This window comes from Cucurbita pepo, chromosome 8 (genome assembly GCF_057944985.1).
Source record: "Cucurbita pepo subsp. pepo isolate OVF chromosome 8, ASM5794498v1, whole genome shotgun sequence".
NCBI lineage: Eukaryota > Viridiplantae > Streptophyta > Magnoliopsida > Cucurbitales > Cucurbitaceae > Cucurbita > Cucurbita pepo.
In genome coordinates, this window is record NC_141805.1 from 9977505 (window position 1) to 10115957 (window position 138453).

The 138453-nt window shown below is 36.0% G+C and overlaps 17 protein-coding genes, 1 long non-coding RNA gene and 2 pseudogenes across 39 annotated transcripts in view; 8 read left to right on the top strand and 12 right to left on the bottom strand.

Annotated features, from left to right (window-relative positions):
• Nucleotides 1-5352, top strand: part of LOC111800843 (protein BREVIS RADIX) — a 5937-nt gene extending 585 nt beyond the window's left edge. Inside the window, exons 2-6 of one of the 2 annotated variants that reach the window (XM_023684720.2) lie at nt 1423-1561; nt 3244-3644; nt 3822-3951; nt 4432-4796; nt 5062-5352. In XM_023684720.2, coding sequence (XP_023540488.1) covers nt 1448-1561; nt 3244-3644; nt 3822-3951; nt 4432-4796; nt 5062-5140 — 1089 coding nt within the window. In that variant the 5' untranslated portion in view covers nt 1423-1447 and the 3' untranslated portion in view covers nt 5141-5352. Of the gene's footprint in view, nt 1-890; nt 1562-3243; nt 3645-3821; nt 3952-4431; nt 4797-5061 lie in introns of those variants that run through there. The other variant, XM_087126571.1, reaches the window with a different exon arrangement.
• A 1232-nt stretch (nt 5353-6584) lies between these two features.
• LOC111800826 (cyclin-dependent kinase F-4) lies at nt 6585-12415 on the bottom strand. 5 transcript variants are annotated; one of them, XM_023684697.2, is made up of 19 exons: nt 12236-12415; nt 11164-11424; nt 11018-11069; nt 10401-10929; nt 10217-10295; nt 10063-10131; nt 9876-9965; nt 9654-9792; nt 9027-9129; nt 8873-8925; nt 8725-8791; nt 8211-8319; nt 8047-8112; nt 7852-7920; nt 7704-7767; nt 7500-7613; nt 7371-7402; nt 7176-7257; nt 6585-7044 (listed from the first exon to the last, which is right to left on the bottom strand). In XM_023684697.2, the coding sequence occupies exons 4-19, from the start codon at nt 10406-10408 to the stop codon at nt 6830-6832; spliced, it is 1359 nt and encodes a 452-aa protein (XP_023540465.1). In that variant the 5' UTR covers nt 10409-10929; nt 11018-11069; nt 11164-11424; nt 12236-12415; the 3' UTR covers nt 6585-6829. The 5 variants fall into 5 exon arrangements, with proteins under 5 accessions (XP_023540465.1, XP_023540464.1, XP_086982457.1 ...); XM_023684696.2 differs by having other exon boundaries at nt 12215-12415; XM_087126331.1 differs by having other exon boundaries at nt 11035-11067; nt 11164-11430; nt 12215-12415.
• A 4062-nt stretch (nt 12416-16477) lies between these two features.
• On the bottom strand, nt 16478-21002 carry LOC111800795 (Replication factor-A protein 1-like protein). Its single transcript, XM_023684647.2, has 2 exons — nt 20505-21002; nt 16478-19032 (listed from the first exon to the last, which is right to left on the bottom strand). Exons 1-2 carry the CDS (start codon nt 20786-20788, stop codon nt 16755-16757), a joined length of 2562 nt encoding a protein of 853 aa, XP_023540415.1. The 5' UTR covers nt 20789-21002; the 3' UTR covers nt 16478-16754.
• Nucleotides 21003-23019: 2017 nt separating this feature from the next.
• Nucleotides 23020-28951, top strand: LOC111800848 (exopolysaccharide production negative regulator). Its single transcript, XM_023684728.2, has 5 exons — nt 23020-23435; nt 23999-24129; nt 27236-27361; nt 27522-27649; nt 28427-28951. Exons 1-5 carry the CDS (start codon nt 23222-23224, stop codon nt 28737-28739), a joined length of 912 nt encoding a protein of 303 aa, XP_023540496.2. The 5' UTR covers nt 23020-23221; the 3' UTR covers nt 28740-28951.
• Nucleotides 28952-29963: 1012 nt separating this feature from the next.
• Nucleotides 29964-36521, bottom strand: LOC111800819 (protein CYCLOPS). 2 transcript variants are annotated; one of them, XM_023684684.2, is made up of 11 exons: nt 35582-36515; nt 34796-34848; nt 34008-34145; nt 33761-33809; nt 33638-33690; nt 32783-33462; nt 32062-32126; nt 31907-31952; nt 31490-31538; nt 31046-31174; nt 29964-30432 (listed from the first exon to the last, which is right to left on the bottom strand). In XM_023684684.2, exons 1-11 carry the CDS (start codon nt 35765-35767, stop codon nt 30309-30311), a joined length of 1572 nt encoding a protein of 523 aa, XP_023540452.2. In that variant the 5' UTR covers nt 35768-36515; the 3' UTR covers nt 29964-30308. The 2 variants fall into 2 exon arrangements, 1 of the variants encoding a protein (XP_023540452.2); XR_015422138.1 differs by lacking the exon at nt 31490-31538 and having other exon boundaries at nt 35582-36521.
• A 1221-nt stretch (nt 36522-37742) lies between these two features.
• LOC111800850 (ATP-dependent Clp protease proteolytic subunit 4, chloroplastic) lies at nt 37743-42020 on the bottom strand. The gene is made up of 2 exons (XM_023684730.2): nt 41547-42020; nt 37743-38563 (listed from the first exon to the last, which is right to left on the bottom strand). Exons 1-2 carry the CDS (start codon nt 41945-41947, stop codon nt 38080-38082), a joined length of 885 nt encoding a protein of 294 aa, XP_023540498.2. The 5' UTR covers nt 41948-42020; the 3' UTR covers nt 37743-38079.
• Nucleotides 42021-46461: 4441 nt separating this feature from the next.
• LOC111800882 (acyl-CoA-binding domain-containing protein 1) lies at nt 46462-48379 on the top strand. Its single transcript, XM_023684787.2, has 4 exons — nt 46462-46617; nt 47726-47843; nt 47955-48017; nt 48168-48379. Exons 1-4 carry the CDS (start codon nt 46606-46608, stop codon nt 48242-48244), a joined length of 270 nt encoding a protein of 89 aa, XP_023540555.1. The 5' UTR covers nt 46462-46605; the 3' UTR covers nt 48245-48379.
• A 594-nt stretch (nt 48380-48973) lies between these two features.
• Nucleotides 48974-52752, bottom strand: DUR3 (urea-proton symporter DEGRADATION OF UREA 3 (DUR3)). 2 transcript variants are annotated; one of them, XM_087126381.1, is made up of 10 exons: nt 52555-52752; nt 52290-52397; nt 52108-52203; nt 51422-51504; nt 51104-51324; nt 50757-51019; nt 50412-50650; nt 49674-50323; nt 49379-49588; nt 48974-49309 (listed from the first exon to the last, which is right to left on the bottom strand). In XM_087126381.1, the coding sequence occupies exons 1-9, from the start codon at nt 52735-52737 to the stop codon at nt 49413-49415; spliced, it is 2019 nt and encodes a 672-aa protein (XP_086982507.1). In that variant the 5' UTR covers nt 52738-52752; the 3' UTR covers nt 48974-49309; nt 49379-49412. The 2 variants fall into 2 exon arrangements, with proteins under 2 accessions (XP_086982507.1, XP_023540432.2); XM_023684664.2 differs by having other exon boundaries at nt 48974-49588.
• Nucleotides 49379-53862, top strand: LOC147791533 (uncharacterized). Its single transcript, XR_015422270.1, has 2 exons — nt 49379-49501; nt 53085-53862. It is a non-coding gene; the product is annotated as an uncharacterized LOC147791533 (long non-coding RNA).
• A 2008-nt stretch (nt 53863-55870) lies between these two features.
• LOC111800873 (uncharacterized) lies at nt 55871-62923 on the top strand. 11 transcript variants are annotated; one of them, XM_087125840.1, is made up of 8 exons: nt 55871-55915; nt 56193-56289; nt 56421-56503; nt 59867-59966; nt 60051-60114; nt 61613-62110; nt 62290-62440; nt 62726-62923. In XM_087125840.1, the coding sequence occupies exons 2-6, from the start codon at nt 56248-56250 to the stop codon at nt 61717-61719; spliced, it is 396 nt and encodes a 131-aa protein (XP_086981966.1). In that variant the 5' UTR covers nt 55871-55915; nt 56193-56247; the 3' UTR covers nt 61720-62110; nt 62290-62440; nt 62726-62923. The 11 variants fall into 11 exon arrangements, 5 of the variants coding, with proteins under 5 accessions (XP_086981966.1, XP_086981965.1, XP_086981968.1 ...); XM_087125839.1 differs by having other exon boundaries at nt 55877-56289; XM_087125842.1 differs by lacking the exons at nt 55871-55915; nt 56193-56289; nt 56421-56503 and adding exons at nt 58544-58828; nt 59444-59688.
• Nucleotides 62924-67466: 4543 nt separating this feature from the next.
• On the bottom strand, nt 67467-68886 carry LOC111800836 (F-box/kelch-repeat protein SKIP25 pseudogene; annotated as a pseudogene).
• Nucleotides 68887-72650: 3764 nt separating this feature from the next.
• Nucleotides 72651-73787, bottom strand: LOC111800157 (uncharacterized). The gene is made up of 6 exons (XM_087126480.1): nt 73638-73787; nt 73364-73444; nt 73132-73288; nt 73014-73063; nt 72850-72937; nt 72651-72760 (listed from the first exon to the last, which is right to left on the bottom strand). The coding sequence occupies exons 2-5, from the start codon at nt 73437-73439 to the stop codon at nt 72864-72866; spliced, it is 357 nt and encodes a 118-aa protein (XP_086982606.1). The 5' UTR covers nt 73440-73444; nt 73638-73787; the 3' UTR covers nt 72651-72760; nt 72850-72863.
• Nucleotides 73788-81087: 7300 nt separating this feature from the next.
• Nucleotides 81088-86470, top strand: LOC111800803 (transcription factor bHLH157). Its single transcript, XM_023684655.2, has 10 exons — nt 81088-81519; nt 82687-82776; nt 82904-82991; nt 83171-83212; nt 83938-83997; nt 84091-85446; nt 85530-85631; nt 85702-85857; nt 85931-86068; nt 86138-86470. The coding sequence occupies exons 1-10, from the start codon at nt 81422-81424 to the stop codon at nt 86306-86308; spliced, it is 2301 nt and encodes a 766-aa protein (XP_023540423.2). The 5' UTR covers nt 81088-81421; the 3' UTR covers nt 86309-86470.
• Nucleotides 86471-87849: 1379 nt separating this feature from the next.
• On the top strand, nt 87850-93825 carry LOC111800888 (N(6)-adenosine-methyltransferase MT-A70-like). Its single transcript, XM_023684790.2, has 7 exons — nt 87850-89147; nt 89512-89610; nt 90620-90703; nt 90872-91227; nt 91395-91611; nt 92889-92968; nt 93376-93825. The coding sequence occupies exons 1-7, from the start codon at nt 87915-87917 to the stop codon at nt 93650-93652; spliced, it is 2346 nt and encodes a 781-aa protein (XP_023540558.1). The 5' UTR covers nt 87850-87914; the 3' UTR covers nt 93653-93825.
• A 291-nt stretch (nt 93826-94116) lies between these two features.
• On the bottom strand, nt 94117-95389 carry ENODL8 (early nodulin-like protein 8). The gene is made up of 3 exons (XM_023684792.2): nt 95251-95389; nt 94776-95026; nt 94117-94692 (listed from the first exon to the last, which is right to left on the bottom strand). The coding sequence occupies exons 2-3, from the start codon at nt 94966-94968 to the stop codon at nt 94280-94282; spliced, it is 606 nt and encodes a 201-aa protein (XP_023540560.1). The 5' UTR covers nt 94969-95026; nt 95251-95389; the 3' UTR covers nt 94117-94279.
• A 21-nt stretch (nt 95390-95410) lies between these two features.
• On the bottom strand, nt 95411-96886 carry LOC111800889 (Phosphoenolpyruvate carboxylase family protein). The gene has a single exon (XM_023684791.2). The coding sequence runs from the start codon at nt 96710-96712 to the stop codon at nt 95630-95632; it is 1083 nt and encodes a 360-aa protein (XP_023540559.2). The 5' UTR covers nt 96713-96886; the 3' UTR covers nt 95411-95629.
• Nucleotides 96887-97772: 886 nt separating this feature from the next.
• LOC111800891 (uncharacterized) lies at nt 97773-110388 on the bottom strand. Of its 3 annotated transcripts, XR_015422232.1 has the most exons (22): nt 110000-110386; nt 108473-108727; nt 108230-108354; nt 108104-108148; nt 106637-106718; nt 106466-106534; nt 105621-105791; nt 105484-105549; nt 105004-105072; nt 104822-104884; nt 104376-104725; nt 102967-103103; nt 102159-102253; nt 102050-102088; nt 101914-101970; nt 101292-101393; nt 101125-101176; nt 100965-101020; nt 99213-99277; nt 99038-99089; nt 98071-98405; nt 97773-97912 (listed from the first exon to the last, which is right to left on the bottom strand). XR_015422232.1 is itself a non-coding variant. In XM_023684793.2 (21 exons), the coding sequence occupies exons 1-21, from the start codon at nt 110171-110173 to the stop codon at nt 98337-98339; spliced, it is 2193 nt and encodes a 730-aa protein (XP_023540561.1). In that variant the 5' UTR covers nt 110174-110386; the 3' UTR covers nt 97862-98336. The 3 variants fall into 3 exon arrangements, 2 of the variants coding, with proteins under 2 accessions (XP_023540561.1, XP_086982394.1); XM_023684793.2 differs by having other exon boundaries at nt 97862-98405; XM_087126268.1 differs by lacking the exon at nt 101914-101970 and having other exon boundaries at nt 97862-98405; nt 110000-110388.
• Nucleotides 110389-113490: 3102 nt separating this feature from the next.
• Nucleotides 113491-122350, bottom strand: LOC111800892 (protein HLB1). 2 transcript variants are annotated; one of them, XM_023684796.2, is made up of 15 exons: nt 121745-122350; nt 120077-120208; nt 119134-119203; nt 118670-118783; nt 118201-118284; nt 117579-117629; nt 117361-117390; nt 117162-117224; nt 116981-117046; nt 116630-116758; nt 116285-116320; nt 115054-115173; nt 114749-114937; nt 114600-114678; nt 113491-113785 (listed from the first exon to the last, which is right to left on the bottom strand). In XM_023684796.2, the coding sequence occupies exons 1-14, from the start codon at nt 122194-122196 to the stop codon at nt 114610-114612; spliced, it is 1605 nt and encodes a 534-aa protein (XP_023540564.2). In that variant the 5' UTR covers nt 122197-122350; the 3' UTR covers nt 113491-113785; nt 114600-114609. The 2 variants fall into 2 exon arrangements, with proteins under 2 accessions (XP_023540564.2, XP_023540563.2); XM_023684795.2 differs by lacking the exon at nt 114600-114678 and having other exon boundaries at nt 121745-122348.
• A 4124-nt stretch (nt 122351-126474) lies between these two features.
• LOC111799643 (methionine gamma-lyase) lies at nt 126475-128342 on the bottom strand. The gene is made up of 2 exons (XM_023683066.2): nt 127494-128342; nt 126475-127137 (listed from the first exon to the last, which is right to left on the bottom strand). Exons 1-2 carry the CDS (start codon nt 128257-128259, stop codon nt 126554-126556), a joined length of 1350 nt encoding a protein of 449 aa, XP_023538834.1. The 5' UTR covers nt 128260-128342; the 3' UTR covers nt 126475-126553.
• Nucleotides 128343-130741: 2399 nt separating this feature from the next.
• On the top strand, nt 130742-134531 carry LOC111799589 (mediator of RNA polymerase II transcription subunit 10b-like; annotated as a pseudogene). The gene is made up of 8 exons (XR_015422297.1): nt 130742-130878; nt 131108-131182; nt 131256-131480; nt 131574-131657; nt 131751-131853; nt 131972-132060; nt 133242-133341; nt 134053-134531. The product of XR_015422297.1 is annotated as a mediator of RNA polymerase II transcription subunit 10b-like (transcript).
• The last annotated feature ends 3922 nt before the right edge of the window (nt 134532-138453 follow it).

Here is a 138453-nt window from a genome sequence, read left to right on the forward strand (position 1 = left end):
TCTTCTATGGTTCTTCTTTTTCTTCTGGTCGTTTTTCCTTTCGTGTCCTGTTTCGAACGATCCAAAGCGATTTCAAATGGTTCTCAATCTATCCTCTGTAATGTTCTTTCAGTATAGATTCACTGAACGCCATTTCAGTACTCAGAAGTGTTTAACATTTTTGAATCGTTTGATTGGTTCCGTCTCGGAACCGTTGATTCCTGTAGTCTTATCACTTAGGTTGTCAATCTGATTTCGTTTTTCTTGCTGAAGGTGAAGAAATTAGATTAGTCTCTGAAGTAGAGAAATAAAGAACAGCAGCGAAAAGTCTGTAAAAGATAACTTAATTAGGGTGTGGAAGAGGTGAAGGCCTAAATGGACAAAGTACGTAAATCACAGTTCGCTTTTGCTTCGATGAGTCGTTTTCGAATATTAAAGATTCAATGAAGTAGATGAACAGTATATATATATATATATATATATATATATTCGTCATTCTTCTGCTTCTTCTTCTATGTCTCAGTGTTATCCATCCTCCATAATCACTGTTTCTCTGTCGCCTCACCCACAGCTTTCAATCTGAACCCGATTAATTTTTCTTGTTCTTTCTGAATCTCTGCTGTTATAAATTAATGCATATTTCTCTCTCTTGGTCGCTTTTTTGGATGTCTTGGAGACGGAAGAGTGATGCGATTGCCCAGAGGGAAAAGAGAAAGAACCAATAAGTTGTCAGAAACTTCGGCATTAACAAATATTTGATTCTTTATTCGGCTTTGTAATAGTAAAGCAAAGCACGTACCACACTCGGTCTCTCTCAGTCGACCACTTTCAAATAGCTGTGCCCTCATTTACTTTCCTTTCAATTATCGACTATACCCCCTCTTGTTTGTTCCTTCTCTGATCTTTTCCTCGTCGTCTCTGATCCCGAGCAGCCCTTTTCCTTTTTATTTTTATCTCCTTTTCCTTTCTCCAGGACCCATTTGTTTCCCTCCAATCGATGAACGAATTTATATTTGTTTCAGATTCCCTCAATTTCTTTTTCCCCATCTAACCGCGTACCTGTTGCGGAGATGAGAGAACAACTCGCCCCTTTCTTTGATTACCTAAGCTATGAAAGAACAAGGAAATCAGTGCTCTGTTTCGATTGATTTCCTCACGAAAGTTCGTTTTAAAGTTATGGAAATCCCTACAATGGGAAACTCTTCTTGTGCTTTATAATTCGAGTATTACATGTCTATCTCTCATAGAAATGTGGTTGGTAAAGAGAAGGCTCGTTTGTTTTCTTCTCCTCAAATCAAAACACGGGAGAAAGAGTGAGAGAGAGACAGAAACAAAGGGAAAGTTATTGGATTATGCAATTTAATTTTTGGGATTTCCTTTTTCTTTCATAAATATAGCATCCACTAAACCGCTAGGTGGAACCTACTTGTTTGTGATGTGCAGAGTAAGAAAGCAAAGTTGAACCAAAATGTTTACATGCATAGCATGTACGAAACAGACAGACGACGGGGGTGAGGATGGGGCTGCGCGTGGGAGTGGCACGCCTAGTACAAAGGAAGCCGTCAAAAGCCTGACAACGCAGGTTCTTAATCCTCTTCTGTCTCTTTTTTCTTTGTGTTGCTTCGGCTGCATCTTTGCTTTCTCAGTTTCTTTTCCGTCTTGTGAGGACAGACAAACTAATAATACCAATTAGGCTTGCTATAAATGGGGACCATCTATGCCATCTTTTCACCAATATGAATGTGCCTCTTGTTTATTGTTTCTTTTTAAATCTTTTTAAGATCAATTTTAGGTAGGAAAGATCTTGTGCCTGTGTTTGAGTGCGACGCGCTCTAATCCTTCGTCCTTCAGCTCTTCCTGGCTACTCTGTTTTTGTTTTTGTTTTTGTTTTTGTTTTTGTTTTTGTTTTGTCATCTAAAAGGAGTGGTTTCTTTAACAGCTTACCAGTATTTTGTACCGATTACTCACAACTTTCTAGTCCACGTGGTTTTTTTTAGGACACTTCGTATCATAAATCTGACTTTGCTGACCTGCTGCTCTTCTTGGCCCCTCGATGGCCGATAGAATATATAATTTTGGGTTTTTTCTTAATAGTTTTTATTCCCAAATGGTAAAACTAGTACTATATCCATATGGAGAAGATCCCCATTCCCCACCTCGAGCCTTTCATCGAGTACGAATTGTTTTGCTTGCTTTCCTCTCGGGGAATAAAATGGTAATCTGATTTTCAGGGTAGCCTTTCCGATTCACTTCCTACCTTATTATTATTCGAGTGAACAAAACAGTGGGTTGCTCCTTTCACTATAACTTTAAACGAAGGTCGCTAGTTTTACAATAACTTTCTGAAGACTAGATAAATTTATTTTTTGAAGCTAAAACATTGGGAACGATGCAACCTTACTGTTGCTATGTTGAAGTTTAAACTGCTTATAACTAATAATTTATATAATAGAACCCATTTTAGAATTAGTTTAAGTAAGGGGGGTGCCTGGTCCAGCCTGCCTTGGAAATATGTTTTTGCACAAGAAATAGTGGCAGCACATTTTGCATCGAGTAGCGGTGGGGTCATTGACATATTCATATACAAGACGCATTTGAAGGACAGCCAATGAACGCCTGAATGTGACCCACCATTGAATTTTTGTCGACGCACTGTTTTTCAAAAGTATTGTTTCTTAACCAAGCCCTTTCTTTGGCTGGATGAGCCACCACTTGATTAGCAATAAGATGTTAACAACTGAGACCTTTTTTTTTTAATTGATTGTTTAGGAATTTCGATTCTTGTGATATTATTTCTATTCTTAAATATCGAAGGAAAATATCCTCCAAAATAATTCTCCAAGTTGTATATTCCACTTTCCCGAAACATCATTCAGTATGCTCCACATAATTGAAACGTGGATGTGTGTCTCACCAAGGAAAAATTGGTCAATTTCATGCGTATTTTTTTGATTCACAATGGTTGGATTGCACACTTCAATCCATTATTAATATAGTGAAATGCATTGAATACGATATATATTCTCATAGCTTAAAAAAAAAAATAGCGTATTATTCTGTGTTGGGTGACTCAAAGACCACTAATGTTTGGATTTTCAGCTCAATTTGGACATTCATATAACTGCCTTAGAACATCCTAAACTTTGCATCTTTCCTTTCAATTTGATTCTCTATTCATAGTCTCAGTATTTAATTCTACTTTAGAAGATACTAAGTGCTGCTTAAGCTGTCCTTGATCTGACTTTGAATAGCTAAATTTTACAGATCAAGGACATGGCGTTGAAATTCTCTGGTGCTTATAGGCAGTGCAAACCCTGTACAGGCTCCAGTAGCTATAAGAAAGGACAGAGACCTTACCCAGATTTTGACACTGCTTCAGAAGGGGTTCCATACCCCTACATAGGAGGGGCAAGTGCAAGTTCAACACCTGCCTGGGACTTCCCTCCTGTCAATCGCCACCCACATACGAGATCTGACTCGAGATTTAAAGGGGTGTTCAGAGGAGACCAGACCCCTGGAGCCGATTCCACCATATCAGCATGTGATGTGGTGCTTGAGGATGAGGATGAGCCGAAAGAGTGGATGGCACAGGTGGAGCCTGGTGTTCACATTACTTTTGTGTCCCTACCCAATGGAGGCAATGATTTAAAACGAATTCGTTTCGAGTAAGATGAACAGTAAATCCTCCACGCTGTCGGTTTCTTGTTTCTATCATTAATATCTTGTTTATTTCAGAAAAAGGGAGACTTTTCATTAAGAAATGTAGACTTCTCTTGGGGGTATTTCTGTTAGTATTTACCATTGCTACCATAGCTAACATAAGGTCTTTTTTTCTTTTGAAGTCGAGAAATGTTTAACAAATGGCAAGCTCAGCGATGGTGGGGCGAAAACTATGACAGAATAACGGAGCTCTATAATGTCCAGAGATTCAACCAACAAGCTCTTCATACGCCACCAAGAACTGAGGATGAGGTGAGCCCTCACAACCTTTGTTCTTGACTTCTATTTCCATTAAAATGATGCAAGAGCATATATTTCAAGGATTAGAATTTAGTAAATTTGTTCGTGATTGATATTTTCCACCATTTATTATTGAAGGAAAAACGAAAGAATGAGAGGAAAATGATTAATGAAATGCTCATTCTTTCATTTCTTGTATAAATTATTAGGTCTCTATAAGTTATGTGGTAGCAGAATAGGAGATATGGTGCAAGAGGGGTCTTAATCTTGACAACAAATCTAAATCTTCAGCTTAGAATACAAATGAAACTTGAAATTATCTGTCAGTTCATTCTGCAAATATATCAATGAAACGCATCTGATAGTTATTTTATGGCAATAAATCAGTGTTATGCCAATTCCTAAACAAGTTTCTTATAACTTAATTCAGTATATTCAGTAAATATTTACAATCATGAGATAGATTTTTTTGATATTGAGTAAATGTTTCAGAGGGATTCTTCCTACTCAAAGATGGAAAGGGATAGCCCAATGACTGCAGCGAACAAAGATTGGGCACTGAAAAACCACAAACCTTCAGGAAGTAAAGGTTATTTCCCATCTGACCAGCATTTTGATCATGGAAGCAGCCACCACTATGCAGGGTCAAGTGCCTATCCAACCGGGGGCGCCAAAGGCGACATGTCATCTATGGAAGCCTCACGCACAACTACCTCTTCTAGAGACGAACCTTCAATTTCCGTTAGCAATGCAAGCGACATCGAGGCCGAATGGGTCGAGGAAGACGAACCAGGAGTCTACATAACAATCAGGCAGCTTGTTGATGGCTCTAGAGAGCTTCGTCGTGTCAGATTCAGGTAATTAACATCTGCATTTACTTGCATCTATGGTAATATTAATAGATTTTCTGTGATAAATATACTTGAGAAGAGATTACAAGACACTATGAAGAAACGACTGCACTATGTTATACTTGAAATTTCTTTTGAGATGAAAACCTAAGTAGGGTGGAGGGTACTCTAAAAATAAATATAACAATCCACTCATAGAATTATTGAGCTTGATCCTATTGTACGAGTGATGATATTTTAACATTGATATTCTTTGATTCGATATGAACAGCCGTGAAAGGTTCGGGGAGGTGAACGCAAAGCAATGGTGGGAACAGAACAGGGAGAGAATCCAAGCTCAATACCTATAATAACTTATTGATGATGGCAGCAACAGGTTTAAAATTAAGAAAGTTTCAGGAGCACCTTCATGTTCCAAAATTTTTGTCTTTAGAATGTAATATTCACAAAAGGCCATCAGCTGGGATATATGGAGATTTTTGCACCACCAAATAGATACAAAACCAAATTTCTCATCTTTCCAATCAGAATTCTAAAAGTCAAATTCTTTTATTTTCATCCATCTTCTTTTTTTTTTTTTTTTTTTTTTCCCTTTTCTTCAAGATATTCGTTATACAATCTATTATTATCATTTGTTGCTGTCTGTTATAAATATCCAAAAAGGAGTTTACGAGCTTTCCCTGGTGAAGCTCTTCATAGTTGGATTATCTTCATGCTGAATGTATCAGTTTCTTGCTTGTAAGCATTGATTTTTTTTTTTTTTTTTTTTTTTTTTTTTTTTTTTAATCAATGATATGAAACTCTACAATATATAAGCATTTTAGCAAATTTATCTTTGAAATTTCTAACACTTTGCAAGTCATTTATATTTTCAACAATAGTCCTAACCTTCTATATGGTTGAAATTAAGTAATAAACTCAAACCCTAAATCCATCACACTTTCACATGAACTAAATAGTTGTATTATGAATTCATAGACATAACATCAAAATGAGTTGACCACAATCTAATATGATAAGTAAAGTCTTATGACTGTTAATTAAGAATATCGTATTTTATTTTATTCATAGTGTTATCCGATGATTTGAATTTCTGACTTCTGGATTGAAAATATATTTATCTCAAATTTTTTATATTAATATCCTTCGATAGAAAAAAAAAAAAAAAAAAAAAAAAAAAAAAAAATCTCTAGAGATTTTAAGGATTAAATTATTTAAAATATAGAGTAATGAAAACTTATCTCGAAAGTATAAAAGGATTTCAATTAGCATTCTAACACAAAAGATGGGCTTATGTGACAATCTTGTTGGGTAAGCAAGACCAAAAATATGAACATCATTAACGGTGGACGACAATTAGGAATAATAATGCGTTTCATTTTGTTGTGAGAGGGCATATAATTAATTATATCACGCTCTTTGATGGCTTGAGAGTCATGGTGGTTGGTGGTTTGATTAGATTGGCATGACCTTAGAATTGATTCAATGTTTTATCCAATGATTTCTACCGTATGCACCAGGATACACCCTCTCCTTCTGTCTTTTCATTCCTTTCATTATGAAGGAATAAAAACTCCCTTTTGAAGATTCCTTAAATTTCTTCCACTTCGTCCCTCATTTTTCAAAAACAGATACAAGAACACTGTATGCTCTCAAAAACCATGTTAAACCTTCTCTTTCAGGTGGGGTTTTACATCTCTTAGAGATCAGACCAACCCCATTCCCTACTGGCAATTGCCTAAAAGAAATACAAAAGTAACGCATTCACCATCAAACTTCAGAACCTCATAGAGAGATGACAATCAGACAAGGGCCTTGATAAATGTTACTGATAAGTGTGTAATTTCATAGAAGGCATAAATGGAGAAAATCACAGAGTAGCAAACAAAGTAGTACAGTAAACATAAACAGACGAGTATAGTCAGCGGTCATTTATTACATAAGTTCTCCCAGAGGGGGGCGCGTAGCATTACGGTTCTTCAAATAACAGAAACAAAATACTGTAAGGGCATCTCGATGATTATGAGAGGAAGGGGCTGTCAACCTGCAACCTTCCTCGGGTAATTGCTGCCATGTTGAATTTCTTGAGCGGGCCTTATTAACAGATCACCAGAGGAACCGCTCCAGCGGACACCCGCTTTCATCGGACGAGGAAGCTGCACAATCGATGGCCTGCGAGAGGCAATTGTCATGTTTGCCAACTTTTCACCTGCATCTGAAACTCCACGCACATTATTTCCCCTGTAGATGGAGTCTGCAATGGGCATAAGCTCCACAGGATTATAATCACTTTCATAAACTGGTCTCAGACGACAACTATTTAAACTTTAGCAGGCAGCATTTTAAAATCATAGACAGTAGTCCAACAAGAACCAAGGAACTTACTGGTAGGGCTGTTCCTCACAGGCGGTCGGTATTTCGGTTGTCTAACAGTGCTCTTCATATTTTTATCATTCTTATTTGCATCCTAAGTCGAGACAAAACAATGGTTAGACTAATATCGCCAACCATTTTCATGATCTCATGATCACGAGTGTGAATGCATGTGTATGTGTAATGGGAGGAGGGTCAGTGTCTCACCTGGTTCATCAAATCCAACTTCCTTTGCACACCTGCGAGATGGTTTTGATGATTCAGGAATCAAGTTAATCTAGTTGCCAATATAATCTTAGTAAAGCAAATACCAGAAAGGAATAAATATATTACTACCTATGCTCAACAACGAGGGCGCCTTTGGAGAGAAGTTGCCAGCAATCCTTGAATCAGATAGAGCCCCAGGATATTTTTTAGCAGTTTGCTGCTCCAGGAGATCCTTTGTTCCAGCTGTAATAGGGAAGAACACATCAAAAGCTGTCCATCTGGGTAATGCTTTCAGCTTACCGTGTTTAAAAACAGGGAGACAAATAAACATACCAGAAGGAGGGGTCCGAGCAATTGGAGCTCTAGCACGAAGAGACGGTGGAACATAGTAGCAACTCTGCCATGCATTAGATAAATATAAGAAAAAATTAAATGAAATTATACACATCTGTTGATCGATTAAAGGAAAGCTGGACTCTACTTGGAAGAAGGGATGTTGGAGGGCTTCTACAGCTGTCGGTCTCTTGGATGGATCCCATGAACAAAGTGACTGAAGATGCAATAAAATAAAATAAATAAATGTAGTAATATACAAGGTGCATTAAGCAAATGAAAAACAGACATTTTAACAGGTCAAGACGAAATAGTTTCAACGGCCATTTAATTGTGAACTTACTGCAATAAGATTGACAGCATCTTCACTGGCTGAAGGAATAACAACAGAGAGATGAACTCCATTCAACTGCAAAAGTGAAACAGCCATAAACATCAAACATACGTTTTTCATGGTTGTTTGTTCCAAAAGTTACAGGCAAGATAAAAAGGACATAGGAGACTGACCTGCGGGAATTGATAATTGATATTCCTTGCAAGAAAAACTCCATCAGACCATGTATCCATATTTGGGGTGCCAAGTACATTGCAAATTTTGTAGATTTGGTCTATTTCACTGCATGAAACAAATAAAGAGAATTCACAAAATTAGCTGACAATTTCAACTGTTATGTAGAAAGACTACAGGCAGGCCTACCATTCATTTTCTGGTATTATTTGACAAGAAACCACTACAGGCATGGTCCAGAAATATAATCGCATGCATAAGGGTGATATGAATCTTAAATCCTCGCAAAAACTAAATGATGCAGACTTGAAAGAGAAACAAATAGAGTACGAAATCAAACGAAAATAAAAGACTGCCACAGATTAGTACAGGGTTCAAGATTATTCGTCTTTGTTGACACCAAAACACCAGCAAGTTCTTAGAAAACCAAGGCATCAATAGTTGGCTGAGCACTAATAACTTTTATGCATTAAGCATTTACAAGTAACAAGTGGATGTGCATGAGCAACACACCTTGCTCCAGGGAAAAGAGGACGAAGAGTAAACAACTCTGCCATAATAGCACCCATTGCCCACATATCTGGAAATAATAGGAAGGAAATAAGCATCGTGGGTAAAGTTTTATGGGAATTGGAGCAACTAAAAAATTTCTGTTCCTCACCAACTTTAGGACCATAAAGATAGGCCTGAAGCAGCACCTCTGGAGCTCTATACCTGAGATACAAGATTCAAAGTTACTATAAGGCATCGTTGCAATCAATGTAATGGCAAGAAATACATCATTTAAAATAGGCAAGGGTGGAAAATGTACTTACCACCGGGTTGAAACATATTCTGTATAGGGTGGAACTGCACTAGTTTCCCGAGCAAGCCCAAAATCAGCCAGTTTTATCAAGTCTTTAGCAACTAATAAATTTTCTGGAAGAAAAATGGGTAACGTTAAATAAACCAAAAATGAAAAATAAGAAAGGAAGTCAAAGTTCTACTTAAGTTATTATAGGTATACTGCATAGAAAAAATAATATTAAAACTGGCAAGAATCATGCTAGTTCGAAACAAAGAACTAATAAACTGAGAAAAAAAAAAACAACAAAAATGCAAACAATATGCATCACAGAACAGAAAGATATCGATAACATGCAGTACACACGCCAAAGAATTCACACAACATTTACCAATTCTATCATACAAAACCTCTGAAACCTGATTCAAAATTCCTTCCAGAACATTGCTATATAGTAAGCTATCATATCTACTAATTCTATACCTTTATCATGTGAAAATACAACCGGCCTTAAAGAAGGCCAAACACTGCAACAGACTCTAGAAGATCAAAAGACCCTAAAGAATTGGACAAATCAATTTCAAAATGCATGAAGCAGGTAATATATGACAGACCAAAATTCAATGCACTTTACTAGACACAAGAACAAAGGAGATACCTGGTTTAAGGTCCCGATGAAAGTATCCTCGCTGATGCATGTAGGCAAGGCCTTGAAAGACTTGAAAGCACCAATTTCTCACTTCAGCTTCTGAGAAGAGCTTTTCTTTATCCTTCATAAGTTGATAAAGATTGCATTCCTGAACATCAAATTTTTGTCCAGTCAGGTAGAAAATAATTTTAACACAAAACATGTTCTGAGTGACAAAAGGACGTCACTAACCATGTACTCAAATACAAAGTACAAAATGTTGTTTTCCCTGATAACTTCCTTGAGTTTGACAATATTTGGATGATTCATCTTGCGTAATGACTGTCATATTAGAACAATAAAAAAAAAATGAATTAATTTCAAAATAAAGAAAAATTAGGCAATAAGAATAAGATAAGAAAAATTAAGGATGCATCACCTTCACTTCTCTCAGACTGACACACTCCTCCCATGTGTAATACTTTTTCTTCATTTTCTTAATTGCAACCTGTTGATTTAAATCAAAAGGTCATAAAAATGAAAACTATTTGCTTCTTGGAGAATCATGAGAGAGAGAATCAGAAGACACTTACAACTTCCCCGGTCTGCTTACTGATAGCCCGCCAGACACTTCCAAAAGTGCCATCACCAACTTCCTTGATTAACATATACCTTATAAATAGTAACAAAATTGATAAACATAAGTAATACAGGAACAATTAAGAGTATTGCACAACAAAATAAGAGAAAATAATTAAACTGTGAAAAAAAACTAACCTCTCCATTTTTCTTACAGAAGCACAAAGACAAATCTTCTTTACTCAAACGAAGTAGAGAAACTCTTATCTTCGTACAAAGACTAAGTAGTAAACAACTGTCTTGCACTGATCTAGCAAAAACCACCACTAATTTTCAATGGTAAAATGCAAAAGCACAAAACCAGAAAAATTATGATGAGCAGACTGTGCAGCTTTATTCATTACAAAATCCACAACTTCAACTTCAAGACAGGAAGAAGATGGAAATATATGACAAACACCACCAAACATGTTGAACCTCGAGAAGAACTGTCCAAGCCAGCTGAGCAGTTGGAAGTACCAGATGATTGCGAACGAGCTATCTCATAATTCAATATAGAGATTGAAGATATATCCTCCAGTAAGAAATGTCATGACTCTCTAAACATCACCCATCAGGAACAAAGATAAGAACAAATAATAAAGGCTTTGACCAGCAGAGGTCAATGCGATAGTCTTGACTTTTGGTAGTTGTGTAAACCAGCTTCAGTGATTAACAGAACTCAGCTCTGCGGGAAAAATGACTGAGGTTAACATAATGCATTTTACAAATTAAAAGAACATTGCAACAAAAAGAAAGTTCAAGTTACAACATACCCCTGCAGAATTTTCACCTAGAAAATCATCAGGATACTGCATCAACAACGCTCTGCATCCAAAATAATAAAAAACAAAAAACATTATCATTCAAATGAAACTGGATATTAATAACAACCAAAACAGAATGTCAAAATAGTTCATACTTGAACGGTTGCACCAACGATCCAACACCAATCTCAAAAAGTAATTTCATTACGCCTCCTGTGCTGATCATTTAGATGAACTTGACCACTAAGTGCAATTGACAAAGGAAACCAAAAGAAAATCTCCAAGAACAAGGAAACGCCAGTCAAGCACTTCCTGGAAAGAACAAACTTGATGCCGGAAGGAATTTGTCCAAAAAGAAGCAAGCTCCATATCTTGAGAAAATATAAAAAGCCCTTTATATCCAAGCCCTCAAATATCTGATACTTTACAACAACATCAAAGAGTTAGAATAAATATTCATGAATGATAACGAGAATACAGGTCAGTAGATTTCATCAAGATGTGGCATGTTATAAACCACCGGGCTGCAATTTATCATATGCTTAAGACCATAAACAGCCCGAATTTGATCAGAACATACATATTATTGCAACAATCGTATCAAGAGGCAAAAATTATTAGAGAAGAAAATTTACGTAAGTGCAAAAGGCTCAAGGAAAATCCCAAAAAAGAACCAATGTAAGACAATAGGCATCTCGCGTTCATCAATACAAAACAACAATTCACCAACCGACCAGTCGACAAAAAACCCTGCTCACAAAAAATAAGCAAGCGAAGCAACAGCTACGCGCTAAAAGTCCAAACAAACGAGATTCTTCGCGATTAGTGAGCAAAAAGAATCTCACAAGATTTCCGGCATTGAATCAAGACGAAACCCTAATTCACCAACCGACCACTCAGACAAACTTCCAATTCACGAAAGGCAAATGAAACAAACAGCACCCCGCCACAAACTGCTAACTAATTAGAATTTCTTCGATCAATGACCAAACGTAAAACCGCACAAGATTCCGTCGTCGAATCAACCATAAACAGATAACCAAATCAAAACGAGTGACAACGAAGAAACCTAGAAATCCCACACTAAATCCGATCAATTAATCCGTCAATCGAAGCACACCATTACACCAAACATATAGGGGGGGGAAAATTTGACCTAGATAGATATATTCACAAAATCAAAGAGAAATCGGAATGAATCGGTACCGAAAAATGAAGAAGCATAACCTCCGCCGCCAAGAACGGGAGGAATTGGGATCCAGAGCTTCCCTAAACGCTCTTCTTCTTCCCGCAAATCTTCTCAAAGCCACAAACAAAACCAGACGGATTCCCAAATACACAAAAAGAAGAAAAAAACACGAGATCTTTGCTGCGTGCCAACCAAGGTAATGATCCCTAATTTTCCATAATGACCCACACCCAAACCCTTTTATACCTCCGGGGTCCGTATTCTCTACGGCCAGACCCACCGGTTTCTAATCTGCTCTCGGATTTGGACCCATTGATCAGCTGGTTGGTGCCACTTGCCACCTATCCACTGCCCTTCCTCCCTCAATTTAATAATAAATTTAGTAAATTTTATCAGTTTTATCTTCAAAATTAGTTTATATTCTCAACATTATTTTCAATTTTAAATATTTATTAAATACAAATTTTAAATTACTTAAATTAATATTTTTAAAAAGATTATTACGCGCTAAATTAAAATTTTAAATAAGTTTAATTTAACTTTTTTATTTTATATTTTTTTCGCTAAATTAAAATCTAAATTTATATTTTTTATTATTTATTTATTTTTCTAGACCACCCAATATTCCTTTTCCGACTTTGATGGATGGTTCGGTTGGTAAATTATCTTTAAATGGAATATTTCTCAAACCTAATTTATTTTCCCATAAAAACAAAAATACCCAACTTAAAAAAAAAAAAAAATCTTTATTTAAATATTAAATTTTATAAAATATTCAATAAAACGTCTAAACTTTATATTTTATTGTCTCTTATAATATACGGTTGACTCTCTCGAATCCACGGACCTGTTGACTTTCATTTTTATGTCTGACAAAATAAAAGTCAAAATCTAATTATTTTTAAGGTCAATAGATTAACTATATAATATTTATTTTATTTTTAGATATTATAAAATATAATAATATTCGACGATAATATCTTTTAATTAGTAGATGCACACGAGAATAAATATATATTTGTAGGAATATATAAAATTTTAAATAAAAATAAAAATTGAATAAAGTGGGTTTTGAGAATCTTGAAATTATGATTGATGAAAGTAAAAGAATATTTTCTTGAATTTATATTCGAATCTCAAATTGGATAGTAAGAGATATATTTATTGATAAGGACGTGGAAAAAATAAAATAAATCTAAATCTTTTCTTTATTTGATTCCATATAAATAATTTTATTTATATTATTAAATATAAATTTTTACAATGTGGGTGAAAAAATAAAATATTTTGATTTGATTTAATAAGATATTTATAAGTAATTCTATTATAAATATTATTTATGAAAATTTCATTTAATTGAATTTCAATTTAAAAGCACAAAAATTTCATATATTTTATTGACTTACGCCATCTAACACTATTTATTGTCTATCAGTTTCAACGTCGTTAGAAAAAATATGTATTAATATTCTTAAAAAATAAATAACAAAAATAAAGTTAGTTTATTTAAAATAAAAATATTTTTAAATTAACTGATGTTGCTTTCAAAATTGTATATTATTTATTTATTTAGTAACTCTTTAAAGAAATAGTTAAATATTTATAAAATAAAAAATTTATGCAGTAAAATCTAATTTAATTAAATTAATTGTGACTCCTAAATTATTTAGATTAAATTAAAATATATAAAAATCCCAACAACTTGATTTGTAAGTAAATAAATTATGAGAGAGATATTTATGAGTAGCGAGCAAGGGAAGGTTCCTCCACTGGATTGAGTTGGATGGTTTCTCTCTTAGCTGGCCGACACGTAACTACTACTCTCTGCCACGTGTCACACTATTTCTCAAGACTTTTCTCTTTTAAAATAATATATATATATATACATATGAAACGAAAATAAATATTTCAAAATTGTAAAAAAAAAAATCACATGATAGTATATATTATTTTTTAAAAATAGAAAAATCAAGTCGTTATAATATATATATATATATATATATATATATATACAATTAAGATTAAATCGACAAATTATTTTTTCCCTCTATTAAAGGGCGACATTTTTTAAATTTTTTTTTACTAATCCTAATATTATTACCGAATCTCGAGCACGTTAATAAAAATATATTTCACACATTAATATGATAAGGACTTGTAAATGAATTAAAATTTTAAATTGTATAAATTAAATTAAAATTATTGAATTAAATATATCTTAATTAGTTTAAATATATATTAGGGTTATTATGTTAGACCCATAATATTAAATTTAATAAATTTAATTTATTTATTTTTAACAATATTGGAAATGTTCTAATTTTTACTCCAAAGATATTATCGAATTTGGTGGTCCACCGAAAAGCTGCCACCACTTATTCTTAAAAATTCAAAATATTTTGTTTGGATTTGAAAAAAGAAAATAATTAAATTTTAGGCTTAGCTGTCAGTAATCCTCCGCCACTCAATTTGTGGACAAAAGTGCAATTTATGCGGATTAAAAAATAAAAAAAAATATATATATATATCGTTGCCGTATACATTTTCTAAAATTATAATTATTTTAGAAAATTGTATGTTTTATATTTTAAAATAATGGAAAAGTTGATGTGAAAAGGGTGGAATAAAACGTGAATTTCAAAGGAAATGTGTAACACGTGCTTTTATTATTATTATTATTGTTATTATTATTTTAGTTGGAAGTTGAAACGAATGTGAGTATGTCAAAGGAAATTATCAAACGTTGGTTAGGTTAAGAATATCTTGAGAGATACTCAACGGGATAGTGATCAGTCTTTTTCTCGATCTTGTTGAGACATGACTGAAAAAGTAGTTGTGTTTGTTTGTTTTAGTATTGATTTGAATTCAATGTCTTTTGTTTTAGTATTGATTTGAATTCAATGTCTTTTTATGCGCTTAGTTAAAGATGGTATGTTTTTAATATTAGATTTAGAAAAGATGGTATGTTTTTAGTATTAGATTTAGAAAAGATGGTATGTTTTTAGTATTAGATTTAGATTTAAATATTTGAACGAGACTGAAAGTACGAAAAGGTTTGAATTAGATTGGTTATTTATTTTCTTTGAGTTTGACAATGACAAGGATGTAAACAAAATTGTCCTTTCTAAATTTCGTGGAGTCTGAATTGATGGAGAGAGATAAAGTAACAAATGAACTATACCATACTCCAATTTCATCCATAATCGAGATATATTTTGTAATGAGAATTGTAGCAAGATTGATAAGCTAACAAAGGGGTGAAAAAAGGATTGAAGGGCAAACTGGAAGCATGCAGGGAGAGTATAACAATTCATATTCGATGCACGTGTGAGTATACGAGTCTATTTTATTTTTACTAAATGTATTGCAAATTGCTTGAACGACACTTCTTTATTGTGTGTTCATAATCTTAGATGGTCGCACTCCTGCTCTTCCTCCTAGACAAGGAGGATGAATAATATTTAGGTTTGATGTTGGTGCAGCGTCGTGCAAAAGGAAGCTAAGAAGATTAAGAATGACATGGTTGAAGATGTGTTAAATCAAGAACAACACGAAAATGAAGAAGAGTTCATAAAAGGAGGAAATTAACGAAGATTACAACAAAACGTCTTAGGTCGGCTATCTAAGATACAGAAAGTTGTTCGTTTCCTTTCCTATGTAATTTATTCTTACCTCGTACCTCTATGTGCAACATAGATAAAATTTGTAGATGTAACAAGATACTTTTGTCCGAGCAAAGGTGATCACAAAGATTGTCGAGTTGACAATGGGACGGTTTGACCGACGAGGGTGGTTCATAGGAGGGTCCGATTGAGGAGCGGAGAGATGGAGACAAGGAAATGGACCATTGCCACACATGATCCACCTTCATCCCAACTCGTTAGAGAAGAACCAGCCAATGTGCACCATGCCCTAGTCCAAAACCTAAACTTTATTAAGCTAAAATTTGAAATACGCCAAGTTCGTGTGACCGCCACACGTCTAAAGAACCAGCTCCTTGCTCTTTTCTTCGCTACAATTTTCCGACTTCGTCACTTGACCAGACAGACAGACACACACACACACACACTGATGCAGGACCATCCATTACTAGTTCATGTTCCATTTTCAAAATTTGAACACAGGAAGTCTTTGATAATTGCTTCACAAAGGCTTTTGGTAATCTAAACGATCATAGCCCAAATGAATTAAGCTTTTGATGAAACAAAGAAACATATTGTGACTAAACTATACATATTACATAAACCACAGGGAGACTGAGATAAAAGTAAATGCAAAAGGAAACTAAAACAGTGTTACAAAGATACATTAACTTATCAAAATATAAAAGGCAAAGCAGTCATCAAACAGAAATGAGTGGACTCAAAACTATGCTTACAGATTGTCCAAAATGCAAAACACAGTTTCCAAGCAACACTGTACAAGAAGATTTCAGGAATTCAGACACCAAAACAGATAGCATTTCACTTTGGTGCTACTCCTGGAACAACATCTCTTCTAATTTAAAGAACTAAGGCATTCAGGGAGTTTAGAAACTTGCCTGTGCGTTACGATGCATTACCTAGCCGTGAAGCCACTGTTACCATAAGCTGGAGGGACAGCAGCCAAACCAGGGCAATCCCTGGCCCAATGCCCTGTTTGATGGCATTTAAAGCATTCCCCAGAGACACCACCACCGGAAGGGCCAGAAGATCGATTTGAATACATTCCCCCTCCAATGGGATGCGTAGGAGCACTTGTTATACTTGGGCAGTTCATCGAGCTGTGACCAGAGCCCCCGCAGCTGTTGCAGTAAGTGTGTGAATTATGCACCATGGATGGAGAAGGCCTAGAACTGCTGTATTGGTTCTCATACTGAACACCTAGGTTTGGTGTACCATATTCTCTGCTGCTAACATTGCTAATATTTCGACTGGGTGACACGAACTGTCCACCACCAATATTCCCGGCACCACGAAGTCCGAGATCATGAATGGTGCTTTCTGTCTTTGGGGTAACAGAACTGGCGTTCTCTGCCCTGAGCTTTTCCATTAAGTCTAGAAGAAATCGGGACTCAGTCGAAAAATTAATGCTTTCTGCTTTCACCACTGTTGACCTTACTCTCTGTTCATCACTAAAAGTCTCTTCCTTTATTTTCAGCTTCATGATAAATTTTGTAAAAAGAACCTTACGGATGATTTCTGCAAATTTCTCATCATCTTGCTCTTCGTATTTCAAATAATACAATCTTTTTGCAGGTACGCCCATGATTTCCTCACCACCTTCTTGAAATGCAGTTACCCAAGTTAAACCAGTATGATCCTGTATTTGCAGCTGGAGTATGTATCTGTAATCACATTCGTCAACAGACTGATCACACCGGTCACATCTCCACTTTCCATCTCCATTATTTGTAACCTTTTTGCTGCATTGTCGGTCCCCGATCATGATAGGACATGCTGTGTAACAGAAGTTGTCTACCTTAATAAATGAAACGGTTGCACTAACAGTAATCCAATCAGGCTTCTCAGATGTTCCTAACCTCTCATCTTTTATTTGAGATATGGTCTTACGGACATCTGTCCTGCCTATGCTAGAAACTTCCCTCGATATAGACACAGACGGAGTACTCCTCCCTTCCTTCTCAAACCACTCTCTCAGAGTACGAGCCTCAGGAAAATCTGGCTCTACAGACAGCTGACTTGATGAAATGGTTCCCACTGCCTTCCCATTGAAGTCACTCACCCTACCAGATTTCACAGCCAAGACTGGGAACATCCCTGAGTCGCACATATTTTGCAATCGTTGCCCTTCTGCTTGACAAAAGTTTCCCCAAAGAGTCAATTCAACACTTCGCCCAGACATATCTTTCAACTGAAGGGTTCTCTTCTGAGTCTCGATACCATTTTTTCTCATTATAGAAGTTGAAGGATTAATGGACGTAACAACACCAATTAAATCTACAACACTGTTGTTGTCCATGCCTTCAATCTCACTAATCTGATGGAAATGGAACTGCTGTTGGGGGATTGATTGGTCATCCTCAAAGCAAGGTTGGATTGTTGATGTGCTCTCAAGAAATATTTCAAAGTCATTTTTGAGATGGTTGAAGTTCTTTTGAGCAGGTTTCAAGCTTCCTTTAGAAATGAAGTAAACTTTACCTGGTTCAATCTGGTTGTAAAACTGGTCAGCTACCATGTTGAAACACGTAACTCGTATTTCTCCACGGTGTGCATCAAGTAGATCAAATGAAAACACTTTCCCATCTCCACGAGGATTATTGTAGTGTCTAAGTTCTCCTTTTGAAGTAACTCGAGCCTTTATTGTCCACCTTCCTTGGTAAGGGTTCAGAGCAGTAATAGGCATGATCCTTGGGGGAGCTTCGTTTTTTGCTACTGGCCCTCTGTTGCTGTACATTGAAGGTGGCTGCTGATATGTTGGCTGAGGACAAGCATAAGCATTTAGAGGTGGCCTTGGATTATCTGATCCATTGTTGTGATATGCCATTTTCTGATCACCATATGACCCACTTAAAGAAGATGACCCGTTAAACCTTGTTCCAGGATCTGTCTTATTAGGGTAAAGAGGAGGCGCAATTGATGCAGTGTATCTTCCAGATTCCGGAGTGTTTGAATAAGCTCCCACATGCGATGCATGTGATTGATTCACTTTAGGCAGTTCAGAAGATGCACTAGATACATTCATTTTACCAGCTATTCCACTACTGGGTGAAGTCACCACAGAGGATTGGGGGTTTCCACTAAATGCACCTGTTACCGATCTCGTTGCTGGTACAGGTTCGCCAATAAATTCGCACATTTCCACTACCACGTCCAACTCGATGACAATTATAATCCTGTGATCAATTGAAATTGACATGTCATAAAGAGCATATAAAACAACTCCCCCCAACCCCAGAAAAAAAAAATAATAATAATAATAATAATAATAAAGAAGGAAAGATAAAAATTAAGTAAAATAAAGAAGAGCAAGATAGCATCAATACTGCGCAATAGAGCGAATTTTTTACATGCAATAAATTATCTCTTCAAAGGCAGAGTCGATAGATCTAAAAGAGGAAGCAGTAAAATGACTGTGATGCGTGCAATCTATTCGAAAACACATCAATAAACAACCTGTAAGGCCGTTCACATCAATAAACAGCCTTTAAAGGCTTAAGATAAGGAATGTTCGTGGAACTCTTGAGGCAAACTGTACATTAATTATTCAACACAATTAGACATCAACAAACAACAAGAGGACAAATCAGAATGCCTCATTGCCTTTATTAACTCACTCACTAGCACATGTGCATATGCACACTCATGCACAAAATAACATGATAAAGGGCAAAAAGGACTATGACAGTCAAAGGCTAGAGGAGAAACACATGTAAAGCTGAACAGAGCAATAATAGCTAATTGCACGAACATGAAACAACAAAGAGGTCAATATGGAAGATCAGTTCATTGCCAGGAAACTTATAACAAGTTTAAGTGGTTTTTTAGCATAACGCCAATACCCAAGAAACAAAAAAATAACAATAACCTTTAGAGAGCAATTGGTACAAGTCATTGGAGGATTATTTTTCAAGAAATAAAATGTGAAATGGACAACTATTTTCAATCCAATGCATGAAAATAGGTAAATAGATCATCAAAGTATCATCGTATCCATTATATTTTAAAACAATATTAAGATAAATGACCCGCTAACCCCACCCAACCCAAATCAGCCAAAATTACGTTGTAAGGTTGTGCTGAGTTCATCATCATCTAGCTAGACTCAATTAAGTTAGATGCTTAAATTAGAAACATAGCTTTCTTTCAAAATGGAAGTACGGAGTTAATTGTAAAGGTTGGAAAAAATAGTCATGGTACTAATGGCAAGCATGCAATATGGTTGATCTACTTGCAAAATTCATAGCAGGTTCATAAAGAGGCACTTGATCTACTGTGGTTAAATTCAAGATGATGGAGAAGGGTCATATCAAGACAAGTGACCGCTCCATTCCATGCTTAACGTTTTACGTCCCGTGTTTTCTTTGCAAAGTAAGGAAGATCTTGATCAGTGATACCGTTGAAACTCATGGAAGGCTATTCAATAAATTATCCTTTCATTATCTTATCTCGATGGTTGTTCTCCGAAATTAAACAATTAACTCACAAGGGTAACTATTTTGGATGGTAACGAGTCGAGACTCCTAAAAAAGAAATCAAATTCTTCATCTGGCGCCTACCTTTAACATTCGACATCAATTCCAAACTATATTCTGTCCAAAGCAAACAAATATCGAAATTAACTGGTTCAGTTCAAATGAAGACTTACAGGCGTTCTTGAACGGGATTACAAACATATTGCTTCAGTTGAACTATGGAACCTTTCTGCAACTTCCCGGACTTCACCAATCCATTCAGCTGAGTCCCCAACATTCCTTGCTGGTAATGTGTTCCATCAGAAAGCAACAATCTGTACCTCTCACTACCCGATTGTTGCGCAGTGTTAACCAATTTCAAGTCAATTACTTGCACAACCGGCTGGAACGTCTCTGCAGTCGATTCCCTTTTGCATATCATCATCACTGCTCCTTCCGTCAGCTTAAACTGCGCCATTTCAAGAAATGGTAACGCAAATCGAACACCCTAACAAAGAATTTAGTGCGTCCTCAGAAGATGAAACTTCAATCCAAATGCAAATGAAACTGAATCCGAGAATGTGGAATCGAATCGACGAATAATGGGGAGAATGAGGAAGAATCAGTTTCAGAAATTTAAAACCCTAAAAATAAGGTGGGAAGCGCCATGAATTTGCGAGGGAAACCGCGAATTCTAGTATTGGTGTGAAGAAGGGCTTTGCCTTTTTATTACAATTACAATTGTATCCCTCCGGCTTCCACAACACGCATCTCCATCGTGATTCCACGTGTCACATTGCCACGTCGTCTATTTCAAATTTTACGCTTTTAAAAATAATACTAACATTAAAAATTTTATTTATAAATATAAAAACATAACGTATAAATATAAATTAAATAAAAAATAATATTTATACCCTATTTCTCGAGTATGAACTTTGGCATATCACTCACTCGAGATGTTAAAAATTTGAAATCTCGTTAAACTAAATAAAAATATTAAGTTGGAGATGTGCACGGGACAGAGAGGGGATGTGGTCCCCATCCAAGACACCCTTTCTGGGGCTTGGGACCTTACGAATGAGCAGAACAGAGAGGAGGAAAGAGGTCGTGGCGAACCGTCATAATTAGTGAACAAGTGTAAGCTTCGCTGCCCGACAATATGTAGTACTGACCACACCAAAGGGACAGGCCCTGAAGCGAAGGACGAGAACGAGCAGATTCTTCGAAGATTTTTTCTTTTTCATATATTATTCAAGTCTTCACATAATTCGGTATCTGTCCTCCCTTCGTACTTCTTCAATTTGGGGAATTGGGCATTGACCGGGATAAGTAATATGATCTCATTCTCGACCCATTTATCTAACGGAAAAATGTTCTTCGCTCCCTTTTCTATTCCCGGTCTAAATGGGAAATCTCCACTTCATTCGAAGTGGACCCCATAGGTTAAATAGACATCTTTAAATCCAAAACTAGGAGCCACGTCGAGTAAGTGCTGCACGGAAAAGATCTAGCACCAATATAGTGCTTACATGCAGAAAGCAACGTCAAACTGAGCTCGGGTTAGGTTACATACGTTTAGTGGGAGTATGTTGAACATACTTACAGTGCTTATTGTTTTGAATCTTATATCGAGTTGCACATGAGATTTTTTTTGTCTCAATGGTCGGTATGCTCCTCAACTCGACTTCAGAGCCTTCAGGAGTGCGGTTTGCATCTTTGGGTAATTTGGGCCTCTTCGCTATACATTGACATTTTATCGTAAACTTATTAATTAATGTCCAATATGAGGTTCCACGTGCAGTTTTGGAACGAGTGAGGGATATGATATCTTATAACAAGCAAGGATCATGATTCCTCTAAGTAACGCTAGAACAAATACTCGAGATCAACTTGTGGTCGTTCATTCCTCAAATTTGGAACAAACTCATTCCTGACAAATACAAAGAATGGTCGAACCATTTGTTCCAACAAGGAACACAAACATATAAGTCGTTCTAAATATGGGTTTTTACTATTAGCCGTCGGATTTGGGTGTTGTTCAAACGACACTTCGAAGAGATGTGGCGGTGTTCGTCAAACGACAACACGATGACAAAAGTCAAACATCGTCATGAAATTAACCATAGACCATTTATAATTAAAAAGTCGAGCTTTTTTATTTTGTATCAATTATTAATTATTATTATTATTAGCTAATATTGTTTAAATTATAGAAACTATTCTTAAATTATTATTATTATTATTTTTTAATAATATCCCTAAATTTTTAAAAGTTTAAAAAATATTTCAAGTCGAAAAATATTAAAATTTTAATTCAATAATATCTCTAAATATTAAAAAGTAAAAAAAAAAAAAATAATATCATTAAAATTAAGTTTTTTTTTTAAAATATAAATTTATTAAAACATATTATATTTAATAAGAGACAATATTTTATACCCGATTTTTAGATTATTTGTACGTTAAATTTGGTCATTTAGATTATTTAAATAATTAATAGTAAATTTTAATATTTTATTTAAAATAGATAATTTTAAAAGAATAAAATTAAAAAAAAAGTAAAAAATTAAATAGTTATTAAAGTCTATTAATTTTTTTTCAATATTTAAATTTAAAAGAAAAGCTTACGGTCGGAAAGGTTAAGAGGCCACGTGGCTTTGGGCACACTATAAATACCTTATAATATTCCAACACAAACAGAAAGTAAAAAAAAAAAAAAAAAAAAAAGAAAGTCGATCGTTTCGTCTCTCCACAGCAAAATAAAATTTCTTCTATCCCTCTGGTCAAAGGGACTCCGATCACCGGATAGATGTTTCCGGTGGCCGGAGATTTCGTCTCCTCAAATCCTTGAACTTCGTGCTGCTCATCACCGAAATCAGAGTGATTATCCTGCAATTTCAGTATTCTAATGGATTCTGAGGACGATGAGGTCTCTACGTCTGAGAGGACGACGAAGAGGGGTTATCTAGCTGTAACTATGCGATGGTGTGCCGTGCTTTTGATTCCAGTAGTTTCATTCTTTCTTGTGACTGTATCTTTGAGTTTAGTTGCTGTTTTTGTCGCCAATTCGTCAATTACTAGTCCAATTTCTTTGCGTTCTCAGTGCAAGATTGTTTCCAGCAGTAAGTTTTTTTTTTTTCTTATGCACCTTCTCTTTTAGTTCGTTCCGAAATCGAGTTTGATATTTTTGGTTTTATAAGTGATAAAGACGCGCTGCTGAATACTGAGTTTGAGACTATCTGATATTGAAATTGTAGGTTCAATCATCTATGTGTTTATAGTCCCAGGATGATTTGTAACTGTAACAAGGCTGATCTAGTTATCTTCATGTGGACCTAGTGACTACGAATAGAATAATCCTTTCTTTTGTAAACAACGATCTCGTTACTGTGTTTGCGGATGGAGTAATATGTGTACAAACTTAGCTTAGAATTGACTCCATTTTCTGGATAGGCTAAAAACTAAGTGAGATATCAATGGCCACATATCAGGTACGACAGTATTATGAAAGCACTTCATTCTCTTCTTGATTAGGGAAAGTATTAGAAATTGCTCAGAGTTAAGAACTTTGGTTCATTATAAATTGGGGGTTTAAGTGCCATCAGCTCTCATTTGTTAGTATTTCGATTAATGCTAAACCTTGTACCCAATGCTTTCTTTTCTGAGTGATTTTTTCTTTTTGCAGGTGTGGACCTTAGGTCATCCAAGGTTTGTGAACTTGGACTACTGAATTATAAAGCCAAGAATGTTTTCTACCCATATGAAAGAAATAAGTTTAGATGCCGATATGATTACTATTGGGCTTCAGTGTTCAAGGTTAAAAATTACAATGATTTATTCTCAACTATGTTTCTCTTTGGCATTTCCCCCTCAATATGCTTCTTAATACTTATCTTATACCATTGGCCCAGTGGCTATCACGTATTGATATCTTCAGACATCATAAGATAACATGAAATTCTAACAGTGTTGAAGAATTTGTTTTTCTTTTCATGCCACGTTCAGATTAGTTTTATCTTCAGAATCAGCTGTAGCTCCTTTGTTCTTTTTGTAATTACACATCTTTATTGCATCAATGGCATTTGGAGGGGAATATTTATTATTCACCTGGCTCTTTCCGCATGATATCATCATCTATTGAGTGTCTTAAAACAATCAATGGGTGTTTGTTTTTTCATCAATATCTGAAATGCAGTTTTACATGTTTTATACTGTGGCATCTCTGTTTGTTTATTTATTTGTACTTACTCATCAATTGTTCTGATAGATTTTTATGTATGGTTTGCCTTGATACTTTCTTCTTGAATTCAAGAGTGACCTCTGCTTTACATCTTATTTTGCAATATTTATTGTTCAATAATATGCAATCTTTTCCTATAGCGGCTTTTAAAATAATCCTTTTTGGGCAACTATGAAATATTTACATTAACGTGGTACATAGATATGACACAACAATAACATAGTTACATATCATTTTAAAAAATTAGAACATGGACACCACAAAGATACATGCAATAAATATAACTTTCTAAAAATATTTTTAGTACACAGACACATATTATTACTTTATTGATTCTCAACTATCCAAGGAGACTTACTTCTTGGAAAATAACCGTTTTCTCTATGGGAGAGAGGGTGAGTTTTTATTTAGTGTTTGTACTTAGTGGGATCCTGATTTACTTTTGTTTGTGTTTAACATTCCTGTCTTTGGTAGCAAGAGCCTTGAGAAAACTAAAATATTTTCTGTTGGAAAAAGTTGATGAGGGAGGGGTGCTCACCGTATTAGCTAGAAGGTAGCGTCGTGGTCAATTGATCAAGAAGGGTTGGGTCTAAGTAACTTTAGATTACATAATGAGGCACTGCTAGCTAAATGGTTATGGCAATTTTCTATGGAATCAAACTCTCGTGGTGTATGCTCAGTATCAATGTGGCCTTTGTGCTTTCAATTGGGCGGGTCAAAAGCTTAAAGGCATTTCCAGAAATCTAAGGAATCTACCTCTTTGGGCTTTTTCTCCTTTCTAAATTCGTTAATTGTCTTGTTGGGGAAGGCTCGAGTAACTTTTTCTTGGATGATTATTGGGTGGGTGATAGACCCTTCCATCTTGTGTTCCTTCGCCTTTATCATCAGTCCTCCTAGTTGTGCCTTATATCTTTTATCATTTCATCCATGGCCTCTTCTTCCTCTTTCAACTTTGGCTTTTGTTGGCCCTAGTCTTATAGAAAGGCTACAAATGTTGCTACTTTAATCTCTTTGTTGGATAATATCCTTATTCGGCCTAGGAGTCGGGATATTCCTTGTTGGCTGATCCTTCATAAGAGTTCTCCTGTAGTTCTTTCTTTAACCACTCGTGGAATTGTTGCCCCTTCACCCCCGTTTATTCTCCTCATTTTGGAAGTTTAATATGCCAAAGAAGGTTGAATTCTTTTTGTGGTAGGTCTTACATGGGTGTTAATACTATGGATTGGATTCTAAAGCATTCCTCCTTCTTTTGGGGCTACAATGGTGTCTTCTTTTGAGGAAGGTGTCTGAGGACTTAAGCCATTTGCTTTAGAGTTGTCAAGTTGGAATCTTATAAAGAAATTGAGGATCTTCAAAACTTCTTTCTAAGTTGTTTGGTTTTTGTGGCTGTCAAGGTGAGAACGATTTAGTCTGGAAGCTGAAGAGTTCTGGGAAGCCTATCAGTGAGAGTCAATTTTCTGACTATTGGTGTGCTGCTTTAAACTTCTCTCTGTATAAGACAATCTAGAAGGATCATTACTTGATCCCTTTTCCCCTTTACATTGTTGTTCTTTTGGGTGAGTAATAGCTTATGGGGATCTTAATACTGGTGATAGAGTCCTGTGTAGAAATCCTGGTTTGACTTTATGCCTTAACTAGTGCAAGCTGTTTAAAAGGGCTAATGAATTGGTGGGTTCCTCTTCTTAAGATGCCCATACTCTTAATGTTTGGTGGAGGCTGGTCACTTTTGGGATCAATACGATCCTTTCATGTTCTACTTGTTAATCCTAGATCCATTGCTTTGCCATCAAAACCTAAATCAGAAGATAAAAGTGTTGGTTGAATGCAGGTAAAACAGTTTTTTGGGTTTGTGAGTTTCGGATAGAAAGAAATTGGAAATGTAGAATTTTCCAAGGTGTTTATAGGCAGTAAATTTGGGATATTATTATTTTGGTCCCTTCTTCTTGGAGCACTCTTTCCAATTCCTTTTGTAATAATTAGCCAATTGGAGAGTCTTTTTGTAATTTACGGATTCCTTGGGTCTTCCCTTTTGTAAGTTCATTTATTCAATAAATTCTTTGTTTCTTAGAAACTAAAAAAAAAAAAGAAAAGAAGAGAAAAAATCTCTGATTGCATGATAGTTACCTAAAAGTGTTCTTTTTTTGTTACTAATTCAATTCTTCACATATATTCTCCATACCCAAATCACTGAATAGGATAGGTAAAGAAAAGAAAAGAAAAAATCTCCTAATGTGTTAGTTACTAAAAAGTGTTTTTTTTTTTTTTTTTGTTGCTAGTTCAATTCTTCATACGTATCCTTCATGCCCAAATTATGTGATATTATGGGTAAAGTATGTCAACGAAAAGTTCGAAGTAAAATTGGAAAGGGACATCAATGAGAGATGGTTCGAATGGACTATGTAAAATTTTAAGTTCGATGCAAGCAAGATTAGGATGGTGTTATTTGTTGCATTCATTTTTGGGAGCCTTGTGATTCAAAATTTTGAGTGCTTTCATGTTGCAGCTCTCATATTTTGACACACTCATATCGAACACCTCTAAAATTGTTTCTAAATTACTGTTTATAATTGAAAGTTCACGCACAAACATATTCATGTAATTTTTTATAATACTTTCTATTACCCATGATTTTATGTATTTGTCCCCTACCCATCTTTATTTATGTCTCTTTCACAATTGTAGGTAGAAATGAAGGATCGTTTTTCTGGCAAGGCTCGGGTGGCTTTGGCAGAGGCTCCAAATGAGGCCCTTCCTCATAAATGCAGGCCTAATTTTGGTGCTGCATGGTTGGCTAAAGATAAATTCAAGGTGCACTAGCAATGGATCTCACCCATGATTGATTTTACTGCATAGATTTGAAGTCCTTAGATTATTCTGTTTACAAAGGACACAGATAAGGTATTCACCATCTTAACCAGTTTCTGTTTTATTTACTTCTAATACACTTCCTATGTTGTTCTTCGATTAGGTGAATGAAACATATGGCTGCTGGTACTCATCTGACATTTCCACAGTGAGCTTAGACTATGATGGCTTTTCCAGCTGTCAAGCTCAAGAACCTACAAAAGTTGAGATGATTAAAAGATACTATTTCCTGTAAGTTACTTTTTTACCAACTTTTTCCAATTGTGGCTTTGAATATGGAAGAGTTTGTTAATTTTGCAGGCAGTATTGACTTGTATTTCTTATATTTTTTTCATCGTTTGCATGGAATTCTTAGTCTTATAGGCAATATGTGTATTGCAGTCTGCCATTTTTGTCTTATCACGGTGTCATCTTGAATAGTTGGATGCAGTTGCATCTGTAAATATTTTTTTCTTTGCAAAAAAAAATCTACCAATACTGGTAAAGGAGCGAACAAGGGCTATGCTTGACCAGATAACGGGAAAGAATCTTAATTACTAGGCGGAGCTGGGCTCAAGAGATCTCTCAAGCTGACTTGCTAGAGAACCAAGATCAATCTCTATCATCTTTCGAAACAGCATTAACCATTGAACTGGAAACCTTCTGCTTTGTTGCATCTTTTACTATGGTTTTCTCCTTCATGCATACTGGTTTTTAACTAGTGCTAATTACCCATTTCTTCCACATTGAAATCTTGATACATTTAGAAACACCCTGAAATGTGAATTCTTGCTCCTGCCTGAAGGTATGATCCATTGTTTTGTCAAGTATTACATAATCCAATTGCTGACGATGTTTTGTCATTGTATAGTCAACTTAAAGATTACCAATGTATTAATTCCACTTATTTGTATCTCATAAAACATCTTAGAGCTCCTCAAAAAAGTTCCGAATAGTTTAGTAGCCGCTTGGTCTGGTACTAAACTGCTTGATTCAATAATCGATTATCATCGTTCTACTGGTTTACAGGTGCACGAAACTATTGCTATCTTGGTATTCCAGCAAGGAAAGAACTATATTTTGGAGGTGGGATATGTTGGCTGGACTTATGACGGGTTTCTCGACTTCGTTGATCACCATTACTGTCTTAAGGGTCCTACAACCACTGATACCTTGGATGCTTAGGTACTTCACAACAAGGTTTTTTATCCACCTGAATCGTGCTTGTTTTCTGGTAGCATACTTCTCCTTTGTAGGTTGGTTAATTATCCAGTATGGAAAAAGGCTTAGCCTTCCTGAGATTTTCAATATTCTAAAAAGTAGGCTATGGTCCTCAGATTGATCAAATGAAAGTTTGGATCATTGAGTTTCCACATTTGAAACAATAGAAAGTAAATGTAGCCTTTTTTTTGCAGTGGATCGGTACCAGATAACTGGTTTGTTAGAATCTATTAAATTTGGCTGTTTGTAGAAATATGTATGATGATATTAATGAGATAACGCTGTAACTTCTTATATGTGAAAATTTGACACGAGAAGAAGTGGATTTACATATGATTACAGAAGCTGTTCTCAAGTTTTCCGGACTTATCTGGGCTTGCTGTTATCGCTTCAAGGTACTTATCTCTTTCTAAAATGGAAAACATGGCTAACTATTTCCACTATCTTGATGTTTTTTTAGCCATTCTTCTTATTTAGGAGCATAATTTATATTGCAACTTCGATTAAGGACCTAGTTCTGATTATAGGGATTTGTTTTCAACTTCATGAGCTAGTATTAGCTTATAATACGCATAATCCCAGGGAATGAAGTGTAAAGAAACAACATTCTCATACTCCGTTTACGTGTACACCACGTAGACGCAGATCCGTTCATTCAAACTTTACTTTATTTCTTCTTATACCAAACACCAAAGAGTGTTCAAGTGAAATTATGTGCATTTCGGTTATTTTTTTTAGGCAACTGTCTTGTCCTATTACATTTAGATGTTGAATGACATTGTATTGTAAGTAGGTAGTTATTGTAACAACCCAAGCCTACCTTTAACGGATATTATCTCTTTGGGTTTTCCCTTTCGAGCTTCCCCCTTCAGGTTTTTAAAATGTGTCTGCTAAGGAGAGGTTTCCACACCCTTATAAGGAATGTTTTGTCCTCATCTCCAACGTAGGATCTCACAATCTACATCCCTTGGGGGCCCAGTGTCCTCGTTGGCATACCGCTCGGTGTCTAGTTTTGATACTATTTGTAACAGCCCAAGCCCACCGCTAGTTGATATTATTCGTTTTGGCTCGTTACGTATTGCAATCAGCTTCATGGTTTTAGAATGCATATGTTAGGGAGAGGTCTTCACACCCTTATAAAGAATGTTTCGTTCACCTCTCCAATCGATGTGAGTTCTCACAAAAACCATTTGGTTTGGTTAGGTCGAAAACCAAACCGACTATCACCTCGCTCAAAACCATGCCCTCTAATCCTTTTACTATTTACCTGACTTTATTAATCACTCAGCCACAATTGAACTTTACCAACAAAGCCAGCAGTTTTTCTTTTCTAAAATCATGGGACTCAAACAATGTCAGTCTTCATTTCAATATATGCCAAACAGAAAACATTGATCAAGAAAATACAACAGATTTTGAGCTTTACAGTATGCGAGCCGATTGAAACCAAATACACTCATCTATCAGTACCTGTCCCTGGTTACTGAATATTTTGGACATTCATACATATATCTCAAGTAATACACAACCAATTAACAATCTGTTTGTGAACTTTCTGAGAGTTGCAGATAATTTGTGAACTCCCAAGACCAATAATGCAAATAATTGTTAGACCCTTTCTGAAGTTTTGGTTATGCCTTGACACAATTTGGGTGGAGGGTGTTTCAGTCCAATTAAGACAATAAAACTCTCAGATTCTTCCAGTTTCTGAGAGAATCTTCTCAATCTCTTCAAGTAGGCATTCTTTTTCATCTGCTAAGTCCTCATTCTGCTTCTGAAGATCCTCTATCTGCTTAGTCTGCTCAGAATCCTTCCTGCATTCATTTTCAAGAACTTGGTCCTTAGATCTTTATAGTTAAGAAAAATCAAAAGCAAGAGATGAGATAATGAAGCCAATATTCATCTGGAAAATGTTGTAGAAATCAGAATCATGAGAATTTCAACAGTTAGCCATTCTTTTCAGCGAACACATCATGCTATATATTTTCTTTTTTAATAGTTAATACATCAGAAGTTCGTCTAAACCTAATTACAGTGTAAAACTTCATTCAAATATAAGCTTTCAGCTAGGCATAAATATACATCTTTTAGTGTATGCATCTGAACTGTAAGGAGAAATAAAAACTTTTAAATATGTCATGGACCTGTGAACACAAAATTGAAAGCTTAGAGACCTATTAGACATGAATTAAAAATTTAGAAATCTATGAGACACTTTTTAAAATTCATGAACTAAATAGACAAACTTAGTAGTTTAGAGAATTGTAATTTGACAAAATTCATATGATTTCAACGTACACGTGTTATTATCCTAAAATCCTAAAACATGAGATTCTTTTTGCGCGAAGAATATTGAAAGCATGTTAATAAGATTAAAACACCTCTAATATTCTGTTGAATCCTAGTTAATATAATTGGTGCTGTTACCTATTCATAAAGGACAAATTGAGTTTTAGTGACCGCACTTCCTTCTCAAGATTCTCACACCGCTTCAGAACTGATTGCATATCTGATGGAATAGTTGGTGTCATATTCCTCTCCTTCGCCTCTGCCATTCTGCAATTACCAGTATTTGAGAACGAGTTGAGAGTTCAAATTTTCACACAAATACGATACAAGCATAGAAAAGCTTGCTTCCTTTCCCCAAAATGATTACTAAACTAAATTTGCATCAAATCAATTACTAGAATTGAATTCTTGCAGTCATAGTTTATGCATATTGAGAGATAGACTTCTATCATCATAAGCATGAGCAAATTTCTTGTTCTAATTTCATGATAATACCCAACCAAATATGTGCATCATTTTGCCTAATTACCCTAACAATATTAATCACCAGTAGAAAGCCAGCAACAGAGATCTTTTACATACTTTCGTAATCGCTCCACCCGGCGTTTCTTTGTGGGATCTCCCTTGTCCACTGCGAGAATTTTATTGGTTAGCAAAATAATTTGGCTCCATTACTAATCGATTATGACTTCAGATTAGCAACTATATAATTAGAGTTATAAAGGTTAAACACCAAGATTCTTGCAAGTTAGTTGAGCCTAAGAAGGTGCTTGTACTATGGTGGCCTCTAGATGATACTAAATAGAAGTGTACATCAGTCATAGCAAAATAGATTTAATTTAAAATGATTCATTAGGACTCATTTGTTCATCGTATAACAGGAAATGCATAGATAGGTGTCATGATAATATTCTTAGTATCATTCTAATTTGGTTGGATGTCCTGAAGGGACGGAAATAATAGGCATATATCATTGTAGTTTAAAACATAAGTACTCACCTGAAGCAGCTGATGTTACGGACCCGTAACGAATTACACTCCTCCTCTGCAATCAATGCCAACATAGACAGCAAAAGAAGGTTATTCTGAGTATAAGCCTGTAGGGAAAACAGCTTAATTTGTAAAGGTTTCTACCATGCGGGAAAAAAGCGCACCTTTCTATCATCTTTTAAGTTGTCTATTATTCTTTCTCTGAAGTCTGCTGTCGCACTGGATGAAACTTGAAGTACATAAAGGCAAAGAAAGAAAAAAAAAAAAAAAAAAAAAAACTTGTTAATTGAAATAATAGAAACAAATGAAAATGTGTATCTAGTGTTGGACAATGCTAACTGTAACGGCTCAAGTCCACCGCTAACAAATATTGTCCTCTTTGAGCTCTCTTTTGGGCTTCTCCTCAAGGTTTTTTAAAACACGTTTCCTAACGAGAGGTTTCTACACCCTTATAAAGAATGTTTCGTTATCCTCCCCATCCCCAACCAATGTAGAATCTACACGGACAGACTGAGAAACTCAACTTTATACAGCCTCTACAAATGCGGCCTACAGTCTTGTTCATGGAAGGGGAGAAGATGATAATTGATGGATCTGTAAGTAAAACCTAAACTTAGGAAATTTTCGATTCACGTTTCATACATACATAGCTCCACTAGTTTTGAAGGAATTTTCTGAAGACAACCACAAATGGGGCAATGAATGATTATATGGCTATCAAAGACGTTGACATTCAGAAATCAAGAACCTTCCTAACCACTGACACGAGCTAGAAAAAGTCTAAAATCATCACTAAATATGCATCCATGGACAAGGCCAACGAGGTTAGAATTGAAATCAATGACGAAGAATAACACAACATTTATCATTGAACAGATTGGCTACCTTTAGATCGTGATGATCCATTTTCTAAACTCTGATTGCCTGCAACTTGTTTCCTTGAGCTTGCACCGTTGCTATGAGTTAGAGTTGAGTTGCTAAGACCATCACACGCCTCAAAACCGGATGAAACTACTGCTGCAGCAGCAGAAGATTCACTTTGAGAAGGTTCTTGAGAAATTCTACCTGACTGAATGGGATTTACAGGATATACTAAAGCATCGAAACCGAGCTCTGCTGATCCCTCAACCGTTTGTAAAATTCTATTATCCACGACTTGAACAGTAGAAAATTCCTCAAGACTGTTCGGTATTTGATGTATATAACTGTCACTTCTTCGATCGAAACTAAGGTTGCCAAAACGTGCATTTGAACTATCCTCCCGTACCTCTTTAGCAATCTGGTTATTGAGTTTCTTCCGTTCTAATGTGCCCTTTAGCATGTTTACAACAGAAGAAATTTTATCTATATCATACATGTTTGGTGCATTGAACATTGATGCCGATGAATTGGATGTGGATACAAATGTAACAGGCTGGTTTGGAATCTCACAAGTAGAAGGGTCAATGAAACTCTGTGAATTTGTGATATCTAGTTTCATCGCGTTGGCTCCATGCCCTGACAAGTCATGCATGGACTCTATACCGAATGAGCTTTGATTGCTTTGCATTGCAGCATACCTCCTCCTTGATACCCATCAATATATAAAGCATTGAAAAACAGACGAGTATAAGTTCATCCTCATAATTGACACTTTACAATAGAGGTGACATATAAGATTATAGAAAATGAAAAAGCATCCCTCTGTAAAAGTTTTCAGTATCATCATGGTGGAAGATTAATCCGCAGTAGAATGATTACCTTAGCTCAGATGATCGACTTCTTGTCATAGGTTGAGAACTATGGAACCATGCCTGTACAAATAGTGAGATATTAAAAGGTTGTGATGGTTTATTAGCTTAAGTTTTGAAGAGAGGAACAAACCTTCGCAAGATAAAGGTTACTACCTTGCACTTCACCATCAACAACATCCCTAGAAGTTCAAAATGACAAACGAATAAATCTTCCAACAGACAAAAGAGGGGTGCTAAAACTTTTATGTTTCTTTCATCTTTTACAATGTAAGCTAATATTGACATGATCAACAAATTTGAGGTACAAGCGAACTCCATTTAGAGAACAATATTACCAATAGCACAAGAGCTGTGGCTCAAAAAATTGAAGAGCAAACCTGAAAGTTTGTTGATTAGCTCCTGCGACATCATCAGCCACGGAGGCACTTTGTGGATGCAATATATCATTGCTTATTCTCTTTTGATGTTTTGCCACATACTGAGGACTAGGCAGTTCAACAAACTCAGAGGCAATTCTGCAAAATAATAATAGTAATAACAACATTAAATAAGAATGTGGAAGTACTGATAATATTTGAATGCATAGTTTTCACGGTAATGAAGGCCAAATCTCTGAGCAAAGAGACTCTTTTAAAACTTTGAAACTTTAACCGTGAGATCCTACATCGGTTGGGGAGTAGAACAAAACATCCTTTATAAAGGTGTGGAAACCTCTCCCTAGTGTTTTAAAAACTTTGAGGTTGGCTGGAAGGGTAAGCCTAAAGAAGACAATATCTACTAGCGGTAGGTTTGAGCCGTTACAAATGGTAAATTAGAGTCAGACACCGGATCATGTGCCAGCGAGGAGGCTGAGCCCCGAAGGGGGTAGACATGAGGCGGTGTGCCAGCAAGGACGCCAGGCCTCGAAGGGGGGTGGATTTGGGGGTCCCACATCAATTGGAGAAGGAACAAGTGCTAGCGAGGACGTTGGGCCTCGAAGGGGTGGATTGTGAGATCCCACATCGGTTAGGGAGGAGAACAAAATATTCTTTATAAGGGTGTGTAAACCTCCTAGCAGACGCGTTTTAAAAACCTTGAGGGGAAGCCCAGAAGGGAAAGCCCAAAAAGAACGATATATGCTATAAGCAATTCGAGAATCTCAAGAAACCGCAATAAACATACTAACCTTCTTGATGCCTGTCGAGTGCGATAAGCCAGGCCTGATGAGTTGTTAACATTCTGTAAGAAGAAATAGATCAACAAAGTTATTCAACCAAGTTACCAGAATATGAACGATTTAACTCGACTCGAGAAAATAAAATCCATCAAGCCTATAACACAATAATCTGTCCAGATTTTGTCTACGCTATATCAGATGCATTTCCATTACACTAGGAAGTACGAACATGAAGTCACATCAAGAATCAATTATCCAATAGCTCATTTTGGTTTTTCTGACACATGAAACATCACAACTATGATCTTGAAAATCAAGAGTTTGGTCATTCATGCCCACTAGAGTATCTGATATTGTCTAATTCCTTAAGAAACGCAAAAAAGTGCAGGTGTTAGAAAGATCTTCATCAGAGCTTAGAATACCTGCAAAATAGGGATAAAAAATCAAACAAGTGGTTGTAAACAGAGAAGTCCCATCTTGATGACAAATCTTTTCTGGTAAGAAAATTCAGCTATAGGGTTATAAATTTCTCGTGGCACGTTTATGGTCACGTTATTGCTGCGAACCGTTCCATTTTCGGGATCCTCCATGAATCTTGACTTCAAAATACTAGTGAACACCATAAAACATCCAGGGAATTAACCAAAATCTTATCATTTCCATTGCCAGTCAATTGAACCCAGTAAAGCTTGATGGACCTGACTATAATTTCAGCAGTTCTTGAACAAATTTATGCTATATGCTTTATTTTATCCACAAGTAAAACAAAGCCAAAAAGGTAATAGAGCTGCTTGCCTCTCCATTTGTTAACCAGCTTTTGAAGAGTTCCTCACTATCTGTACGAAAGCTCTGAGAAAAATTCTTTAATCCCATCATCTCCATGGTTGGTGTCGACATTCCGATTGAGTTTTCCACCCAAGATTTAAGAAATAGCTCCTCATTTGCGTTTCTATACATCTCTGAAACAGCCCTTCCTTCCATCTTTATGATGATACTTGCTCAAATGTTTGGATCATTTCGAGACAGAAAGAGGCCTAACTTCTACACATAATGCTAAAAAAATAAACATATGCAGAGGCTATCCTTTGAAATTCCCCAAACTCCACAAGAATCAAAACTCTCAATTAGAGATAGGCTACTCTGTTTGCTGTTGAAAACTCCAAAACTTCTCTCAAAATCTTGTACATAATTTAAGAAATCATGATTCCCACCAAGATGTTTCAAACTCTTTCTATCCAGAAGAATATCAGCACTTGAAACTTGAAATCAAAGATCACAAACTCAAAAAGGACCAAAAATTATGATTGAACAGATCTCCATAACAGTGATAAGGAAATAAAACTTCTCTAAGCCTGTCAAACCACAACCATTGACCGTCCAAGCAATATCACAACCAGCTAGGCCGGTAAGAACTTTAGAACTAACAACAAACGTAATCAAAAAGTGTGTATCTAGGGTTGCTGCAAAAATGATATAATATTGCTCATTCAAAATTCTCCAGCAAATTGTAGGCACAGAGATATGATTTAAAAAGAATTGAGGCATCTATTAATATTAGGTTTTGTTGAGGATTCCAATGTCATAATCTGTCGTTTTACATATATTATAACACGAAATTTCTTCCTTATTGGGCGCAGTTGTGATTGAAAAGCTATATCCAATATTTAAGCCCTAGATTAACAAGCAGAGTGGACTTATTCGATCAATACAATAAAATAAGCAAAAAGTATGATGAAAAAATTGAGAAATCTTACGAGATAGAGCCAGATCGTGATGGCGACGTGAAAATGACCAATAGCAAGTGTCTCTATGAAGCCGTTGGAATGGCGCTTTCATGATATTGCGTACGCTGCTGGAGAAGGCCTTTTGAGGGCCAGAAACAAGCCGACCTGTTCGATCAACGAACGAATTATGCGGTTTCTGATTCGGATTCTCCACATCATCCTTCGATTGAGGTTTTGTTGATGAATTGTTTATAGAAAATTTCAACATCAGCCTTCTGCTCCTCAAATTGGGAGTTGCTGGATGAAAGAAATCTTCGTCTTCGTTTCGATTGTGTAAACAGTTGATGAGTTGAAGCATGGCGGCAATAGAAACTTCGAATAAAAACGGCTAAAAGTTATATATTTTAAAAAAATATTCTTTCAAAATTACTATTCAAATAAAACTTCACTAAATATTGATGAAAAAAATGAGATGACTAATTTATTTTTAGCTTCACTAGTAGTTTTGAAAATTTAAGAAAATTAATAATATTGCAATTTTTTAATTTTATTATTTTTTTTTGTGTGAATAATTATAGATTAATATGTGAACTTTTAATTTATCTTATCTAAAATTGCAACGGTGGATAAATAAAAAAAATAATTTAAAAAAATAATTTTTTTTAACAATCCTACCTGAGTTGAGTTTTTAATTGTCTGTCCATAAAATAGAGGGTTGGGTTGGGAAAATTTTTGGGTTGGGTCACCAATACAACCAACCCAAACTTTTGGGTTGGGTCAGAAAAATCCCTCACAACCCAACCCAACCCAACCCGGACCATGTACACCCCTAATTCCTCACAACCCAACCCAACCCGGACCATGTACACCCCTAATACCTCACAACCCAACCCAACCCGGACCATGTACACCCCTATTCCAAACGACTAAGTTTTGTTTTGATAATAATCTAAATTTTTAAAAGGTTTAAACATGTCATTACGGGATGAAAAATCTAACCGTTTTGTTTTCAGAAATACCCATAACATTTTAAAAAATGTTAAAAAATACTCGAGTGGGCATGAATGACTTACAGTCTTCATCCAACAATATCTCTAAACTTTCAAAAAAAAAAAAAAAAAAAAAAAAGTTTAAAAAAATGTTAAAAAATGATTGAAGTTCATAAATTTATTAGATATCTTTTAGAGTTACATAGGGACCTCTAAGTCAAACTATAAAATGGAAGTCCTGAATGAAATTCAACAAGAAATTTCAGTTTATTGACACTAAACAGTTCTGTTTGGGACGAAGAAGAAATTAATCAAACAAAGCTGTGAAATATTCTCTGCCAATTTTTCTTTTCTCAGAATGCTCATTTGAAAATGTCATGGACAAAAAAGGAGTCCAAATTCCCATGACCTCTAACTTCTAGTAAGTAGAGACGTTTAGCTCAAAAGCGATACTCGAAAAGCTGAGTAGCACATCATCAAGTTTCGATTTTCCACTTACCATGACTTTGCTGAAGTAAGATTCTACAAGTGAATCATGTAAATCAAAAGCCTAGAGAATGGTTCATCGAAACACCCGAAACTAGTATATCTCGTCATTGGGGACGTCTGGTGTCAAGAATTTTCTGGGATCTTTACTAATTTCTTCATAATTTAACGTTGCCTTCACTCTTTCTGGCAGTTGCATGAGAGGTATAATGGTGTCTTTGTCGATCACTCCATCGATCAATCCATATTCTACAGCCTCTATGGGCGACATATAACGATCCCGATCGATATCTTTTTGGACCTTCTCAAATGGATGGCCAGTGTAGTTGGAGATAATTCTGATTATGTTGTTCTTGTTATGCATGATTTCACGTGCTTGAATTTCGACATCTATTGCTTGGCCACTCGCCCCTCCAAGGGGTTGATGAACCATAATACGTGCATTAGGCATTGCGAAACGCTTTCCTTTAGTACCACCGCCGAGGATTATGGAAGCTGTTGAGGCTGCAATGCCCAGTGCAATTGTGGAGACATCAGCTCTCACAAGCTGTAAGACGTCGATGATAGCCATTGTAGCACTAATCAAAACAACATTAGTAGAAAGAAATCAGTCGGTTAATGAACAGCAACCAAACAACAAATATTAACCTAAATTCCCAGCAGTCACATTGAAAGCTGAACGTCCTCCCAGCCTAAATTCCCAAGACAGAAGAAGGAAAACAGAAATATATATTAAAAAGCCTATTCAGTTGATATCTCGAGCATGTAATTGAATAATGTCAAGAGAATTCGTATACTTATAAAGATGACACTGCTACTTCTAAAATCTTTTAAGTCCTGGGAGACGAGAAAAAAAAACCAACTTTCTGCCCTTAGTCTAATTTAGGAGATAACTGGTTTTGTAACGGCCCAAGCCCACCGTTAGCAGATATTGTCCTCTTTGGGATTTCCCTTTCGGGCTTCCCCTCAAAGTTTTTAAAACGCGTCTTCTAGGGAGAAGTTTTCACATCCTTATAAAGAATGCTTCGTTCTCTTCCCCAACCGACGTGGGATCTCACAATCCACCCCCCTTCGGCACCCAGCATCCTCGCTGGCACTCGTTCCCTTCTCCAACTGATGTGGGACCCCCAATTCACCCCCTTTGAGGCGTCCTTGCTCGCACACCGTCTTGTGTTCACCCCCCTTCAGGGCCCATCGTCATTGTTTGCACATCGCCCGATGTCTGGCTCTAATATCATTTGTAATAGTTCAAGCCCACGGCTAGCAGATACTGTCCTCTTTGGGGCTTTCCCTTTCAGGCTTCCCCTCAAGGTTTCTAAAACGCGTCTACTAGGGAGAGATTTCCACACCCTTATATAGAATGTTTCGTTCTCCTCCCCAATCGATGTGGGGATCTCACACCTTTGAGTCAGATGTTGTATAAAATCTATTCTCCATTGCTAGTACAAAAGAGAGGTAATAAGCGATTGGTTGAAAGAAGACACCGCAAACTTGGGATATATGTGGATTAGTACGAAGTTGGAAGGTGTGTTTCTTAATCAAAGAGGATAAACCGATGTGGAACTTAAAACATAACCTTTGCTGACAAATGAACTGGACCCAGGCAGAGTACATAGTTTCTTCTGCTGACGCCTCTCATGAGCATCCTTATGTAGTTACATACCAATATACATTTTGAAAAACGATGATTTGGTGGTGATTGACAGGTTTACCATTAAAATTAGTTGTGAATCAAAGATGCGGAGAAGAGATCATGAAAAGGTCATTTGTAAGCCACATAAATATAAACTAAGTTACTCTTAAGATTTCCCAAGGTACAAAAAAGACCCTGCAAATCATGGAAACGAGAATAAACCAGAAATTAAATAAACAATCAGGGAGATATGTATGTGTTCCCATAGTTTGTTGATCTTCCCATTCATGTTGAAAAGTAGAGTAGACGAATACATTCATCTCTAGACACAGACCCAAGCACATCAAAATTTCCCCAGTGGTGGCCCAAGAGGCATATCCCCTCACCAAAGAAAGGAAAAATCTTAAGGAGGCAAAATTTCCCATTGAAGTTTGAAAAGAACTATTCAGTCTGACTCCAATGCATAAACTAGTTGTAAGTAATTGGTTGCATCATTATATGCATACACACACACACACACACACACACACATTAATTGATTTCAAGATAAATCTGTACTCGTGTAGCACCGAGTTTTATCTAGCTCAAAGTAAAACTTGATACAATTAGAATAATAGCATATAGATGTTTTGAAAACACACAATTCCGAACGGTGTGTTAAGATGCTTAAACTCTCCTACTTCTCAACTCTTTTTCACAACTCCTAGCAAGTCATTCAAAATGTACCACAAAGGAAAAGGGAGAGACTGATGATAGATGCATCACGGCCATACTTTAGTAATTAGGGAAACTTTGGTATAGTCAAACTTCCACCACATCTACACTTTATCATCAGCCACTAAATGTCATAGGGAAAGAACAAGAAACCTGAATGTTTAATTGTTGAAAAGGAATTCTGATCTTGCCAGCGTGCTTACTCTCTTAGGAAGAGTGTTAGCCCTTTTCCCAAAAGAGTATGATTTGGGAAATTGGTCCTTATAGGAAATGGGGTTCCTTCACATGCAAATCTTTTGTGCAATATATTGCTATATAAAGCCATGGAAAGGTTCATCTTTCGAATCCAAATCACAAGTGTTTGGACTTTTGTAAGCCATGGCCCAAAGGAAGAACAAAGTCTTTTACTTTCCAAATAAGAGAAAATAGGGTTGATCCAACCTGCCTTCTCTACTGATCAGCTGGAGATCAGCAGATTTGCAAGGAAACAAGCCAATTATCTAAAAAATTCCAACAAAATTTGTCCTTACTAAGATTTAGATGGTTGCTTTTCATCTTTTGAATGAGGATCAACCATACTTCTGGTTCTCTATCACACGGGCTCCTTCTGAGCTGAAAATCCCATGTTTAGACTGCCCCATTCCAAAAATCTCTTATAAGAAAGTCTTCAGCATTCGAAATAGAGAAGACATTTGGAAAATGTGGCTAAGACGAGAAGAATCGAGCCAGGCGTTTGTCCAAAGTTCATGACTCCGACCATTGCCATTCTTCAAGAAAACAATATGATCAAAGAAATCTTTTGTTTTACCGATGTCAATTCTAGGATCTAAGTTTCTCCAAAGGTTGCCAATCCCAATTTGACTCTTGATTAAGCCTCTTCTAAGGGCGTTCTTTTCACACAAGAATATGAACATAGCATATCCACTTTGAGAGGAGAACGGTGTTTCTAGTTCTCACATTACAAACAACCAAGCCACCTAAGGAATAAGAGGACCAGCTCAGTTCCATGTAACAAGGAAAACTAACTCCCAAACAATCGGTTCTTGCTTATTTCAAATTATTTTCCATTCAGAAGAATTTCTAATGATAACTCACTCTACATTACACGAGTATTGCTATATATTATGAATATTTTTGTTCGAATTGCAGAATAAAAATGAACCTGAATCTCATATTACACATCTTCACCAACTACACTGTACAAAAAATCATACCTCAGAGAGCCGCCGGAGGAATTAATGAAGAGTCTGATATCCTTAGTAGAATCCTGAGCATCCAAGAGCAAGAGCTGGCTGATAATAGCATCGGCCACAAAGTCATCAATGTTGTTCCCCAAGAAAACGATCCTCTCTCTGAGAAGCAGTCCCATGGCATCAGTCTCGGCGCCAGTACGGGCGGAATCCGGCGTCTGTGGAGTCGTCATAAGGACGGAGCACGGCGGAGCTAGGGTTCTGGAGGGTTTAAGAGCGGTTGCTTTGAGGACTGATGAAGACGAAGGAAATGAGAGGCTGGATTTGCATTTGGGATAGAAAACTGAAGATTTTCCATGAAAATTCGGAAGCCCAAGAGAGGAGGCGTGAGGAACAAGAGTAGAACACCGTGAAAGAAGCTCCATGGATTTACAGCACTGCTCTGCTTCAACTCTGAAACCAAGAAGAAGCGGAGAGATGACGACTTACGCGGATTTTCTTAGGTGGAAAAATAAAAAACCTAAATTAATTAAAATTAAGTTAAAAATATAACTGTTTTAAAAATCACGACTCTCACACTCCACACTCATATTGTCCACTTTGAGCATGGCATAAGCTCTCGTAGCTTTGCTTTAGTAACAATGGAAAGAGTATTCTTTGTTTATAAACCCATTATCATTTACTAAATTAGCGACTTTCATCCTCCAACCAACTGAAATTTCAAATTTTCACTAATATATTTATAAAAAAAAAAATATTTACATTTTTTAAATAAATATAGCTCACTGATCTATTAGCTAGAGCAAGAAATATCTATTTAACTATCGAGAACTTATCCCGAATGGACATTAACCAGTAACAGAGCTGCTCATCTATTAGCTGCATCTAGAAATGTCCACTTAACCTTTGAAGACTTGTCTCGAGCAGAGATTAACCAGAAGTAATTAAAAAATGGGAAAGAGAACCGAAAGAAATTTATTTTTATTGGCTAAACAGGGCCAATAGAGATTTATATATATATATATTGTCTAATTCAGTAATAAAATTTAAATTTTTAGAAATTATGTTGAATATTATATTATATTTTTGTTTACGGTTTATAATTTATTATAATATTTTTCATTTTTTTAATAGAAAATTTTAATTAAAAATTTATTTGACATAATTTTTTTAAGGAATATCTATAAACATTGCATAGAATTTCCACTTCAATTCTTGTGAAAATTTTAGAAGTATTATTGAAAAAAATCATAATTTAAAATTAATATTATTTTATGTTATATTATCGTGTATGCAATAAAATAAAATAAAATATTTAAAAAAAAAAAAAGATTCGAAATTGGGTAAAAATTATGAATATTGACTATAATAAATATGGTATGCAAATAACTTAAAATAATAAAATAATTTTTGCTTACACAGCAAGCTTTCGGTCTCCTTCTAACAAAAGAAACACAAATGGAAACCGCGCTGTCACCCATATTCGTCACAGCGCCGTTACCCCAGCAAACGCGCACACATTTTGACTCCCACGAAATTACATTACAATTTCAAAGTTGCTTTTTATTTTATTTTATTTTATATATATATTTTTTAGAATTATTGTAAGTTGCAATTAAATTTCTCACAATATCAAGACTTGCTAGCGATATTCCAATTCAATCTTCTATCTAATTTTTTAATAATTATTTTAGTTTTAATTTTTTAAAAAAAAATACTTATTTTATCTTCCAATTAAAAATATTTTCATTTTTGTCTGATTTGCCCATTAGGCATCAGCTTCCTATTAGAGAGGTTTCCACATCCTTATATCGTTTCCTTCCCCGACCAATGTTTAATCTCACTCTTTGGGAGGTCAGTGTCCTCGCTAGCATACCGCTCCGCTCAAGCCCACTGCTAGCAAATATTGTCTGTTTTGGCTCGTTACATATGTTGTCAGCCTCACAGTTTTAAAATGTGTGATTTCCACATCTTTGTAAGAAATGTTTCGTTTCCCTCTCCAACCAACGTGGGATCTCACAATTTTAGTTGTTATTTATCACATGATATCAGTTTACACGATAAATCCCTTGACTTACCTGTATGGGTAACCTACACGCTCACTCAATAATTGTATTTTTTAATATTTTTTCTTAAAAATATGGTGTTATAAAATATTTAAAAATTTAAAAATATTATTGAAAAAACTCGTAATTTAATAATAATAAAATAATAAAAAGGTAATGCTTGTTTTTGTCTAAGAATTCTCCTACATATTTCCCGTTTATATAACAATTTGGTTCAAAGATGACGCTGACGTGTAATGATTTGATTGGAAAGCTCCAATATTTTTATTTTTAAAAATAAAATGAAAAAACTCGATTGGACTCGGCTATATAAATTCAGCTTCCTCCTTCTGGCTCTTCGTATTTTTCATTTGCGTGTCCAAAACAGTTACAAAAATGGCACAGAAGAAATCGCCATTGCTATTCCGCCTGAAGAAGTCCGCGATAAAACTCACTGCGTTCCTGCGCCTCTGCGTCGCTCGTCGACAAAATTCACGACGGCTGCGATCATTCGGTTCCGACGATCGGACGGTAGGGCTACGGAGTTTCCTAGAAGATGAGAGAATAGTTGAGAATCGTTCCGTCAGAAAGCTTGAGCGTGCTTCGAGTGCAAGCTATGTAAATTTTGAAGACGATGTCGATAAGCGATCTCAGATTTTTATCGATAAATTTCTCCGTCAATTGAGGTTAGAACGACAAATTTCTTTGCAATTAAGATACTGTAGAGTCAATAGCTCTGAAACGGAATCTGAAGAGAAATCGCCGCCGTATCCGTCGATTCGATGAACGAATTTCTTTTTGAAATCGAAGTGAATTTCTGTGTTGTTGAGTAATGTAATGAAGTTCAGAGGATTCGATTGAAGAGAAACCGGAGAAATTCGGAGACTGCGGATTTCGGTAAAATTGATTTGTTGTTTGTGTTTCCTTCTTGTGGAAGTTTCTTATCAATTCATCGCTTCAGAAGACTGCTGATTCCAGATTTGTATTTGTTTGAGGAAATTGTTACTGTGTAGAATTAATATTTTTCTTCTCATCATCTGCAAGTAATGTCAAATTCTTGATGGATTGAGGTTCTCTGTTTTATTGGATTATCAGTAAAACTTTATGAACAAATGGAGCATCATAATTATTTTTTTCCAGGATATAATAATAATAATAATAATAATAATAGTTCTCCTGTGTTTTTTAATTTAGTCTCCATCTTATTATGATAATTTTATTAGTTTATTATATTTTACATTTTTCAATTGTATCTTCGTCTTACTAATACTCAAAGTTGTCTTATACTAAATTTTCCTGACATTATATTCATACGGTAAAGTTTTAATTTGTATTCCTAATTTATATTCATTTTTACCTTAAATTTTTAATTTCATCCAATTTTATTATAGATCTTTTACCTTCTTTCACGTTCTATAATTCATAAATAATAATAATAATAATAATGTAAAAATCTACTTAAACTCGAAAATTTCAACGATAAAATTAGTTCTAACGTCATATTTCTTTAAATTTTGATAAATTAAAAATATATGAAGTATGCAAAAGTTGCTATATTTTTCAAGCTGAAATTATGTATTTTTAAGGTGCATTTTAATGTAGTGATAAAACTTAGTTTTTTTTCGTGCTCTTATTTATTAAATTTTAAAGGTTTTATTAGATAATTTGATTTGTAAATTTATCAATCACCCAATTACAATATTAAAAAATATATAATAATAATTAATTTAAGCATAATTTAATAGATAAGATATAAATTATTATTTTAAAGGTAGATCGTTCGATCCACGTAAATGTTGTACCATATAAGACACAAGGATATAGTATTATTTCAAAATTTTAAAATTTTAAAATAAAAATTGTTATTTTTATCTAAAAATAATAATTATTATTAGTTTTTAATGATTAAAATTATTGAAAAATAACTCAACAAAACTAAAATATATATTAAACCATAACAAGGCCCATTGGGCCTTGTCGATCAAAGTTCATGGGCTTTCGCAATTTCCAGGATGGGCCTGATTGGACTAAAGCCCATTTTCACTTTTCACTTTTACAAGAATTTGTAATGGACGACTTTGTGGGTTGGGTTGGTCAATCGGATGAGACTTCTATTTAGAACTAATTTAATTATTTATGTTTTTTTTTAATTCATTAAAAAAATCTTTATTAAGTAAGATGTTATTTATTTTCAAACCTTTTATTAAAGTTTATGGCTCAATTTAATAGTTAAAAATCATTTTTAAAATTGGTTGGAGGATAAATAATAAAAAATAATTTATAAAATAAAACAAAATAATTCGAGTAGGTTCGATTTAAAATAATATATATATATATATAATTGTATGGTAAGTAAATTATTTTATTTTAAATTAACAAACTTATTTTTCAATTATTACATTATATTGTGACTTGGTTTTAATGGAAAAATTAATGAAGGGTTGTTTTAAAACAATTTCAATAATTAAAATACATATATTTTTTAGTATTTAATAAGTTTTTAAACTAACATATTTTAAAAATTTTAAAAAATATTTAATCTTTTATATATAATATTAATTTTTGTGTTAAAAAATTTAAAAAATGTTAAATATATTAATGATTTATTATTAGCAAAATTTAAAATTTAAAATTTAAGAATGTATTAAAGAGAGGATTAAGACTATAATTTAATGATTTTTTTTTCCAACTTTGCCAAGATGGGGCTATGGACACGTGTCGAGATCGTAAGGTCGGATGGGAATATCCAATGCTTAGAGATCATCGAAATAATAAATAAATAATTGGACCCACGAAGGGCAGCGTAATAGCTAACCGGGAGGAATATGCCGAGGTCCACCGTATGGGGCCCACTGTGTTCGACGATTTATTGCTTTTTTTATTTTATTGTTATTTTTTTAAGATAAATTACTCGGCGATTTTTTTCTGCTCCTCTTTCTTCGCTCGTGTATTTATACGCTTCACACTCATCTTCTTCCTAGTTAGTGTTTCCTAACCGTAATCGAGCTTCAAGCGTGTAGGAACAAAGAAGAATTGCCATGGGTTTGAAGGTATGTTCCTTCTCTTATTGTTCTTCTCCAATCTGAAGTTTATTTGCTTATTAGCTTCGATTTTTTTGATCTCTATCTCTTCTTGGACATTTCTTGTTCGATCAGTAGTTGAATTTTTTGTTTTGTGTACGTGATTCGATGTTGAACGATAATGCTTTAAGTTTTGCTTGCTGATCTTGACATTGGATTGAGGAATGGCTACAGATCACTGCATATTTTCTGTTTGGTGTCATAGTCACGCATTGCCAGTATAATTGATTGGTTAGCGTTCGTTGCTTTCTGTTTAATTTATCTTTTCGAATCTGTTTTTTGAGTCGATTTACGTAGTCCTCTCGAAGTATGAACGATATCTGATGGTTTCCAGATCGCCGGCCGTGAAAATCTACTTCCTGTCGAGATTAACTTACAACTCCACTAACCTAAGCTTACCAGATAAACACATATGTCTGAAAGCTCAGGGACTAAACTTTAGACATGATGTTTCTCCTTGCCTACTTATAGGATAGGCCGTGAAAATCTACTTAAGCATAGGCGGGGAATTTTTATAAGTATGAACGATATCTGGTGGTTTCCAGATTGATAGATATTTCTCCCTGCAGACTTATGGGATTAATATTGTACTACTTCCTTCTCTCTCTGTTCATTGTTCTCCGTGGTTTAATTTGCATGGCCGTACTTTGACGCCGGGGGCCTTAATCACGTCAGGTTGATACTTAGATCCGAGGTTGGAAATGGAACCACGGTCTTTTCCATCTCCGCCATTTCTTATTTTTTCGAGAAAAGTGAAATGAAAAGGCAAAAGTGGTCTTCCAACGAGAATATTCCACTCAACGACTTTCAGTAATTGAGTTCGATCGAGTATCACGGAGACTGTAGTAAAGTAATTTCGCAGTTACTAAAATGCTGACTCGATTTTATTCCAAATTGATAAATTGATTGCTTGAAGTTGTGCATGAACTCTGGATTAGCCTAACAGGACCCTAGATGTTAGAGCAGTATGTGCAGAGAATTGTAAGAACAAATGGTATCTTTCTGGTGTTCGTTCTATGGAGTATGAATCTAAATGCATGTAGTCTGTGCCGCAATTTGATGAGGCTGAGTTCTGCAGGAAGAATTTGAGGAGTATGCTGAAAAGGCAAAGACCTTGCCGGAGAACACAAGCAATGAAAACAAACTCATTCTCTATGGACTATACAAGCAAGCCACTGTTGGAGCCGTGAACACTAGTCAGTTCTTTCTTCCACTCGAATGCAATTTCTGTAGAAACGTGTGTAGTTGGAATTATGGGATCAAACCCTCCAATTAAACCGTTTATTGCAATTATGACTGATTTGTAGGCCGCCCTGGAGTGTTCTACCAGAGGGACAGAGCCAAATGGGATGCCTGGAAGGCCGTTGAAGGTAATGTTTTAGTATGTTTATATAGAACATTTTTGCTAGTTTTTCTATAGGCGGCAAACCTTTACTCTTAAGTTGGGGGGGAGCTTGGTTGTGAAACTAAGAATTTACCAGAATTGAGCTTTGATCGAAAAGACTGAAATAATTTTGCAGCAAAATCCAAGGATGATGCAATGAGCGACTATATCACCAAGGTGAAACAGTTGCAAGAGTCAGCTGCAGCTAACTGATGAGTTTCTTTAATTATCTGTATGGACAATGATGCTCAAATAATTCTTGTTTAAGTTCAGTACCTTAATCGTATGTATCTAAATTCCTGCGACAATGAACCATTTGTTAGTATTATTACTGTCAGAGTTTGCCAATGCATCCATCTTCTCAACCCTTTAACCAAATCCAGATATCTGATGTCCTTAAAAGCAGGAGAATGTGAACTTGCTTGGGGAGTCTTTGTCCTTTCGAACGTCAAATTTGTAATAATTTAGCTATTGAACCTAATACCAATTTAGTTTTACACTTCAAAATTTCTAACAATTTGATCATTACCTTGAAAAATCTCATCAAATTTTGTGGATTCTTCTCTATTTCAAGATCCCAAATCTTTTGGGTTGCCTTTTCCGATAAAGGTTGGTTACATTTCTTTATGTTATTTGTACCCGTAACTTGTTTATGGATGAGTGCTCTTGGAGTAGTTGGTTTGGCCCTGAACCTAGGTGCCTATGACTTCGTTTTTCAGGAAATTCATACAGCGGAAGATCCTGAATTTGAGACTTTTTATACCCGTTCTTGTGGAATGGCCACATATGAGGCTAAGACAAGGGCCGGACTTATTAGCCATATTCTTGATCAAAATTCTCTTTTAACTTATACTTGATTGGAGGACGAAAGTGCGAAGAACTTGATTTTTTAGTTTGGTTTAAGATCGATGGAAATAATATTCTACCTGAGCAATTCATTTATTTTAATTGAACTTGTTTACTATATTTTCAACCCTTTTGAGTTTATTCATAACAACAAATACACATCTACACCAAGGATTTGGACAGCCTCTCCTGCGTATGATGCATTTATAGCTGACAGCTTACAAAGCCACAGAGGTAGAAAAGGATCAAACAGAACTCTCCTAATCACATGAAATAAACAAGAAACTTCAAACACTATTGCCCACACCAAGGAAAAAAGTTCTGATTTTCAGCCTACTTGGCCTTAATTTCGTACCCTTTTTCACATCTTTTCCAATTAACTTTTTGTCAACACTTCTGCTTCTTTCAGGTGGCTAAGGAGCAGCATGATCAGGCATATCTAGTAAATCCTCCTTCCTTGCATTCTTCTTCTTCTCTAGCAACTAATTTCTCTCTGATTCGGGTACAGCCATGACTGAAGAATACAACTTCAGGCTCATCTCGTCCATCTTGTCGCCGAGTTGATCGCACTCGTAGAAATTCCAAGCATCACAGCCCGTAAGGTTTCCCGACTTTCGATCAATGGTAAGAAAATAATTACAGCAGAACCTATTGTTCCCCATGCTATTGCTATTACTGCCCAAAGTGTGAAATATTTCTTGTTAAACTCTCCTGCACAATAGAGAAACACACAAAGTAATCCACCATTATTTTCTTAGTGTTCTTCAAGAGTATGAACAAGATGAAAGGAAATTACCTATTGGAAGAGATAAAAGAGGCCATAGTATAACAATTACTATGGTAAATCCAACGCCCCATTTCACTATCCATGCTTTTGCTTTCATCAATTTTTCCTCCTTGTACTCTTCTGATGGGATTTCACCGTTGTCCTTTTCAACAGTTGAAATCTCCCTAGTGGTCTCCCAGTCATAGTTTTGAGGTGATAACAGGCTAGATATGGCGTGAATAATCCCTCCTGAAAGTATAGAGACAAGATTCCCAGCAAGCATAGGTGCATTTCTACCTGTAGTATCCAAGTTAACCTCGCCATACTCGATCTTCGTGACCGAGATCCATGTTATGACTCCAAGAACACAGCCGATGGTCGTTCCAAGAATTGCTCCGTTTGAATTCGCTTTACTCCACAGAAGCATAAAGGCTATAGGAATAACTGCTGAACCAATGAACACTCCCATAGCTAGATACATCCATCCCAATGAAACTCCAGCCTTGTTAAGAACTATTGCCAGCAGCCCCATGAAACATCCAAACACTAGAATAACAGCTCTTGATACTTTTAGGATGCTCTTTCCACTAGCATTAGGATTCACGTACGTTCGGTAGATATCGTACGTGCACAAGGACGATACACTTATTAACTCGGATGAACCAGCAGAAGTTACAGCCCTGTTGATAGTTAGTTTAGCGAGATTAGCTTTCGGTTTCCCGATCGTATTTGTTTGCTTGAATTGAATCTTTCTTCCTCTTAACTTACATAAAAAGCATGACAAGGAGAAGAACAGATCCTCCTTTTCCCATCAAAGCTATAGCAGTGGCAGGGGGCACAAGTCCTCGGCTAGCCTCATCTGCAGTTATTGGTAGATCAAGGGCAAGTGCGCCTAGACCAAGTGAAGTTGCTAAAGAGAATGGAACTGCAAACCAGACCAAACCTCCCACCAAATATCCCTTGTGAGTTGATGATGGCCTTGCAGCTATTGCACTCATCCAGTATCCCTGAAATTTACACCATTTAGGATCCTCCTCAGATCAAGTACACAAAGTGATTACTTAAGTTGAAACTCGATGGATATAACTAAACATCGTTCTACGAAAAACTCACATTGTCAACAAAAACAGTACCGAAGTTGCCTACGATATTAATAATCCCGAAAACAAGCCCTCCTGAGCTCAACAATGTTGCATAAGAGCCTTTGAAGTTCCCAGAAACAGGGCCACAAGATTGGCCATCATGGGAAATTGGTTCCTGGCACATTCTGGCTTTGCTAGCCACCTCCATCAAACGATCATATACAACACTGGGGCTGCCGAGCTGGCTGCTCGATGTATAAACGAGGAACACGAATATGACCAGAATAACATGAACTGCAACAAAAAAGAAACCATACCAACATCAACAAGAAGTTAACATTAGGGAGTCTTGACAAGAAATTCCAATGGAATAGGTACCTATCACAGAATGGATATAGCTGGCCAAGAAAGTGGCTTTTAATCCTCCAGCCAGTGTGTATACGATAACTCCGAGCGGTATAAGAAAGCTTGCAGCAAAAATGTTCACTCCGGTGAGTGCATTGACCACCGCCGAACCGCCAAGAAGCAACATGGCTGTTACTAGGATGTTTGTCATGAAGCAGAAAACAAGGAAGACTATATGTGCAGGAGTTCCCCAACTGATAGATACCACACAGAAACATAGCCAAATAAGAGGCGTGCCCAAAGGAGCAGAACAAAACTAGAACAACATGTAGATGGAACTTCCCAACTTACCGAGCTCTTACAATTTCACAAACAGTGTGAGCATTTGGGGCCTTCCTTTTGATCTCTATAGCCATTATTCCAAATAGAAGAACCTGAATCATTTGTAAACGCACTCATTTATCCACTAACACACTCACTATACATGTAGTTAATAAATATCGTCCTCTTTAGGTGTTTCCTTCCGGGCTTCCCCTCAAGGTTTTAAAACGCATCTACTAGGAAGAAGTTTCCACACCCTTATAAGGAATGCTTCGTTTCCCTCCCAGCGTCCTTGCTAGCACACCGGCCGGTATTTGACTTTGATACCATTTGTAACAGCCAAAGCCCACCACTAGTAGATATTGTCCGTTTCAGCCCTTTATGTATCGCCGCCAGCCTCGCGGTTTTAAAATGTGTCTACTATGGAGAGGATCTAGCCCTACTCCGACCAGTGCCTCGCACCGTCTAGTGACTAGTTGAAAGATAAAACTCAAAGAGGACAATATTTGCTAACGATGGACTTGGGCTATTACAGAACTATTAGTCGTCACTTGAAGTTGACTGATAGTTGTTTTGTTATTGACCATCATAACTTTTTTTTCTTAATTCTTTGTGAAAACCAAATATAGAAATGATCAGAATAGCAAACTTAGCCCCTGATAATCTCCAAACTTCGACTAATAAGCTATAAGCTAGAAACTTGGGGATGAACTTGCCTGAATGGTAGCCCCACTAGCATACCAGAATGGTCCACTAACTCCATACTCCCAAGCAACATTGGAGCTCTGTAAAATGGTGGCAGCCCATGTCCACTTCATAAACAAACAAACCATTCATATCAGCCAAACTAAGCCACCCCCAAACTCAAACCACAAACATAAGAATCTGCCAAAGTTACCTGAGACACAATCACACTAGCAATGAGCCCCGTCTTCACACTCCTGCCTGCTGTGTTGAACCATTCAGATGTCTTCTTACTCCCTATGTATCGATTCTCCAGCCATACCTGAACCACCCGGTTGTCAACAATTTAGTCTCTGAACTTTCGTTTATAACAATTTAGTTCATTTCGTAAGTAATTACTTCTTAGATGAACAAGGAGTAACAATCAGGGCTCAAAGAAGAGGAGGGCAAGAATTGGAGTGGAAAGTGAGGAGGCTAACCAAGAAAGATGTGAAGACAGCGAAAAAAGCTCCAAAGCCAAGAATAACAGAATAGCCTATGCCCTGATCAAGAACAGCCTGGCCGTTGAAGAAGCTGCTCTGCCGCACACAGCCGGCAGCCGTCGCATGGTAGTACTGGCCGGCGAAGTCAAATGGTGGGCACTTAGGCGCAGAAGCAGCCATGGTTATTGAACCAATGGAATAGCTTGATAGCTACCGCTAATTAATGGCTTTAAACTCTTCAGCAGCTAAAGTGGACTTCAGTGAAGTTGACTTGCCAGACCTGTGAAAGAGAAGGCAAAGAAATGAGAAAAGTCTTTGGACAATGTACTGTTCACAATTTGAAATATCTCTTTTGTTCGTACGAGCTACGAGTTCAAAAGTTCGAATCTCTAGTCCCTACGAGTTTAAATCACGATCTCGAAACTGAAGAACCCGAACTCGAAGTTTGGCCCTTTCTTCTTTCTTCTTCTTCTTCTTATATAATTTGCTACTGAGAACTGTTCTTGAGTTGAAAATCTTTGATGCAGATACTTATGGACAACTTGCAAGATGCAGCTCAGTCAAACAAGGCAGGAATCTTTTGGAGGTGGGCCAATAGGTATCTTTCTTGATGACATCAATTGAGTATTATAAGAGGTAATTTTGCATTTGAATCTTGATTAAGAACTTCTTGAGGCAATTAATCATAATGGTTGTCATATTTAAACAACGTATGCAGTGAACTGATGAAGAAAGCTCTTAAATAGTTGAACTGTGTGCAAATTTAAACCGAGAATGAACAATAAAATGCTAAACCAAGCTGCCTGCCAGTCGAAGTTTGTAATAAATTCAGTTGGCGACAGATCATAATTAAGATGCTAACTATTGATTATTTGGTGGCCTAAAAATGAATTAACACCTTAGTAACCAAGTTAGTTTTCAGTTATAATTCATATATAATTCTTATATATTGTTTCTCGAGGAAGTCGAGTGAAAATTATTAGGGATGTATATGAGTCGGAATTTTTTTTTTGGACCAGCTTGAAATATCGGGGTTGATTGGGTTAGTGTGTATAGAGTTCGCAACCCAATCCAACCCTCTATTTTTTTCGGTTGGGTTAGGGACATCGAGTTGTAGAATTTTTTTTAATAATTTCAAAGTTATTATGCATCGTTAGCCTTTGTTAGGTAGGGTTGGGTTGTAAACCCTTTTTTGGGTTGCTCGGGTTGACCCGATCAAAAAGGTCTTAACCCTCAAATTAATTGTTGTAGTCGTTGAATCGTATGAATATCATTAAAAATTATAAGAAAATTTTATTAATTTTATTGAAATGTTGGATGTGGATTAAAATTTATTTAATTATTTACAAACTTGTGACAATTTGTTGTTGGTACTTCAAGCTTGTATGTTGAAAGGTTGCTCCATATCATTGTTGTGTAATAATAGCAAACGAACAAAGAAATTTGTTTTAAAAACCAAAAAATTGAAATCGAGATGATGTTAGGAAATTCAATAACATTAATATGTAATGTTTTTATATTTGGAATTTTGGTCTCTCATATTCTTGTGCTTTAATTATTGCAAGTTTTTTTTTATTGTTATTTAATAAAATCATGATATTAATTTCAATATAATGTAAAACATCGATCTCCTATATTATTAAGGAAAAAAAAATTATGTTTAAAAAATAAACTTTGAAAGTGGTACTAAATATAAATATATTTTTTATTTTTTAAATTGTAGTTTAAAATTATTTTTGAGAGTATTAATGATTTTTTTCCCTAAATTTTTCGGGTTTTGATTTGTCTTCCACACATATCTTTTATATATATATATCTTAAAATTTTAATTTAATTTTTAATTAGAATTTTAAGAGTATCTTTGGTTTACCGATTAGTCGTTATCCACTAATTTCAAGAGGAAAATAGTCATTTTTTAAGAGTAATGAAACTAGGACCAAAATATTAATTTTAAACGTATCAAAATCAAAATACATATTTTGAAAATATCATAGAGTATATTATCGAAATATTACGTCTCTCCTTTATACTTTTAATTTCGTTTCAATATTTAAATGAAGATTCTCTATTTTTGATAAATTTTAAAATAGTATTTAATTTCAATTATCATTTTTTCTATTGAGAGTAGTTTAAAAAACAAAAATATTTTTTATAAAATAAAAAATATGAAGTAAGCCCATTTCAAAATTTATAAAAAGAAAACTAGTTTAATTATTAGTGTCAAAATTTAGTGAATATATGATATTCGTATTCTTGAAGAATATATTAGTTAGGATATGGTTAAATTTGAATAGTAGTATATTTTATTTTATTCTCAAGATTTAGTTAGTTTATATTTCCTTAGGTATTAGTTGGTATTTGGATCTATTTAAAGGTGTGAATATCAATGAAGATGAAATTTCGATTTCAATTCTTTTTCTCATTCTTAAATCTGTATTATTTAGTTGAGTAATAATATTTTTATATCTATTCATATTTTTTAGCCGTAGATATTGCTTTTCCAAAATTCAAAATAAAATATCAAAACAATATACTTAAAAAAAAAAAAAAATATATATATATTTTAACTAAATTGAAACGTAAAACAGTAAGTAGCCGTTAAAAAAAGGAAAGAAATAAGAAGAAAAAAAAATTAAATAACAAAAAGAAAAAAAAAAACAATATTTTAACTAAATTGAAACGTATAAGAGTAAATAGCTGTTAAAAAAAATAATAATAAGAAAAAAGGAAAAAAAAAAAAGTAGCCGTTAACCATAAGTCGCGTATAAAAGCAAGGTTTCTGTTTTGGGATGGTTTCCATTCAGGAGTCTCTGAAAACGTGTCAGGAGTCTCTGATGACGCAATATCTACCACTCAAAAGTGTGCATAGATATGAAAATATTATTACTCAACGAAAGAATACAGATTTAAGAATTAGAAAAAGAATTGGGATCGAATGTTCAATCTTCATTGATATTCACAACCTTTAAATAGGATACAATATACTAAATAATATCTACAAATAAAATATAAACTAACTAAATTCTGATAATAAAATAAAATATACTATTTTATTCAAATTTAACTGATTACTAATATCTAAGATATATTTCTTAATTAATATATTATTCAAGATTACGAATATTATATATTCCATAATGTTGAGATATATTATTTATGGAATATATCTTAGATATTATATCTTAATATTCTTCTATTTGGTTTAGAGTATATTTTATTTTATTCTCAGTATTTAATTATTTTATCCGTATAACAATTCTTTTTCTCATAACAAATTCAAACTAAAATAAGTTGCACTAAATTGTGACATCACAAGCCAAGAAGCCATGGTCGTGAAGCCGCCGGACGACGATTCAAAGTAAAGCCAACCGCATTCTCTCAGAATCTTTATTTCTTCGTTTTCCTTTGACTGCATCGATGCTGAATTTCCGTTTTCCGCCATTGTTAGTTACCGATCAATTACTTTCTACCATGACAAAATCTGTAGGAACGGAAATTAGTCGACGATCCTAATGCAATCGATTTGGACATTGACAAGCAATTCCTTGGCCTTCCTACCAGTGTTTAGTGACGATCCTAATGCAATCGATCCTATGTTATAATCTTCATGCTCTGTTGTCTCATTGTGAATTCAGGCCCAGAGAATAGCTGCATCGGATATGAGGAGAAATTGCTCTGTGGCTCTTGGCAATGTCAACATCAGTAAAATCGTTACACGGATGTATTAACCCTGTAAGTTCAAGTACCATTCAAGCCTCTGTGCTAAAATTTTTGTTTTACTGAATTTTTTATTTGAAAACTAAAAGTTTTTCATTATTAGTTAGTCCAATTTGATAGCTGAATTGTTGTATGAATATTTTGGGTTGATGAGACTAGAGGCGTACTTGACTCTTGTAAGGATTACAGACCTTCTGCATGGGGTTATATCAATGCAAGCTTTATTTCCGTAAGTGCAACAATTGATGTGCTTCTACTTAGATAATATTTCAGTACAAGTTCTCTTTTGACTTTCCTCTCCATTGTCTATTTGAAGATTAGTTATTACCACACACCTTACGAGGATTTCTGGATGCGATTTCTCGTGTGGCTCCTCGGGGCTTTGTGTTTATTTATTTGCTGTTCTTGAGAAGTTCTTGGCTGTTCAACGCACCAATGTTTCATATGAATTTTGAATTGTACATTGTTGTATCAATAGTGCTACTGTTTGGGTGTGAAGACTTGGAGCTTCTTTCTGCAGAAGAGCTACATACACCAAATTCACTTCTTGTTATTTTTAATGGACGTATCCTTGGCAAACATCGGAGGCCTCAGGAGAAGATATTCTTGAACTCTAGTTTTTATAGTTTACATTCCATTTTCTATGTGATTGAAATATAGCATGTTCATTGATTAAAAGTTTCCTACTGCCTACTTGTTTCACACTTGTCGGCTTCTCTTCCTTTAGTACTTTGCTACAGGTATGAGAATGCTGAGGAGAGCTGGAAAAATTGGCGAGTTTGTCAATGCCTTTGTGAATGACAAGCAGGTTATTCTCTTTTCTGCTCCTGTTCTCCTATAACAATGTGCCAGCCACTCTAGGTTTATTCTTATGGGACAATGCTTCAGTATAGTATTTAGCACTTATGGATTGAGTCTGCAGTGTTTTTTAACTAGTTTTAATTTGGACATCTATTGTTACATTCAATCTAACTCATTCTACAGAAGAAATTCAAGCTCTGGTCAATGAGCTTGTATATGACAATGTTTCATAATATTTCAGCACAAGAAGTAGAAAGTTTGCAATTTTTTGCAGTGGAAATGTGATTTCCCTCATATTCATGTTTACATGTAATTGAGAACAATACTTTCATGAGACCATGTTCATACTTGAACGGGAAATGATTTCCATCTTCATTTGATATTTATTGCACTTGCAAACCACTAAGCCTGTGTGAATGTATCAGCACTGTGTTTATAATTGCTTCTGATGGAGGACGAGTTTGTCGTCCACTTGTCATTGCTGACAAAGGTGTATCGAGAATTAAAGAATAGACTCATCGGTAAGGTACATTCAACTGCTGCTAGCGTTTGTGTTTACTTTGCATCAAACCTTCAGAGTTGTTATTGAAAATATATTTTTTGGTCACTTTCTCCTTTCTTTTTTCGGGGATGAAGTCTGTACATTTGATGATTATTCACGGGAAGGTTTAATCGAGTATCTTGATGTGAACGAGGAGAATAATGCTTTGGTATGTTTACAACTGAATTGTCTGATGTTCTTTGATTATGATACAAAAACAAACAAAGTGCATCTTTTTCAGATTGCTTTGTATGAAGGATAAGCTACACCTGAAACAACTCATATTGAGATTGAGCCCTTTACCATATTTTAAACAATCGGTATTCTGTGACTGCTACAGCTATAGTTTAAAGGTATTCTTCCAGAGTTTTGCAGGCTTTTGGATGTAAGAATTGGCGAGCCTTCTGTGACCGTGAATGCTGTCAGTGAATCTATTAGTTCTCATATGTGCCGCTTATTTGACCTTACGTTATGGTTCCTTCGTGAATGTTATTACCATTTAGTTGAATATTGCAAAAGACGTGGTGATTGGGAAGATGCCTATTGGTGAGCCTTTTGTGACCGTAAATGCTGTCAGTGAATCTATTAGTTCTCATATGTGTGCCGCATATCTGACCTTACGTATGGTTCTTTCGTGAATGTTATTACCAGTTAGTTGAATATTGCAGAAACACGTGATGATTGGGAGGATGCCTACATGCTATGAAAACGTTGTTGTGCTTTACGCGATTTCAGTGTCTCCAATTGTATAATTCTTCTGGAGTTTTGCAGGTTTTTGGATGTAAGAATTGGCGAGCCTTCTGTGACCGAAATGCTGGCAGTGAATCTATTAGTTCTCATATGTGTCGCTTATCTGACTTTACTTACAGAAAGACGTGGTGATTGGGAGGATTCCTATATGATATAAAAACGCTGTTGTGCTTTACGCGATTTCAGTGTCTCCAATTGTATAATTCTTCTAGAGTTTTGCAGGTTTTTGGATGTAAGAATTGGCGAGCCTTTTGTGACCGTGAATGCTGTTAGTGAATCTTTTAGTTCTCATATGTGCCGCTTATCTGACCTTATGTATGGTTCCTTCGTGAATGTTATTATTATTTAGTTGAATACTGCACGACGTGGTGATCGGGAGGATGCCTTTATGTATGAAGACGTTGTTGTGTTTTACGTGATTTCAAAGTCTCCAATTATATAAATTCTTCCGAAGTTTTGCAGGTTTTTTTTATGTAAGAATTGGCTAGCTTTCTGTGACCGTGAATGCTGTCAATGAATCTATTAGTTCTCATATGTGCCGCTTATCTGACCTTACGTTATGGTTCCTTCGTGAATGTTGTTACCATTTAGTTGAATATTGCATGGCGAGCCTTTTGTGACCGTGAATGCTGTCAGTGAATCTATTAGTTCTCATATGTTGCTGCATATCTGACCTTAAGTATGGTTCTTTTGTGAGTGTTATTACCAGTTAGTTGAATATTGCAGAAAGACGTGATGATTGGGAGGATGCTTACATGCTATGAAAACGTTGCTGTGTTTTACGCGATTTCAGTGTCTCCAATTGTTGTATAATTCTTCTGGAGTTTTTCAGGTTTTTGGATGTAAGAATTGGCGAGAGCCTTCTATGACTGTAAATGTTATCAGTGAATCTATCAGTTCTCATATGTCCTACTTATCTGACCTCACGTATGGTTCCTTCGTGAATGTTATTATCATTTAGTTGAATACTGCAGAAAGACGGAGTGATTGGGAGGATGCCTATATGCTATGAAGACGTTGTTGTATTTTACGCAATTTCAAAGTCTCTAATTATATAATTCTTCCGAAGTTTTGCAGGTTTTTTGATGTAAGAATTGGCTAGCCTTCTATGACCGTGAATGCTATCAGTGAATCTATTAGTTCTCATATGTGCCGCTTATCTGACCTTACATTATGGTTCCTTTGTGAATATTATTGCCATTTAGTTGAATATTGCAGGAAGACGTGGTGATTGGGAAGATGCCTATTGGCGAGCCTTTTGTGACCGTGAATGCTGTCAGTGAATCTATTAGTTTTCATATGTGCCGCTTATCTGACCTTACGTATGGTTCCTTCGTGAATGTTATTACCATTTAGTTCCTTCGTGAATGTTATTACCATTTAGTTGAATATTGTAGAAAGACGTGGTGATTGGGAGGATGCCTATATGCTATAAAGACATTGCTGTGTTTTACGCGATTTCAATGTCTCCAATTGTATAATTCTTTCGGAGTTTTGCAGGTTCTTTGATGTAAGAATTAGCAAGCCTTGTCCTCATATGTGCCACTTATCTGACCTTACGTATGGTTCGTTCGTGAATGTTATTACCATTTACCATAAAGTAATATTCATTGTTCCCGTTCTGTATTATCTATTTTTATAATTGCACTTAGCTAACACTGTAAAATTCTCCCGTCCATGTCAGGTTGTTTTGATTCAAGAACAACTTTCAAAAAACAGGATTATCATTGATACTGACAAAAGGGGAAGTGATTACACTTTTCAAGTCACTATTTCTCTTCCATATAATTATGTCTTCTAGGTTCCTAGTTTATTTATTGTCCTTACATAGGATTAGAAATTGATTCTAATGGGCATTGTTTGAGCTTGTACTAGATCGTGGATTCATATGGTTTTGGATGCTTTTTTGGTTGGTTTATAGTTGTTTTTATAATAATCTCTTGGTGATGTGAGTAAGTTGTTCAATTAGAGTATTATTGAAGGATGCAAGGTGATGCAACCAAGCATCAAAGGATAAAATCTCCAAGAATTCTCAAAAGAACTTTTATTATGATTCAAAAAGCAAGTTAATCACAAGAGATCAACCTTCTATTTTAGTAGATTGATAGGTTTACCTTGCATATATAATATGTTCCACCTTTATTGTAAAACTGAAGTTCATCAGAGGGCTCTTAATTGGAACCAGTCAACTGTAATCTCACTTTGTTCCACCTTTATTGGACCAATTCCTATGGTTATTTGCAGAATTTGAGAGTGTACATAAAGCTTCCAATCTATCTCGGCATGTCTTGGTTATTTTCTGCAAGAACACAGCTAAGAATCTTTATTGCTGGGTTTGTTTAGTGTGAAAATACCACACATTGTCCTTTGACTTCCCTGTGGCTCGCCAATGTGACTTATTTGTTTGAGCTATCTTAGCAGAACCTTGTGTGAGCCTTCCATACCTATGATTCGACCAATTGTTCAGTAATTTGTGTTCATGTTAGATGAACACGACCAATTAGTTCTCATAAGTTCTCATGGCTTTGCTTTGGGCTTCCCCAAAAGGCCCCACATCAATGGAGAGAGTATTCTTTGTTTATAAACTCATGATCATTCCCTAAATTAGCCGATGTGGGACTTTCATCATCCAATACCTCCCCTCGAACAAAGTACGCCTCCCCTTAATCGAGGCTCGACTCCTTTAGAGTCTTAGTCATTTTTTACTGCCTTCAAGGAGGCTTGACTCCTTTTCTTTTGGAGTCCTTTGTTCGACATTTGAGGATTTACCAATCTATTGGCACGACTAAGTTTAGGGCATGGCTCTGATACCATGTTAGACGAACACGACTCTCCACAATGGTATGATATTGTCCACTTTGAGCATAAGCTCTCATGGCTTTGCTTTGGGCTTTCCCAAAAGGCCTCACACCAATGGAGAGAGTATTCTTTGTTTATAAACCCATGATCATTCCCTAGCCTCACACCTGGAGAGAGTATTCTTTGTTTATAAACCCATGATCATTCCCTAGCCTCACACCTGGAGAGAGTATTCTTTGTTTATAAACCCATGATCATTCCCTAAATTAGTCGATGTGAGACTTTCATCATCCAACCATGATCATTCCCTAAATTAGTCGATGTGAGACTTTCATCATCCAACAATTTGGATTGGAGTGATTCGACTAGAACGATGGAAAGTAGAGATTATGAATATGCAAGTTATAGTGATTGAAGGGGCAGTATTGACTTCTTTTTCTGTAACAGGTTTGGAGGAGCGTAAAAGATTTGTGCAAACATATATGGGTGCTTCAGGTAATTTTACAAGATGCTATAGAATAGGAACTATGAACGGTCGTCAAGGGATCAAATAATATGCAGGCATGCCAGTTCGTGTCTGTATGAATACAATATAATGCTCATTCGATGCTTTGATTTTCTGTGCAAGTTCTTTTCTTCTGCCCTTTTTGTTTAATGCCCTCCCTGTCCTAAATTTCAAGGATCCTTCAAATTTCTAATGTCTACCATTCAAGAAGTTCAAAATTTTGGGTGATGAAGATAGATTTTCTGGAAGTTCAAAGATGCATTTGTATGGCATTATATTGTTTCCTTGAGCTACTTATATTGATTTTTGAACTCTCATGTTATGTTACACATATGCAGGTCAAGCAGCCCAGTGATGCTGAGGTGGAGAAATTAGTCCAAGATGTTGAGAAGTATACTCTTGCTAGCCATCTTGTTTGGGGTCTCTCGGGAATAATATCGGTAATTTCGCTCCTCTGACACCGAACCATTTATTTTTTTCAATAAGTTATAGGCATTTTTTGGTTAATTATGTGTGCTAACTGCGAAAAAAAATCAGATAAACACTAACTCTTCTTCCAATCATGTATTGTTTGTGTTTTATGCTTCGATAATCATCGATTCGTTCATTTCATTTTCAGGAGCATGTAACATAACCTGATTTGTCCTAGTTGCTTCCCAGTAATAAATGCATTTGTTACAAGCCGCAGTGAGGCAACAAATAGTAAAACAGTTATTAAGATGGAAAATGAGATGATCTATGTCCAGCTTAATATATTTACCACACCAAAGGTTTGAATAGTTTCTTTATTTTCAAATTGCTTTGTGATCTGCAGCAGAAATACCCTCGTTGCATTTTATACCAACTCCTTTTAAATTATATTTAAATTATATTATAATGAAGTTAGTGGACCAAGAGCATTACAACCATCAATCATACAAAAATTTATCACAATAATTATTACTGCTACTTTGGATCTTATTCTTAATGTCTAATTATTAAGAACAATGTCCACAATAGTTTCTTTGGTATTGTACAAAATGTTTCTGATTTATGTGTGATATTTATTGCTGTAGTGGGTGGGGTATGCTTTCTCATGCGATACTCCAGAAGGTGAGGCTTGTGAACTTGTGAAAAACTTGGCTCTGATGACTCGTGTAACGACAAAGGCCCATTAATTTCTTTGGTATTGCTCACAACCATTACTTCTTTAATCGCATTTGGGCCCTCTTTTTTTCACAGCATATATTCTCTCTCCCTTATGTGAACTGCTGAACCATTTATTACTTGAGCCTCTAATTCTTTTAACTGCTAAAATGCATGAAGATCTTTCGTACATAAATTAGATAAATATTGATTTCGTGTGTTCATGTCAACATATTTCTTGCAACTTTTTCCTTCTGCAAGTTTAAAAAAATATTGATCTTATTTACAAGAAAGGCTAAAGGTGTTCTATTTGAAGATGATGGCTATGGATACGGTTTCAGTTTAGGTGCATACCTATCAACATATTTCTAGAACTGAAGGATCATGAGCTAGACCAAGACGGTGTCTGCATAGGCAAAGGTACGTTTTCGTTTGCATTTTCTTTTATTTTCGAAGCTCTCTACTGCATATTTTGAGTATCTATACCTCAAGATTGATACTTGGGGCACAGATGGAGAAGGAATATCATCATTGATTCGGTATTGCTTCTCCTTGCTTGGTCTCGTCTGACTCATGTTTCAACTTATAAAAACAAAAATGAAATATAAAAACTTAAGGATATACAAAACTTATCTAAAGGGTCACAGGTGGTGTGTCAGGAAGGACGTTGAGCCCCAAAGGGGTGGACATCGGGCGGTATGTCAGTGAGGACGCTGAGCCCCGAAAGCGATTGGAGAGAGGAACGAGGATGTTGGGCCCTGAAGGGGAGTGTATTGTGAGATCCCATGTCGATCGGAGAGGGGAACGAGTGCTATCGAAGAAGCTGGGCCCCGAAGAGAGGTGGATTGTGAGATCCCACATTGATCGGAGAGGGAAACAAAACACTATTTTAAGGATGTGGAAACCTCTTCCTAGCAAACACGTTTTTAAAACCTAGAGGAGAAGAAGTGCGGAAGGAAAAACCCAAAAAGGATAATATCTACTAGCGGTGGGCTTAAGTATTCGCTTGAGTTGTTGTACAACACTTAGCACAATTGTGCTTCAACGCTTCAAGAGGAAGAAACAAGAATCACCAAAACCTAAATTTCTTTCCACTGCATGTCCAAACAATTTCTCCTACATCCCATGTTTTAACAGATCAATAGCTCTCTCTACACATGAGGATCTAGCCATGTTCTACTGTAAATTATAAGACATTCTTCCTCTGTTTCCATTAAAATTTGTTTTTATGTCAGTACCCCAATACTTCTTTGGTAACTAAATGCAACTTGCATCAATGTGATCATGGTAATGAACCCAAAGTTGATGAACTCAACCCGACCCAAACAAGCTGTTAGGTTGCATAAAGTTGATTCCATTATGCAAACCAAGATAATGTTAGAAATCACGTCTCTCCATAATGTTATGATATTGTCCATTTGAGTCTTTGCTTTTGGTTTTCCCCAAAATACCTCGTACCAATGGAGATAGTGTATCCTTTATAATCTAATGATATTTCTCTTAATTAGTCAACGTGGGACTACTCCTTTCAATAATTCTCGAGAGATAATGCATCTGGAATAAAGAGAGAGATTTATGATGCAATATGCTGTAGGCATTATACTTAAAAGCAGACAAAATGAAACCAAGCTGGCAGACTGGATGAGGTTGGGTCTTGTTTTTTTAATTTTTCTGATCAAATGTCTTATGGATATAAATTCTTGAGGACCCAGTTTTTTTTGTTGCTGATAATAATGTATTGAACTGTTGATATCATATAGCACAGTGATTTGAATTTTTGTTTCTCAAAACTAGCAAATTTTGATGGTGATTTTATGTTCAGTTCTCAATTATTAACAAAAAGTTGATAATCCTGTAATCCTCGTTGTTTCTATGACAAAAGTGGATAACCAATTACGTGGTTTCGACGATACGTAATGAGTCAAAACGAACAATATCTGCTAGCGGTAAGGTTGGGGTATTACAAATGGTATCAGAGCCCAACACTTGGCGGTGTGCCAGTGAGGATATTGGACCCCTAAGGTGGGTGGACTGTGAGACCCTACATTGGTTGGAGAGGGGAAGAAAACATTTCTTATAAGTGTGTAGAAACCTCAAAACATTTCTTATAAGTGTGTGGAAACCTCTTCTTAGTAGATGCGTTTTAAAACTGTGAGACTGATAACGATACATAACGAGCCAAAGCGGACAATATCTGCTAGTGGTGGACTTGGGTTGTTACAAATGGTATCAAAGCTAGACAACGGGTGATGTGCTGGCGATGAAGCTGTACCCCCAAGGAGAGTGGATTGAGAGATCCCACATCGGTTGGAGAGATGATTGAATCATTCTTTATAAGGGTGTGGAAACCTCTCCCTAGTAGACGCGTTTTAAAACTGTAAGGCTGGCAGCGATTCGTAACGAACCAAAATGAACAAAATCTGCTAGCGATGGGCTTGGGCTGTTATAGTCTAATAATTAGTCCAACTTTCATTTTCATATTCAAATTTCTCATATCACATTTCCACCTAGAACGTATACTACATATGAACTTCAGCATTGTTGCTATCAAAGTAGGTGCTGGTTCTTGTGGATTCTGAAGGCTTTCCCCCAAATATAACTATAAGTCACTTCTTTGTCTTTTAACTTAAAACGCGTCTGTTAGGGATAAGTTTCTATACCCTTATAAAAAATGATTTGCTCCCCTCTCCAACAGATGTGAGATCTCACAATCCACTCCCTTTGGGACCCAGCATTCTCACTGACACTTGTTCTCCTCTCACTTAAGAAGAGAACAATCCACCCCCTTCAAAGCGTAGTATCCTTGCTAACACAGTGCTCGATATCTGACTCAGGCTAATTATATAAGTTTCGTCTTTTTTGCAGGTTGTGCATGAAATCTGGCTAGAGCCACGGCAGCGGTATTTTGAAGGAGATCCTTTACCGCATGGTAATTATTATCTTTCACTCCTGTCTTAAATTAGATTCTCATTTAATTCTTAAGTAATACATTAAACTGGGGTCAACTACAATAACTTGTCAAGGAAAACACATTTTTAGAAGTTAAGAGATTTATTAGAAGGTCGATACAGACAAGGACAAAATACACAATCCTAAAACGAGAAAGATACTGATGCTCCATCTAAACTACGAGAAATATAGCTTAATCTCTTGCTTGCAAAAGAAAGTCAATCTCTCACGAAAATGAACGTTCATTCCGAGCGAATGGAAGCTAGTTGATAAATGTTGGGAAACATTAAAGAGGTTCACAAATGTTTCATCCACTCCAGAACTAAAACAGCCAACGTGGAGTTTTAGTCCGGAAAGAGATTATTTGATGTTGGTAATAAATATTAGTGTAGAATTGTGATGGATGAGTTCATGAGATTTTGTAGTTATTAACTCAACCCTAAAACATTCGGAGGGTTCAGATAGCAACTTGACCGACCCGAAATTTCAAGTTGTTACCAAAAAATTTCTTTAACTCAACCCGTTCCATTCAAGTACTTTTTTTAATTTTTTTAATTTTTACGAAAGTACATATGAAGTAAAGGGTTGAGTTGTAATTTCACTTTTATTTTATTTTATTAATTTTCTTGCTTCCAGCGGTGGCGGAGAAGGTAAGGTAAGGTAATGTATTCAACCAATTTTATTTATTTACCTTTAATATTTATTTATTTTATATAAAAAAAATTGTTATAAAAAGAATAATGGTTGATCTTAGTGAAGAAAAACTATTACAAAATAATAGTAACAAAAATGGGATATTTTTTAATTTCAAAGTTTTTGAAAAAGAGAAAATTATAAATTTGACCTTATTTTATATTTAGTAGGTTAAATAGGTGAAAAATTATGAACTATAAGGGTCGAAAATATATTTCTTTTATTAATTAAGTTATATTCAAGTAGAAAAATCAATAAGATTTTATGTGAATTAAATATTTTTTACTACAAAAAAATAGCTTTTATTGGTATACAAAAATAAAATAATTTAAATTAAAGAGAGCTAAAAAAAATCATGTTTTTGGTACATTTTATGCACCTTTTTTAAATGAAAAATATTTTTTATTTATTTGGTACCATTTTCTTTCCAAATCATACCTAACCCTAGAAATAAAATAAAAAATGTCAATAAAACCTATTATTTATAAATAGTAAAAAAAATATAAATAATAATATCCACGAGAATAGTTTAGGTAGGATCTAAAGAATTTTAATCACCAATATAACCTTATGCTTATGCTATTGATTCAGGCAACGATATCCGTCGTCAATTTTAAATTCATTGTAGAGTTACCCATTAACCAGTTTATACGTAGTGATTAAAGTGTAGTACTAAGATTTCTTTTAATTTCTTGATTGATATATATATATATATACCCATTAACCAGTTCATATATATACACACAAACTAAGAGTTATGTCTCATTCGATAAATGAGTTTCAACGTGTGAGATTGAAAGATTTGAGTCTCTGTTCTTTTGATCGAGTGTATATATATTAATCAAGAACTATCTTCGGATCCTCGATCAGAGGCTCTCCTCCGTTACAACCCTAAATCTCGAGATCGAGCATAAGAAGAATTTAAACTTGAAAAGAAAGCATCGATTTGCACTTTTTTGGTAGAATTTTCCTATTCAAATAATAAACACTTTGCCAACTAAAACCAATAAAATTTTATCCTCTCCTTTAAACCGACAAAATTTCACTTTTTCTCTAAAAAAAACATTAATTAATCAAAATTTCAATATTATTTTGTTAAATAGTTTCAATGTAATAAACAAGAAGGAAAAAAAATGAAAAAAAGAAAATATATATCACTTCCGGCTGTAACCGACGGCGAATCATGACTCCGGTGCACTCATTCTCGGCAGCACGTGGACGGCGACCACCTCCATCCCCGGCGGCGTCGGCTCAACTCTCAGCCACGGTGGCGACGCTGCAACGTCCACCACCACGATTTCCCCTCTACTTCCACCGCACACGACGCAGACTCTGCCACCGCCGGCCGCCATCTGAACCGCCCCTTTCAACCTACTAGACTGAATTACTTGTTCCCACAAATCCCCCACCGGATTATACCTTCTCAAACATCCACCGCCTTCATCCACTACATACATCTCTTCCTCATCCATGGCCGCCACCGGCCCTCTCCACCCTCCGACCATCCCCTCCGGCATCTCCTCCCACAAATCCCTCTCCAAATCATAAACCAACCCTTCTTTCGGCGCATCCCCTTTCACATTCACCATACAAAGCTTCCCCCTCCACCCCACAGCATCAATGGCGTCTCTACTAAATCTCCGATCCTTCAATCCATTCACCTTCTCCCAATCGCCTCCTCCTCCGTCTCTGGGTTTTTTCAAATCCCATCTCTCAACAGAGCGAGCGACGTCGGTGGAGAAGAACGACCCAATTCCGCTAGCGACGTAGACGGAGCCCCGGAGTGCGCCGGCAGCGCACCAGCGACGTGGGGTTACGAGGGGAGGACCGAATTTCCAGGAATTGGAAACAGGGGAGAAGATTAAAGGGCGAGGCAGGGCAGGGAGGAGGTCTTGAGTGGTGGCGGCGAGGAGGAGGAGATGGCCGGAGACGGCGAGAGATTGAACAGGGAGGTGGCGGGAGAGGAAAGAGGGGTGGTGGATCATCAGATCTAGAGGAGGCGGATTAGGCGGCGGCGGGAGGCGGTTCCATTTCGAAGAGATTGGATCGAAGGTGAAGAAATCGAGGGAATTGGGGGAGGAAGAAAGAAGGGCGTAGATGGAGAAGAAAGGGGGGAAGGCAGGGGAGTAGATGAGGCGCCGCCATGAGCGGCTGACGGAGAAGAGCAGGGAAGGGGGGAGGCGGGAGAGGCATAACTGGGCTACGTGATCAGGGAGGCCGGGGAGGAGCGGCGGAGAGGGGCAGTGGCGGTGGCGGTGGTGGTGGTGGTGGAGAGCCAGTTTATTGCGCTTGGAGGAGGGGGAAGTGGCGGTGACCATGATGATTAGGGATTCCACGGCGGCGGCGGGATTGGGAATAATTGCTCAGTCGTCTCTGATTTTGGGTTTGGATCATTTCATTCGACGGCGCAAAGTTCTACAGCCAAACAGACCCAATTGTGGCCTTATTATTTAATGGCCGCACAATTCCATATATATATATATATATATATCTGTCATTTTTCATAAAAAAAAAAAAAATAATATTTATAATTAAATTTAAGTTAGCATATCTAAAACAAGAAATTTTGATTATTAATTAGAAATAAAAGAAAGGGTATGAAATTTTTTTATAAAAAATTAATAAATATTTTTTTTCAAAAAATGTATGAGAGATGTTTTTCTAACATCATTTGGCGACTTTTTTCTCCTCAAGATTCCGTCTTTTTTTTCCGGAGATTCTCAAAATGATGAGCAAGGCAAACCACTATTGATAAGGGTGTGGAAACCTTCCCCTAGCAGACGTGTTTTAAAGCCTTGAGGGAAAGCCCGAAAGAGAAAGCCTAAGAGGACAATATCTGATAGCGGTTGATCTGGGTCGTTACAAATAGTATCAAAGCCAGACACTGGACGATGTGTCAACCTTCTTGCTGTTCCCCGAAGGGAGTAGACACGAGGCGGTGTGCCAGTAAGGACACTGGACCCCAAAGGGGGGTGGATTTGGGGACGGTCCCACATCGATTGGAGGAAGGAAAGAGTGCCAACGAGAACGCTGGTCCCTGAACGTGGGTGGATTGTGATGTCCCACATTGGTTGGGGAGAAGAACAAACCACCATTTATGAGGGTGTGGAAATCTTCCCCTAGCTTACGCGTTTTAAAGCCTTGAGGGAAAACCCGAAGAGAAAGCCTAAAGAAGATAATATCTGCTAGTAGTGAGATCTAGATCATTACAGTTCGTGAGAGGAGTTTCCAACATTAGAACATATAATTAAACAATTATTAAAAATGGCATGAACACAACTTAAAACCTACGATCCTACAATCTAAGTAGGCTGATTAGGGTAACTCGTGGATCACACAATCTCAATCAAGTCGTCGATAAGACTTATAGAAAACATGTTACGAGAATGACTTACTAACTCGAGATGTGTGTGGCCTATCTTCTTAATTTTCATTGTCACGTCAAGTACGGTCTTGATCTATATGACCAGAATCTCATCCTTATAAAAGATCATTCACTTTTTGGAGACGACAATTACACACGATCTCGTTCAATAATTTTTTAAAAATGAAAAAGTTGTGTTTCTATTTAAAGCTAAAAAAATGTTTATTTGAAGGAAAAAGAGGGGAGACTTTATTTAGCTATGAATGGAAGATGCAAGTGGGAAACGAATAATGAAGTTGTTTTTGTTGCCCAATTCTCATCATTCATTAATGTCATATAACCAAACTTTTTTAAATTATATTTAATAAAACCTTAAATTTTCTATTAATGTTCAATGAATTTAAAAAAAAAAAAAAAAAAAAATATCCAACATTAGTTAATTAGTTAATATGAAGAATGAATGTTCGTAGAATTTGGTGTCAATAGAACATTCGATCGATGTTCCACTAGGTCCTATAACCATTTGTCAAAATCGGGTCTAAACTATATTACAGTCGGGTGCGTAATAAACTTAGAATTCCACCACATATATTTTATATGGCTCGTAACGTCTTAATTGCTTGCACACTCGAGTATCGTACATAATGTGCTTGAAAAATCCCTCAAACGGTCTTTATCTATAGAACGAATCAAATTCAGAAATGAAATCTAAATTTGAAGACTCAATTAGGCGTAATTGTGAGAATGGTAAGCCACAAACCACAATCACAATGCGCCAAACGGTGTCGTTTTCAACTAAAATAAATATCAAAAAGCCCATTTTGTCGACATTAATGGGTCCCACTTTTTTATAAAAAAAAAAAATTATTATTATTTTATTTTTTGCAAAGTGGGGCCCTCTCTTCCTTTTATTATTATTTCATTATTTATTTTTAACTTTTTTAAAAATATGAATTTTATTATTATTTATTTCAATGTTTTTATTAAATGATAATTAACACATAAAAACTTATAATATTAAATTAATACAAAGTAAATAATTAAAAAAATTCAACAAAATCTAATTTTTTAATTATTATTTTCGGGGTTGCATTAATTATTGTGTGGCCCATTTGTGAAAGAGATTTTATAATTCTTTTTTTCTCGAAGTACAAAATAATATCTTATGATCTGATTGAATGGGTCAATATCTAAACTATAATTAACTTATTATATCCATCCAAGGTTTGCATTTATGCATAAAAACAGTAATTTTCCTTTTCTATTATTTGTTTTATTTTATTGTATTTGTGTTAATTAAAAGAAAAAATTGTATATTTAATTTGATTAAACTGGGTGTATTTTTTATTGGGCCGGTTTACTGGGTGTACTCCATTCTATGGGCGGCCCATTGTGATGGGCCCATAAAGTTATCTAGAGAACGAGAGGGGGTCAAGAGTGAAAGGGAGGAGTTTAGAGGGTTGAAAGTTTTGGTGCATGCACCTAATTCTTGTGGCGGCCTCCCAATTCCACGCCAACAGCGACTTCTCAGAGCGTCGTCATTGGCACACCTGTTTAGACTATTGTTGTTAGATAAAATCTGAGTTTTTGAGTTTTTTCTTATTTAGATTCACACGATTTCAGAATACCTCCGTCTTGACCGACAAACACGTCTAATGGATCACCAAAGTTTTAGACGAGCAATTTTGTAGGGAGTGGCACAGATTTGTTTGGTCACTATCCTGCCATTTTTAGTTGGCCACTCTGCTGCAATTTTTGTAGGGAGGGGCACAAATGCAGTCAAAATTTCAGCCATTCTCTCTCTTTGTTATTTTATGCATTTTATTTTTTCTTCCAACAAAATGCTGTCGACAATTTCCTCTCACCGAAAACAAAGAATTTCCCTGGACGATTATCGAAAAACAACATTTGTAACGGTCCAAGTCCACCGTTAGCCAGATGTATGGCTTTGATACCATTTGTAACAGTTCAAGTCCACCGTTAGCCAAGTGTATGACTTTGATACCATTTGTAACAGTTCAAGTCCACCGTTAGCAAGATGTATGGCTTTGATACCATTTGTAACAGTTCAAGTCCACCGTTAGCCAGGTGTATGGCTTTGATACCATTTGTAACTGTTCAAGTCCACTGTTAGCCAGGCGTATGGTTTTGATACCATTTGTAACTGTTCAAATCCACCACTAACATATATTGTTCTCTTTGGACTTTTGTTGTGAGATTCCACGTTCTCTTTGGACTTTTGTTGTGAGATTCCACGTTCTCTTGGACTTTTGTTGTGAGATTCCACCTCGGGTGGGAGGGGAACAAAATATTTCCCTAGCATACACGTTTTAAAATCCTGTGTGGCTCTGATACCATTTCTAGCAACCCATGTGTGGCTCTGATACCATTTCTAGCAACCCAAGCCCACCGCTAACCGACATTGTCCTATTCGAACTTTCATTGTGAGGGGAACAAAACATTTCTTACAAAGTGTGAAAACATTTTACTAGCAAACACATTTTAAAACTTTAGAGGGGAACTCGTAAGAAAAAACTAGGATAATATCTACTAGTTATTGGGTGAGTTGAGACTTTCTATATTTATTATTTATTAAATCGACATGAAAGTTCATAAACAACTCAATCCAAGTGATTCATTGAAATGAGTGATCAAATTGGTGAGATTAGGCTCAGGGTTACCTGTAAATGTGGAGACGATGGTTTCAGAGGCGGACCATAGGCGTGCAGCTAAGTGCGTGGACTTGGTACCTAATTTGGATTCACAACCACCTTAATCATTGCAATCCGCAAAGTATTTGCCATTCACATTATCCACGCTTCGATTCGCGGCTACTTAGCAACGGACTTGGTACCTAATTTGGATTCACAACCACCTTAATCATTGCAATCCGCAAAGTATTTGCCATTCACATTATCCACGCTTCGATTCGCGGCTACTTAGCAACTTGTTGCTGCTCCTTGAGGAATTTTACGCCATGTAGAGAATCAAATATGCATTTCTCATTCATTAATTAGTTATATAGAAATATTTCAATTGTTTGGATACCTATGACGAAGCCTTCACGATCTCTGTTTAATTTGGTTTTCACTACGCCCGGATGAACACAGTTTACTGTAACATTTGCCTCCATTTCCTGTTCCGATTTTGTCAAAAACAAAGTCGAGTGTGAAATCATTCTATGAACATACCAATTGATATCGAGGGAGAACCTGAAGTCTGTGACCGAGTTGGACGGTGCAAGCACGTGTCGTACTCTCTGCTGCGAGTTAACATCAGTATCGCTATCAGACCGCCATTGATAAGCAAGCAAAGGAAAATTAATCTTACCTGTTGCTCTGGCTAATCTGGCCGAAACATTCGAATACGTCGCCGGAAAACCGGCTGTGGATATTGGACGTCACATTCATTATTCGGCCTTGGATTCCCGTTGATTTGGCTGTTTCGATCATCTTATTCAACAAAAGTTTCGTGAAAAGAAAATGACCTACACGATCGATCAGATTAATAATGGCAGAAGTTCTCATCATTAGACATGAAATTTTTTGTTCTGCGTACTTACCTAGATAATTCGTAGCGAACGTCATCTCCATTCCGTCTTCAGAAATTGCACGTTCGTAAACAGAATCTGCCGGCATTGTTACTGAAAAAATCAGAACGAATCCGTCTTTTAGTTTCTTTAATAAATCATTGTAGTTTGTTCCTTCGATTCAAGGAGTGAATTAGCGATGTTTGTGGACGAATTACATCAGGAGATTAAGAGGCAAATGTAAGGACTCGAAATTGGAGACGAAGTTCGTGACGAAATTCATAGAACATAGATCGAGAACCATCACCGTGATTCGTGAATGATCGAAACAGTCCAATTCCGATCAGATTCGCGCCTTCACTTCCACGGCTGCTTTAAGTTGCGAACCGGAATGACGATCCAGGCGCCGCGCTTGGCTAAGACTCTCGCCGTCTCCGCTCCGATTTCCGACGTCGCTCCCCTGCGCTAAAATTAGTTAAAATTGAAAGAAAAACGTAATGTAACAAAATCGAAATTCAAAATTCAAAGAACACAAACCTGTGATTATGGCGGTGATGGAGTGCAAATGAGAACATCCTTGACTAACCTTATTTATTCATTTCAACCGTTTTCTAACATAATTTTATTTTAAAATATAAAATTTCATAATAAATTAATAATATTTTATAATAAAAAAAAATATATATATATAATATATATATATATATATATATATATATATATATATATATATATATATATATATATATATTTGTTGAGGATTATTGGGAGGAGTCCCACATTACCTAGACCTAGTTTAGGGAATGATCATGTGTTTATAAGTATAAGAATATATCTCTGTTGGTAAGAGACCTTGAGGAATCCCAAACCTAAACCAGCAGCACTTATACTCAAAGTGGACAATACCATATCGAGTTGCAGGGAGAAGGGGCACATGGGTTGGAAAGGAACGTAGCAACATCGGATGTCCAATGAGGCTCATGTCGCATGCCTAAAGGCACCCAACTCTACCTTACCGTGCACGTTCCACCACCGCACCGCGGTCACCATAGGGCTTGAACCTTTCTAGCAATCATGGGTTGAAGGCCCATATAATAAAGCCCACCAAGCGCCGAATTATAAGAAAATAATAATAAATAAAAAAAAATAAAAAAAACACAATTTAGAACACTCCTGATTGCGGGGAGAGAGAGAGACAAAAGGACAAAAAGAAGAGGTGATGACGTCAAATACAGCATCATCATTCCTAAAAAAAAGAAAAAAAAAAAAAGAAAACAAACTGACAGCTCATCATTCCGCGCCTCTCATCTCAGAGCAGTATTATTATATAAATATAATTATAATTAGAATAATTATGATGGACGGCGTGGCAGTAGGATACCAATGGGGACCACCAATGGTCCTGTAGGCCGGCCCACACTCGAACACTCTTCTGAACTGCCTCTTCTTTGTCACCGGAATCACCGGCATTTCTTCCCCTCAAAATTACCGCCTCTCTCTAATTAAAATCAACCAAATATTAATAATTTATTTTTCATTTTATTTTTCATTTTATTTCTAATTAAAATCTTTAAATCAACCCCCGATCAGCTAACCTAAACAATACCTCACCTAATTTAAACGTTAGAATATTCTCGACAAAAACGTCCTAACTACAAATCCCACCTCACGTGAACTAAACGACATACGAGAAAATGGTCCAAAAAACCGAACGAGGGTCCATAATGGTTTTGTATGTTTTGGATCGATGTGGTGTGTCGAGAATAGTGGTCTCCTTCTACAAACCCTAGAGAGCAAGGAATGAGACCACATTTTCATATTCTTTTTTTACATATCCCTAAATATACCAACAATGTGGCAAAATTGAAATAATGCAATACACTTTACCGTCAAATATTTAAATATTTTTTTAATATAATATTATTTATTTATAAACTCACGATCTCCTTACTTAGCTGAGGTGGGATAATCCTCAGTAATCATTAGTTGGAAAGGGGAACGAACATGTTTTAAAAATCTTGAAGTTGATGGCGATACATAACAGGTCAAAGCGGATAATATTTATATTATCGATATTTATTTATCGGTTTTTAAATTATAAATTTAATATATTTTTTTTAAATGATGGAATAATAGAGTGTAGTTTCTGAGTTATAAGCAAAGCCTAAACAACAAGCCTTCTTTGTCTTGTCAGCTTTTTCTTCCATTAAAGACATTAGATTCCTTTTGCCATTATTTATTTATTTATTTAAATATATTTCTTCAATTTTAAGTACACAAATTGTGATTCTCAATTATTTAATTTAAGTGTTTTTTTTAATACAATTATTTAACTTTAAGATATATATTGATATCAGTCAGGATGTCTGTTTAATCCGTGGGTTCAGTCTCAAAAAGACCAACTCCAAATATGTTGGAGAATCCTCGTTTAAATGAGAAATTAGGGAAGGAAAAAAAGATGTTTTTTTTTTCTTTAGCGGATGGAGCAGACCAAAATTATAATTATTTTATTTTTTATTTTAATCTAATTCTAAAAATTAAATTTTAAAAAACTACTTTTACTCATATATTTCTTCATTTAATTATTAATTTTTATTTTTATGTATATATCTCGAGTACTAATCACAGCTCGTATTTGCTCCGAAAATAATTACAAATTTAAATAATTTAGGAGACTTTTTTTTTAATACTAAATGGTAAATAATAATAATAATAAATAAATAAATAAATAAATAAATCTATTCAAAACAAGTCAAACCAAACATTGAAACAACAAAGTAGAGATTGGTTGAAATAAGGGAAAATGGAGCAAAGGTTTTAAAAGCTCAAACAACATGAAAAAATAAAAAATAGAAAATAGAAAATCCAAATGTGTTTGAATTGAATGAAAAAAGGTGGAGTTGACCTCATTCTCATGATGAAGCATGTAATGTATAGAGGGAACATCATTATGCTCTTTTTAACCTAAACCCGAGCGATTTTAAATATCGATATCGACAAAAATCTCGAGAATTATTTTATGAATATGTCAATTGAAATAACAATACTGTGAGATCCCACGTCGGTTGGAGGGAGGAACAAATCATTCCTTATGAAGGTGTCGGAGCATCTCCAAGTAGACACGTTTTAGAACCGTGAGACTGATAGCGATACGTAATGGGTTAAAACAGACAATATTTACTAGAAGTGGGCTTGAGTTTTTACAAATGATACCAGAGTCAGATATTAGGCGGTGTGTTAGTGAGAACGCTAGGTGTCACAATCGCACTCTTGATGGCAGCGGACTTGCGATTGTGCGGCACTCACTTTCCAACGACAAGTGAGCTAAGCCAATTTGTTCTTACGTCGCTTACGACCAAGCGACGTATGCTCGAGCCTCTGGCCTCAGTTTAAGAAGAATGTTTTAGAAAACGAGGGCAGAGTGAGATTTTGAAAGAGACGTTATATATGCAAGCGAAAAAGTAATAACAATGGCTCACAGTATATAACTATTGGTAGGGAGAAGTTGACAACTAGTCATATCCCCCTATAGTACATTCTGAGGCATTTCATGTCTGGTAGGCCTAGACATGATTTTTCCGAAACGTCATACTCCCTATAAATACAAAAGTAAAACACTAGAACATGGAAAGACATAAAGGGTTTGATTTGTCATGGGCATGCGGCTATGGGCAACACGTCTTGGACAAGCATGACTGTGACACTAGGCCCCCTTGAGATCCCACATCGGTTTGAGAGGGGAACAAAACATTCCTTATAAGGGCGTGGAAACCTCTCCCTAGTAGATGCATTTTAAAACCGTGAGATTGACGACGATACGTAACAGATATCAACAAAAAGCTCAAGAACTCAAGTCTATGAATACGTCAATATAGAAATATCGATGAAAATGGAGACGGGTCGATGAATTGTTCTTGCATGGACCAACCCTAGCTAACCCTATTCATTCCTTTTGTTCATTGCCAATCACTTTATTTTTTGAAACCCAAAAATAAAGGGGTGAGATTGATTAATTATATAAAGTTGGGTGAGACCACATAAATGATTAAAATGCTATCTAAGAAATGAACAACAAAATGAGTATGTTTTATTAAGTGTAAACATCCCATCATCCCTTCATTCCTCATTAATCATTTGTTTCCACTTTTACATACTCTTTCTTTCTAGCTAGCTACCACTCAATCAATATCGAACTCTTTGACGGGTTTGTTTTTACGTTCTTGAAAAACGATGTGTTGTCATTAGCTCGTATTGTATTAGGTTAAACTACAAGTTTAATCCCCGTGTTTTGATACTGTCGTGTCCTTTTAGTCAGTGCAGTCTAAAAAGATTTTTTTTGTTAGTTTAACATGTTGGGTTGGATTAATTTCTCGTTTAAGAGTATATGTCTTAACCAATTGAGCTATGTTCAAGTTGACTGTGAGATCCTACATGGGTTAGAGAGGGGAACGAAACATTTCTTATAAGGGTGTGAAAACCTCTCCCTAACAGACACTTTTGAAAACAGTGAGGCTGAAGGTGATATGTAACGGGCCAAAGTGGACAATTTCTTTTTTTGTTCAACATTTAGGGTTGGATTGTTCTCGTGCTTGGGTTGAGTCTGTTTGGTCAATCTTCAGTTACAATTCTAACAATCATTGTCGAGTCATTTTTTTTTTCTCTTAGGTCAGTATGTCGAGTTGGATTAACCTCTTGGTCAACAATGTACGTTTTAACCAGTTGAGCTATGTACGGGTTGACCAAAAATTATTGTCACTAAGAATATGGTGATAGGAGATTTATATCACAATCAAAATTAATTACTATTGTGCCCTCAAAGTCAACACATTCTCAAAGGCCAAAAGAGAGCTTGATTTACAAAACAATATACAAATATTTCTTTTAATCAACAATAATTACTATTGTGCCCTCCCCCTATAGATTTCTTGTAGATTTGGGACAACTTTGGATACCCTTCTTTTTCTTTTCATACACTTTACAAAAAATAATATAACATAATTACGATCTCGTTTTAAAAAACATGGTTGGAGGGATGCTACCTCTTGTTGGTCCCGAGGGATGGAGGAGGCTAGATTAGCTAAAAGGTGGTTATCGGTTCAAGAACTTAAGACCCCTGCTTTTTTCAGGGTAAGAAGAGGTAGAGAAAATAGCTCGAGCCAATGTCCCGAGGGACAGAGGAGGCTAGGTTAGCTAAAAGATGGTTATTAGTTCAAGGACTCAAGACCCCTGCTTTTTTCAGGGTAAGAAGAGGTAGAGAAAATAGCTCGAGCCAATATCCCGACGGACGGAGGAGGCTAGGTTAGCTGAAAGATGGTTATCGGTTCAAAGACTCAAGACCCATGTTCTTTTCAGGGTAATAAGAGGTAGAGAAAGTACTTCGAGCTAATATTTGAGAGCGTACGTTGCAACATGTTTAGTGATAATAGATATTTCACCTAACATCTGAAAATACCCATTGACTCTTTTGAGCATAGTTCAACTTCAATAGGGTTAAATTTTTAGTACTCGGATTTTGGTCTCCCAACATCGATACATTTGTGGTAGTATCTTCATAGCCATTTATTGACAACACTCAAATGGTCGAGATAGTTGAAGATAGTAAGATCTCAAAGTGACAAGTCAAACAATGCTTGATTAAGTTGATATAGTGCTATTCACGTGAACGGTTTTTTGTTCTAAAAAGTCTTAAACCCAAATCGATATCGATACCAACAAAAGAAATCGAGCGTCGATCTTTTGATATCCCATAGATGATTTTAGGATCTCGCAACAATAAATTCAAATAAAGTGTGGGACATGAACAACTTTTCAAAAAAAATTTACATTAATTAAAACAAAATAAAAAGAGGAAATTATATGGGAATAGAAAGCAAAGCATGCATGGAAAAAGAAGATAAAAAAAAAAAAAAAAAAAAAACTTTTTAATGTTTAAATAATAAAAACAAATCTAATTGAAAATCTAAAATAAATCATATAAAAAAAAAGTGGAAAATATTTATGAGATAAAAAATAAATAAAGTGGTGGGGAAGTAGACATAAGGTAGGTGAATGGTCAAACCAAGGGTAGAGAGAGAATGTTGGGCACATCAATTAATATATATATATATATATATATTAAATAATAATAATATGATATATTTCTTTTTTTTAATGCCGATTTTGTCGATATTTTTTAATAATTTTTTTCTTTTTTAGATGATTGCTGATAATTAGTTGAAGCAGAGAAACGTTCGAGAAATGCACAGTCACAGAATAGAGTCGTTTTGAGGCGTCAGTCTCTAATGAAATTAGGGGTGTCAATTATTTTGTGTTTGGTTTCTCGATCTCCATTTTGTAATTTTTTATTTGTAAATGTTTTTATAAAAAAATTTTAAATTTGTATAATAATATTTTAATTAAAATGACTTTGTAAATTTTACTTCTTAAAAAAACAGTAAAAAATTTAGATATTTAGCAAAAAAAAATTTCAACCTTGGTAAAAAATCTAACCTCTAAACTAATTATTTAAAAAAAAAATTAAAAAAAAAATGAAAATGGTAGTTAAGAACTGAGGACTGGCTGAGCAGGTCAGGTGGGGACCACCTTCCTTTCGCTCCCTTTCATATTACTCATCTCATCCCTTATTGTGGGACCCACTCAGAATATTCTCTTCTGTCTCCCTTCTCTTCTTCCCATTCGCCGTTTTCAACTTTTTTTTATTTATTTTTTATTTTTTTAATTTGCTGAAAAGGACACATATCTAAAATAATTCAACTTCATACCCTACATTTTTAACGAAATTACATCATAAACTTTAATAAATATTTAATTCAACATATTAAATTTTTACAAGAAAAAAAATAATAGTAATCTTTATGTAATAATAATTATTTTTTTTAAAAAAATCATAAAATAAATTGGTAGGATTTTATTTTTATTAAAATTAGTTATTTTTGGAGGATATATATATATATATATGATATCAAAATAATAAATAATTTAATTTTAGAATAATGGAATAAATAGTGAATTATTATCGTAAAAACACAATCTAGTTTAATAATTAATTAGATTATATATTAGTTAAAAGAATAATTATAAAAAAAACAAATTTTAATAAATAAATATAATTTAAGATGGTTCATTAAGATTTACAATAAATTAGAAAAATTATAACTAATTAATATGTCATTACTACAAGTAATGATGTTTATAATAATTTCTTAATTAAATTTTATAAATTTGAAAACCCCAACATTATGAACATTGATTTTAGGTTAAATATGAAATAATTAATCCCATTTATTGCAATATTTTTTTTTATATGATATATTTATTAAACAATCCAAATGTAATCTTTTTTTAATTTTAAAAATGAAAATTTAATATTTAAATAAATATTTATCGTCGTTAAAATCTTTTAAATCTTGATAAAAATGTTTTAATGACGTGAAAATATTTATTTAATAATTTATATTTATTAAATTATTAAATTATATAAATAACATAATTATTTAAAAATTGGAGTAAAAGTTTTTTTTTAAATTTAAATAATTGTGTTTAGAAAAAGTGAATAATAATAGTGAATCAAAAGTGACTTTTAGAAAACAGATGATATCTATTGTCCAAAATTTGTCTGTTTTTTTTTTTTTTTTTTTTTTTTTACGGAAAAAAAAAGGGGAGACAACCGGCACCGGCTATAGCCGGTAAAAAGAGGGGGAAAGGAAAAAAGAGCGAGAAAAAAGTGGGGGAAAGAAGGGCGCATTTGAGGACAAATTTAGGCGAACATATCAAATGCGAAAGATCTGTGTGTTTCCTTTGCTCCTCCATTTTCATTCCCTCTTTTTGTCCTTTCAACGCTTACAAAATCACAGAATCCTGATACCCATTTCGTGTTTCTCTTCATATAAAGCTATTGTTCATCCCTTTTCATGTTGCTTTTGTTCATCCATTTCTGTTTGAAGTGCTCTGCTTAGCTGAGCTGCTGCTTTGTTTTTGGTTTTTGGTTGTTCTTTGGAGTTTGGATTTGGGTTGTTGTTGGTGGGTTTGAATCTGTATGAACTTGTTTCAACTCTGTTGATTTTGGATTCATTTGTTGGTGTTTTTAATCCAATGGGTGAAACAGAGTTGGGTTTGGTTCTTAATCGCATTTGCAGGAGTAATCGATGGTCTTATGGTGTTTTTTGGAGCTTTGATCGAAGAAACTCCATGTAAGATGCTTACCCATTTCATATTTTCTTGTTTCTTGGAGAATTTCTTCTGTTTTTGTGTTGTTCTTGTGGTTTTGCTTTCATTTTCTTGTTTAAGAATAGGAATCAAAGATTAAATATATGAGATTACACGTCCAATCTATCCCTAGTAGTCGGGTTTTAAAATCTTTGAGGGGAAGCCCGAAAGGTAAAGCCTAAAGAGGGGACAATATCTGTTAGTGGTGGACTTGAGTCGTTTCAAATGGTATTAGAGCTAGACATTGGGTGTTGTGCCAATGAGGAGGATGAGCCTTGAAGGGGGTGGACACGAGGCGGTGTGCTAGTAAGGACGTTGGGCCTCGAAAGGGGGTGGATCAGGGGGGTCCCACATTGATTGGAGAAGGGAACGAGTGCCAACAAGGACGCTGGGCCCTGAAAGAGGGTGGATTATGAGATCTCACCTCGGTTGGGGAAGAGAACGAAACATTCTTTAGAAGAGTGTGGAAACCTTTCTTTAGCAGACGTGTTTTAAAAACCATGAGGAGAAACCTGAAAGGGAAAGCGTAAAGAGGTGGTGGGCTTGAGTCGTTTCAAATGGTATTAGAGCCAGACATTGGGCAATGTGCCAACGAGGAGAATGAGCCCCAAAGGGGGTGGACACGAGGCGGTGTGCCAGTAAGGATACTGGACCTCGAAAGGGGTGGAGTGGGTCCCACATTGATTGGAGAAGGGAACGAGGACTAGCGAGGATGTTGGGCCTCGAAGGAGGTAGATTATGAGATCTCACATCAGTTGAGGAGGAGAACGAAACATTCTTTATAAGGGTGTGGAAACCTCCCCTAACAGACACGTTTTAAAAACTTTGAGGATCCCGAAAGGAAAAATCCAAAGAGGACAATATTTGTTAGCGGTGGGGTTGAACGTTTCAAAAGATATATTGTGTTCCAATTTCTAAAGTTTTAACACTTCCTTTCAATCAATGCAAGTAGACTAACAAGTTTATGGTATGAATATGACTTTCGTTCTTATGTTCGAACTTTTGTGATATCATTTCATTTCTAATTAATATCAACAATCATTTGTCGGTTCGAATATACTATCAATTATCAACTTCGATTCGTTTTTGGGTCGAGCTGTGATGTTACAACACTATGCTTACCATAGGCTATGTTGTTGGTATGCATATAGGTTGTTGACTTTGGAAGATTTTTGGTATGAAGAGCAAGTGGGGCTGGTGGCCACAAATATGCTTCAACAAGTTCACATGCTTGGTGAAGGGTAAGCTGTCTGTTCTTCATTATATTACTTTTTTTTTTTTAGTTCAATCCTTTCGTTATGGCATATGTTTGTGTTTTTTTGTTTTTCTTAATTCTCAATATATGGTCTGTTCTTGGTCTGTTCTCAGAGTCATTGGCACAGCTGCTTTCACTGGAAAGCACAGATGGGTATTTTCAGATGCTTACGTTGGCGTATGGAGTTCCGCTATGTTTCAGGTACTCGTTTGTTTCCGTTTATTCTATCGAGTTCAATGGTGGGGTCGGGATTTGAACATCTGAGCTCTTGGCCGAAGATATATGTTTTAACCAATTGAGCTATGCTCGAGTTGACCCGTATGTTCTTGGTCATTAATTACCTCTCGATCTCCGACATCTGATGACATCTCTTATTGCAGGATAATTTGGAGTTTGAACAGCAATTCTTCTGTGGGATAAAGGTATGCCTGTTTGTTTCTTGTTGAAGCTTTACGAAACAACATTTGTGAGATCCTAGGTTGGTTGGAGAGGGGAACGAAACATTCTTTATAAGAGTGTTGAAACCTCTCCCTAATAGACGCATTTTAAAATCGTGAGGCTGATGGCGATACGTAACGGGCCAAAACGGATAATATCTGTTAGCGGTGGGCTTGGGCTATTACAAATGGTATCAGAGCCAAGCATTGGGCGGTATGCCAACGAGGACGCTCGGCCTCCAAAGAGGGTGGAGTGTGAGATCCCACATTGGTTGGGGATGGGAACGAAACATTCTTTATAAGAGTGTGGAAACCTCTCTGTAACAGACGCATTTTAAAACCGTGAGACTGATGGTGATACGTAACGAGCTAAAGCGGATAGTATCTCTGTTAGCAGTGGGCTTGAGCTGTTACAAATGGTATTAGAGCCAGACACCGGGCAGTGTGGGGCCTCTAAGAAGGGTAGATTGTGAGATCCCACATTGGTTGGAGAGGAAAACAAGACATTCTTTATAAGAGTGTGGAAACCTCTCCCTAACATACGCGTTGTAAAATCGTGAGGCTGATGGCGATACGTAACAAGCCAAACAGGACAATATCTGTTAGCGGTGGGCTTGGCTGTTACAACATTATTTCGTTAACATGCTTGCTTTGTGTTTCTACTTTGATTAACTCGTTAGTTTTAGCTGATGTGATCGTGTCGATTGCAGACTGTTGCAGTAATTCCCGTTCAACCGTACGGAGTTCTACAGCTCGGCTCTACTCATAAGGTTACATATAATCATCCTGTGAATCATCGATGCTTCGAATTCTGTTTATTTTAGCTCGACCGGGATTGAATAGTTCGTTCTTTTTTTCTGCAGATCTTGGAAAGTTCGGAGTTTTTGGCAGACACAAAGAAGTCGTTGTGTCGAGTACATGAAGAAACTACTCCGGTGGCTTCGAGCACCGATATCTGTCACGTTAACGAGCTTTTCACGTCCATCGTCTCGTCTACAAATTCTGATGACTGGAGTCTCAGTGCCATGCATACAAACTTCTCAGGGAAATCATATGCTTCAACTGATAAACAACCAGTCTACGATACGTCGTGCTTCAGTAAAAGTAGCGAGAATTCCGTGTTAACTTCATCTGAGCCACTGCCAACATCCGATGTTCGAGAACAAGATGCTCAATATCCAAGTTACTCAGATGCTAATATGCTCGAATCTTGTAGAAACGAAACGGAATATGGAAACAATAGCACGACATTCACGCCCGTCTCGAGTGGAATAGGTTCTCTCCCTATCGACAACGTTCAACCGTCGTCTCAGTTACTTCCCATGAATGAAGGTGAACTTATAGACAGCATAACAAGCCTACCCGACTTCTGTGACGAGCGTCTTACCGAGGATTTTATGATCGATCTTCCGAACATCTCGTTCGTGGATGATCTATTTCAGTGGTTTGATTCTTCACCAGAGATCGGAACCGACGGAGTAACTACAGCATTGAACCATAGCCTTCCGACCGGAGTTTCGACATTGTCGTCTAATTTAGTTGAAGCTCGTAAGTTCGAAGACAATCCGAGCAAAACGTCGGTTGTTTCCGCTCAAAGTCTAATAACTAATGGACAAGATATGCAGGATACAAAAGATAGACTCTTTGATAGTTTGGGGTTAGCTACAGGATGTCCACTGGTCAAAACTTGGGATAACATAGTAACCGAAGCGCATGGCAGCTACTCGGGCGGCTGCAACAGTATGTCGACGTGCACGTCGAAGTTAGCCACGGGGTCATCGGATCTCCCCCGCAAGAGATTATTCTGGGAGTTGGGAATTGAAGAACTTTTGGATGGTCTGAGCAACACTAGCTCCGCTACTAAATCGAGTATTGAGAATCATCAAACGATTGCCTCGAAAAGGTCGAAAATTGAAAGATCGTCACTCGACCGTTGCATCGATGTGAATCTGACACAACCGTTGTGCACGGTTGATAGTTTCCCGAGTACGAACGAAGCTGTACCGAAGTCACGAGTAAGTTCATGGATCGACGACAGCTATAGCATCAATATTGGAGGCTCCATCTTAGAAACATCCCATAATAAGAGTGAAGAGCCTGCTAAGACTTTTAAGAAAAGGGCAAGACCGGGAGAGAGTAACCGTCCGAGACCGAAGGATCGACAACAGATCCAAGATCGTATCAAAGAGTTACGAGGAATTATCCCAAGTGGTGCAAAGGTACAAATCTAGTTCACGTCGAATCGTTAATAATGCCTTGTTAATGCAACATTTGACATGTTTGTTTTTTATCAATGAAACAGTGTAGCATCGACTCATTGTTGGATCGAACGATCAAATACATGCTTTTCTTACAAAGCGTGACGAAATACGCGGATAAGCTTAAAGAAACTAACGAACCAAAGGTCAATATTTGATTCTCGTTCCTCATTATTTTCTTACAAGTTCACACCTAACTAATTTTTCAAATTACAGTTGATCGACCAAGAGAACGGAGTGGGTATTAGTGACAAATGTACAACGGAGAGAGGTGGTGGCGGGGTTACCTGGGCGTTCAAAATGGGATCGACGCCAATGGTTTGCCCAGTTATAGTCGAAGACCTTAGTTCACCAGGCCAAATGCTAATAGAGGTTAGGAGATCAAGTGTTATATGTTCGGTCGTCGAAACCTCTTTTTAACGTGATTCTATTGTTCTTTGTTTAGATGCTATGCGAGGAAAGAGGGTTCTTTCTCGAGATAGCCGAGATGATTCGTAGCTATGGATTGACGATTTTGAAAGGCGTGATGGAGGTTCGAGAGGAGAAGATATGGGCTCAGTTTGTGGTCGAGGTGAAGCTAAATGTAAGAAACCGAGACCGAATATGATTTATAGTATTACGTTCGATGACTGATTAACTTGTGTTGTTGTAGGCTAACCGGAGCGTTACAAGGATAAACGTGTTCGTATCGCTCATGGAGCTTCTACAACAAGCAAACATTGGGGGAGCTGAGATAGCTAATGAGTCAAGTAATGTTCCTATAATGGATAGCTTTGACAAGGCCATAACACAAAGTGGATATGCATATATGAAGAGTAGGTAGCATTTTCAAAGATCAAAATTGATCTTTTTGGTTTAATAATTGAAGTAGAATTAGAGTGTTTCCAAGCATGTTCTTTGTATAGAAAAGAGGATATTTAAATGGATTGTGTTCGAGATTGTTTGTTTGTTAATGCTATAACTAATAATAGGTTTTCGGTTAGAACTGTGAGACTGATAGCGATGTGTAACCGAATACAACATACAATATCTACGGGAAGTGGTCTCGAACTGTTACAGTTGGTATTAGAGATAGATACTGTGCAATGTGCTAACGAGGATGCTGGGCTCCCAAGGGGGTGGATTGTAACAGCTAGCCCACCGAGTGATGTGCTAATGAGGACACTGGACTCCCAAGGGGTGGATTGTAACAGCTCAAGCCCACTGCTAGCAGATATTGTCGTCTTTGTACTTTTCTCTTTGGGTTTTCTCTCAAGGTTTTAAAAATGCCTCCGGTAGTAGGAGATTTCCATCCCTTATAAAGAATGGTTCGTTCCCCTCCCCAACTGATAATAGATTTCACAATCTAGAAGTGTGAGACCCGACGTCGGTTGGAGAGGAAAACAAATCATTTTTTATAGGGGTGGAAATCTCTCCCTAACAGATAGTTTTAAAACTTTGAGAGGAAACCCGGAAGGAAAAGCCCAAAAAAGAGAATATCTGCTAGCAGTGGACTGGGCTTGGGCTGCTACATGGATTGTGAGATCCTACGTCGATTTGAGAGGGGAACCCAGAAGGAAAAGCCCAAAAAAGACAATATATACAGCGGTGGACTGGGCTTGGGCTGTTACATGGATTGTGAGATTCTAAGTCGGTTTGAGAGGGGAGCTCAGAAGGAAAAACCCAAAAAAGACAATATATGCTAGCGGTGGACTGGGCTTGGGCTGTTACATGGATTGTGAGATCCTACGTCGGGTTGAGAGGGGAGCCCGAAAGGAAAAGCCCAAAGAAGACAATATCTGCTAGCTGTGGACTGGGCTTGGGCTATTACATGGATTGTGAGATCCTACGTCGGTTTGAGAGAAGAACGATGCATTTCTTGTAAGGGTGTAAAAATCTCTTTCTAGTAGACGCGTTTTAAAATTGTGAGGTTGACACGATATGTAACGGGCTAAAACTTGAGAGGGGAACGATGCATTTCTTATAAGGGTGTGGAAATCTCTTTCTAGTAGACGCGTTTTAAAACCGTGAGACTTGACACGATATGTAACGGGCTAAAACAGACAAAAAAAAAAAAAGATTTTTCGATCCACAACCAATATTTATTATTCGAGCCTTGTCAAATTCCCTCGGCTTAAACTCGAGCGGGTGTGAAACCTTCAAGTTGATCGTGTGGGGTCAAACCAGAGATCGTGAATCCTCGCTCGTCCCTAACTCCAAACTTGCATCGAATAATTTTTTTATTAAAAAATTCTAAAAATTATATAATATACATTATAATTTTTTTTTTTATATATTTTTAAAATTAATGTATTTAGAGATAATAATCTTATATTTATAAATTTAATTTATTTAGTTTTTATGTATTTTGTATATTTAATTTAAATATGGAACAATTTCTTCTCCTTCGGGTGTGGTCTTCTTCCATTGGAGATCAGAGCTGAGAATCAATGGAAACCCAATCAGAAGCCGCAGAAGAAAGCATAGCGAGCATCAAAGACAAGCGTCAGCAACTCGAAGCTCGCATTGTAGCCCAACACACGAACCACTTGGAGCTTCTCTCTTCTGTTCAAGCTCAAATTCCTGGTATTGTTTCTTCTCTCGATCTCTCTCTCAAGCTCGTATCCTCCTTCAATGGCCGCTCGTTCACTCCCACACCGGTTCTCCCTGAACCCAAGAACAAACCCTCTAAATACCCTTTGTCGAGTAGTGACGCTATGCTCCATAAATCCCGCCCTAATCTTCTTCCGTCAGGAGAAGCGAAACTCGCGATTCAGAAGAATCGGAATGCGAAGTCGTATCCGGAATTGAATTCCGATCGTAAGCGAGTTCGCCAGCCTGATGGCGGGAAATTTTCGATTGACGATAGTAGAAGCCCTTTGTCGGTTGTGCGGTCGATGGTGGCGGTTTGTTTACTCGAACGGGTTCATTTTACGGCGATTGATTCTTCGACGGTGTTGAGGAAATTGGAGAATGATCAGAAGGCTACGGCGGCGGAGAAGGCGGCGTTGCGGGAATTAGGGGGAGATTCCGGTGCGATATTGGCGGTGGAGATGGCTTTGAGGTCGATGGCGGAGGATAACGGCGGGGTTGAATTGGAGGAGTTTGTTGTGAGTGGGAAGTCTCGAGTGATGGTGTTGGGGATTGATCGTACTCGACTTATGAAGGAATTGCCCGAGAGTGCTGATTTTCAGACGCAGGAATCGAACGCGGGAGAGGGTAATTCCGGTCATAATCAGAACCAGCAAGTGGTGAGTGGTGGTGGTGTGGATGTCAATGGCGGAGTCTTTGGGATGGGAGGGCCAATGCCGAGGCCGATGCCGGAGATGTGGATGGGGCCTGGAGACCCCAATATGCAGGGACTATCACCCATGTTTCCGGGCAGTGGACCTGCAGGGTCAATGGCTGGAGGAAGGGGTGCCCCTAGGATGATGGGAATGATGGGGATGCCTAGAGGGATGGGACTCCCCCCATTGCACAGGCCATTGATGGGGCCAAATGTGCCCATGGGTGGCCCCAATTCAATGCCGCAGAAGCCTAAATCTGAGGAGGATGACATGAACGATCTCGAAGCCTTGTTGAACAAGAAGTCGTTTAGAGAATCGCAGAAGTCGAAGACTGGTGAGGAGCTCTTGGACCTAATTCACCGCCCAACTGCCAGGGAAACTGCTGTGGCAGCAAAGGTATAATCTAGATTCATCACTTGTTTTCTGTGGCTTGGATTCAAATTTTGCTATGATTCTATCGTTTATGTTAGCTAGTCCTTGGTTATTGTTTGAAAAGTATATACATAATCTACGTTCATGGCTTCTTTTCTGTGGCATGGATTCAAATTTTGCTATGTTTCAGAGGTCCGTGGCTTTAAACTTTTAAGCACACATAGATTGCTTGAAATATGGTGTAAATAATTTGTTCATGGCTTAAATTTTGCTATGTTCTTGTCATTTCTGTATGAGTTCTTAGTTTTATCATTTGCTAACCTGATATATCATTATATAGCAAGGAATGCCCGTATTGCAATTCACAATTTCTTAATTTGTTCTCCAGTTTAAAACTAAAGGTGGTTCACAACTGAAAGAATACTGCTCATCCTTAACAAAAGAGGACTGTCGGCGTCAATCTGGCTCTTACGTCGCGTGTGAGAAGGTTCGTACAAACTCTACTGTGAAGTGTAGACATTAATTTGCTTATCATATAAGTGACATGTTTCCATTTTCCAAGATCTTGATTCATGGTGTAGTTGCACTGAAATTTATTCTCAAATTAATGCTGTAAAAGCTGATTCTGGTTAGTTTTTGCTTTGTGAAGAAACGGATTAGATCATTAGAATAGCATAACTGGCTTGTATTAAAGTGAATTGCTACTTTTCCATGCAATCTCCCCCCTCTCTTGGTTTTGTTATACTTAGTTCTTTTGGACGTTTTTAAAATATCTTCGAGAAGATTGCCATGGAATCCTTTATTTTCTCTGTACCTATTTCTCATGTTTTGGGTTATTATCACAACATATCAAATAGAATTAACATAGAAGAATTACAAGTAATGTAGTTTTGAGTTTATAAATCATAACTATAGTTTGTTGGATGATGAAAGTCCCACGTTGGCTAATTTAGGGAATGTTCATGGGTTTATAATCAAAGAATACTCTCTCCATTGGTATGAGGCCTTTTGGGGAAGCCCAAAGCAAAGCCATGAGAACTTATGCTCAAAGTGGACAATATCATACCATTGTGGAGAGTCGTGTTCATCTAACATAGTTGAGATATTATTGAGCCACTTGGTGGGCAGATTGATCTAAGTTTAAGTGGTGTCGAGACGAACCATACTTATACTGTGTAAATCGTTATGCTGTTAGCTTTCAAGACCTATGGCTTTGCTTAGTTTATCCTTGTGAAGAAGTCCCAAAAACATATCTTTTAGTTGAGTCAGGAAAGCCAATATCTTAGTCGGCTTCTGCAATGAACTGGGACTGAAGGTGGCCTGTGCCCTCTACTTTTAATGAGAAAAAAATAAACTGAGAATTGATGACCAATTTGTTTGTTCTTATTTAAGTTTGAACTCTCCCACTTATTTCACTTATAAAATGTTTCACATTGTTGTACTCGTCACGAAATGAATAGATTAACTTCACTAATTATTACCTACAAACTTTACAGGTTCATTTTCGACGAATCATTGCCCCACATACTGACATCAATCTTGGTGACTGCTCTTTTCTTGATACCTGTCGGCACATGAAGGTAAACATTTATGTTATGAGGATCGTCTAGTAATGAAATATCAACACACTTACTTTTTGTGTCGGGGCACTCCTTCCCCCAACTCTCGCACATACACACAATATATGGGGGCCTGAGAGGTCCATTGGTTAATGTGTTAATGATGGTACTACATTGCATTTTCTCCAGACATGCAAGTATGTCCATTACGAACTTGATCCAATTCAAGATGTGCCACCTATGCTAATGGGAGCTGGATCTGTTGCTCCTCCCAAACAACTAAAGCCTCAGCGAGCTGAATATTGTTCGGAGGTAGAACTTGGTGAATCACAATGGATTAACTGTGACATTCGTAATTTTAGAATGGACATTTTGGGGCAATTTGGAGTGATTATGGCAGATCCACCGTGGGATATCCATATGGAATTGCCTTATGGAACAATGGCTGATGATGAAATGCGCAATCTCAACGTTCCTGCGCTACAGACCGATGGTCTGATTTTTCTTTGGGTCACTGGGCGTGCAATGGAACTTGGAAGAGAATGGTGTGTGCTCAGTTCTTATTGCCTGTTGGCTATAATAATTGTATAATATGTTCTTTCTATTTGTATTCAAAATTATGTACAATCATTAATGTGTTGCTGAGATGCTAATAATGTGCTGAATTTTTATCTTTCATTTGGTTCACAAGCATATTACTTTGCCTTTGCAGTTTAGAACAATGGGGCTACAAGCGTGTTGAGGAGCTTATATGGGTTAAGACAAATCAACTTCAAAGAATTATTAGAACAGGGCGGACGGGCCATTGGCTCAATCATAGTAAGGAGCATTGCCTTGTTGGAATAAAGGGAAATCCAGAAGTTAACAGGAATATTGACACAGATGTTGTTGTTGCGGAGGTTCGAGAAACAAGTCGTAAACCGGACGAGGTTAGTCTATCTCTCTCTTGCAAAACCTCCCCATCTGTTATTTCAAGCTCACTTGGAATGTTGTGATAGAACCCAAATATGTTGGAACATAAAAAGTAATCCAACGACAATGTTACTCCATGAGTATGCGAGGACTTGGAACCTCCGTCTTTTGAGTGGCCACCCACTCCTAATTCCTAAAGTTACTAATCAATGCCTACCTTCTGAGAGATCCACATCGGTTGGAGAGAGGAACGAAGCATTCCTTATAAGGGTGTGGAAACATCTCCCTGATAGATGCGTTTTAAAACCTTGAGGGGAAGCCCAATAAGGACAATATTTGCTAGTAATAGGCTTGGGTTGTTACAAATGGTATCGGAGCTAGACACCGAGCGGTGTGCCAGCGAGCACGCTGGCCTCCAAGGGGGGTGGATTGTGAGACCCACATCGGTTGGAGAGGGGACGAAACATTCCTTATAAGGGTGTGGAAACCTCTCCCTAACAAGCGCGTTTTAAAACTTTGAGGGGAAGCTTGATAAAGAAAGCCCAAAGAGGACAATATCTGCTAGCGGTGGACTTGGGCTATTATACCGTCATTCCTTCTCGTCCTTCCTTTTATTTATAACAAGTCCCCGCTAATTACTTCTTAGCTATTACTATCCATTTTGATAGGAGTTCAAAATATTGGGCAGGACACTGGTAATTTTTTTTCTGTTTTCCCTTCTCATTTGAGCGATGGGGTTACAAAAAATTGCATCATGCTCTAGTATGCTGCAGGAGCAGTGTTTTCATTTTTTAGTGTTTGAAATGCTACATACACTAAAGTGCAAAAACCTTTTAAGAGTTGAGCACGAAGGCAAAAGGAAGGAACTTTATGGGGTGCACAATAGTAAAACATAGCTAATTTTTGTTTAGAAAGAAAAAAAAAATATATATATATATATATATGTAGTAATATGGATAACAGGATACAAAAAGTGAAAAGCGAGAATTTTTGGGACATATTTCTTTACTTTTGGAACATTGAGCTTCTGTACCCTCAAATAATCACACCTGATAACTGCTTTATCATAACATTTGGTCAACATGAAAACATTATATAAACAGTGATTTCAAATCCCGAGGTTCAGTGTACTCTGACAACTTTACGTAAGGTAGGATAATAAGTCCTAGTAGTTGCCCTTGTGACCACTATGCCAATTCATCATCAAAACCCTCCATAGGAGTTCCACATGCTTCATATTCATGTTTGTTTGATTCTCTTTTATCAGTTCAATAATGAGAACGTATCATTGCAGATGTACCCTTTGCTTGAGAGGATAAGTCCAAGAACAAGAAAGCTAGAATTGTTTGCTCGCATGCACAACACTCATGCAGGGTATGTTTCAGTTATATTATCATTACTATTTTCCTTTCATGAAGGCTTCAAACGAGAGCATTTTTCAAAACATAGAAACTATACCTTGCATTATGATCCACAAAACTTGTGAATAATTATTTATATACTAACGAAATCGATAAATCTGAAATTACTTGTTCCTTTAACAAATGTATTTACAAAATGGTGGCTGCTGGTATTTTGTGAGTAAATTATGTATATGCACTACGAAACCGATAAATCTGAAACTAATTGTTCACATTTCACAAATATGGTTACGAAATGGTGGCTGCTGGTGTTAATAGATTCGTTTCTGCATCGAGTTTGATATTATCATGGCTCCTTTAACATGCACATCTAGATGATAATGTCACCATATGATGATTCTTTGTTGAATTGTTTTTCAGGTGGATATCTCTTGGTAATCAATTGAATGGAGTGAGGTTGGTTGATGAAGGACTAAGAGCAAGGTTCAAGGCTGCATATCCGAACGTCGAGGTCCAGCCAGCGTCCCCTCCAAGGGCTTCCATGGAAACTGATTCTGGGGCTGCCCAACTCAGGAGTCCCTTCGCAGGATCAGAATCAAAGGCAGCTTATGGGAACCCTACTACGATTCCTGAGGTACAATATGCAGTGGCTACCCCAGATAAAGCCATTGCAGTAGGAGTTGACACGGCTAACTGAACCAAATCGCTCTAATCTATATATTACATGAGCTTTTGCATTGGTTCTGTATTGTTTTGTTGCTTGATTTGCGTCTGTAAGTTTCATGTTTTTTCTAATGTTATGTTCCTATATTTACATGCAGTAGGTGAAATGAGAAACACAATTTTGAATAAGATGAGACAATTTTGTGACTCCTTTGTCCACAAAAACTTTCTTGAATTTAATATGCCTCAAGAAGAAACACCTCGAGTTCACATGCTCTGAGTTGGGTCGGGATTCCTGGTAAAGATGGATAATGTGGCGAGGAGTGACCTTCCCGACCCCGAAGAAAAGGGACGATTGCAAGCAAAACAAATTTATGGAGTGATTAAATATGTCGGTTAATTTAGAAACGAAGTTGAGATACCCATGTTGTGAGTATTAGGTGGCTGGCATATGAAAATTAGAACTGACACGACCAAAACTACAGGGCCGCCTGAGAATTTTACACCTGAAAATCAGAGCCATTTCTTATAGGAAACACCATTAAACAACACAGATGAATTCAATTCATCTAAGAACACAACAACGCAGGGATAATAATTGTGAAAAAGAATTCATTTCTCAAACCATTATAACTCAATGAATCTCAATATATGAACGAACTCATTGGCTCAGAATCAAAAGCCCAGCAAAAGCAGCAGCAACCAAGGCAGGAAAAAATGAGATTTTTGTTGACAAAGAGGAAGAAGAGGAGGAGGAGCTGGAGTTGGCCATGGGAGCTGCTGGGATTCCACCAAAAACAGTGGGGTAAGAGGGAGAGATTTCAGGAAGTGCACCATCAGAAGATGGAGCGCTTGCAGAAGAACCATTTCCAGAAAGCACAGAGATATGAAGCTTCTGATTCTTCTCACAGTGGCCTGCAACTCCACTGGTGAAGAACAGATCCCCATAAGTAGTGATATTGAAAACAGAGTTACCATCTTTCATGGACAAGATTGGATTCTTGAGATTGCAGCTGTTGTAAGATTCCTTTGTAACTTGAATCACTGAATCTTGGCTTGGTGGATACAAGAACACTGCAACACACCGCCATGGAAATCAGAAATCAAAGCAGCAGCAACAGCAGATTTAAGAGATGAAGAAAAACAAATGCACTTACTCAGAGAATCACCAATCTGTAAAGAGTGATATTTAGACCAATACATATAGATCTTTGGATTTTCAGAAGTGGGAAGACCCCAAGAATCCAAATCTCCAACTTTGTACTGATAGCAGATAACACTATGGATCTGCAACAAAATCACAACATGCTGAAGAAACCTAAATCTAAGAAAGCTCTCAAGAATCGCCATAAGAGCTTGTCTCAACCCACCACCGCCACTTTTTTTGCCTCCCCTTCCACAAATCTACCTGTTTCTTGACAGCCAAAGAGGACCCTTTTAAAAGAGGACGTTTTTACATCACAGCTTGCTGCTGTCAAGTATGGCAGCAGACATAGCATGAGCAAAAAGGCCACAAACAGAAGGGATTTTACCACAATGACCCCACTTCTGAAACTCCTAGCTTGATCTATATAATGTATTTCAGTTTGACTATAAAAATTCAGAGGGCTAAGATGGGAAAATGAGACAAACATTGATCAATGATGGCACGTGATTCTGACCAATGGGAACAGAGAGTACCAAGGCCAACCTGTCTCCTTTCACATGGCCTAAGGATATTATATAGCAATATAATTATGAATCCTGTAGCAAGATCAAGATGTAAAAGTAAAGGCACAGAGAAGTCAAAAACTAAGAACTGAGGCAAAGATCCAGCAGAGAAGAGGAAAAAGGACACTGAAAATGTCTGTACAAACAAAAATGGAAAGCATTAGAAAGTGCATAACCATATATGAGCACAATTCATGGATACCCACATCAAGAATTGCATTTCCAAGCTCTACTTATGTACTAGAAAGAACAAGAAAAGAGGCAAAAAGATAAAGCATATTGTGAAAAAGGATAAGTTTCTTCATTCGCTCCAGTACTTATCTTCTTCATCCTCTTCCTTGTGAGTAAGAGGCTGATCCAAATCCTCAGAGTCTTCCATTTCGCTCATTCTAAACTTCCTCACATCCTCAACAGCAGCAGTTCTAAACAAACCAATATCAACAGCGCCAGAAATCATCTGATATCCACGCTTCCTCATGTCAATTGGCCCATCATGAGGCATTGAAAACCCACATAAGAAGGCTCCCTTCTCACCATTTTTAGTTTTGCTCTCCAAAACAGCCTTTTCTGCCTTTCTCATCATTTCTCTAACCTTCTTATGTCCAGGGTCCCATAGATATCCCATGCTTCCACTCATGTCTAATGGCCCCATTTGAATGCAATCAACCCCATCCACTTCCATTATGTCATCTATCTTCTTCACCGCTTGTTCAGATTCAATCTGACACATAATCAGCAATTCGTCCTCGTAATTTGTCAAATACCCTTCGTCAATGCCGTATTTCGATGCTCTAACCACTGGATGGGCTGATCCACGGACTCCGGCGGGTGGGAATCTGCAATATGAAACAGCTTTTTTGGCTTCTTTGGACGAATCGATCATTGGAAACATGATACCCTGCGGTCCTAAATCTAGGGCCTTCTTGGCCCAGGCGGCAGTGCTCTCAGGGATCCGGAGAATGGCTGGAGTTTGAGTGGCGGAGAGGGCGCGGAGACAGGGGAGGGCATCGGAGATTCCGCCGTAACCGTGCTCCATGTCGACGACGACGAAATCGTAGCCGGAGAGACCGGCGATCTCGGCAAGAGTGGGGGAGAAGGAGAGGAGGAAGAGACCGTAGAGGGTTTCGCCATTGCGGAGACGGGACTTCAATGTTGGATTTAAGGAAAGCGAAGGGGCGGCGAAAGAACACGAGGAGTCAATGGGAGATGGAATTGAGGGTTTAGAGGAGGAATTGGAAGCAATGGGGAAAAGGGTCCGGAAAGGAGAAGAGGATTTGGGGAATGGAGGAGCGAAGGAGAAGGAGAGGGATTTGGCGGTGGGGTGAAGCCTGGAAGAAGAGAGGAATGGAGAAGTAAGGGTGAAGGAAATTGAAGAAGCCGCCATTGTTGGAGGAGCAGAGCAGAGCAGAGCAGAAGGAGATCAGTTTGAGATGAGGAAGGAAGAGCAAACTGTAGATGAAGAAGATGAGTTTGGTTTAGGGTTTTATTTTTTTAAATATTTAATTTTATTATTTTATTATTATTGTTATTTTGTTGAGAGATCATCCCTCCATAGTCATTAAGGTTCATGGGTTTAAATCTTAAATGATTTAAATTATTATTTTTTTAAATAAAGTAAAATGTTAATATATAAAATATTTATTTATTTTTAAATATTAAATTAAAATTTGTAATTTGAAATAGTTTTTCCTAGTTAAATAAATATGTCAACAAAACTAGATGAGACCCCTTTTCGTTCGTCAACTAACAGTCCGAAAACCTTTTAAAACAGTCTCCTATGGGTAATCGCTAAACTGTCAGTTGATCAAATAGAAACTAATCCTCAAACTCGAGAATAAAAGTGTAATTAACCTGTGTCTATTCAAGCTCTTTTGAACAAGAAGATTAGTAAAATAATTATTTATAGGGTTCCAATACCGAACAAATTCAAGTGTTTTGACAAAGCTCAATGACAACACAACAATATATTAATACATATTACGTAATCAATCTAAGCATAACTAAGTTGATTAAGATATATACCCTCAACTAAAAGGTGAAAGCCAAAGATTTGAATTACCACTAATCCTGCCCTCATCTGTTTCGTGGCCGTATGCTTTGAGGCATCTTTTGGTACGAGTAAATTACAGATCTACAATGATAAATGTACGAAGAAGCCACACCTGCGAGCTGAAATGCAAATAAGTAATGAATAATACCATGGGATGCGTAGTAATTTTGAACTCATCCACCTCCCAGTTTCAAATCAACATTATAAGTTGGATGTATTCCTTCTAAACTTGTTTGTATACAACAAGCATGTTGAATAGTGAAGGGAATGATCATGGGTTTATAATCAAAGAATACTATTTTCATTGGTATGAAGCCTTTTGGGGAAGCCCAAAGCAAAGCTATGAAAATTTATGCTCAAAGTGAACAATATCATATCATTGTGGAGAGTCGTATTCATCTAACAAAGCACGGTTTATAATTTCAAGAGAGATAAGAGGGAGTGAGTATAGGTAGGTTGACACATACAAACAGAAAGGAAGAGTAGAAAAAGCCCCAGGCCAGCCTGCTTTTTGCAAGCTTCTTGTTTTGGGTCCTTGGAAGTAAAAATAATAATTCATTATTATTACATATGAACAAATAAATATAAATGTAGGAGGCCGATTCACAAACTTTTAAGGACTTTTTTTTTTTTTTTTTTTTTCCATCTCATGGCCATCCAGACAATAACAAGATTAAAATTTGAGGGCTTACTGAGCAATATATGAGAGTTTTTTTGGCGATGATGGCCACTCTGGATCAGGGATCTCAACTGATCTTGAATTATGCCAACTTTGAAGAACCAGATGGAGAAAATTGATTGCTGGCTTTGTCTCAGCGACAGAGCTTATCAACACGCCAACAATCGACATTATCGAAAGAGTAGAACGTCCAAAAACAATTTACTGCTAAATTATTGCTCTCTCCCAGATGTATATAGTGGCGTACTTTACAGCATTCGTCGCACGGGACGTGCCCTTTCAGACGTTCTCTTCCCTCTTGATCTCGTTTTCTTCCTGACCAGATGCTGAGTTGAACTGCTCTTGTAACTGAAGGCCAAAAATTGAACATGAGTTTGTCAATGAGAAATGAAGTAGGCATCAATTTAATTATGCTAGGTGCAAGCTTGAAAGACGGGTTTATAAGCAAGCACAAGGGCAACAACACTTGGATCGGTTTTGGGTTCAGATGATGAAGGAGCTACTTTTCGGTAATCCGTGGTAGGAGTGGCAATGGTGGCGTCGACAATTTTTAAGTAAGCCCTGATACCAGATTGGAAATTTGGAAATAATGCTCTATGTTTCTTATTGCTAATCGAAGTACTAAGTTCTCTTAAATAGAGAGAAGAACACGAGATAGATATAAACTATGATGATTACAACAGCCCAACCTTATATGACCGGAGAAGTTAGGTGTGTTAGACGAACATGACTATCCACAATGGTATGATATTGTCCACTTTGAGCATAAGCTCTCATGGCTTTGCTTTAGGTTCCCCCAAAGGCCTCACACCAATGGAGAGAGTATTCTTTGTTTATAAACCCATAAATTAGCCGATGTGGGACTTTCATCATCCAACAAGGTGAAACTAAATCAACTCTATAAATGCTAGGCAAAGTAAACAAGAAAACTAAAATGGTAAATACAAGTCAACTAGGAAGAAAGATCATGGACAACTCACTTGTATGTATTTCAACTTTTCAGAAGTCAACTCATAAGTCAAATGCGTCATTCTGGAAAGAAAAAGAGGGTCACAGATAAATATCCACTACAAATATGGTCTAATACATCTATAGAACTTTGTTGTTCATGGACATTCTGGAAAAAAATTCATAACAAAAGTCTAAAAAACTCACCTAGCTTGAAGTTCAGAGACTTTACGCATCAGTAAACGCTCTCTCTCAACCGCTGCTGTTTCGGCCTGCCAAAAGAGGATCTCTACATATCAAAAGGGTGAGGTTCTTTATACCTACCTATCCCCACTCGCACCAATTTTTCAATAAATTTCATTTGCCCTAGTTTCTACACATTCATTTTCTTGTTTGCAGTCGTATAATCAAGTTGAGGTTGCCACATTTATAAAAGCATATAAATGTAACTTCTTAAGATTTGTATGTCGAAGATCTCTTCAACTAATTGCATGAGGACAGGCATTATTTGTCAGTAGCTCCCTCAAATCACCACATCATATATATGTAGAAGTTCTAACAGTATTTAAAAATGCATTTATGAAAATCCAGTAAGAGACATACTTATATAAAAGAGAATATCATGCCAAATTAAATCTACAAAAACAAAGATGGTCTGAATTACAGCCCCATTTGAACAACTGAACACCATTACTTACAAGAAAAGTCCAAACAAAATGACTTTGAACGTAAAAACTGTGTTTTAGGTCAAATGAAAGAGTACTACCTACTAATCAACCAAATATTTTCTAGAAGCAATATGGTCGAACGTATACAAAGGAGCAGTAACAAAGCTCTCATATCAAACGACAAACAAATATTTTCGAGAAGCAATATGGCCTAACATATACAGAGGGGCAGAAATAAAGCTCTCATATCAAACGACAACCAAATATTTTCTAGACGCAATATGGCCTAACATATGCAGAGGAACAGTAAGAAAGCTCTCATATCAAACGAAAACCAAGGAGGTGTGATTTTCCGTAACCACAACTTACATAAGCAAATCAATGGTAAATCAGAACTAGAACTAAACAAGTGGTGAGGGATGAAGGGGAAAGAAAGGGAAAACAAAGCCTGTACAGAAAGAAAGCGTAAAGACTCGAGATAATGAGTTAAATAAGAAAAGCTTGCTTGTTTCTGTTTTCTTTTATTTCTTTCACCCTAAATAAGCCAAAAATATATTTAACAACAATAATCAATACGCGCAGGCAAGAAAATAAGAACACATTATCAAGGGAATAATCACGTCGAATAACATTTTTAGTTATTACAATTTGCATGAGAATATCAGCTACGGTTTTACACACATTTCTGAAGACAGTTTCGATTGGAATATTGAATATGTGCTAAGCAGTTGAAGCAACACATGTTCGTATGTGGACTCTAAAACGATAATATTAGAATGAGTTCTTGCCCTCTACAAGGCAGAACATGAATTTTCTGAACTCGGAGGCATACACAATAATAAACAAGACTATGATCCTGATTTCATTATAACAGAACAAAAAATCTAAACCAACTTAATGTTATCCAGCCATGTATAAGTTCTTTGTGAATGTATCAGCCAACTTGCACACGCCCCAAGTAATCTCATGAACAACTGTTTGACCCTACTATATTTTGTTATCAGGAAACATATAGAATATCAAATCCTAGATAGGTAGTCATCATGGAAAAACTAATTCCTATTCACATAGTTCTTATTGACCACTAGGTCAATCCGTGGACAGTTCATGTATGGAGTTCACTTAAAATATCAGTTACAAGATAGAACTCAAGGACATAGAGGCACAACCTATAGAACCAGTCATAGAGCTACAATTTCTATCAATCACATACCCCAACTACCGGGTCAAAATGATAAGAGAACCAAGTATATATTTGAACGTATATAAAATGTACACTGATTGCACTTACACTTCCATTATTCTCCAAACTTCGAGGCAATGGAGGCAACTTTCCATTTTGAGTAGCTTGTATTTAGAGAGGGGGGAAAAGCATAACAGACACGTTAGGTAAAGAACCCTAATAATATAAGATGATCATGTCAGCCATCCTATAAAACCATTTTACTTACCATCAACCACGTCTGCTGTTTGTAAGCTATTCAATAAGTTCACTATAAGATCCTGGAATCAACAGAAAAGCTTGTTTCTTACAGCTGAATTTGACAACGAAATTCTTTGATGAAGGAATTTAGGAGACTGAGGGAAAAATTCAACCATAGCCTTAATGTTACTTTACCTGTTGAATTGAGGTCTGATGGAAAAGATTCTGAAGATGAGGCATAAGAATTGATGTGGGCATGTTGATGTTGCAAGCCTCCTTGGGGGGTTGGCTGACAGACTGAAAACAGAGAAATTAATATAATAAGAATAAACAAAGGTTTATTGATTCAATGACTGCCATGGAAACAAACCTCTGCCTATAGGCCGATTCATACAGAAAGCATACAAAATAGAGTTTTTTCTCGTTTTTTTTTTTTTTTTTTTTTTTTTTTTTTTTTTTTTTTTGACAAAAAAACAGCTATATTGATGTATGGGAAAAAAAAAGTGAAGAAAGCCTGCAATCCAAGGGAGTTAACATTAAACTTTTCTAATTGGTTTTTTTCCTTTAAATTAAATAACCGAAACATATTCTAAATATTAAATGATGTTTATAGATAAACAACAAATATACCTTATGGCAGGTCTCCAAAGCAACCAACAAGAAAGCAAGAAAAAGAACAGGTTTACAAAAATAATTATCCAGGGAACAAATGCTGTATGATACTTGTAGACCAAAATCTAAAACATTTTTTGTCTAAAAGTACTTTTGCATTACAGTAATCATATGGAGACGAAGCAAGCAGGGACATTATCCAAACCTGCTTGGAATCAAATATCCAATCACCAACACTAGCCGACTTTCGTAGAGGTGAGTTCTGAACACACATCAATGTAACAGCATTCAGAAAATGAACATCAACTAACCCAGGTCATTAGCAAGAAATGATAACAAACCTGTGCAGACCGTCGTGAAACCGTGCTCAATGGAATATCCTAAGAAGCCATATTTCAAGTCAGTTCCAGACAGGTTGTATAAAAAATTAAAATTATTGTATAACCTTACCTTTACGAGATCTAGGTTCTCTGACGTCACTGAAAAACGCCCCTTAATTTGCACAAGATTAGCTTTTGATTTGTCATCCATTGAATCTCTATACCCTGTTGTTACAAGAGGAATAAAAATATACAGCGAGAAAATACAGGTGAAAGTATTATTTTCACGATATATAACAGTGTCACTGTATTATTCAAAACAAGAATAAAGTAGATAAAAATGAGATTAAGATGAGATCAAGATGCAAGCCATGCAATGCTTTAAACTGATTAGCCCAGGATCTATGTGATAGGCCCCAAAATATTTTGTCAACTTCAAAATGATCCCATCTATGAATCAGTTGGATGTATTCTCTTTAATCGAAAAGATTATGTTTCATTTAGCCAAAAAAAAAAAAAAAAGGATTGAATAAATGTGATTCAATCTTGAGTATCAATTAAAAGTTAAATATGAGATCTTTAACACATCTAGTAAATAGCTATGGAAAGAAAAATAATCACAAACGAAGCTGCTTGATTTTTTCTAGTATTTTATCAGTGAGAATGAAAGTTTCTATTTCACTACAACAAAATTTAGAAGAAAAACTAGTTCAAGAAACAAAAACAACAGAACCTCAAAACAGGGTCAAATACGTTAAGACAACTTTAGCCACACTCCGCTGGCTCCTCATTCTAAATCATTATGTAGCGATGGTACAATTTTTTCCTTTTTTTTAATCACAAACTAGGCTTCCCTTACATACGAGAGCAACAGTAGAACAGTCTGGGTTTAATGGCATTTCCTAGTAAACAAAATGTTTATCAAGTGACCACATTACCTCCAGAAGGTTTTATGGGAGCTGATAGGCTGTTTGCTGAGGCACGGTTTGGCAGCATTAGTGGACCACTGAAGCTTGGAGCTTGCCGTGCTTCTCGACGATTTTTTTCAGTAGATGGTTGAATTTCAGATTCAAACCTAAAAATCAGCAACAACACAAATATCATTGCAACTGTTATTGCAAAAAACCAGCTCGAAACAATAAGTTACTTAATTCATGTAAAGGGTAATCAGTTCTTTTATCTCTTCTTGTTCCACCCAACCCTTGATCTGAATCAGGTAGATAACTATAGTTCAAAATTAATAACATGGCTTCACTAACAAAATATAAATCCTTTTTTTTTTTTCCCTTTTTCTTGTTGGGAAGGCCTGAAATTAATTCAAACGGAATACATTTTACCAATAAATTTTAAAAAGTGGCCTCTGCTTAAAAAGAAAAATTACAAAAGGGGGCCTTTACCAAAGAACTTTGAAGTTCTTCAGTCAAAAAAGGGATCAAAGACTCAAAGAGATTGATTTTGATAGAGAGGTCAAAACTGGATTCTCCTTCATTGCTACAGTGAAGGTAGGTCAGACAAAATTGTGTGGTTGCAAGAAAATTTGGGCTTCTCTTGCACATCTACCTCTGACAGCAAGATCCCAAGACTGAGTTTGCCTCCTACCAGGTTAATTTAGACTAGTAAGGGGCCAAAGAAAGTTAAATTTTCCACGATGGTCCAAGGCGGAGCTGTTATTCTCATTCTCACTAAGTCTGCATCCATGTAAAAAGAACGAGATAATGATGAAGTTTGCTATGAGATGGTTTCACTAACACCATCGCCTCTCTAAATTTGTGGTGGCTTTCTGTGCCCTAGAGATACTGCAGACTGGCTCACAAAGATTCCCTTGGTAGTGGCTAAACAACACCGCTAAAATGCTTTGCCATTGTGGTACTAAAACCTTTTAATAATGTCAATCAAAATTGAAATAAATGCAATAGTTTTTGAAGAAAGGCCGGTTGGGAATTGTTGGCATAATCATAGAAATAAGATCTTCCTCCTAACACTTCAACGCCATTATTCATATAGCACTATTTGGGTTTGGAGGAGGGATATGAAGATGATATCTGGCAGGAATGACAACAGATAAAGACTGTCGGGTATTTTACAAGAAAGCAAAAGGCTTGCAAAAAAGAAAAATCTTTGTTAAAATGAAAGCAAGATTCTCATGCGTTAATCCACATTTACTCTAGCACGAAAACATTCTATAATAAGTAGGAAGTACATTTCTATCATCATGCTTATGCAATGAGAAAAACAAGGTACCGTACAGGAGTGCATAAACATCACTCCTGCATACCAGCATCATCTCAAGAAGCAACATGAGAAAACAATGAGACTTACAAATACGAAACCATGAAAAAGTACAAACCTATCAGATCCTCGCACTCTTTCTGATAAAGAATGACTAAGCACAGTACCAGGTAGAAGTGGACCACTTTGAGTTTGACGACCTTTTGGCATTTGGGTTTTGGTTTTTCCTTGTACACTGTCTTGGCCAGATGTAGAAGCTTCTGCTTCAGTGCTAGTTCCATTTCTCTTCCATCCAGTTGTTTCTTGGAACCCAGCTTTCAGCATATCACCTTCCATAAAGTTTCCCTTTTTGTTCAAGCACTCCGCTTTTGGCAACCCCTGACCACTTGCCCCTACTCCATGTTCATCCTGAGATGATTCATTACATGAACTGAAATTCCTCAAACTAGATTGAGAACAAAAGGCATCCTGACAATTACAAAGAATACAAATGAGCACATCAAACGAATAGAATACTTAATGAACTCGCAGAAAGAAAAGATTGGAGTTGGTAAAACTCTAGACCTTAACATGACAAGTATTTATATTCTCCTCCTCGTCCATCATCTCTTCCATATCATCATTCACCTATTCATTAATATAAAAATCAATGACAGAACTCATATTCTCTAACAAAAGGCCTGTAATCGTAATCAATTTGAATTTGTAATATGATCCATAGCGCAGCAAGGAAAAGTGACATTTACCAGGGAAGCTTGGGCTTTCAAATCCTCAACATCAAATTTCCATGCGCTAACTCCTCGCTGGTACTCACTCTGGTGAAGGCAAGACATGATACATCCAGTAAAAAAAAAAATTAAAGAAAAAGACTGCACGGTGTAAAAAGTACAAAGAACTCCCCTTTTTCTTGATTGAAAAAATTGGAGAATGTCTTAAATGTAATGGTAGAAAAGAATAGACAAAGAACCACCATGTAGGAACAACGAGAGTGATAACTAGGGTCATGGAATTGTCATGGCACAGACAATACCAACACTTCCCATAAAACCTTGCGAAAAAGCAATTATATAGGATAGACTCCTCGAGTTAAAAATGAGAAGAAAGACCTCACCAAATATTATTCACGGACAACAGGAGCTATAAAATGAATTTACTTGAACAAGTAGACTGAACTGATTTATATGTATGTACATAAATAAAACAGAAGAAGAAGAAATATTTCCAACCTGTGATAATGCTTCTTGCTCTGCTGAAGGCATTTTCTTTAAGGCTAGCTGGGCAGCATCTTTAAGCTGAAACATTAATTAATCCATCAGATTAACAAAACCACGACATATTTGTTGTAAAGCAGTTAAGAGGTTACCAGCAGGTCCTTCACACGAAGTGAAAGAGGAGGCAAGTCAGCAAATAATTTCTTCAAAGAAAGCTCTGGAGGCTTAGCATTCTTGAAAAAGGAGTGCTTTAAAAGTTTCTCAGCTGTTGGCCTCTTGGATTGATCTTTCACCAGGCACATTGCAACCATTTCTTTAAAAGACTGATTACAACTGGAAATCCACTAATTAGAATACATCTATTGAACATTTACAAAGTACGATTCATGGCTTTGGTCCAGCAACTTTTAACCTTTTAATATGCAGAATACATTTATTAAACATTTACAAAGTACAATTCAGGGCTTTGGTCCAGCAACTTTTAACCTTTAAATGTGTAGAACACCTAATATGGAATTATTGGTAGTCTTGGATTAAAATGCAGAATTGCCGTAGGATGGAAGATAAATCTATTCTTGAGTTCAAAGAGCATATATACAATAAAAAGTGAGCTGAAAGCCAGACTAGGTGCATATAAGTAGATGAATCAAAGCTACAAAAGACAGGAAGATAATATCAAATTTTGTTTGTGAGCTGGGTAGGATCTCATTAGTCAGTCTTAGACCCTTAACAAATGCCTGAGCTTTAGAACATAGTAGCTAACTAGGCCTATATTAAAAATGTTGCATCACTGGGATGGTAAGCTACCTAAAACTGGTCAGCACAATCCCAAGCTCAAGAAAGCATATAGAGGAAATATATTCACACAACGCAACATTTTCTTGTAGGAATAAACTTTTCATCCATATATAACAGTATTTTACATAATAATATGACAGAGTAGTTGATTGGATAACTCCAGTCATGAGGGGAAAAAAAACCAACGAAACACCAATACCTTAGAGAACTTTTTATCCCTATCATAATCCAGCCCAGGAGGAGCATTTTGTATGGTCATAAGAAGCACCTATCAGAAAAACAAGGGAAAAGGGGACGGAATAAAATGCAACTGTCAGACGAGATAGTAAGATATCGTGGGTAAAGCTCAGTTATGTATAAGTCAACATACCTTCATTGGAGGATATTTTGAAAATGGTGCATGACCATGAGCCAACTCCAATGCTGTAATACCAAAAGACCAAATATCGGCCCTGCATATAATGATGAAAGGCATATATGAGAGGTCTCCCTACATTATTTTTGGGAGTATTTGGTACTCGATGGTGAGGGAGGAGAAACGGGTAAACCCATGTTACCAATTTAGCACTGGCATCCCAAACACATGAAAAAAAAAATTGAACAAAATCTAATTACTACGTTTAACTCATTAGACGTTAATTATTCATTTTATAATAAGAAAGATTTAATTTCAAATTCAGCACAAGTAATTTATTCATCAAATATTGCTAAAGAACTCAATTCAACTTCATACAATTAATTACTTATTACAAATATTGTTATATTTTAGGCCATAAATAAATGAGAAATTTCAAAGATCTCGTTCATATAGGACTCTTACACAAAAGAAAAATAATTATAATAATAGTTCATAAATACCAACCAAGATCATTCTATTCCAGGCATCATATCTCAAGTTCCAAATTTCATTCTTAAAATCCAAACACTCCCTTACAGTTTTCTACTGAAACTGTCGACCATCTTTGCTTTGAACAAGTCAGGAAAATAGAGGTCCATTAATAAATAAATAAATAAAAGTTGCACAAGTACGAGACACGAATAGATCAAAACAGATTTCAAGGGCGTGAGGTAGAACTTTTGGTGGAGATTCTTAGACTGCATGAGAATGTTCATTTTCAAGGGAGTGAGATAGAAGACTTTGGGGACTCAAGCCATCTGCATTTTTTTTTTTTTTTATGAAATCATGTTTCAGAGAGTCATTATGCCCTAATCCTTTAAGCAAACAATGACCTAGTGAAGGTCATTTGGAAGGAAAGATGCCCAAAGAAGAAAGAAACTATTGGTGAGGAATCTTTGCTTTAGTGGCTGACAATATAGAAAGGTTCAATTACAATGTCCAAACTAGGCTCTAAATCCCTGTTGCTGTGTGCTTTACCTAAAAGATGCATAATCTCAAAATCACTTATTTTTTTTCAGTGTCCCATCAGTTTGAAATTTTGGTCTCTTCTATTATGCTCTTTCAGGGTTGGTGGGGTGCTTTGCTTTTCTGTCAAAGAAAACACAGCATTTGTTCTGCAGCCACAGGTTCAAGGGTGTCTATAACTTCTATAGGAGCAGGTGCATATAGGTTGGTTGCAACTTTTGTCTTATCAATGAAACTTTTGTCTTCACACACAAAATAACATTAAATAAAATTATTTGCCACGATGGGAATTGGGGAAGCATGTAATAACTGAAACAAACAGCATTCAATGCCCGAACACTGGGCATAAAAGGATCTAGAACTCTATAGTATGTCCTCAATAACATGAAACAAAAAACTATTAACTCATTGTGACAATAACCCTGGTAATTGTACGATAATATGTGATCTGCAGTCAATATCAGACAAACTCACTTGGAATTATATCCCGTTCCTGGTTGCAATACCTCGGGCGCCATCCTAAAATAAAGTTAAATAGGTAAATACTTAGGGATCAAAAACACAAGAAGGTTGAAAAGTATCCGCCTAAAAAAATCCTACCAGCATGGGGTTCCCACAAAGGTATTTCTGGAGCGCTGTCTATCACCTGTATCAAACATGCAAGCTGAAACACCAAAATCAGCAAGCTTCACAGCCCCATTACCATCGAGTAGTATATTTCCAGCCTGCAAACACAAATATTAAAAGAATAATAAAATAAGAACCTTCACAATGTACAGTTAAGGTTGAATGGGAAAAAGGAAAACACCAAGAGTTAATCTGAAAATTATGGTGTCAATGGACCTTCACATCCCGATGTATGTGTCCTTGTCGATGAAGGTACTCCAAGGCTTTAAGAGTTTCTTTCAGGACAGAACCAATAGCAACCTCTTCAAAGCCATCTGAGTATGCTGTCTTAATTAGGTGCAAACAAGAACCCTCTGCCATGAATGGCATGACAACCCAAAGGTTTCGGTCAACAACAAATGAACAATAAGCCCTTACGAGGTTTGGATGATCTATCAAACTCATTGTTTGAGCCTCCCTACGTATATCATCCTGTCAAAAGACACTCTTATAATTAGACATAATGAAGTGTCACTAACTTAAAGTTGTTATAGTATCAATTAAACGAATTCTGAGTAAGCATTTAAAGCCTAAAACAAAAGTGGTTAAGAAAAAAAATCTGAGAAGGTAAACAGAAAAATATGAGAAACACAAAAGTGCCAAAAAATAACATTAAGAAACCACAATATAATAATCCATTGGTGCCAATGTTGAAAATACTGTGGTACGGAAGAAACCAGCATCCAACGTTCAAAAGACTGGGGACCCCGCATATCATTACCATTACAAAAAAGTATTTCACAATCAAGAGATGGGAGCCATGAGCACCTTTCGGTGCGCGCTACTCAATCTATTGTCTTATGACTTTGGGAGAAACTTGGGAAGGTTATTGATTATACCTTGGTTCAAGGCAGATGATAAGAGCACATTTCCCATCCTTTTTTTTTTTTTTTTTTTTTTTTGTAGCAACAATATTATCTTAGTATCTTATTAACAAAGTTAGAGAAGCCAGAGGGAAACTTTCATAACTTTATCACTTTACAATAGCAAAAAATATAGAAACCATTCTATAGGGAACTGGGTTTGTTCTCTTTGATATGCTATTAACATAACATATTGACTAGGTTTCTACTATCTAGGATTTCTTGCAGGCTCGGTCAATAAATAAAGCCAGCCTTCAGGACAACTCCACGCCACCCCAATGCTAAAATCATTCAGTTCTTCAACCTGCTCATGAAAAATGGAGATATTGATCATCCCAAGCTTTCTTGACGCCATTTATCTCCCACATCCACTGCATATATTTTCACAGTAATCTTCATCTCTATCTACTTCAAGGCTCAAACTTTCCGGTGAGGTAAGTACCACAATTTCTAGTGAAATATTTGTTAAACCAAAAATTAGGCCCTCGTTCCTTGCTTGCCAATGTAGCGTGAATCAATCACGAAAATACGGAGCCGAAGAACAATTACACTGAAGTCACTTCAGTTTGTATACATAAACTAACCTAAAGCCAAAACACAAGTTTTCGTGTACAACAGTACCCATGTCACAAAATTTCTACCCGCAAAACTTGGGAAAAAACAACAAGCACCTCTGTAAGAACTCAAACCAATTAAATCAACAACAATTCAAACCCGATCTTTCACAAACACAAAATGAAAGGTCAATTAAACGATTACAGAAACACAAAATGAAGCCAAATTGACAAGAATTCAAAGCAGAAACAAGAGAAGAGCATCAAAGCAAGAGTGGAAAACTCACTAGATTACTATTACAGCGATCAAGATCCAAACACTTAATGGCAACAACTTCATTGGACGGAGTATAGATCGCTCGAAAAACCGTGGCACTAGCACCATAACCAATCTCTTCAAGAAGCTTATAATCGGTGGAATTGGCGCTGTAAGTCCTTTGCCGACCTCCCATCCTTCCCATAACCTAAAGAGCAGTTGACAAGCAGAAAAAACTCCAACCGGAAAACCACTGTAGAGTAGAAAATCAGTGAAAAGGAGTTGTCCAGAGGTGTGGCGATAGAGCAATCGGGTCGTTGACCGCCATTAGAAGCGGTAGAGAGAGAAAGAGGAAGAGAGGAGAGAGAAAGAGAAGCAGAAGATGTGGGGGTGAAGGTGCAGAGAGAGAGAGAGAGAGAGTTAAAGGGTGATGACGTGGCAACGGCCCACAAAAGAGCAAAGGAAAATGGCATTCTTCAAACCAGCAGCCCATTGGTGATGCCAACCAAAGTCTTTCCAAAGTACTAATTCTAAATAGTTCCTTCCATGCTTTCCTTCTCCCTTTTGTCTTAAATTATTGCCCTTCCATCGTTCAACACATCGTATTATCGACTCAAAAGCTTATAAGTTAATGTATCGTAGATCAACGGGTCGGAGTAGAGATGTCTATTTAATCTACCGAATAGGGACCAGCCCCAAATAGGACGGAGATTCTTCGTTTAAACAGGGAATAGAAGAGGGAGTGGAGAGAGATTTCTCCACGTTGGATAAAATGGGTCGGGAGCGCCCCGTCCCCGCCCCGTTTTAAATAGAGACGTAGAAAATTTTGACAAGATGGAGAATGAAATAGGTGGTTGAGATGGGGACGGGAAGCCTCTACCCTGTCATCTAAACATCTCGTTTTTCAATACTGTTTCTCGTCGTTGAACTAAAAGGTTGAGATGCGAAAGGAATAAGAGAAAAGGTCTTTGGTTCATGACGTTATTTTGTCAATGTTTTTATCTCTTTGGTTTTCACCCGTTACCTCTTGAAAATGTCATTATTACTTTTAATTTTATTCTTTTTACAAATGACACTTTTTATTTTAGCATAATTGAAAGGTAAAATCTTTTATTTTTAAGCACCACAAATCCAAAAATATATATATAAACTATATCTTACTAAAAAAAAATAATTATCTTTTTCGATATTTTCTCGGTGCTCGGTAGATAGGCTATAGATCGAGACTAAACCCTAATAATGCATAAAGGATTTGATTTGAGCCAGAATCCGAACACAGGAGGTGAGAACACATGTATCGAAAGCACCTTCAGGATTTGGAAAGCGTGAGTAAGTTCTCTTTTTTATCCCTCACTCTACCGATTCATTTCCAGGTCGCAATCATCATTAGTGCGACTTAAATGTCTGACCATAATTTTGTATTAAAAATTTATAACATATCTAGGAATAGAGGTGTTCGTAGATTGGGTTGAGACATTTTTTTAGACATAAATTTCGGTTATTTATTTAATTTTTTTAATAAAAGTAAAATATTTATTTATTTATTTTCAAATCTTTTATGTACGACTGAATTTTAACTTATATTTTGAAATTTTACCTTTTAAATAGTTAAAAATTATTATTAAAAGTAGGGTTGATCGGGTTAGAGACTCAACCCATTACAGTTGTATTAGGTAGGGTTGATCGGGTTTTTTAAACATTTCTGTTTAGAAGTGATTTATAGCATTTCCCGATGCAACCATCATATCTTGACCATGATGTCGACATTTTGGTGCACGATTAATAAAAAAAATGAAAATGTCAACTTAAGTATAGTTCAAGTGGTTAAAATATCAGCAATCTTCCTTTATAAATAAAAAAAATTCTTCAAACTCTGGTAACATAAATTTGACCAAACATAACCTGATTGGTTAGAACGTTTGTAACGTTCTTCAAAAGTCGTAAACTCGAACTTTGAATCCCGACCCGTACTTATGCCATTAAAGCAAACTCGTGAAGTGAAATGGGTATCGAGACATAGGACATAGTCATTATAAAACAATGCATGTTTATGTAGAAGAAAAGAACACATGAGGATTGTACAAACACTATTACAAAACCAAAGGCATGTTTAACCAACCACCATGAACACTATCCTTTGTCTTCCTCTTTTAAGTTCTTGTCTATGATCATCTTCATTCTCTCACCTCCAATTTGCACCTTCAAACTTTCAAACAAAGCTACATATAGAATTTAGGGTTAGCAATTCTCTTATTCTCGTGTCGGGATTCTACCTATTTGTTGTTTTTAATCACGGGTTTCTATTATTTATCACAAATACTTGTTTGAATAAATTGGGAAATTGGAGAGTGGAACGAGTGTCATCGAGAACACTGGGTCCCGAAAGGGGATGAATTGTGAGATCTCACATTGATTAGAGAGGGGAACGAATGCCGATGCTGGCCCCGAATAGAGGTGGATTGTGAGATCTCGGGGGATGGATTATGAGATCTCACATTGATTAGAGAGGAGAACGAATGCCGATGCTGGCCCCGAATAGAGGTGATTGTGAGATCTCACTCGATTGGAGACAATAAATTAAGGGTGCAATGCGTTTTAAAAACCTTGAGGGAAAGCTCGAAAGAGAAAGCTCAAAAAGGACAATATCTACTAGCGGTGGGCTTAGGTCGTTATAGATAACCATTTCAAAAAGATAATTTGTGTTATGTGTTAGTGTTAGTGTTAGCCAGTAAAGGTATAATCATTGACCAAAAAGTTAAAGATTCGAATTCAACTTCTGAAAAATAAACTAGTGTTTATTATGTTAACGTGATATATATATATATATTTTTGAACAATGATCTCAACGCAGACTATGTCGTTGGCCTCTATGTATTATCTTACCATAATTCTAAAATTTTAAAAATTAAGAATGATCCCCGAAACTCTTGAGAATGGACATTTTAGGGCTAGATCTAAAAGCTCTCTAACGTGTTGCAGATTCTTTGACCATGAGAGTGTCTTTTGGCAGTCATGTGAAGCTTAGCTTGCTATAGCATGCGGCTGCACGCATAGGAGCACTAGGTGGAGTAGTAACAAAACACTGGTGGTGATATCAATGCACTGTAAGCATAGTAGCCCCCTCGGGTTTGCTCTTTGACAATGTTTAGTCGTGGAGAAACTCGTAAAAGTCGTAAAATTTACTTAGAAACCAAACCAAAAGTCCATTTTGATTTCCAAAGTTTGGCAGCCGACCATAGCATTTGGTCATGCTAGCTAGAACAGAAAGCCTTTTGAGTGCTTTCATTTCAACGGTGAAAATTCATAATTTTACACCCATTACGGTTGGTGTACTGACCTCCATCATCAACTATCAGTGTTCTTCTCATTTTACTTTTCACCCCTACCACAATTCATAACCTTTTTTACCTTTTTTTTTTTACCACAATTCATAGATTTTCAATTTTATTATCCATCTTTTTTAGGACTAAATTAATATTTTTTCTATGGTTGTCAAGTTCTACAGATAAAAATATCAAAGAATTCAATTAAAGTTTCCATGAAATTAATTCGAAGCTCACTTCAAAGAGCCCAGAAACATGTAATAAGCACTGGAAAAGCACCCCAAAAATTGAGTTCCGAAATGAATACTCAATCTACTATAAGCAAGCATAATATAAACGTCAAGGTAATATAAGTAATAAATTTTCATACTTGATAATAATCATCAACCCGTTACAATGCCAGCCAAAACGTCGTTCTTGCCTCGAGCATAGATTGTGTAAACTAATCTAACTGCATCAAGCCATCCGTCGAGCGCATCCCACGAGTCAGCAACCTGATATATAGTAGATAAGGTGATCATATAAGTTCATAATTGTTGGTCATAATAGTGTATGTGTTATGGTCCACGAACAGGGATATGGTACGATGTAAGTTGAGTCACCAAACGAAACTATGGGAGTTTCAATGTGATCAGTGGACTCCACTCTAATAGCAGTTTGCTACTCGAACATATCAGACATGATAATTTTTTAGATATTGTGAAATTGATGGGTTCGATGTTCAAAAGATCTTTCTTTTCTTTTTGTTATCATTCTCTTTTAGTTACTATTAACTTTTCTTTTACTTTTTCTTCCCCTTTTTTCGTGAGTGTCTAGGTTAGTTTGGGCATACCTTGACTATTTTCATGGAACAATCTTTTCAGCCAACACATTTGGTTTATTCGTGAGTGAGTGTCTAGGTTAGCCTGGGCATACCTCGACTATTTTCATAGAACAATCTTTTTCCGCAAACTACATTGACTTTTTTGTGAGTGTCTAGGTTAGCTTGGGCATTTTCATGGAACAATCTTTTCAGTCATCTACATTCGGTTTTTTCGTGAGTGTCTAGGTTAGCTTGGGCATATCTCAACTATTTTCATGAAACAATCTTTTCAGCCAACTACATTCGGTTTTTTCGTGAGTGTCTAGGTTAGCTTGAACATACCTCGACTATTTTCATGGAACAATCTTTTCAGCCAACTCCATTCGATTATTTCGTGAGTGTCTAAGTTAGCTTGAGCATACCTCGACTATTCTCATGGAACAATCTTTTCAGCCAACTACATTCAATTGTCAAGGTAACTTCTAAGCCATTAAGCCAACTCATACCGTTTCCTCTTTACGATCCAACTGGAGAGGTTTTTTTAAAAAACTCCCTAGAATTGGGCATCTTCTCCTCTACAATTTCCTACCATAAATGAAATGGTTTCTTATTTATTAAAAAAAAAAGAAAAAAAGACGTAAAAGCTCAAGCTCACCAAGAAAACTGGTCCATGGATTGTGTCAATGCAAAGTCCAGCGCCCGGCGGTAAAGTTAGATCTGCACATGCTGATACAGATACAATATCTGGAATTTCTACTTTGATTGGCATATCGCCATTCAAGGTACTTCCAGATCTTCCTAAAGCATTAGGGGATGTTTGTATTTGTTCCCCCCCTATTTTAAGCTGAAAGAGGATTGACCACAAGTAGTTCAATATCAGTTTCAACCAAATCACATAACGCACCCATCTCCCACGGCTGACTGATAAAATCTAAACAATAAAAACAGATAGAACTTTACCTTTTGCAAAACATCATGATTTAGAAAATACTGTGAACGTTTCCAATCACTGTGTGGAGCAAGTGGTTTCCCTACAGGAGGTGCAGTCAGGTACCCAACTTTTAGATAGGGTAACGGCAGCTGTAAAAAAGGCAAGTTCCAGAAAAGTTCATTGCACCAAAGTATAATTCCGGATCAAGGGATGTCACCAGAAAGTAAAATCAGAATATATGATGAGTCCGAATTTACGGGTTACAGATGTCTTGGAATCTTAAAAAATACAGTAAAATGCTTGAATGGGTATATGCTAAAGTTATAACGACATGACACATCATGGCCATACTTTTGACTACTATAGTAATCTTCATTGATAGACACAGCCTTTCAGACTTTGATCGAAAGCAATACAAGTGTAACAGCCCAAACCTACCTCTAGTAGATATTGTCCGCTTTGGCCTGATCAGCCTCACGGTTTTAAAATGCGTTTACTAGAGAGGTTTCCACACCCTATGTTTCGTTCCCCTCAACAACCGAGGTGGGATCTCACAATCCACCCCCTTGGGGGCCCAGGGTCCTCGTTGTCACATCATCGTCTGGTGTCTAGCTTTGATACCATTTATAACAGCTCAAACCCACCGCTAGCAGATATTGTCCGATTTGACCCATTACGTATCGCCATCAGCCTCCCGATTTTAAAACGTATCTACTAGGGAGAGGTTTCTACACCCTTATAAGGAATGTTTTGTTCCCCTCTCCAACCGATGTGTGGGATCTCACAATCCACCCCCTTGGGGGCCCAACATCCTCGCAGGCACATTGTCTGGTGTCTGACTCTAATACCATTTGTAACAGCCTAAACCCACCGCTGGCAGATATTGTCCGCTTTGGCCCTTTACGTATAGTCATCAGCCTCACGATTTTAAAAAACATCTCCTAAGGAGAGGTTTTCACACCCACCCTTATAAGGAATGTTTTGTTCCCCTCTCCAACCGATGTGGATCTCACATCATGAAACTTAAACACATGACATGCCCCAACCGTTGATAACATTATAGACGTAGACATTGACAACTTCATTTATTTTAGAACTTTATACAGATATTTCTCATCTCATTAAAAGATCAATACAGCGCATATTAAACTAAACCATATAAACACTACAGAAAGCTTTCTGGTCTACAAATATTGAGCAAATAATAGAAAATAAAACGGGGTCAATTGTGATGCATATTATTCGAGAAGTCAGACTAACCATTGAACGAACCAACCGCAAGGCACTGCTGTAAACCTATTAAAAACAAACATCAAAACTTCAATTGAAGCTTGTATGTGAAGAAATAAATGACTAAACGGAAAACAAGAGAAATGGAAGAAAAATTGAAACTTTAAGCTTCGGTTATAATATTTAAAATGTTTCTGTTTCCTTTTCCACGAACAACTAGAAGTTGGCTTAAAAAACTATCGTACTTGTGCACAATTACGTGTCAAGTCTTGGTAAAAAGTGTAAAAGACGCTGAACAGAACGGAACACAATAGTTGGTTTCTACATCAGGCACAACAACACGGAAATTATTCGAAACAAAAGGACTGGGCTTACAGAGTAACTTGGTTTTAAAGCATGAGCAGCTGCAATATAAATTGCAGATTGGCTGTACAACTCATTGGGGGAAACATCCTTAAAGTTCCCTGTTCCACCAGTCCGTAATGTGTCCTCAGCGAGTCCATACTGTAGAGGTCAGAAATGAATTAAGATTTGAGCAAATTTATATTATCTGATCTAAATCAATCAAGACATAAGTTTTCCATTGCTTGTCATTTATATAAACAGCACTTAAGAATCTTCTGTACACATCCCTACAACACAAGTTGACGAGTCATTCTAAACATGGCGCGTTAAGCAGATGTAAGGTCATGTAATTTCCATATATGGGGCAGGCAACGGACTCACCAAAACAGTACCAAGATTGTAAATTGCTCGATGAAAATCAAATTGCAACTGTATAGCTGCACGAAACTGCAATTGGAAGACAACTGAGTTACCAACAACGCACAGAACGTAACAGTAAGTGTTAAACAAAAGGCTGCAACTATTTGGTATTTAGATGTTCCCAAATAAGTGTTATTGTCACCTTACTGATAGCTGTTCTTACAATTGTCTGCTTTTCTCGTGCTGGCACAATCGCACTGAGTTCCTGAAATGGATCATGATATACGGATATTCAATAAAAACAAGTTTCTTACACATATTGCTTATGGTTGAGTACGTGGAGGTGGGCAAGAGAAACTATTTCAAATTGAAGATTAATCTAATGCGAAAAACATAAGTACCTGCAGAGCAAGCCCCCAATTATTTAGCGCCTGAAATAGATCCAAAAATAGTTAGCCTTAAGGCATTTGCAAAAAAAATAAATGCAAAGAATTATTTTAATGTTATGGAGGCTTATCTAGAATCAACTTCACAAAGAGAACACAATGCAAACAAAGAAGAAAATCGAAGAGATAAATTTAAGCACATGTAGGTTTACTACCAATTTCTTGAGATGTACCTGGGGACTATTCCAGTTGAGTTGGACAGCTTTCTCATAATTTTTGGTAGCCTGAATGATAGAATAATTGAAATGATAAGTTCAAATGAAAAGGAAAAACAATTCCTGAAAATTAGCGCCTGCATTTTATGTGTTTTACCGACACTTCCAAATTTTCATCACGGAGTTGATGATGAAGTATAATTAAACCTTTTACACAGTTAACAGCCTAAATGATACTTTTGAAAGAAAAGGCAAGTTCCTTTTTAAAAAAAATATAAAATTGTAAGGAGGGTGGGGATTCAAACTTTCAACGTGTTAATGAGGCAACTGATGCCTTCATCAAGTAATGAAATTGTTGATATAAAATTAAGGAAGGGATTTCAATTGTAAGATATCTAATGAAACCGTCGCTCAAAAAGAGAAGAAGATAACAAAAACTGGAGGAGTTGCATTGAATCAAAGTGATCACATTAGCACTGTAAATAGCAAAATTTTAAATTCTTCTCTATCCCCAGAGAAAATTGAGATATAACCCAGAAAATGAGAGCCCCTCCTTTCTACCAGAACAATAAATACACTACGGATGAGAGATTTTTCAAATACATAATGACAAAAACCCATTAGGGATGAAAGTACAAACCTGCTTCCACAGTTCTTCAGCCTCCTTAGTACGACCACGCATTTTGGCCCGATCAGAGATTGCAATAGCCCAATTATAAAAAGCCTGGGATGCATCCAAATACATTCAATCATTAAGACAGCACCAACGATGAATTTTGCAGGTCAGGTGAAAAATGCATACAAGTATTTTCTAAATCTGCCAGTACCAAGTATAAAAGAAGGCCTACTTTCAGCCATGGTTTATCAAACCCTCAGCAGGAATAAATAGTTACTACGTGAAAAATGGGCCCAAGGAAAATTCATTCTGATTCATCTTGCAAAAAAAAAAAAGAACTCAATAATCTAAATAAGTTCATTTCTGGCAGAAGCAATATTCGAAACTCTTCAAAGTTTGTCCATCTTTTCCTTTTTTTCCCCATCTTCTGATCACATTTTTGGCAATAGCATCCTAACTAGTAAAAGTACAAAAAGGTTTCTTTTTTACATACATCGTGAAGTGTTGGGCAAAGACGGGTTGCCTCATCATACTTTTTACAAGCCTCCTCAAGCAATGCATCTTTAGAAGGTGAAGTGGAATCTGGACTAACATTATCTGCACTCTCCTGCAACACCAGATTAATAGTGTGATATTGCTTATAACAGAATGTAGAGATCTGTTCATTTTACGGTGTATTATTACAATGATGTTTTACTTGCATTATCAAAGAAAATTAAATGTTTCATCGTATTTCATATCCTTTGGTCTTTTTACAAAAAATTATTGACACTAGGTACTGGAAGGTGTCGGCTAAGTTGTGTTATATTTTTATACCAAACACAGAATTCAATTGATCTGGAGTTGTTTTAGAGACCCGTCAATAGTATCTCTCTGCACTTTACAACATTATTGATTTAGAAATAGAGGGGTATAAGAAATCCAGTTTCCCAAAATAGATCATATAAAATCTCAGACCTGGAGGACCAAAGCCCAATTGTATAGAGCATCATAGTCTTGAGAATTTCTCTCAATTGCACTAGCATACCTGCAATTTTTAAATGGAAAATATAATGTTTATAATCAAAGGATCTCTATAAGAGTAGCCATTTTTTTAAGAAAGAAATGGATTCCATTTCTGATAAGAAATAACTATAATATTTTCTTTTATCAATAATCATAACCAAAAGGCAAAAAAAAAAAAAAAAAAGGGTTCTCGGTCTTTCTTTTATATATATACTTGTTGGGCACCACTCATATGTCTTGGACATCATAGTTTAATTTTTGCAGGCTACCCATGGTTCTTCTATAGCCCAAAGTACACTGAGGCGTAATAATCTTTCTAACCGAAGAACAATTCAAGGGGGAAAGATATGAGCCTTAGTGAGATCTACCCTCCTACAATTATCTCCAAGCAGACATACCCAAAATATCTTGAGGTGATTTCCTTGCATCTCATCTATGCCACAGGTGGTTTGCACATAGGCATACCCCTTTGGAAATCAATGCGCCCACCTAACTAGAATATAGATATTCCTTAATAAGTTTGTAAACTCTACATGTTATAAAATCAGTTAATCCTTTACTGCTTTGCATGAAACCTAATCAAATACCCATGATTATCTATATAAATACAACTATGCTACATATAGCATTATCTATTGTCTCCTTTACTAACCACCAAGTATGCACCTTTTTTTTTTTTTTTTTGGTTGCAGTGAAAATCCAATTCTCAATCTTTCAATGCATCACAATGACACAACTAGGCTCTGACACAACACAAGATCCTATTGGATAAAATGGGGAAGTACAACTGGGCCCTGATTTCAATAGGATTTCAAAGTCCAAGTTACAAGATCTATTATAAGAAACATAACCAAGTAGATGCAATTACGAAGGACAAAAAGTATTATGATGATACCTCTTAGCAGCAAATGTGAGAATACGTTGGCGAGAACGGCCCTCTTCATCAACACCTGTAACACTGCTGATCAACTCCATGGCAGCTCTGCTCTGTTCAGAATAAGGCTGTTGTGGGCTATCTTGGTTAAGACTGTGCAAATTCATACAGTAAAGAAAGAATATAGCTATTGAGACAAAAGGTGGTAACATCAAAACTCTACTGCAATTAAAGACTCCACTGATAATAATGAGCATTTTCTTAATCCAAACCAAAATCAAATGGAGAGAGAGAGAGAGAGAACTAATAGATCAGTATGCTAAAAGGAACGGATAGGAGTATACATAAATGAATTGACTAATTCCAAAATGAGTTATGCTTAAGATGAATTGACAATTATTGGGAGTGTAAGTGGTTCATGTTGGGTTAATTTTGAGCCCGAACCAAAACCAAGCTGCAAGATATATTTCTTTTCTAAGGTTAATCAAACGAAGCACGTTAGTATAAAAATGAGCAGGCCAAACAGATAACATGTCAATTTATCATTTCAGTTAACCAGTTTCAAGGTTGGTACAAGGAACATGAAACACAAACAAAATTAAAACTCTTAATTGGGATTTTTGTTAAGTTAATACCCAAGGAGATAATGGGCGAAGTGCAATTGGAATAGGCCGTACAATCCAATTTGACCAGAAGTCACTAAATTGAAACCAACTACACTTTCCTATCACTTTAATAAAAGCCTATTTGGGTAGAAATGAAATAACCAAAATTTGAAGCCACAAAATCCAATTCTATAGCAACAGAAGTTGTGAAGAAATCAAACCCAAGGCAAAGCCAGTTTCAAAACCAAATAATAATAATAATAAAACTTGTTTCAAAACCAAAGTCCCAAGGAAAGACTTCGTTTCAATAAACCGAAGGATTCTAGCTCTTTTACCACTAAAATGATTACATCCAAACCTCAGAAACGTTTTATGGGAACATATCCTGTTTTGGGATAATGTAATGAAGGACAGAACTTAGTCTGTTCATGGGTTGAATTGGGTCAGGTTGAAGCAATGTTCAGATTTAACAAAAACTTGGTGTCAACTGAACGGTAAATCGAACGACCAGATTCTACACACAAGGTCTGCCCGAATTCAATAGGATCATCGGATTTGCTAACATGCAAAACAAAAAACTCTCGCAGAGAAGCCATTATACTAACCGTAACAACAATGGATAGTCCCTGACAGTATTCAATCGTTCAAAGCAATCATTGTATCTTACCCTTCTAGGAAGAAAATCTGCTCTAGAGAGTTTGAGAGAATCGGCTTTGAAGATTTGGCAGGGGGGTCAATCAGATGGTGAAAACTATCGTTAAAGAGAAGAAAACTAGCAGACGCCGAGCAAGCTGGTTAGAGAACTTTTGATGAACTTTGACTTTCAGACATTGACTTGTTCAAATGGGAGTTCCTTGATTTTTACGCCTAAACTATTCTTCTTTGAAAGAAAACTACTAACCCATTACTATTTTTAATGAAAATTCAGCTTTCAACCTTCAAGCTGGATGGAACTGTCGTAAAAATCAGGTTGAACAGTCACCATTCACCATTCAATTTCAAATAATTGGAGATTATAATGCATTATTAGAAAGCATTCGATTACCAATCAACCATATTCAGTATTCTCAAGTACACAACAAACCTGTAACCATCGGGCTTCTCGCCTTCAGATTCGTTAACGCTGTCGTTGCCATCTTCACCTTTCAATCCATTCAGCAACTCTCTCATTGTAAACGTCCGGCTTCCTTCATCTTTACGCAGCGTAGGCTGCGAGTTCTCGATGCCGTTGGACGGGATCGAGGTTCCTTTAGACTCATCAAATTTCGGATCTGAGACATTCGTCACTACCTGTAATGGCAGTGACTCCGATAACTGTTTCCTTCGAGACGCCAGCTCTGATTCTGCTTCTGCTTCTACATAAATTGATTCTGATTCTGATTCTCGTTCTAGCTGTGATTCAGCTTTGGGAATTGCGTCCGCTATGCGTTCTGGCTCTGATCTGGACTCATCGGTTTGCTCTGATTCTGAAGAAATTTGTGGCTCAGTTACGATTCCGTTCTGCAAATTATTAGGTTCCTCGGGAGTAGTCGACATGGTGAAATGGCAAACAGGAAGAGAATGAGATTGAATCAAGGCTCCGGAAAACAAGCCGATCGAAGATCCGCGAAGAACAAAATTGAAGGACGAAAGCGATTACCAATTCCCAACCCCCTCGTGGAACCACTCCGCCATTGTTGAGTGTCACAAGCGACACACTGTACGTCCATTTTTTCTTTTCTTTTTTTTTAATATTATTTGTTTTTAAAAAATTTAAATCAGACTTTTAAATTATATTTATATTTATTTATTATTAAAATTTGGTTTAAAATTTAAATATTTTATTAAGAAAAAATAAAAAAAACCAAATAATTTGAATATAATATGATATTAATACCTTTTAACTTATTAAAAAAGTATAAAATATTTATTTTTTAATTTAAATACTTCGTTCATTTTTCTATATATAATCTTTTTAACAAATTTCAACAATATTTTCGTTAGTATTTTCAATAAATGACATATTTTGATATTTGGGATTTTAAATTTTTTTAAATATTAGTATTAATTTTAAAATTTTTGTTTCTTAACTTATATATAATAATAATATAGTTTTTAATTTCCGATGGTAGGTCCGAAATGAACACGGTTTCTACAAATTAAGACATTTAACTTTAAAAATACCAATATTTAACCTTAAAAAAGTAGACGGAATTTTCGAAGTTTAGAGATTAAATATGTAATTTAATTTATAAAAAAAGAAAAAAAAAACTCCCGAAAATATATATTTAGCTATTTCATAAAAATATATAAATAATTTTGTAAAAAAAAAAATTAATTTATAATTTTGTTGTCTTTATTTGATTGAATGAATGAATTCGGGTTTGAATCTAAAATTGATTTATTTAAAATTGAAATAAAGTAGGTAAATAAACACAAACTTGGTCGGACAATCTTTTTACTACCGTGAATTTAAAAGTTTAACGGTAAACATTACGTAGGTAAATAAACACAATTTTGGTCACCACTCTAAAATCTTAGTTATGTATGAAATGACCAAAATGTCCTCACACTTCATTTTCATTTCCACCGTGATTGTTATCAACCACTTTGGACGGTTGAACACAACTCTCTGTGGTAAACACAAAACAACTCTTTTATTAAGACCAGAAGAGAATACAAAACATCACTCTTTATTAAGATCAATCGAGAAGAGAATACAAGACACTCTTTTATTAGGACCAATCGAGAAGATAATACAAAATATTTTGTAGAATACTGCTGCTTTTTTATTGTTTTTTTATTTCTGGGATAAATAACGTACGTAGAGTGGAGGGGTATTTATACTGTAACCTACTCAATCTAGATCTAACAAATCTCAATCTTTTATCTAAAAATACAGTATCTTTCCTAAGATCTCTACTGAAATAAATATAGGCTCGTACTATTACTGGGCTTGACTCTATTGAGCTAGTGATTGACTCTATTGGGCTAGGGATGATATTTCAACAAAGCCGACCACCACCCACCTTTGTCGATAACCCTCCTCGTGCCCACCCTGACAACCATCGCCGCCTCTTTCAGCAATCACAACTATTGTCAATGACCTTCTACAGTGGTCGGTTAATACTATACCTAATATTTTAATTACAAATTTAAACTCATTAGTTCATCGAGAATAATGACAAACATTTATTTTAATTTGACATCACTATAAACATTTTAACATAAAGTAAACTAAACAAACTTATGTATAAAATCACGTGTTTAAAAAATGGAACGAAACATAACGTGAGACAAAACATCGAACCAGTTGTGTGTTTTTTTTTTTTTTTTTTTTTTTTTTTTTTTTAATAAGCAAAAGGAAACATGAAAAAGAACAAAGCAATATGCCATATTCATGCATGTAGGATGCCAATTATTAACGACATATGGTCCCATCCTCCATTTCGATCACTTTTTCCCCATATATTTTGGACGATCCTTCTTTATCGCACGTAAAATGCATCGTTCAAACACAATTTTCGTATCTTTTGACCCGACATAAGTTAAACTATATAGAATCTGTCTCCATTTCTTAATTGATTTTCAATTTGTCTCTATCAACTTGAGTATAGTTAAATCATTAATTCTATTCTGATCAGAATTTTAAAAGTTTCAACTCTACCGTCAACATTCTAATTTGTTAGACCAAAGTCCGTAATAATCATAAAATAATATTTAAATAATTTGCATCTAATATATAAATATATATATATATTTTTTAATAATTTATATTTATATTTGATATATTTTCCCTTTGAACCATTTTTTTTTTTTTTTTTGAAGATGCCTAAAGTAATATTTAAATTAATTTTTTTAATAATTATCTAATTTAAATATGAGACAATATCGATATTTTTAATTTAGTTACCGACAATACTAGATGTGTTAGAATACTTTAAATAAATTGGGATAAATCCGACGTCTTTATCTGTTAGCCCATCTCGATGCATTATGGAGACTAATTCTTTTAAAAAATTAATTCCAACTAAAATCGATGTTAATAAAAAGCGAAAAAAATGAGACGATAATATTAATATAAAATTATATTAAAAAAAAAAAAGAAAAGAAAAAGATGAATTTAGACTTTTTGCACATGCCTCATTATATTATTTAAATTTTAAGTATTATTATTAAAGATAGTATCAAGTCAAATCAAAATAATAATAAATAATAATAATAATAATGTCATATCTACTTTTGTGAAAGATTCCAATTTAAAAGTGATTTTATGCTTTTAATTTAAATAATAATAGAAATAAATTATTTAAAATTTTGTTATAATTTTACCCTCTTTTTATTTTATTGAATAATTTTATCAAATTTTATATATTCTTTTTTTTAAAAAAGATTTTTTTAGAGTTGTTGTCGTCATCCTCACCACAAGTCTCACAATCTACAGGAGCATACCGTCCATTGTTTAGCTCTAATACCATTTGTAACAGCTTATCATCGTCAGCCTCACGATAAGTCTCACAATCCACCCCCTTGTGGCCCAGCGTCATTTCTGGCATATCGTTTGGCGTCTAGCTCTTATGTCATTTGTAACAGTTCAAACCAACTGCTGGTAGATATTGTTCGATTCGGTCTGTTACGCATCATCGTCAACGTCATGAAAAGTCTCACAATCCACCCCTTTGGAGGCCGAACGTTCTCGCTAGTACATCACTCGGTGTCTTACTCTAATACCATTTGTACCGTCCAAGCTTATCGCTTCTAAATATTGTCCGTTTTAGCTTGTTATGTATCGTCGTCAACCTTACGATTTAAAATGTATTTACTAAGAAAAGGTTTCTATACTTTTTTAAGAAATGTTTCGTTACTCTCTTCAACCGTCGTGTAATCTCATAATACATGTGTTTTATAATTTATATATATATATATATATATATATATATATATATATATAATTATATTATTAAAAATAAATTAAATTTACTTATAAATTCAAATTCCAAAACGGTAAAATAAAGTTAGCCACGAGAATCAAATAATTGTGAGATCCTGCATCGGTTGGAGAGGGGAACAAAACATTCCTTTTAAGAATGTGAAATCTTCCTAGTAGACGCATTTTAACACGACGACGATATGTAAAGGGTAAAAACAGACAATATCTACTAACGGTTACAAATGATATCAGAGTCAAACACCGGACGGTTTGCCAGCGAGGACGTTGGGCTCTCAAGGGGGTGGATTGTGAGATCCCAGATCGGTTGGAGAGGGGAACGAAACATTTCTTATAAGAGTCTGGAAACTTCTCACAAGTAGACGACCCTCAAGGTGGTGGGCTCGGTATGCTAACGAGGATGTTAGGCCCTCAAGGGGGTGGATTGTGAGATCCCACAGCGGTTGGACCGGTATGCCAGCGAGGATGTTAGGCCCTCAAGAGGGTGGATTGTGAGATCCCACATCGGTTGGAGAGGGGAACAAAATATTTCTTATAAGAGTGTGGAAACCTCTCACAAGTAGACGCGTTTTAGAACTCTGAGACTGACGATGATATGTAACGGACTAAAACGGACAATATTTACTGACGGTGAGCTTGGGTTGTTACAATAATGAACAAAATTTATAGTGGAACTCAATGTGGTAACAGTGAAATGAAGAAAATACGGTATAGGGTTAGAAATAATCTAAGAACACTTTTCGACCAAGTCCCATTAATTGATCACGACAATATCGTAGATATGTTGCCTAAAAATAAGGGAGAACTGACCTACGAGTATCTACCCGTGCTCTCATACTTTTGAAATCTCGATAGAAAGGCAACATTTTTTAAAATAAATTACGAAATAAATGGCAAATAATTATTTATTACATTAAGATCTTATTGATAAGCAACTATGTATACATTAGGGTTTAATATTTGTAATTAAATGTTGTTACAATATGGAAGCCCTAAATCTTGCACTTTGGCTAGAGCCTTCTCAAATTGGCTCCATTTTTGCTCCAAAGTCCCCATATAACCAATCGACATTCTTACGAGCCCGGGTGAGATTCCCGCCAATTCCTTATCCTTTCCGCTCAGTTCACTACTCGTGCTACTACCCGAGCATGACATTAGGGTTTCATAGTACCCTAAACTCACCGCTATGAACCCAAATTGTGTAGTGTTTTGGAGTACATTCATGAGCTTGTTTGCCCTTTCCTCAGTCCCCATGTCTAAGCACAATATTCCCCCGAACCCGTACTCCGAGTTCCCGATACTCTTCATTAATTGGTGTTGTGGGTGGTCTGGTAGTCCCGGGTATATGACCTTCAACCCTAACTTCTTCATTCGTTCCGCGAACACCGCTGCTCTTCTGCAATGCTCTTTCATCCTCAGGCTCAGGTGAGGGATTCTCTCCGAGAGCTCGAATGCCACCTTCGCATTCATGGTTGGCCCTAAAAGCATCAAGCCTCCCTGTAGTAGATCCATCATTGAGTTCACTAGCTTCGTTGGCCCGCACACCGCACCTACACGTACCATCCAAACTCAACAGTTTAACGACTTAAATGAGTACATGTTAATTACAGCTGAGCTATATACCTTTTATTAATCTAATTCCCGACATTGGTTATATTATTAACAAATAATCATTTAATTTTTCTATTTTTGAAAAAAAGAACTCATTTTTCTTGAGTAAATATCTAAAATTTTAATTGAATTAAAAAAAAAAAAAAAAAAAAAAAAAAAAAACTCCACGTTTTATATTAATGGTAAAAAGAATATTTATAAATTTAATTTTAAAAAACTAAATAATTATCCGTTTTTTTATCTGAAATATTCTTGCTGACGTGGATAAAACAGTAAAAAATGTCAGAAACGGTACCTGCAATGATGTCAGCACCGCCGCTAATGAACTTAGAAATACTATGAACAACCACGTCAGCACCGAGCCTCGCCGGCGACAGAACCATCGGCGCAAACGTATTATCAACCACCACCGTCAGCCCCTTTTCATGTCCGATCCGACACAATTCCGGTATGTTCGCCACCACCAACGTCGGATTCGCAATCGCTTCAAAATAAAGCACTTTTGTCTTCCCTTCCACGATCGCCTTCTCCACCATTTCCAAATCACTTATATCCACAAACGACGTCGTTATATTCGACGTCCTCGGCAAAAAGTGAGCCAACAGAGCGTGGGTTCCACCGTAGAGTGTTCTAGCCGCTACGACGTGGTCCCCACTAGCAAGTAACTGGAGGAAGACAGCGGCGATGGCGGACATTCCGCTGGCAGTACAGTAGGCAGCGGCGGTGCCTTCGAGAGCAGCTATTTGACGGCTGAGATTCAAGACGGTGGGATTAAAATGACGGCTGTAGATGAAGAAGTCTCGGTCAGGACCGAGCTCGCCGGCGAATAACCGCTGCATGGTCTCCGGTTCCATGACGGTGAATGTAGCGGAGGCTTCAATTGACATATTTACCCCTCCGTGTTCGCCGAATTCGTGACGCGTGTTTGCAATCGCAGCCGCTGGATCCTCGAGGAGAGACGAAATCATGGCCGTTGGTTTCTTCGAGATCAAATTCTCGTCGGTTTCACCGGTGGCCGGTCGTTTTGCGCCGCAGGACTTTTGGTTTTTGCATTCCGCCATCGAATTAAAAGAACAAAAAACAGAATTTTTTTATTTCGAAAATTGAAAATAATTATTTTCTTGTTCGTTTTGAGTTTAGAAGGAGAGCTGAAGGTCGTGTTTTATATAGAGCCAAAAAATGGAGATAAGGGGTAAAATTGGAATTTCACAAATATGGTCAACGTTTTTTGCATTGAAGTTTTTTTTAAGGCTAAATTATAAAAAAGAATATTCTTTAAATTTATTTATTTTAAATAATATTTTTATTCAATAAAATTCTATCTAATCATAATTTCATAAAGGTTAAATTCGTAATTTACCATTATGAATTATCATTGTTACCTTCATTTAAATACAAATTAATTAAAAACCGACATAGTTAAACATCGTTATATAACTTTTAATCCAAGTCAACGTCACAACGTTTCAAGTCAACCTTATAGGTTTTTTTTTCAAATTTAATTTTTTAAATGAAAAATTAAACACGAAATTGAATGTGGTCGTCTTCTTGGGTTTGGGAGTTTCAAACTGAACACGAAAGCAATTGTGTGTACATTATGAGAGTTTTTGATAAGGGAAATTAGAGGCAAATTTGAAGTTGGGAGTTTGGGATGACGACGACGTGTCGTGTGAATGCCACGTCAGTTTTTTTTAGGGGATGGCTTTGAAGAACTTCAAACCAATTTTTGCTTCCTTCGAGAAAAAAACCGTCTTTTTCTTATCAATGTCTTTATCAATTGATCCAATAACGTTTCATTAGATATGAACAAATTTGATAATTTTCGGATGATTTCTGACGATAAATAAGTGCTTTTCGCAAGTATTCATGTATTGTCGGTAAACTGGAACCCTCGAGACCCTCTGTCGAGAGACCTTAACACTCGAGACCGCACAAAAATTATTTAAATTAATAAAAAAAATATATATTATATATTAACGAAGAAAACAAAAAATACGAGCTTTCTCATTTTAATAACAAATGCGTCAAAATTTGTAGAGTGGATTTATTTTCCAAACCAGAACTAAAATATTTTAGTCACTCCACTCGACCCGAGTTGATGAGCCGAACACCCGATTAATATATTCTTTTTTTATTCTTTATTATTTTTTATTTTATTTTTCTTGTTCTTGAGTGACGTTTAAGATGTCGTCCGCGTCTCATCAGCTTAAATATTAATATTCTTTTATTGAGTTGAAAGGTTCGAATAAAAATTTTGAAATTTGTAAAATTATATTCTAAAAAAAAAATAAAAAGAAAACCGTGCTTATCTCCTCAACGACGTGATTTAAATCCACATTTTTTTTTCTCTTTTATTATTATTTTTGAAAAAAGTATTTATATATTAGTTATATTATTGTGTTTGGTAGATTATAACTCCATGTCATGGATTTCATCATAATTAAGATATGGCCCAATGAGTCACATGTATATTATCTTTAATTTCCACTAATGGATTCTTAAAATAATTAAATTAAAATTATTGCCCCGACACAATTTTCTCTTATTTATTGATATACCACACGTGCTCAAATTCAAATAAATAAATAATTATTAGATTCTATATTTCATCATTTAAAAAAAAAATTAAAAAATAAAAAATATATTCACTATTGGTAAGGGTGTACATTCAACCCGACAACCCGAACTATAAGGGTTGGGTTGGGTTGGATTAGCATTTCGGGTAGGGATGAGTTCATTTTTCTAACCTGAACGGAATCGGTTCGATTTTCGAGTTCATGGGCAAAACCTTCGAGTTGACCTGAGTTCGACGTCAGCCAAATATATGTTTCTGTTTTTATTTTTAATATTTTTAATTTGTTTATTTTGTTTATATTATTATTATTTGTTTAATATCATTGTATTTTGGTTACTTTAACCAATTTTAAAAAATGTCGGTATTTAATTGTGTTTAGTTTTATGACAAATTATGTTAATATATTACCATTTTCACTAGTTATTTTTTATTAATTTTTTTTGTCAATAATTATTTATTGATTTGTATTTATTTGTGAACTTTTAATATATTTTATGTAAGATTATGTCAGAAAAATTATAAATTGTGGATAAATAAAACTTAAAAAAAAGATTTGACAACCCAACCCGAACCGAAAATAGAGGGTTAGGTTGGGTTGGGTTAGGTTGTGAAAAGTTTCGGGTTGGGTTGAGTTACCAATCCAACCAAGAAATTTTGGTTGGGTCAAAAAAATCCCTTAACCCGACATAATCCGGACCATGTACACCTTAACTGTTAGTACCAAATTACAAAAAAAAATTCATTAACTTTAAAATATAATATTAAAAGATTAAGAGATAGTGTATGAGGTGCTGACAGTAATATTTTTTATTTATAAAGATAAAGAATATTAATGCTATTTTTAAAATGTTATTTTTTAAATATAAATGTATTTTTGAATTTTAATTAAAAAAACACCAAATTTAAATATATTTTTTAAATAAAAACGAAATTTAAGGATATTTTGGTTAATTTAGGGTATTAGATCAGCTATTCCACGTCATCGCCCCAATTAGACCTTTCTCGCATGTGGAAAATCCCCTTTGGATTCAAAGCTTAAGGCTTCATAGGTTAACATTCCGCCCTTGCTCCCACTTGATTTTTCTCCTCAATCCTCCTCGAACAAGTAAGATTGAGTTTCTATGTTCTTTAATTTTTAATTCCTTGATTTAAGCGAAATATTGTTCATCGGTCCATAATTTATGTAATTATGATTTGTTGGGGCGTTTATTATTAATTTTTGTTTGATTTCGGGAAGCTGTTTGATTGATTGATTGATTTTCTGTTCATTCCTTTGGAGCTATTCCAGTTCAAGCTTGTTATGATTTTTGTTATGATTTTCGGGATTTTGTCAGCGCCGTTTTTGTTAGGGTTCGCGTACTCTGATTTGCGGTATGAAGACTGTAATTCTGATAGATTTGTATGGAAATGTAAGACAGAAGGCTGTTATAGCAATATTGTGGAAAATTACCAACTCTTTTATACTGAATTGTTGCAAAATAGGCATTTCAGAGCTCCAAGGTATTTGGAAAGTGAAAAGAAGGTAATGGATTCAGCTCAAAATGCGTCTTCAGCTGCTGGGACTGGTGGAAGTGGTGGCAATGGATCGGTCAGCAATGATACGTCTGCATTAACTTCAGTGGATGATTCAAAGCAAAACGTGAACCAAGTAATCAACTCCATACAGAAAACTTTGGGTATCCATCAGCTGCCTCTTTTACAACGCCTGTATGCCCAATTTTTCTTCAGCTAATATATAATTCGTTCTTTGCTCACTGCTGATTCCACTCTATACCAGTGATATTGTTCTTGATTTTGCAGTAATTCACTAGTTTTGGAGCTAAATAACATGGTTAAATTGTCAGAGAAGTGTTCCATTCAGGTTCCTATGGAGGAGGTTGTTGAGTGAGTCTTTCTAGCTTTGCAAATTTATTTATTTATTTATTTTTTTTGACTCTTCCACTTATTCTTGGTTCGTTCTATCTTTTGTTCCATTAGTTTCATTGATGCTGGGAAGAATCCAGATGAATTTGCAAGGGATGTCTTAAATAGTTGAATTGCAAAAAATCAGAGTACAAAAGGCAGAACTGATGCCTTCAAGGTAGTCTTTAAATCTCCATGTGGCAGGCTTTTAAAATCTACTTATCTCTTATTTGTATTTTGATTTCCAAAAGTTCACGAAAATCTTTATTGAATGTTGTACTACTTACTATATTCAGGGTTTACGGAAGCATCTTTTGGAGGAACTTGAACAGACATTCCCGATGAAGTTGAGTCTTACAGAGAAATTCGTGCTTCTTCTGCTGTCGTGAGTTGAAATTTCTTTTTGCTGTCAATTTTATCTCTACCTTCAAATTTTACTCAAAATGATTGGATATATATACTTTTAGCAAGTATTTTCTATCCAACAAATCCTAGTTTTTTTTATAAAAAAATTGACTTGTTTTGTTTGTTTCGTGCTTCTTAGTGTGATGTTGCTCCTTGTAAGTGATTTATGTAACTTACATTGTATAAAGACATTATAAATCAGAATAAGCATGGGTCCTCCCCTCAAATTTGTGTAACGGCCCAAGCCTACCGCTAGCAAATATTGTCCGCTTTGGCCCATTACGTATGCCGTCAGCCTCACGATTTTAAAACGCATCTTTCAGAGTTATGCAATGGAACCGATACTCATCCAGATACTGTCATCTTTGGGCTTTCGTTTTCGGGCTTCCCCTCAAGGTTTTTGGGCTTTCCCTTCTAGACTTCCCCATTACGTGTCTACTAGGGAGATGTTTCAACACCCTTATAAGTAATGCTTCATTTCCCTCCCCAACCGATGTGAGATCTCACAGTTTGATACAAAAAAAATTGATAGGAGATGAAAATTTATTGCAGTATCAAAGTGGAATAAACCTGTAATAGTCTTTCTAGATTACTCTCCCAGCACAAATTTTCCAAGCGATCACTTAATTCTAAATTTGCCTCACTCACTAGTTATAACCAGCCCTTTCTAGTATGCTCATTAACCAATGACTAATTTATGTATTGTGAGAGTACTTGTAAGGGTTATGCTGGGAATATTAGTAAGGTCATAGTGGTAATTAGTTGGAAGTGCCTTGGTTATAAAATAGAGGGAGATAGGGAGCTTAGAGGGGGAAATGATTTTGGTATTGCCCAGTGTTTGCACTTTGGGAGAGAAACTCAAATCCTAGCAGAACCTCTGCTTTGGACAGCCCATGCCATGTCTGAGTTTGGAAAGCCAAAAACTTCTACTTCTGTTTAACAGCTATGTTGTGAGGTTGTTTGACCAGTGAATCAATTATAACAAGAACAGACATAAGTATGCATCTTAGAGAAAACTCTTGATTTAGTTTTTGGTTTATTTATTTTCTTTATTGTTATTATTTTTTAACTTTCAATCAAAATTTTGCCGTAAAAGTCCATTATTTATAATTTTTTTTCTGTTATTGGGCTCAAATTTTAATCTTGTTGCAACAAATACAGGAAACAAAAAGGATCGCGCAAGCACCAAGTAGGTTACCAAATGGGGATATGAAGGTTAAGATGGAGGCTTAAGTGCCGTGCCTTCTGAGTTGATTATCAGGTCTTTGAAGTTCTTCGCTTACCATCATTTTTCATTATGCCTTCAGCATATAATAATTTGATTGGGCATCATATTTCACATGATTTTAGTCTCATTCAAGGGATTGATAAGAGAATAATCACTCTTATACCCCCCCCCCCCCCCCCCCCCCCCCCCAAAAAAAAAAAAAAAAAAAAAAAGAAAAAAAGGAAAAAGAATTAACACCATCCTCTATTCTATTACTCTGTTACTTGCTTTGGAGATAACATTGTATATGCTGTGACTGACATATTGAGTGGAAGATGGTCGCTTCCCATATTTCATGTTCCTCTTGATCTGAAACCATTATTTCGAATGAAATTGGGGTTTCTTACCTTAAAAAAAAAAAAAAAATCTACCACCAAATATGTGTTTTAGTTCTTTTGGAATTGTGAATCTTGATCATGTGACTTTTACTTCTTTTGTACTGGAACATGAGCATGACATGGTTGCTAACTTGAACATGGTTTAATCTGGTAATCACAAGCATATTTTGATCAATTTGTTAAGAAATATATCATTTTCTAAAAGACAAATATATATATATATATATATTTTTTTTGTCTTTTGACTTCAACATGTGGGTGTGAGGATTTTTAATCTGCTGACTTATTGGTCGAAAGTACATCTAAGTTATGATCAATTTTCTGTAGAAGGTATATATTTTAACTGAAACTTCGTGAATTTGAACAGGGAATTCTTTCTTATTTTATACTCGATACAGTTGAAAAGATGTTTTCAAGAACAAATTAGTTGCTCAAAATAGGTAAGGTAGCTGTATCTTGGTTTCTCCACTCGAGTGCGGCAGACAACGTGGGGTTTGGTGGCGGCTAATGAATTAGCACGTCCAAAGCAACACAAGATGACAGATGTCCTGGCACTATCGCTTATTCGTATTCATTGGGCGAATCAAGGCGGAAAACATCCCATCTACAATCTCCAAACGTTGAACTTCGGATTTTACTGCACCAATTTCGGTGTGTTTGAGTCAAGTTCTGTTTTCTACTTTTTCTTGTTGAATGAATCTTTTCGTAACTGGATTCTCACTTTTCTGTTAATTATTAGCGTAAATTCATAAACACTTTCTTTCCTCATTTCAAACTCTGAATTCTATAACTTGTGAGTCTCATATTTATCCATAGCTGCTATTTCCCGAATGATTTGTTTGTGTACTTTGTATCCATCTGTCCATAATTGTGCACATACCATGGGCTACGTCTAAGTGAGGTTTTAGCACACCTAAAAACACTTGTTCGAAAACACGCTTCGTACTCAAATTTCTCACTCAGATTCATCAACACTTGAAGTACTTTGTAAAGAACTTTGTAAAGAAGCACTTGTTGACTGCTTTTGGTGTACTTGATCACTAAGAAAGTACTCAAACACACTTTTAAAAGTGCAACATGGGTTGGTGAAATCTCAACTTCTCCATCATTAGATTTTTCTTTATAGACAAATTTTTATTTTCATGCTACAAGCCTTGAAGATGTCGTTCTAGTTGAGACTCGTATATTTGTTTTTCTACCTTATCAAAGAATATGTTATTTAGTTTTGTAAACAATGGAAACAATACTAACAGTTTCTAGAAATGCAATATTTGCAAAATTCTCAGGTTGTAGGACATTGAAAGAGCCAAGAAGATCATTTAGTGGCTGTGATGTAGGTGGCATGCATTGGTGTTGCAGGGCATGAATCAAAGTATAGCTACCAATAACGATGCGAGTTTGAAGACCAACATTGGCTGTAGGAAGGATGGCAGGTACATTCTTGGTGCTAAGTTGAGTCTTATCTTACTTGTCAGGTTGATATTGGGAAATCCGGTGTATGCACCTTGAGGACTAACTTAAGTATGTGCTTTTAACGTAAGAAAATAAGAGGCATTCAACTATGGGAACGTGTTGACTATGCTTCATAATGGGTTTAGAGGCTATGCTGTGATGTGATATTTTATACATCGGTATTTACCTTCTAAAATGAATTTGCTTAAAATAAGTACAATTCTACCATTGTCGTGTCATTTGTATTGTTATTTTGTGTGTGTTAGAATGAGTTGACCAAGTCGTATCGACAACCCAGCAAATGAGTGTTTGTATTGTCATCTTGTGACTTCTGGATGTCGGTTTTGAGTCAGGAACTGTCATGAATATCTCATACAATTGACAATATATTAGACACGAATGATGGAGTAAACTAGTGGGTTCAGTCGATATGACTTTTCTAGTCATGGGATATGTTTAGTTAGTATAAGAACGACATTTTATGCATCATAGAAGCAACCCACGCCCTATAAGAAGCGAACAACTTGGCTAGTATTATTATTGGAAAGTATACTTTCTTTTGATCCAATATTTAAACGTGATGTTTGAGAGACAACTAAGGAAAGGTCCCACAGAACAAAGAAAGGGGTTAAACAGTCATGGTAGAATGATTTAGAAAGTTGAAAATAGACCAAAAACATCACATTACAAAGCATGATAGCATGTGATCTGTTGAAGTTGAATGATCACAATCTCTCTCTCTCTCTTTGAAACTTAAATCAAAGTAATTGGATTGAGTTGTGAAGTGGGGGCCATGTGATTACAAATATAGCTCATTTGATTCATATCCAAAGCAACAAATCAAGCCTTAGTTTGTGTCTTTGTTTTTTTTTTTCTAATTCTAGTTTCAAAGTGAAGGCCAATGTGTTATGTGTGTGCCACTTTTCTTGGTCAAATTACCTCTTTTTCCTCTCTTAATTGTCTACATGATCTGGTTGTTGCTATGTCAAATGCTCAATTATTTTTTAGTTTGAATTTTTTTATAGTACGGATTACCGTTCGTGGAGATGGGAGGATTCTAATCTGTGGCTTCTTGATCGAAAGTTTACGCGTCTATCCGTTGTGCTATAATCAGGTTGGTTTTCCAGGGCTTAATTGTTTCAAATTTTAAACCAAAGGAGTTAAATTGTCATTTCTAGGGACTAAGACATTAATTAACGCAAGTATAAGGACCAAATGTATATTTTGACCTATCTTTTCCTGCCTCTAATTTCAACTATATTTATATTAACGAACTACGTTATATATATGCTTCTATACATAGAAAATTAACAATATTAACAAAGGATAAAAAGATTGGGTGAATTTATTTAAGGTTGAATTAAAAAAAACTATAAAGTTTAGTTCTTGAACGTGAATAAAACGCCTAGACTTCAAAAAAATTTGTAATAAGTCGATATTTTCAATTATATGTTTTTTTTTAATAAGTCTCTAAACTTTTAAAATATTTAACATATTTATAAGCTTTTAATTTTTTTTTTAAAAGAAATTAACTCATTGAAGGCATAATTAAACTTTATTTCGTAGATAAAAATTTTAATTATAGGTTTTTTTTAATAAGTCTCTAAACTTTTAAAATATTTAATATATTCTTAAACTTTTCATTTTTAATTTTTTTAAAAAAATTAACTCATTAAATGCATATTCAAACTTTATTTCCACCGAAAAATTTCAAAAAATTTATCGTACACAAAATTAAATATTAGATACAAAATTAATAATTCAAGATCATAATAAATTTTTATCAAAGATTAAATCTTAATTTTTATTTTATTTTTTATCATTAAAGTTCTTAAAATAAGAGAAAGTAGGTAAGTAAATATCCACCCACCATTTTTACCTTATGTCCCGATCCATAGATTAAAAGTTAAAATATCAACCGACCATTTCATTATTAAATTGAAATTAAAGAAAAGGGAATAGTAAGAGTTGATTAATTAATTAATTAATTATAATAATAATAAAAAAATTAGTTGTTGATATAATTGCAAGAAAAAATAGAAGAAAAACAAAGATAGGGAATGAAATAGACCTTTGGATATGCAATTAATTGAATGATTCAAAGGAGAGTGAAGCTTGGGAAGCCGCCCTCGATATTCACGTGCGTCAATACATTCTTCCCCTTATTTCAACTTACATTCAATCTTCATTATGCATCCCAAAAATTAACCATACATATAGAATTTAATTTAAATATATTATTAGGTAATCTCTGACGTACCGTTCCATCCCGTGAACATGATTGGAGCTTTGAAGCTAGTCTTATTATTCAAAGGTTAAAGGGTTTTATTCGGTAGGTGCAATCGACCTGGAACGCACTTCTGTTTTTTCATTCACTCTATCAGTGGAGGGTCCCGTGGTTCCTGTGCCGCCGCGTTTTCTGATCCTAGATCCTTTTATTTTAATGCTTTGACGCGAAGTAATAGCTTTTAGATAGTTCAGTGTATAAGATGATTGTGTTTCAGCTCACTCAATAATGGGATGACAGTGATTCAACAACAACTAATTTTGAATGCTGTATAATCACTTAAACGTCCCATTTCAAACAAATGAGAATGAAACTTATTACATATACCAATAAGCGGTATCTTTTTACTCGATGACCGGATTATAGGAACTCCAAAGTTAAACATACTCCTGTGTAATTTAACTCTAAAATAATTAACACCAGAGCCTTTTCGACCTGATAACTAACCAAACATATCTCTTATATCGATATCGAGACAGGTAACTGACATATCGACGTAAATTTGATACGGGAATATTTAGAGCCCGCTCGGGAAATTGAATTTTTTTTTTACTTATTATATTATTTATTTAAAAAAAAAAAGGACTAAATGAGGAAATGATTCGTGTATAAATCTGGTCCCACGTGGTACGGAATTAAATGTCCTAATTCAACGGATATAAACTGTGTTATATTGTTAACTGAGACTGATTTTGGTTCGGTTCATTTTCCCTTTATTTATTTATTTATTATTATTTTTACTTTTTTACTTTTTGATATGACCTGATTTGAATATATTTCCTTTAATAATAATAATAGTAAAAAATAATATTTTATTATTTTTAAATAAAAATGAGTATAATTCAACCGTATGTTTTCTCGGGTAATAGATCTACGATTTCAAAATATGAAATAATCGATCGGGTTAAGACATCAATTCTTCAAATTCTTACCTCACTGATACAGTTATGAATATTAGGTTAAATTACAAATTTAGTTTCTATCAAACTGCGTGCAAGCCGTGGTGGATCGACCGAGAGAAGTATATAT

Coding starts and splice junctions, on each gene's coding strand:
- DUR3 (XM_087126381.1), bottom strand. CDS start 52,737: ATGGCTGCTTCTGCGCCTAAGTGCCCACCATTTGACTTCGCCGGCCAG. Junction 51,505..52,107: donor CTAGTGGGGCTACCATTCAG/GCAAGTTCATCC, acceptor CAAATGATTCAG/GTTCTTCTATTTGGAATAAT. Junction 51,325..51,421: donor TGTGAAATTGTAAGAGCTCG/GTAAGTTGGGAA, acceptor GGTATCTATCAG/TTGGGGAACTCCTGCACATA.
- LOC111800891 (XM_023684793.2), bottom strand. CDS start 110,173: ATGGGAAGGATGGGAGGTCGGCAAAGGACTTACAGCGCCAATTCCACC. Junction 108,355..108,472: donor ACATACATCGGGATGTGAAG/GTCCATTGACAC, acceptor TTGTGTTTGCAG/GCTGGAAATATACTACTCGA. Junction 105,792..106,465: donor GGGATAAAAAGTTCTCTAAG/GTATTGGTGTTT, acceptor AGTTGTAATCAG/TCTTTTAAAGAAATGGTTGC.
- LOC111800819 (XM_023684684.2), bottom strand. CDS start 35,767: ATGGAAGGAAGGGCTGTTTCAGAGATGTATAGAAACGCAAATGAGGAG. Junction 31,953..32,061: donor ACTTAAAAGATGATAGAAAG/GTGCGCTTTTTT, acceptor CATTGATTGCAG/AGGAGGAGTGTAATTCGTTA. Junction 31,539..31,906: donor CGTAACATCAGCTGCTTCAG/GTGAGTACTTAT, acceptor AAATTCTCGCAG/TGGACAAGGGAGATCCCACA.
- LOC111800882 (XM_023684787.2), top strand. Junction 47,844..47,954: donor TGTTGGAGCCGTGAACACTA/GTCAGTTCTTTC, acceptor ACTGATTTGTAG/GCCGCCCTGGAGTGTTCTAC. Junction 48,018..48,167: donor TGCCTGGAAGGCCGTTGAAG/GTAATGTTTTAG, acceptor ATAATTTTGCAG/CAAAATCCAAGGATGATGCA.
- LOC111800795 (XM_023684647.2), bottom strand. CDS start 20,788: ATGGCGCAGTTTAAGCTGACGGAAGGAGCAGTGATGATGATATGCAAA. Junction 19,033..20,504: donor AATCCCGTTCAAGAACGCCT/GTAAGTCTTCAT, acceptor AATTGATCACAG/GATTATAATTGTCATCGAGT.
- LOC111800873 (XM_087125840.1), top strand. CDS start 56,248: ATGTCAACATCAGTAAAATCGTTACACGGATGTATTAACCCT. Junction 56,290..56,420: donor TACACGGATGTATTAACCCT/GTAAGTTCAAGT, acceptor GAATATTTTGGG/TTGATGAGACTAGAGGCGTA. Junction 60,115..61,612: donor TGATACTGACAAAAGGGGAA/GTGATTACACTT, acceptor TTTCTGTAACAG/GTTTGGAGGAGCGTAAAAGA.
- LOC111800826 (XM_023684697.2), bottom strand. Junction 10,132..10,216: donor GTAAGCAGACCGGGGAAGTT/GTAAGTGTCTTC, acceptor TTAAATCAACAG/GTTGCAATTAAGAAAATGAA. Junction 8,792..8,872: donor TCTTTATGGTCCTAAAGTTG/GTGAGGAACAGA, acceptor TATTATTTCCAG/ATATGTGGGCAATGGGTGCT.
- LOC111800803 (XM_023684655.2), top strand. CDS start 81,422: ATGGGTGAAACAGAGTTGGGTTTGGTTCTTAATCGCATTTGCAGGAGT. Junction 82,777..82,903: donor GTTCACATGCTTGGTGAAGG/GTAAGCTGTCTG, acceptor GTCTGTTCTCAG/AGTCATTGGCACAGCTGCTT. Junction 85,447..85,529: donor TTATCCCAAGTGGTGCAAAG/GTACAAATCTAG, acceptor TCAATGAAACAG/TGTAGCATCGACTCATTGTT.
- LOC111800850 (XM_023684730.2), bottom strand. CDS start 41,947: ATGGAGCTTCTTTCACGGTGTTCTACTCTTGTTCCTCACGCCTCCTCT. Junction 38,564..41,546: donor TCCTCCGGCGGCTCTCTGAG/GTATGATTTTTT, acceptor TGTTTTGATTAG/TGCTACAATGGCTATCATCG.
- ENODL8 (XM_023684792.2), bottom strand. CDS start 94,968: ATGGCGATTCTTGAGAGCTTTCTTAGATTTAGGTTTCTTCAGCATGTT. Junction 94,693..94,775: donor ACAGATTGGTGATTCTCTGA/GTAAGTGCATTT, acceptor GGTGTGTTGCAG/TGTTCTTGTATCCACCAAGC.
- LOC111800888 (XM_023684790.2), top strand. CDS start 87,915: ATGGAAACCCAATCAGAAGCCGCAGAAGAAAGCATAGCGAGCATCAAA. Junction 89,148..89,511: donor AAACTGCTGTGGCAGCAAAG/GTATAATCTAGA, acceptor TTTGTTCTCCAG/TTTAAAACTAAAGGTGGTTC. Junction 91,612..92,888: donor CAAGTCGTAAACCGGACGAG/GTTAGTCTATCT, acceptor GTATCATTGCAG/ATGTACCCTTTGCTTGAGAG.
- LOC111800157 (XM_087126480.1), bottom strand. CDS start 73,439: ATGCCGGCAGATTCTGTTTACGAACGTGCAATTTCTGAAGACGGAATG. Junction 73,064..73,131: donor CAGATTAGCCAGAGCAACAG/GTAAGATTAATT, acceptor GTTAACTCGCAG/CAGAGAGTACGACACGTGCT. Junction 72,938..73,013: donor AACTCGGTCACAGACTTCAG/GTTCTCCCTCGA, acceptor AAATCGGAACAG/GAAATGGAGGCAAATGTTAC.
- LOC111800892 (XM_023684795.2), bottom strand. CDS start 122,196: ATGTCGACTACTCCCGAGGAACCTAATAATTTGCAGAACGGAATCGTA. Junction 118,784..119,133: donor ATTGGGCTTTGGTCCTCCAG/GTCTGAGATTTT, acceptor CTGGTGTTGCAG/GAGAGTGCAGATAATGTTAG. Junction 117,047..117,161: donor TAAGAACAGCTATCAGTAAG/GTGACAATAACA, acceptor TTCCAATTGCAG/TTTCGTGCAGCTATACAGTT.
- LOC111799643 (XM_023683066.2), bottom strand. CDS start 128,259: ATGGCGGAATGCAAAAACCAAAAGTCCTGCGGCGCAAAACGACCGGCC. Junction 127,138..127,493: donor CGGTGCTGACATCATTGCAG/GTACCGTTTCTG, acceptor TGGTACGTGTAG/GTGCGGTGTGCGGGCCAACG.
- LOC111800889 (XM_023684791.2), bottom strand. CDS start 96,712: ATGGCGGCTTCTTCAATTTCCTTCACCCTTACTTCTCCATTCCTCTCT.
- LOC111800848 (XM_023684728.2), top strand. CDS start 23,222: ATGGATTCTGAGGACGATGAGGTCTCTACGTCTGAGAGGACGACGAAG. Junction 23,436..23,998: donor GTGCAAGATTGTTTCCAGCA/GTAAGTTTTTTT, acceptor TTCTTTTTGCAG/GTGTGGACCTTAGGTCATCC. Junction 27,362..27,521: donor TGGCTAAAGATAAATTCAAG/GTGCACTAGCAA, acceptor TTCTTCGATTAG/GTGAATGAAACATATGGCTG.